General features: G+C 46.9%; 1 protein-coding gene across 10 annotated transcripts; it reads right to left on the reverse strand.

Annotated features, from left to right (window-relative positions):
- Nucleotides 1-32295: 32295 nt before the first annotated feature.
- On the reverse strand, nucleotides 32296-112782 carry TLE1 (TLE family member 1, transcriptional corepressor). 10 transcript variants are annotated; one of them, XM_058657341.1, is made up of 21 exons: nucleotides 112536-112782; nucleotides 111605-111705; nucleotides 110290-110353; nucleotides 110132-110176; nucleotides 87995-88057; nucleotides 86570-86644; nucleotides 73640-73841; nucleotides 72878-72894; nucleotides 57693-57809; nucleotides 53745-53798; nucleotides 53197-53349; nucleotides 51650-51794; nucleotides 50961-51062; nucleotides 50449-50636; nucleotides 48518-48594; nucleotides 39479-39728; nucleotides 38297-38544; nucleotides 35254-35401; nucleotides 33902-34052; nucleotides 32982-33058; nucleotides 32672-32860 (listed from the first exon to the last, which is right to left on the reverse strand). In XM_058657341.1, exons 1-21 carry the CDS (start codon nucleotides 112557-112559, stop codon nucleotides 32753-32755), a joined length of 2409 nt encoding a protein of 802 aa, XP_058513324.1. In that variant the 5' UTR covers nucleotides 112560-112782; the 3' UTR covers nucleotides 32672-32752. The 10 variants fall into 10 exon arrangements, with proteins under 10 accessions (XP_004591854.1, XP_058513324.1, XP_058513322.1 ...); XM_058657339.1 differs by having other exon boundaries at nucleotides 73640-73844; XM_058657338.1 differs by having other exon boundaries at nucleotides 86540-86644.
- Nucleotides 112783-144179: the final 31397 nt, after the last annotated feature.

The following is a 144179-nucleotide window of genomic DNA, read 5'->3' on the forward strand; positions in this document are numbered from 1 at the left end:
AACACGGAGATGTCACTTCACCCAGTAAGTCTGCACCTTGGCTGGCCATAAGAGCTCTTCAGGTGAACCTGGGAGTGAAGTTTTCTTGCTGTGTTTCTGATCTCACAGCCACAGCTGTGACATGACTCCAACATGTTGGGCACCATCCACTTTCCTTCCTCGTTCACACCTCTCCTGCTTCTTCTCCTGTTTCAATCTTAAGAGTCACATAGATAGGCTCTAAATCTATCCTATTTTGCATTATAGACCCAGTGCTCAAATATCACCATGTGTTCAATAAATATTGCTGAACAGTTTCTCACTAAATAAATAAAACTTCCCTGAAAACCGATCCATCTCATGTCCTAACGAGGTGACTGTCACACAGCTTTTCTCTCCCCTCAATTTTAACTTAGGATGGCTCACAATGTAGTGAATGCAGAAACAATCGGCAAATACCACCAGCTCAGTTGAAAATTCAGCAAGACAATTGATAACTCCTTTTGGGGAAAAAAAATCCCGTTATTTCTATGATGAACTAACAATTCTACAATTTGTTAATATCCATGTAAACGTCTCCTTTTCAGGAGCACTGGTTTGAACCAAAAGGGGTGATTATGCTTTTAATTCTCAATCTTCTTATTCAGAAAGATATGTAAGGGACACTTTTTGAGGGAAAAATTAAATTTGAGGCTTCTCCAATTGAAAAGATTTTTTTAAAGTGGACTCAGAGTAAAACAAATGAGTGCTCTCAATTCTGGAAATGACAATGACGGTACAAAAGTCTTTCCTGCCTACATGCGCACCACCCACCGCCCTCAGCTCTGGTACCAGGAAACACAGAGATATAATTTATGATGGATTCACAAACAAAATGGTCAATGGTTCAGCACAAACCAAACATGAGCAGACACATTTCTAAACCCAACTGTCATGCTGCTTACACAATCTGTTGATCCATTGAACAAATATATGTTGAAAGATTAAGCAGAAGTTGACTGCCATTCAGGAAGATAAATGTAGAGTAGACTCATTTTCCGCCTGACTTAATGCCTAAGGATTTGTATGAGAAGGATGGTGGGGAGGGGGATGTCTGTGGGTGGGTTGGATGGAGGGGGCAGGTGGCAGGAAGGGAAATTCCAGTCACCCAGATCTTTAGAATAAGATTATCTCACCCAGGACCTCACACAGAGGCCCTTAACAGCCATCATTCACATCCTGGGCCTTCTTTTTCCACTTATTCTTTATTGTAGCAGAAAAGATAAAAATCCAAGGAAATAAGTGGTGTAGGAGCGCTTGCCTTGTCTATCCAGGCCTTGTTGATGGAACAACGGGGGACAGAATGTTGTATCCAGTACAGTTTGAGATTTCCACAGGGAAGAAAGAGAGTTGACTGTCAGAAAGGCACATTGTTATCCAGCTGCCTGTGTAAAGGTCTGGGAGTCATCAAGCTACAGAGAGAACTTTCAGGCTGAGGCTGGAAACACGATGTTCCTGCTAGTGGGCCCATGCCGTCCCTGGGCAGAGAGCAGCTCAGCTCAGCATTGTTGACACCTCTCTCCACTGCAGTACAAGGCCAGGCTTCTGGAATGGCAGTCGTCTAGTTTTACAGGGCTGAAAAAAAAAAAAAAACAGCTCGGCACTGTCGCTGACCCCGTCCTATGTGTCCCAGCTTCACAAAGAACTTTGTCAGGGAGCAAGTAAAGGATGGGAGAGGAGAAGGGAGAAAAAGGAGGGAAAGAGAAGGAGGAGGAAGGGAACCAACAGACAGAAAGAGGAAGGGATAAGAGAAGACTAACAACCATGTGTCCAACGTAAGTGGAATCCCCTTGGTTTGGAAACCTGGGGCATGTCTGTAACACAATAGAGCAGCTTTCCTGTTGAGCAAGCTATGAACATTCAGGGACATACAACTCTGGCCTGCTCGGGAATGCACTCAGAAAGAAAGCCTCTGAGCACTGCAAAAAAGAAAAAGAGAGAAAGAGATGGAACTTCACCCACTGGAGGATATGTGCCAATGGAAAGCAGTCCACTTTGATTCAACATTTATTGAGTTCCTCTGTGAGTCATGACACAGCAGCAGAAACCACACAAGCTCACAAAAGACATGGTCTGTGCCCTGGCAGAGCACAGATGCCGGCAGAAACCATGTGGACAGACGGGAAACAGTGGCTAGATGTCCACCAGAAATATATTTCCTTTTGTATTGAGGAATGGGCCGAATTTTCTAAATTGGGAAAAAATTTAGGCAGGTGCTGGATCTAAGCAGCGTGCTGAAGAAGTAAAGGGAAATGAGCAGGGGAAATTTCCCGGAGAAGAAATTGTATTCAAAGTAAGTGTAAAACACCTTTATGTCCCAAGGAAAGTGCTGAGTTTGAAAATCAAGTGGGTGTTCTCTACCGACGACTGATCTGGGAGATTCTGAGATTATTTTTATCTAGACATATTAGTCCTTGTCTTTTTTTCAAATCAACCAGTTCAAGCCAAAGAATTACTGAGATAGTAATATGAGTGCAGATAATTCTGTAATCAGACTTCTTTAGGTTCCTATTCTTTTTAACTTTTTAACTTTATTTTAATTGTTTATGTTGTTTATTTGTTTCCGACATTGAGTCATTAAAGGCCTAGAAAGTGAACATATTCTAGCCCACTGTTTTGATATCTTATTGGTATTTTATTTCGCTGCGTAATTCTCTTACAGGATACCACCTGTTAGGGGCATTCCGATCATTTCTCCCACATAACTCTCCAATGTCACTAGCTGTCTTTCACGACCACTTGACTTCCAAGTAAAATCAACCATCTAACAGCTCAGTCAACAAGTTTTGACTTTGGACCTGTGGGTCTGCAGTCCATTTTATCCCATCTGTTTATCTTGACCAAATATCATCGAACTGCTCAACGTTAAACATCTGATCTCTTTTCTTACTGGCTGACTAGAACATATCAGACCAAAATATTAACTATTATTATAGAAAAAAAACAGTGAATTTGATGGAAATAGTTGACAGGCTAAAGAAGCGGAACATGAGTTTTTAGTTATCGTGGGTTAGGCCCTGAGTTTTCTGCTTGATTTGGTTTGTAGAGGAGAAGTTTTTCTCCTATCACCCTTTGGTGCTGTGTGTAGCAACGTAGTGTCAGATAGCATTACTCTACAGTGGTTCTCCCTCTTATATAAAGCTATTCCAAAGGATAAACAAATCTATGTGAATTCTAAACGTGATGCAGATTGCGAAGCAGCCTCAGACATATTCACACGGTTTCACTTTTGTTCTCTGCCCTGGGAGGCAGAAGGAACACAGGAAGTAGTTGCCCTCCCAAGTGAGCAGATCTATCTTCAAATACCTTCTGTGTATGAACATGGGCTAGATGAGGGCAGGCTCTTCTCTGAGTCTTTCATTCCAGCACAGTTAGGGGGCAGCATGTTCTGCCCTGATCCATGCGTGGTTGCCCCAGGCAAGCGAACAGGATGGATGTGGGTCCAACTCCACATAGGCAAGAGGTAAAACTGGCTTCGATGCCCTTCAGCAAAAAAATAGAGGGCTCAGGCATCACTGAAGGATTTCAACGACATGAAAAGTTAACGATTCTTCCGCAAGAAAGGACTCTGTTTTTATCTATTAGAACTAGGAGAAATTCTTTCCGAAGAACAAAACTAATGGTATCCAAAGCTAATGGAGTATCCTGAAAAGTGGGTTTTTTTTTTTTCCTTTTTAACAGGACTCCATGTGTATGATGAAGTTTTCAGAGAAAACTACAGGTTATGTATGCAAATATTAAAAGCACCGTTAGAAAGCTTGCTCTAAATACAATGGTCTACCGGCTTTGAAATATTGTGTCGGAGACGGGCCCCATGTCGGTGGAGAGTGCCTGAGTCAGCAGAAGGCGGGTGGGGGCGGAAAGGCTGTATTTATTATGTCTTGGGATGACTCCACAGGTCACTGCTGCTTGCTGTTTACACTCCTCTGACCCCTCACACGCCAGAGCAGTTTGTTCAGCTGTGATCTACAACCAGGAGCACTTGCAGGGTGTCATCCACTAAGCTCTGCTCCAGCTAGCAGGTATACCAACAAGAGAGGTCATGTGTACACAGAAAGGCCCTCTGCTTGCAGTTTATGAGTTACCTGTTTGATCCCTCTGTACTGCTGCACTAATATGTCTTGGGACATCTGTGTAAAGCACGCTGCTAGTAGAATGGATGCTAACCAAGTGATGATTTCCACCTCACACGGTGGTAAGTGGAAAATGAGCCTACAGGACCAATCCCATCTTCAGGTCATGACTTCACCCATCCCACTTAGGATGTGTTCAAACACAGAAGGGTAATAGGGCACTTCTGCAATGTCCTGTGCCAACTCTTTTGCAAAAGGCTGTTTCAGGTCACCAGGCTGGGAGAATAAAGAACCCACGGGCAGCTCTGCTCCTCCCTGAGGCTGACGCCTGCATCAGGATTCCTTGAAGGTTTGCGTCTTAGATTTGGAGTTTTCTGAATCGTTCACCCATTCACTCCGAAGTAGAAGAGTCCTCTCGCTCTTCCTGGAATGAGAGCTTAACTCATTGGCAAGGCAATGTATTTTCTGATTGCATTTTGGGGCTTACAAACAACCTCCCACATGTATAATGGAAACAGTAATTACACGGTATTGGCTTTGCAGATGAAACTCCGATTCCAAGAACTGGACTGCTTTAGCCTGCTGTTCCTGAACTTCAGAATGAGTTCCTATGAGATCTCTTCAAGAAAAACCTCTTTCTGGCTCCCTCTTCTAAAGACCGTCCATCCACATCTGCTCCTTCTGTGTTGGTTGAGCACCTGCAGCCTCCTCTCCTCCCCCTGCCTAGTATTTGGTCACTGTGCAACTGCCCTTCAAGATGGGCTGTTTGGGGCAGAAGTTTATACCTCCATGGACTCTCAGAGCTCCTACAATGCTTGACACACAGCACATACCCAATACGTGTTTGCCATACGAATAAACATCACAAAATCTACTGCTGTATTTTAAGTCTGTGGAGGATCTATGGCAATAAGATGAAAATGCTTGCCTCCTTGACCAATGATCTTCTCATCTGTTCTTTCTCCAGTTCTGCTGCTCTGAAGCCCAGTGGCACATACAGTGTGAGACACATACAATCGATGCCCAAACTCTCAGAGTAAATGTGCTTCTGAATTGTAAAGACAATGTGCCCAATCTATGCAGCAGGTCCTCTGATACTGCTTTATAGCAGAGACTTTGTGGGTGGGATTCCGGGAAATCTGATCCTTTTCATTTACAAAAAAAGTTTTAAGACACAATAGGCTTTATTACAGTGGACAAATTGTGTCCCCTTAAAATGCATATATTAAAGTCACTGTTCGTCATGATATGGTATTAGATCTGGGCAAGCAATTAAGCCATGGGGTTGGCCCCTCGTGAAAGGGGACTCCAGAGAGCTGTCTCTCCTGCCTCTTTCTGCCAAGTGAGGATCTGCGAGCCGAAGTGTGGCCTTCCTAGAACTTCACACACTGGTACTCTTGGGTCATACCTCCAGCCTCCTTACCATTGTGAGAATCAAGTTCCGTTTTCAGACATTTCGGTCTACAGAATTTTTTATTGTACCTAATATTAAAATATACATGAATTTACAATATGTTCCCGATTGCAAGAATAGACAATGAACCTGTTACTCACCCCTGAAAACCAGGGGAGTCATGGGCTTTGGGGCTCTAGATTCCTCCAGAAGAAAATGAAAGAGAGAGAAGAGGAAAGAAAGTAGGAAAGGAGTGAGAATGGAAAAAAAGAAAGTAAAAGAGATTTTTGACAGAGGAAGGGAAGAAGAAAAGGAGGGAACCCCACAGCTCTGTGTCACACGCAAGGAACAGTGGGATCATTAAATAAGTCATGTTGGGGACTACGAAGTGATCAAGTAAGCAAGGGTTTTTGAAGAGATGAGACAACACAGAATTCAGAATTCTATTTCCAGCAACACGGCAGACTCCTCCAGGCATCCCTCAAATGCTGAATAAAATATTCAACATGTCATTTGCATGCATGGCTTGACTGGCAGGAGAACAGCGGGAAGGTTTAGAGGCAGGGATGAAAAAAACAGTGTGACTCTGTAGAAAGAAGCAAGCAGCAGAAGAGCGTGAGAGAAGTCCTACAGGGCTGCGGCTCCTGATGGCGTGCGCGCCATGCCTGGCGCACGGGCACAGCCTGTTCCCTTGTCAAGGAGCAGGTCAGGTAGAAGAGCTCCGGCACAAAGCGGCTCTTCTCGGGGCCGGGCACAGCACAGAGCTCACCTGTTGCAGTGGGAGATGTTTGGTATTTACGCTTCAGTTCACCTTGGCCTTGGATTTGGATAAAATTATTTATCCCCAAAAAAGGTCTAAAGTTTCTACTTGAGAATGTCTGATCAGGAGAGCTATCCAAAACACCGTTTGCTTTAACTGGTCCAGCCAGTGCGTTCACATGCTACGCGTGAAGGACAGGGAAGGAGAAAGACAAATCCTCTTCATTTCCCGGAAGTCATGAAAACGGATTCCGGCCAGCATGTAATCGTCTGACGGTGCCTAGCGCTGCGCACTGCTGGGACAGGCTGTCTCCACTCCGAGTTCTAACAGTCTATGAATGAAGAAGCCTGAAGAATAAATATTGGGGGTGGAGGGTGGGCGTCAATGTTTCTTATTCCTTCAAAAACTCGGCAGGTCATGTTTGTGCCATGGACAGACATCTTTCTGCTTACTAAAGGGTAGGACCTTGAGACTTAGTGTATAATAAATCAGTGCGCTGATCCAAAGCGGGAACCTGGAATCTCTTCCAGGTCTCCCACACAGGTGCAGGATGAGGTGAGGTGCCGTCCTCAACTGCTTTCCCAGGGCACACACAGGGAGCTGGATGGGAAGTGGAGCTGCCGGGATTAGAACCGGTGCCCATATGGGACCCGGGCACATTCAAGGCAAGGACTTTAGCCACTAGGCCACGCCACCGGGTCCCAAAGAAAATTTTTGTTGCAGGCTCTCTCAGTCACACCCCTTTTAGTTAAACTGAATTGTATTGTATTGTATTGTATTGTATTGTATTGTATTGTATTGTATTGTTGTATTGTGTTGTATTGTATTTGAAAGTGGGGCAGGGGCAGGCAGAAGGAAACAGAGGGAGAGAGAACCAATCTTCCATCTGCTGGTTCACTCCTCAAATGCCGGCAACAGCCAGGACTAGATCAAGCCGGAGCCAGGAAGGAGCATGGAAGTCAGACCAGGCCTCCTGGTGGGTGGCCGCGATTCAGGCACTGAAGACCTCATTGCTGCCTCCGGTGGTGAATGTTAACAGACACCATCATTGGAAACAGAGCTGAAATTCAAGCCCTGGCAGCCCCATTTAGTGTTGGTACCCTAACTGGTGTATTAATTTTATTCATTGCTGTGCCAAATAATACCTCCCACATACCCACTGTGTTATACACTCACAAGCAAGTCTACACACAGACCTTGAGTCACAGTAACCACTAAATCAGCACCCAAGATTTCCCAATGCTTCAGTCTCATGGACTGATTTCAGATTTCCTATCTATAATGAGTCCCGGCACAAGATAGCAAAAAAGAAAAAAAAAAAAAAAGTGTGTTATGATCCAGTTCCATAACAAAAAGACTCTGCTAGACACGGGTGATTATTTGCAGGGCAGATGTGGGAGATGTATTTTGTCTTTTCCATTTTCAATGAGCCTGGATGTGTTTACTAAGCGTGCTGCTCGCAGTGGTTTACACAGCAACCCCCTCACTCCAGTTGGCTTTCTTTCCTCTCAATTTCGGAGACTCCTTAGCTTCTTGGCAGTGAGCACTAAAATGTAGTATTTATACCAGGAGGCTTAACTTTCTGAAACAATGAGATCAGAAAAATACGAAAGTTATTAACTGTATATAGGTGCCTTTCCTGGGGTTGTTTTCGATTCAATGCAATGCAGCTCCACAGATACAGACTTGGACAAATCCAGTAGTAGAATGTTCTAATGTGTTTCTTTTCTTTCCTCTCTCCCATTCACACCACTTGACTCATCCTCACAGTTTCAATCAAGTGGCTGTTTCTCAAGATATCATATCCGTGTCCTAGACAAGAAGAAAGTGGGGAGGGCGATGACAGACAGAGAACGGACAGAATGCATGTATCCGAAAAAAGCAAAACTTACATAGCTGCTGCTCGTAGACTCAAATTTAGGCCTTGCTGGTCAGAAGTGGAAGGGGGTTGCTTTCAGTAGATATAGTGCTACCTCAAGCAAACAGAGCAAGGATAAGAAGCAATGGCATACATATCTAATGCCAAAATTCTAGAATTTCAGTCCACGGAGAAAGTAGTTAAGCTTCTCAGAGGCACGCATAATATCAGATTCACCTTCCGCTAGCCAAATGCTGACACACAGTTGGAGTCATTCCGAAACGATTTCCATTATGTGCCAGGTGCTATTTTAGGTGCTTGGGATACACCCAGATAAAAATTCCTCTTCCCTTAGATCTTATATTCTAGCAGGTGGAGACAGAGAATAAACTGTAACCACAATAAATAAATGCTACAGTTTGTTCAAAGGTGAGAAGTTCTATGGAAACGAAGCAAAAAGTATTACTGAGGAAGGCATATTAACAGGTGTCAGTACAAGGAGAAGTTTAAAATGAAAACAAAGCAAGAATTATGTATTCATTCGTTATTCTTCCATTGCTTGGATTCTTCCGATTTCTGGAGAAAAAAAAATTTGTACATTTTGTCCTTTTTTTTCCTTTTTTTATTTATTTATTATTTTAATTCATTAATTACATTGTATTATGTGACGCAGTTTCATAGGTACTTGGATTCTCCCCACCCCTCCCCATGTACATTTTATCTTTAAAAAAATTTTCACTGTTTTTTTGACTCTCGTCTTTTGAAAATGCTGAATTCGGTGCTGTTATTTGCACAAAAAATGTCAACGATTGTGTCAGGCAGTAGAGTAGGCCACACATTGCTTCACACAGGGGGAACTGTTTGCAATTTACTTAAAGCGCCTAATTCCATGAGGATGTGGGAAAATGCAGTGGACCAAAAAACATAGGCAACGAAAATAAAATGCTCTCTCAACTTTGTGCCGTGTGAGCTTCAGAAGCACGGCCTTTCTGCCATGAAAACGAGAACCACACCTACACACGCTTACACACATCTATATACACCCAAAGAATAACATTCAGAATTTTAAAAAAAAATCCAAAGTCAACATTTCTCTAGCGATTGGGGTTTGATTGGTTTTATTTAAAGCCTACATGGGTTGCTGACCACTAAATACTTGCTTTATTATTCCTAGCAATGAACAGCAATGTTCTCATTAGTGGGGGTTAGAAGCCCATCTGCGGGCCCAGTGTGATAGCCTAGTGGCTAAATCCTCACCTTGCATGTGCCAGGATCCCATACAGGTGGCTGCCAGTTCATGCCCCGGCTGCTCCACTTCCCTTCCAGCTCCCTGCTTGTGACCTGAGGAAGCAGTCAAGGACAGCCCAAGGCCTTGGGACCCTGCACCTGCACTGGAGACCCGGAAGAAGCTTTTGTCTCCTGGCTTCAGATCAACTCAACTCTGGTCCTTTGTTGCCACCTGGGGAGTGAACCAGCAGATGGAAGATCTTTCTCCCCGTATCTCCTTCTCTCTGCAGATCTGCCTATCTAATAAAAAAAAAATGAGTCTTAGACAAAAGAAGACCATATGTGTTCTCTATTAGTTTTTTGTATCAGAGTATATAAACCTGCAAACTGCACAAATAGTTCAGAAAATCAGAAAACTCAAATTACAGCTCTGCTATTCCTGTGATCCCATAAACTTGAGCAAAAAAAACAATTTCTTCCCTGGATTCTGGCCTACTGCTATGCATAAACCATAGTTAGTAGTACTCCATTGTAACACACAATTTCAATCGTTTATGTTAAGCCACAAAGTCTTGCCTTGTCTACTACTCACTGACAATAAAGCAATGGCCTAGAAGATTCTAAAGCTAAGGTTAGCGCACAGAGCCTAAAGAAAAGCTGCCACACCGTTATCAAACAAGAGGAATCTTGTGACTTTGAAATTTGTGAACACAGAGATCTTGAACATGCTGTTCCCTGTTTCAGAACAGCGAAAGTAAGGGCTTCCCAAAGAGGCTAAAAGAATCTCACAACCTAACAGGAATCACCTATGACTTCCAGCATAGGCCTGGTGTGCTTAACATCGTGGTGGGAGCAAGTGCTATTCAAAGAAACACTTAAGGAACATGTCTAGAAGTTTCTAAGGTCCAATACAGGACAATTTTTAAGTGGAAAATATCACAAACATCTCCAAATGTATGAAGTTGCTGAAATTTGTAACCTTCTAACACATCTCTCTAATAATTTGCCTGAATCTTTATCTACATTCATAAGCATGTCTCCTACGGAGCAGCATGTAAAAACATTTGTAGAAATTGGGTTTTTTTTTAACCTTTCTAACATTTTTACCATGAGGTTTCACCACCAGTGCCCTCTTACTCCCACAGGGTCCGTGCAAAACTGCACACCAGCCTTGTGTTTCTTCCTAAATTTCCATCACAAAAGGGAAAAAAGTGAGTCTGTATAGCCGTACATGTCACATTATTGGGCAATGTTCCTGAGACGAAAGAACTTGCACTTACAAGACTTCAGAGAAACCAAATTTTCTACTTGGCGTGGAAGATGAAATGAATTCTCCACACTGGCTTCTGATTCCACATATCGCGAAGCTCATTTTCACTTACTCACACGTTTACAACGTTGGCTCCCTAAGATGTATTCACAGCGCAAAAAACTCCTTCCCAATCACCACAGCGCAGCACTGGGTCAAATGGCATGACACACAGCAGGGCTATTCCTGGAAGTCTTCCTCACAGCAGAGCCCTTGGTCTAATCTTCATTCTAAACAAGCCCTCACTATGTGCTTCTAGAAACACCTGGGAATCGCTTGAACATGTCCTGCCGAACCCAAACTCTATGTATTCTCAACTCAGCTCGCTTTTACCCGGAGTCCCCACAGTCACGGCCGTTGCGATGTCATCCTATACAGGAATATGACCTTATAAAAGAAAGGTTATACATTTCAAACATTATTCATGGAGAGTCCGTTGCAGATCTGACTCCTGGTGGCTTCGCGCACACTTCCGCGACGGGGTCGGCCTGGGAGAAGCTAGGTGTCTGTGCAGTTTCAGAGTTAGCACTGTGGCATGGATTGCTCCCTTGTTTTGGAGATGCGGCTTTTGATTTGGAATTATAATGGGAGATAAGTCTTATTCTGTGACATACCTACTTCTATTCTATGCCTAATAAACACCTGTTGCTTAAAAGAAAAAATCAGGCTAGATAATGAATAGTATGAATGAGCTCTAAAAAAACAGTAAGAGGAAGAGAGGTAAGGGTTTCTCAGAAAATAGTTGTTTTTATCTCAAGGCAACTTTGCTCCCTCAAATAAATATGTTTTACTTACAATGTGAATGAATTTGCTTACATGTGAACGAATGAACATTTTTTTTTAACCATGGATAACTGTGAAACTACCACTAGAGTTATTTTTTCCTGAGTGGGCTTTCTTCTTGTCACATGGCTTAAATCTCATTGTTTTATAGCAATAATGATCTATATCTCAACATCTCATTTCAGCTTTATTCCCAAAGGCACTGAAAGTACCTGACCTGGTAATAGCAGGGAGGGAAGGCTCATGCCAAGCAGACAGTATTTAAGATTCAGGGCCAGAGGGGCAGCCTGCCCACTTAATAGGACCTGAAGTGCTGTTCCTCCACCCGGGCAGCATCAGTCACCCATGGGCACACAGGTACTCCCAGGTAGAGACGCCAGCCTGTAAATACCATGTCAGGGTCTTTATGCTTTTTTTGTAACATAAAGTTAATGATGCTTAAAATATGCACAATATGTACCCCTGTGGAACACTGAATTATCCAAATGTCTGAACTTCTGGGATGGTCTATAAAGAGAATAATTCAGATGGGATTGTAAAATGTAATTAGGGAGGGAGGAGAACCCGGGATATACATACAGCAGAACAGCGCAGGGAGCAAAGAATGCTCGAATGTGTCCCTCTTTGTCTTCTTATGTTTGAAACACGACTTCCTGGGTTTTTGCCTTAGAGATGTGTGGGCACTTGCTTCATAAAATTGGCTGTTTTTTTTTCTTAACTCAGAGAAAAAGTGTTTTCCAAACCAAGCTAACTCCACCCTGCCAAGGTCCTCTACTCAAACCCTTTTCACTTAAAACAAACAAACACGCCAAAATACAAAGAAAAAAAAAAAACTAATATTTTAGCTTTTAAAGGCAGGTCACCACCAACCTCCCCAGGATAATCATTTGCTCCCTCCTTCAGCCACATATAATACAGTCTTTATGCGGAAAATAGCGAAGTCGTTTCCCGGAAAGCCAGAGGTCAGCCTTTGCTGTATTAATAGCTGCTCTGGGAGGGTCAGTGTTGTGCTATCCTACATTTTTTCCAGGGCCTGGAGATGCAATTTCCTACAATCTGCAGGCAATTTCCCACCAATTTTCTTGGGGAGCTAATAGGCTGTGACAGGAGATGGAGCTAGAAAGCAGCAGGCGGCTTCAGAAAAGACAAATTGCATCTCTGCCACCTAACTGGGCAATCTAGATCGACAGAGTTTATAGCTTTGTAGTGTTATTGGGACCCATGCTAACAGCAAATCATTCACGCTGCTCGCTGAATTTCATATTCCTTTCCTTCTGAATTTGTTATCGCCGCATATCACTTGGTAGCACTTTCCCTGGAAATTGCAGTTAGAAAGGGGATCACGTATATAGTGGTGACTTTACCATTTAATAATTTCTGTTTATGGAGTTAGGGCTAAGCAGGCAATTTTTAAGTGATGGAGTGGGAAGGCTGGAAACAACCCAAAAAGGCGTGATGATGGTTTGACGCAACAGGTTGTGGCCCTTTGGTCAGCAAACAAGGGCAATTTCCCACGTGTTATTTACACAGAGAAATGACTTTCGGAAAATGATATAAACATTTGGAAAACACGCAACGCTGATTTCACGCTCTGCTAGCCTGATTTTTAAACTTTTTTTAAATTATGTATGCTTGATGTAATTACATATACACATATACATAATTATATATACACATGCATATGTACATATATCACACATTTTATGTGGAAGCAGAAAGAAGAGGCACGGAGAAACAAAATGACTGTATGCTGGTTTATTCCCAACTGCCTGCAACCAGCCAGCCCAAGGCCAGGCTGCAGCTGGGAGCCAGGAACTCAATCTAGGACTTCCAATGCGAGCGGCAGGGAGACCAGCACGACCACCTCCTGGGTTCTGTGTGATACAGGGGGCACAGACCATGAGCCAAAGGCAGGGACTGGGACCTGGAGACCCTAACTGGCCTTTTAACTACTAAGCATTTTTTCCCTAACACCCCCTAAATTGGTTTCTTTTTCTTTTGTTTTTGCTGATTATTTCAAAGTCCGAATAAACCAGAGACAGAAACCAGTATCTTCCATCTGCTGGTTAACTTCCCAAATGCCTGAAATGGCTGGAGCTGGACCAGGCCTAAGCCAGGAGCCAGGCACACAACCCAGGTCTCCCTCCGGCATCGTGGAGCTCTAGCTACGGTAGCTATAACCTGCTGTTTTCCCACAATGCGTGGTGGCAGGAAGCTGGCGTGGAAAGTAGAGCCAGTACCCAAACGCAGCCACTTTGATTTTGGTTGTCATTGTGCCCAGCACTGCCTATATCAAACACCCACCTTGCCTAGACTGGTTGCTCTTTTTGGTTTTTGTGGTTATTCTGTGTTTTGTTTTGTTTTTTGTATTTTTTAGCTAACGGTATATCGGCAAAAATATTTTCATAGAAACATCCTTTTTTATCTAAGTTTTTTTTTCTGATGACATAGATAATGTATGTCTGACTTAAAAGCTTTGGACAGGATAGGTAAGAGAAAACTGTCAAGTTTAAGAAAAACCTGATAAGGCCTGTGTTGTGGCATACTGGGTAAAGCCACTGCTTGTGACGCACCTCCCACAGAGCCACCGGTTCAAGACCCAGCTACTCCACTTCCCATGCTGTTCATGTGGCTGGGAAGGCAGATCAAGTTCTTGGACCTCTGTCACTACACAGGAGACCTAGAAGGAGTTCCAAGCTCCTGGCTTTAGAACAGCCATTTCTAAACCATTGTGGCCACTTAAGTAGTGAATCGGTAGACAGAAGTTCTCTCTCTGGTCTCTCCTTCTCTCTCTTTAGCTCTACCTTTCAAGTGGACAGAGTAAATAAAAAGAAAAAAAAAACATAAGCAGGTTCCTTTGTCTTTTCTTTGTTTCTTTTTAAGATCAATTTATAAAGGGCCTACTCTATGCGAGACATGGAAACCCTGGAGCTACCAAGATTAAATGCTGGGATTCCCGCCACCATGGACATGACAGTCCAGTGCCCAAGACAGCACGTACATAGATAAATGCCAGGATGTTGTGGCTGCAACTGCCTGAAAGCTGCTTTTGAGGAAAAGGGGAACACATTTTTTGCAAAAGGCAACTTGGTAAACAGTCACAGGTGGAGTTAAACAATTCAAGTGAAACACAGGGAGACTCTGCTTGTTTTTCCTGACCTGGTTCTGTTGAAAAGGACCAGTTTGAAGATAAGAACTGATGCATACTGTGATTATATATGATTGTAGAGACTGTGATTTGGAAAGTACATGAAGAGGAATTATTGTTGTGGTGAGACAGATTAGACCACGGATATCAGAATGCGGGTTCGAGTCCTGGCTGCTCCACCCTCCAGTCCACATCCTTGGGTCCCTACAGCCATGTGGGAGATCTGAATGGAGTTCCAGAAAGTCCTAACGTTGGGCTGGTCCAGCTTGGGCTGTTGCAGATCTATGAAGGAGTGAACCAGCAGACGGAGCGTCTTGCTCTATTTCGCCTGCTCTCTCTGTCCCTCTTTGGATAAATAATATGCTGGTTAAAAGAGAGAAAGAGGAAAAAAAAATGGCAGTGTCCCTCCCACTTCCCCTCTTACTTGGCCTCTTCCCACTCTCTCCATCCCGCTCCCCCACCTTCTCTTTTCCCCAGGCAGGCAGGGGACCTGCTCTTCCCCAGACCCAAGCTACTTCCCGATTTTGCAATTTTTCATGATATGAGTAAATGAGATAGAATTTAAAAAAAAAAAAAAATTTCCGGGACCCGGTGGCGTGGCCTAGCAGCTAAAGTCCTTGCCTTGAACGCCCCGGGATCCCATATGGGCACCGGTTCTAATCCAGGCAGCTCCACTTCCCATCCAGCTCCCTGCTTGTGGCCTGGGAAAGCAGTTGAGGACGGCCCAAAGCTTTGGGACCCTGCACCCATGTGGGAGACCTGGAAGAGGTTCCTGGTTCCTGGCATCGGATCGGCGCGCACCGGCCCATTGCGGCTCACTTGGGGAGTGAAACATCGGATGGAAGATCTTCCTCTCTGTCTCTCCTCCTCTCTGTATATCCGGCTTTCCAATAATAATAAAATCTTTAAAAAAAAATATTTCCTACTGAAATTAACACTGTCAAGTGGGAAAGAAAATTAGTGTATGCATAGTATAAAGATAGATAAAATTTTACTATAATTCAGCCCTAAGGAATTTCTCAAGTACCTCAGTAATGAAAAATATAAAATTGTGTAAGCTTGTACGCTGGGATCCTTTAACACCCACTCCGCAGCAGTTTAAACCACTTGTCATTTCAATGTCCAATTTTGTAAACACAATGTGTCCAAATGTTTGACCCTTCAGGATGAGACAGAAGTGCAAAGATGATAACACATAAACCCTAACTGGCACTCAGCAAGGAAAAACATGATAATACCCATGGACTGTATAAATCTGATTGCGTTTAAAATGCCACCTTGTCATTACTTAGTCGGGGCCGTGACAAAATCACTAATTTCATTGCTGTTTTGCCTTCAGAATCGTGTCCAACAAATCAAAAAATAACAACTTTCAATCGTTCGTGTGGTCTGGCACATGATTAAGCCAAAAAAATAAAATATTTTCCCAATCAGCAAATGTTCCCATGAATGGATTGGCCAACAACCCCAAGCGCATTTCTTTGAATTATATCTTGCATGCAATTCCATTTTTCCAATGATGCATTAGTTAACCAGAAATACTGTACATATTTTAATAGGTTAGGAGACCTTAAGAGAATCGATGCATCGCAAATGAATGCCTCAGGGGACTCTGGTTTATGGCATAGAAGATAATTCTTTCCTGAAAAGGAGCAAGCTTCATTTGAAATTAAGATTTGGAGATCATAAAACGAATCAATGGAGCCAAATGTCCTTTGTAACAAATGCATGGACCATGGGAGGGAAAGAGTTTGCAGACTAGCACAGGAAGAAGAGGACAGTTGGAAGAAAGAAAGAGCCCTTTCCCCTGCCATTGTCGCTACAGTAGGCTTTGTGAAGGAGACTTAAAGGGCTTTTCTTGCCAACGTGCCGCAGTAAGAAGTTTATTTTTGAGAGAGTAAGCGAGAGAGGATGTTGTCATGCTCCAGAATGTCTTGACGCAGTTGACCATAAAGTAAGTTATTAGCTATTGTAAGTGCAGCCAGTTTTTAAAGTAATAGAGTAATCCACTGTGGATTGCAGCAAGGAAGTGGAACAAAGGGTGTGAAATGAACAGATGGACTTGGTTTTAAACAAATTAGACCCATGACAAGGAACGTAATAAGTCATTTTTTAGTTTTCCATGCTACGGGTGAACGTCCCTCCGTGACCTTTCCAGCTTGCGAACTCATTGTTTCCCTACCCGGAACTCAAAGCTTTCTGGGAGAGCAGCCTTCCTGCTCTGCAGTTGCACACTGCTCTCCCTGGCTTCCCCTAAACGGATCCAACCACAGCAACTCCTGTAGCACGATGTTGGGTTGTTGGATCTCCAAACTGTCTGCGCTCTCAATTTCACACGCATCCCAGGACTTGTCATTCTTGATAATATTTCCGCCTTCTTGCCTCAACTTCCATATGTTTCAAGGCTGAAAACTACTAGAGGTGGCCCCTAGGCAGGGACACCCCTCTAACTATACTGAACTCCCCAGCAACACCCACTGCCTCAAAACACCCTGCTGTCTGCTCATGGTCTCAGTTAAATTGCCATCCCCTACACTTAGAAGTGAATGAATGGCTGCTTTGACCTGGCCTACAAGTCTCCTAACTGACCCTCCCCTCTAGTCTCCCTCCGTGAGCCAGTCTGAAAACCTGACCAGATTTGGATGGTTCCCTAAAACCCACAAAGCATGTGTGTCTCTCACTCCTCTATCTACATCTTACCTTTTAGCCCACCACCTCTGCCTAGAACATAAGCCCTGGGATTCTCTCTTGTCATTACAGAACCCATACCAAAATAGTCACTTATTTCTAACCGTTCTTAATTCATCGTAGAACGTACAGGCTCATTCACAGGTATTTAGTCAAACTGGAGGCCAGGATCTTAGTTCAAGCAATACTTTCTCTGAGAACTCTCCTGTCTCACATCCAAAGGCTATGGCTCACTTGTTGGAGGCAAAAAAGGTCTCACCTAGTTCACCACAATGACGTTTAGTAACCTTCAGCTGAACTCTGCTAACTCTGCTATTTCTGCTCCCTTCCCTGCTTATGAACTGCGACACACTGGCATCCACAACAGAGACACTAACTCAGCATATGTGCAGCTATCATAAAGTCAAAGCGTACAGGAAGAACCAGCGCAAAAGAGGGAGCTGACAGCACGTTCCTTCGATCCCGAAGGTACAGCAGAGGTCCCCAAAGAGGTCATGGAGACGACAAGTCATGAAAAGCTACGAACGAATGTCAAATGTTTTGCGTCAGAATAAATTTGTTTGCAACTCTGTCTTTCTGTTGAAGTTCCCTCAAGCCCTATAACTTCTGTAGGAACTGGTAAGCATCACCTGTCATCCACTTCTTCCTGACAACGCTCTCTAGGCTCCTCTCCTTCCTACAGAGAAGTCTACCTTTGTCAACCTCATTCTCCATATGATGTGCCAGGAACAGCATGAGCGAGGCACCAGGAATGTGGAACAGTATCTGCGTGTGGGATCAGTTCTCGGGCCATCATTTCTGGGGAAGCAGTCAGCAGTGCAGGAAGGGTAAAATAAGAAGCTAACGGGGTCTTAGGGGCTGAGGAGGGAGGGGAAGGGAGCCGGAAAATGCACACGGCTTGGGTGTAGCAGATTCTAGCTGAGTGGGAAGCTCTGCTACCATACAGAGGAGAAACAAATTGGGCAATGAAGGAAAGGGTTGTTGTGGATTTCAGAGGCGCATGAAGATTGACTCCATTCCCAACGGTGGTTGGCTTGGGGTGTGCGTATCGATGAGATGCAGCACAACCCGAACCTTCTGTGGCTTTGGGCATGCGGGCCAGGTTGAATACAGGAGCCAGAAACACCACCCAGGTCCCCCACATGCATGCTGGGAATTCAAGCACCTGAAGGCCTTTATTCGCTGTCCTGTCCACAGCATGTATTTGCAGGGAGTTGGATAAGAAGCGCCCCCTAGGCGGTCAGATATAAGATGCTGACCTTGCAAGCAACGGCTTAACCCATACTGTCCCAGTGTTCACTCTGTCTGGTTATGTTCTATGTTATTTATCTGGGCAGTGTCACCTTGCCAGACAAGACACAGGAAACCAGGTTAAATATATGGGGCAGGGGGAGGGGGTGGGGGAAACCAATGCAAAAGTGTTTGTTGTGTATTTCAAATGTAAGTGGATTTCTTGTATTTTCACTTGGTGAATCTGGCAATGTTTGTGTGTTGCTACGAATGTACATAGTCCAGTGCTTCTGAACTTGAGGTGATTCGCCCCAGGAAACATTTGGCAACGTCTGTAGACATTTTTGGCTGTCATGACAGGAGTTGGCAGGCCACTGGTGCCCAGAGGGAGAGGCCAGGGACACTGTGCAATAAGCGCAGGACAAGTTTCACCAACAAAGGATGAGCCAACACAAATATCAATAGTGTACACTTATATGAGATTCAACAAGATGACAGCCACAAACATGTCCTGCTCTGTGTATCACAATAAGTTTGTGACCCCCAGAAGAAAAATCCCATAGGAACAAAATTTATTCTGTCATATTAGAGACCTTAAAATGGATAATTATTTGAATTAGGATAACAGCTCTTACCAACACTAGGGAAAACATGAATTTGAATATTATTTTATTCTGTTATTCATTGGAGCATGTTTCCTAAATTTGAGTCCATGAGGAGAATAAGCAACATCGGGCTGAAGGACTTTTTTTTTTTTAAGACTTATTTTTTGAGAGCTGGCACAGTGGCTCAAGTGCTGGCATCCCATTTGGGCACCGGTTCTAATTCCGGCAGCCCCGCTTCCCATCCAGCTCCCTGCTTGTGGCCTGGGAGAGCAGTCGAGGACGGCCCAAAGCCTTGGGACCCTGCACCTGTGTGGGAGATCTGAAAGAAGCTCCTGGCTCCTGGCTTCAGATCAGCTCAGCTCAGGCCGTTGCGGCCACTTGGAGAATGAACCAACAGATAAAACATCTTTCTCTGTGACGCTCCTTTTCTCTGTAGATCTGCCTCTCCAACAAAAGCAAACTAAAAAAAAAAAAAAAAAAAAAAAAAATTAAGAGCTTGGAGCTGAGGTTGAGGCACCACCTAACAAGGAAGCATCCGGTCTAGCTGCAAGTTCAAGTTGCAGCTGTCTCACTTCCAATCCAGTTCCCTGTTTATAGCATGGATAAAGCAGTAGAAGATGGTCCAGGCCCTTGGGTCCTTGCCCTTACGTGGAGGACACATCTGGAGTTCTGGACTCCGGCTTCAGCTTGTCACAGATGTTGTGGCTATCTGAAAACTGAATCAGCGGATGAGTGATCTTTGTTTCTCTCCCCCTCTCTCTGGCTCTGACTTTCAAATAAATAAATCTTTTTCTCTCTTTTTTTTGAAAGGAGCTTATTACTCCTGGAATAATTTTTTTAAGATTTATTTATTTTTATTGGAAAGGCAGATATACAGAGAACAGGAGGAGAGACAGAGGAAGATCTTCCGTCCAATGATTCACTCCCCAGGTGGCTGCAACAGCTGGAGCTGAGCCAATCAGAAGCCAGGAGCCAGGAGCTTCTTCTGGGTCTCCCACGTGGGTGCAGGGTCCCAGTGCTTTGGGCCGTCCTCAATTGTTTTCCCAGTCCACAAATAGGGAGCTGGATGGGAAGTGGGGCCGCCAGGATTAGAATTGGCACCCATATGGGATCCCGGTGCATGCAAGGCAAGGACTTCAGCCACTAGGCTACAGCATCAGGCCCTCCTGGAAGAACTTAACTAAGTTTGATTTCGGTCAATGAGGCAAAAAGTGAAAATCCATGAAACAGAGAAGAAAAATTGATGATTATAAAATGTGCAGAATGAAGCCTTCCCTGTGTCCTGACTTGACAGAGCAAAGATCCCATGATCTCTTCTGTCCATGGATGTGACTTGACGTTCCCTTGAGCATCAAAGACACCAGATAAAATTCTTTGGACGTAACATGAGAGCAGCTGAGGTCTCTGTATCTATCTTGTAACCAACAGTGGCAAACAGCCCATGTGCCTCAGGTTAGCCTGTCATTTTTCAACAATGTTCACAGCCAATCTACAGATATGTCCATTAGTCACCTTCTCACACAGCTAACAGCCTGAACAACACTGGGCTCCCGAGTCCGGACCAGGTCCTGACTCTGGTTTTCCAGAAGGCATCCGGGCCTCTCTGCTTCTGCACAGGGCGGAATTAGCCCCTTGACCTCTTGAAATTTTCCATGGTTGTGTCATATCCAGTCACTGATGGGCAAGCCAACTTGTTGTAGTGCCAAGTGTGGGGTGGAGGATGCCAAGCTGGTGAGGAAATGAATCCAAATGAATTGAAATTACCTGCTACAAACTGATCGGGAAGACTCAGCTACAGCCAGGGAAAAACATCAATGAGTTGAGCAATAACAACAAAAGTTTGCTGAGAAAATCAATGGAACTCAAATGGGCTGGCCATAGAAAATTCTCCCTTGCATACAGACTATGAATAACTTGAGATATGCACGTCTAACCCAGGTTTTGCCTGACTGGATGAAGACAACACGAGTTGCCTTTGTTGTGGTGTAGACCTCTCAAATTCTAACGTGTACATGAGTCACCTGGGGGGCTTGTTACATCAGATTCTGATTTGGTAGGGTTAGCGCGGGCAAGTGCACTCCTGACAAGGTTCCAGGGAATACCGATGATGCTTCTGAGAGCAACAGGTGGAGAGGAGTGCCTCTCCTTCCTCAAAGTGAGGCGTTGGGGCCAGCAGCAGCAACAGCAGCATCTAGAAACCTACTACACAGTCAAATGTGTGCTACTCCACCCCATACTGACTCCAACCCCGGGAAGAGTGTCCAGAATCGTGAGTTTTAACAAGCCCCTTAGATGGCTTGGTTGCATTCCAAAGTCGGGGACCCACAAAGATGCTAGCTGCAACAGTATCTCTAGGTAGGGCTGTATTGCTCTCGACCATGAAAAACTCTAAAATGGACCAAACCCTAAGATCTCTCGCCATTCTCTGGAATTGTCCGCCTTTACATTTTGAATTTATGTTGGCAGTTTAATAGCGTGTTTATCTTTCTCTCAGAGGATAGCAATAGCTCTTCACCTTCGTCTTGGCTTCCAAACTATGTCATAAGTTTTACTGCTCACGCACCTGGGGGCAGCAGGGGATGGCCAAGTGCTTGAGCCCTGCTACTCACACAGGAGACCTGGGTAGAGTTTCGGGTTTTCCTACCTGGCCCAGTTCCAATTGTGGGGGGACAACAGAGGAAAGTCTGTCTGTTTCTCTCTCTTTCTGCTTTTCAAATAAACATTTTGTAAAGCCTAATGAGTATAGTAAATTAAAACTAGAATGGGAAAAGGTAAGAATTTCTGTGGGGAACAAGACAAATGTCAAAAGACATCAAATGGGACAGTGACTGTGTTTCCGGGTGCAGGGACTTCAGAAAACATTTTTAGTTTGACTTGGTTTGAGGCTTTGGCTTTTAATATGGCAAGTGGGACAATGTCTATGGGAGGGTACTGAAGAGAATGAGGTAAGGGGTAGGCATCTCTGGATTTTTTTTCTAAAGGGAGGAGGATAGAAAGAAGGAGATACAGAAAGAGATTTTCCAGCCCCTAGGTCTCTCCTATGAGTGACAGAAGTATTTGAGACCTCAGCTGCTGCTTTCCAGGCACACAGGCTGGACGCTGGATCCGATGTGGAATAGCCAGGATTCCAATCAGCAATCCTGCACAGGCTGTGGGTGTCCCAAGAGCTGATGTAACCTGGTGCGCCACAGTACTTACTGCCCACCATCCCACACACGCGCATGACCCTGTGACTGAACTGTGTGCAGATCCAACTAATGCCGGATAACTACTTTAGCAGCTTAGAATATATTTTTTCCAGATTTAATTGGGAGTATAATTCGTTCATGAGCTCTCCTCATGGAACCCATGAGCAGCTGCTTACGCTGAAGTGTCTAATTTGTAGAATTTATGGAAGTCATAAAGCAATGGTTTTTTATTTTTCTAAACTTCACCATTTTGATTTTTCATTGTTTCCCCTTTTCCACTCTTCCGATTGGTCCTCTAGAACTTTCTGTGATCAAACATGGATGGTGCAAGGAGCACAGCACAGCCTGTGCACTGCCTGAGTGTCTCTGGTGATCTCAAGGACATTGAAACGCTTCCTGCGGGTTAGCCAAAGAGTCCCCTTCCATTGATGTTCACCAACTATCTAAGCTGTTAAAACTTGACAGAACTTCTTGTGGTTGCCCTGAGGCATGCTGGGGAAGCCTCAAACCCTTCTCAGTGCTTGGGATACACGGTAGTGGTAAACTCTATTTCTCCCACTATAGTAGGGATACTTTCTTCTTTGTGTATGTTAGGACTTAAGGAAGAGCGGGGGACCTGACGCAGTAGCCTAGTGACTAAATTCCTAGTCTTGCATGCACCGAGATCCCATCTGGGCACTGGTTTATGTCCCAGCAGTCCCGCTTCCCATCCAGTTCCCTGCTTGTGTCCTGGGAAAGCAGTAGAGTACAGCCCGAAGCCTTGGGACCCTGCACTCGTGTGTGAGACCTAGAAGAAGTTCCTGGCTCCTGGGTTTGGATCAGCTCAGCTCCAGCCACTGTGACCACTTGGGGAATGAATCAGTGGTCAGAAGATCTTTCCTCTCTGTCTCTCCTCCTTTCTGTATATCTGACTTTCTAATTAAAATAATAATAGTGACAATAAAATAAATCTTAAAATATAAAAGGAAGAAGAGTGGAAAAAACTGACTTAAAAACATTAGTGATTTGGTACTGCCCAAGTATGATTTGGGCCATCAACTGGGGGTGTTGGCATATGTCACCCACAAGCCACGGGAGCCCACCACAATCCAGAAGGGACAAAGTAAGAAACGCCCCAAGAGCTTTGCACCCCAGCACTTCACAGCAGCGCCCTAGTCCCACTTATCTAGGCCTCCTTTGGCCCAATGAGCTGAAACATCCCTTCACTGCCCTAGCCATTCCCCTACCGTAGGGCATCTTGGTTCTTCCAACTCTTGGCATTTGCCATGAATCCTGTGTGCAGGTTTTAACATTGACATTGTTTTGAAAGTTTTGCATTCTTTTTGGGACAACACCAAGGAGCGAGGTTGCTCAAGCTTATGGTAGAATACACTCAGTTTTGTAAGAAATTATCCACTCTCTCATTTTGCACTGAATGAGACTTCCTATGGCTTCCCATCATCATAGCCTTGTCACAGTCATCCTGATCATTGTAAATACTGTAGTAAAATGTCATTTAGCTTAGTCTCAGGTTTTGTAGGTTTTTTTGTTGTTGTTGTTGGCATCAATTTAAATTTTCAGTTCAAGGCCAGGGCCACCTTTGCTTCATCCTAATTCCAGCTTTTGAATCTGCTCCTTCCGGACAGAAACCATTTCTTCGGATACTTTTAATAAACTATGCCAAGTACCTAGGAAAGTATCTAAAATACAGTAAGTGCTCAATAAATGTTAATCATAGTAATTACTACTACGGTCTTCACATAGCACCTAGCGGAGCGATTTGCACGTAACAAATGTTTATTGAATGAAGTAATAGCTGTTAATATAATTGAATTATCCATTTGCCCCTCACCTATTTTAAAATCACATTGTTGCCTATTGTGTCAGTCTCAGCAAAGTTGTTAGTTAAGGACTGTATATCTTGACATTCACCTCTTACGTTTCCAAGACTGCATTAAAAAAGTCAAGTCTTGCGCAAATGCTTCCACTGAGTCTTGCTGAAAAGCAAGTTCATTTACAATGAGAATGCACATTTGCTCTGAGATTGTACCAGAGTTTCAGATAACATGATGGGGTCCAGTGCTGTAGCCTAGTGGCTAAAGTCCTTGCCTTGCATGCCCAGCGATCCTATATGGGCACCAGTTCTAATCTCAGTGGCCTCACTTCCCATCCAGCTCTCTGCTTGTGGCCTGGGAAAGCAGTTGGAGACGACCCAAAGCCTTGAGACCCTGACCTGCGTAGAAGACCTGAAAGAGGCTCCGGGCTCCTGGCTTTGGACGAGCAGAGTTCTGGCTGTGGCGGCCACTTGGGGAGTGAATCATCACACAGAAGATCTTTCTTTCTGTCTCTCTTCCTATCGGTATATTTCATTTTCCAATAAAAATAAAAAATAAATATTTTTTAAAAACATGATGATTCAATAAAATGTGCATCAGGCAACCTGGCTTCTACATGGTTACGTGTCAGTCTGCTTATTTTTTTTTTTTAAGGTTCAAAAAATAGAGTAGAATTTGGTAGTGATTTTGTGTTCAACATATTTAACAACTGCTTTTATTTGTAAAGAACATGTATTTCTTCTATGATTTTTTTCCTTCACATTCTAGAATCACTGAAATGTTGATCTGAGCAACTTCAAAGATTTCAATTCCTGGCAAATGACTGAATTGCAATTCTTAAAATTAAACAGCCATAAACCAGAGTCACTCGGAATGTAGACAATGACGACAACTGAGTCTTGCAAAACCCTAATTGAAAAGGCTCAAAGAAAAATCTCCCATTCTATCAAGACAGTCACTGATATTTTCATGATGGTGCCAAAAAGTTCTCACAACCACACAGCCCAAGCCATTTAAGAAGCTGTTTTGGAACAGCTGTCAACTGCCAACATAAGGAACCACATTTACTAAATACAATGAAATATCTGTTCAGATCAAATATCTGTTCAAAGCCTTATTTATACTCATTTCTGTGTCTTCCACATTAAAAAATTATATGTGTATCAATTTAAGTAGCTTAAGTCTTGTGTGCATGGAGAAGCTTGAAGTGGAACACACGCAGACTGTCACTTTAACGGAAGAAGACTGGCAAGACAAAACTCACAATGTGAGCGATGGGGCACCTTGGCGCGGCCACTGTGGGAGCCAATGGCTTTTAAAGCACTCTGATCTTTATGGAGTTCCTTTTGCCTAATTGTTCACCTCTCCTAAGACATAACCATCCCATATTGAAATGCTCAATGGAATTATGGCTGTTACAAAGCATCTAGCAGTTGTATGTTTCTTACCTTGAGAGAGCTTTGTGCCACATGTACAAGCAACAGAATACAGATTTTCACACGCTTATATGCATACATTAAGATCTCCTGTGGTTATACCCAGAGAATCTTCTAGACGTCAAAACAGCCAAAGTGAGTAAAAATTATTGAGTAACTGGCACAAATTATTGAGCAACGTGACCAAATTTTAGGTACTAGCACATGGAGATTTAAAACAAAACAAAACAAAAAAAACCCAGGATTAACATTTATGCTCTACACCCTGAAGGAACTGGAGAAACTTTTCCAAATCTGGAAACATCTGATGCAATAACACGTTACAGCCTAGAGGACACGGCTTGCCGTGCCGCTAAGTATTAATGCAGATATTACACAGAAAAACACGGAGTTCTACACATTGACAAAGTGGCTATCATGGAAAGCGATAATAATCACTTGGCCGCATTCTTGAATTCTAACTCATTTCAAAAAATGTTAGATGGCTAGACATCATGGGGAGGCGTATTCTGTTTTATGCACTCTTCAAATGAGAGTCTTTCCAGTCCAATGATGTGTCATGGGGTTGTACAAATTGGCATTTGTGGCTATCAGAAGGGTGCCTGCCACCTAGAGAGACATGCGTCTGCTCCCCCGACTGGCTGTCAGCGGTCCTTCTGATCCCGTTTCCATGGAAATTGACATTAGATAGGTGGAGGAGAGGGCATCATGGATTATATTTTTTTTATTTCAAATAGAATGTGTGAACCCTTTTCCATCATTGCACCCATCTGAACCTGGTTTCCCTGGCAACAGAATCTGGGACGCCACCCTCCAAGAGCTAAGAGCGCAAGCTCTCTCTTGCTGAGCCCCGAAGGCAGCCCTGCAGGAGCCAGTGCAGGCGCCAGTTCCCTGAACCACCCGGAGGACAGGCCTGAAACTTCCAAGGCGGCTTGAAAACATGCAAGGCTTTCCTTATTTCAGAATCTAGTCATTCGTTTAGACAGCTAGTGGGGCTTGCCAGGCCTCCCAGCCAACTGACGCCCCAGCAACACGAAGCCCCTTCCTGTGGCTCGGACTATCTGCTCATGTATCTTCCTAAACATTGTGATCACTTCTTTTTTCTTTTAGGGAGAAAAAGAGCTCAATTCAAGACAAGGGCTTGTGAGATAACTTTTTTTAATAGATTGATGTTTATGCATATTGAGTGGTTTGCTTTCCAAGACTTTTTCGAAAAGCATTTTTACCCTAGAAGCTATGTTAAATGGAGAATGGGGTGGCACTAGAATTTTTCTGCTTAAAAAATTAATAATAACTATACAAGAAACCACAGGGGAAAGAGTGGCCATTAAACTAAACTATTAAGAATGATTGCGTTTTATATTCCAAATGTGAAGTTATGTATCAAGGCTATTACAATCGCAGGGTGCTATGCAGCAGACACAGTACAATGGCCAAGTAAATTGAAAAGCAAACTAAAGTCTTTTCAAGCTCTGGAAATCACAGAAGGAATTTAGTCCCGAGTGGGAAACTCTAGGCAATCAACCAATGACTCACTCACCCCGAGAGCAAGGGCTTTGTCTTTTTATCTGCTGTCTCTTCTGCGGAAATAGGATGTGGGTCACTTCGTACAATCTCAGAGGAAAGCTTCAAAGGCATAGGCGCCGACGTAGGTCATTCTTTGGTCCAGATGGCTTGTATAACAGAAAGCAAAACAGCTTGTTCCTTTCCTTTCGCTTGGCCCTATCATGCCTTCTTTATGAAATGTTACGTTTGAGGAAAACAGAACCCTTCGTGGAGATGCTTCCGTGGAGTGCACGTAGCAGATTCTGCTTTGACGCAAACAAGAGAGCCAGAAACAGAAATGAACACACCCTAGGACCTGGCAACTCAGTTCTTGAGTTCACCACAAGGGAATAGTTCCAAAGAAGAAATAAGTTCTATTTATTAAGATTCTTGCAAAGATTTTTCCCTCCACAGGTACATTAGCAGAGAGCCAGATTGGCAGGTGAAGCCGTGAGTTGGTGCTCTGAGGTGTTGGCACTGCAGGTGATGGGTTAGCTCACTGCACTGCAACATAAGTCCCATGAAGATGCTGAAGACAGAATTAGTTACTAGAAGATCCAGTGTGATGACTCAGTGGCTAAATCCTCACCTTGCATGCACTGGGATATGGGTGCAGGTTCATGTCCCAGCTGCTCCACCTCCCATCCAGCTCTCTGTTTATGGCCTAGGAAAGCAGTAGAGGACAGCCCAAAACCTTGGGATCCTGTACCCATGTGGGAGACCTGGAGGAGGCTCCTTGGCTCCTGGCTTTGGATCAGCTCTGGCTGTTGCAGCCACTTGGGGAGTGAACTAGCAGATAAAGATTTTTTTCTCTATAAATTTAACTCTTCAGTAAAAGTAAGTAAATCATAAAAATTGATCATTAATTAAATTGCCATGAAAATAATCATGTAACATTACAAAAGTAGTCTAAAGATTGGTGGTATATCATTTGATATGGTAAAAGAATGGCTATGCATAAACACGGGAAAAGAAAGGACCTGTGATTTCAAAGCATGTGATTCAATACTTAAACTCTTCCTGTCTCATTTTTTCCCCAAGGAACTCTGGGTAGCTACTAATTACATCAGCTTTGCAACATGTCTATGTAAGCCATTACAGTGATTACTTGAGCAAAAAAAAAAAAAAACAATAAAAGTGTATGAAGAAATAGCATTATGCCCCATTTATAGCAAAGGTAGTGACCACTGAAATTTAAAAATTTGTAATATCTAGACAATGAATGAATGGTGGCAATTGTGCAAACCTTATTGTAGCACACTCCTTGTAAATGAAATGAAGGGGAAGCAAGAGAAATCTCTTCCCCTAGAAAGGCAGAGGTAAGTGTCACGTGCATGCTAGGGAACACTGAAATACACATTTTCTCCCCAGGGAGGTCTGAGGAAGAACTGTTCTTAGAAACCGAGAACATTCTCCCAACTTGACCTATGAGGTAGCGGGTTCCTGACACCAGCAGCATCTTTTCCCAGGGCTGAGAAAAGCTTAGGCAGTGGGGCCAAACACCTGTTGTCAACGGACAAGCCTGCTGTGCCCTGACAAAGTGGGCTTGCTACAAAGCATGACATGTTTCCCCGAGAAATGACTTGTTCCCAGAAGGTAACATTTGAATTGGATTCTAGAAAGAGATGATAGTTCATAGAGTTCTGACTTCACTACCATGAGGGATCCCTTTGGACAAATAATTAAGTGCAGAATGATGATGTCCAAGCTTTTGTTAGAGCATACCCTCAGCCCATCCACTCACCACCCAAGCGGATGACAGATAAGGCCCAACGGATAGAACCGGTGAGCAGCAGGGCCAGGCCTGACGGGGCACCTGCTCAAATCCGTGAAGGACCCCTAGCCTGTTCAAGTCTCCAAAGATAGCATCTCATTTAAGCCCATCAGCCACCCAGCAAGACAGGCAACTTGATCCCAGTCAACACAAATATAATTGCCCAAGTGCATACAGAAATGTGAAATCCATATCACACCTGGGTCCACATCTGTTCTGGGCTTGATTTCAAACTCAGTCTTCCTCCCAGTACACCCCAGCACCCACTGGGCTGTGTCTACAGGGAGGTCTCATCACCAGTAGGATATCACTAATACAGCTACAGAGGAATGCTTTGCTTTCAACAACGGTAATACTAAGGTAGGATATGGATTTCTACTTTCAATGTTATTAAAATTTACCTTCATGGTGTGGGAAGGTCTCTAAACTAACCCTTTGAGGCAAAAAAGAGGGTAAATAATACTTCAGTAATACACTTATTCCTAGAAACTATAAATTCTTCACATTTAAGACACAAGTTTACATAACACAAACCTACTGAGAAAATTAAGCATTTTTCTTTAAGTGTCTAAAAGAAACTCTCCAGCGTGTATGAATGTAAAGACAACACTAAATATTTCCTGAGATTTTTATAGCAATTGCTTAGCACCACTCTTGGTTCACGGAGGTGAAAAATGTTTAGTTGAACCTGAATGTGTCAATCCCGACTCTGCTGTGCATGCGCAATGCAATGCACGCATTTGATTGGCCAACTCTCAACAATTTCAAATCCTGCTTCGAGGGAGGATTCCTCACGTTATGGTTGAGGATGTAGCGGAGCTCTCAACAGAGCCCTTCATTTGTCTCGGATCCCTGCTGCTGTGCCTATCTGAGCCTTCAAACCCTCAACGGGAGCCACAACAATTCTTATCTCTTTAAAAAATTTATTTATTTTTATTGGAAAGCCAGATATACAGAGAGGAGGAGAGACAGAGAGGAAGATCTTCCACTTGCTGATTCACTCCCCAAGTAGCCCCAACAACTGGAGCTGAGCTGATTCAAAGCCGGGAGCCTCCTCCAGGTCTCCCACGCAGATGCAGGGTCCCAAGGCTTTGGGCTGTCCTCGACTGCTTTCCCAGGCCACAGGCAGGGAGCAACTCCGTTTTGCCTTGGGCCAGAAGTGTCCTGCAATATGGATGGCTAAATGGAAGCGATACGAACAAATTCTAGTTACCTCTTACAAAACATTTCCATTCTCTAGACTTCCACTTACTCTTGGTGGCAGCTGGAGCGACCTTGTAGGGAGAAAGCCACATTGCAAGCCTGGGTCCCTGTGTCCTAGCTCAGGGAGAAAAGAACCTTTGTGTATGAAGCCACTGCTGGGCCTCGGACACAGCAATTGAACTACCGCACCAACAGAGAAAACAGCGAGGCGGGTCAGGCAAGGAGAGAGATCGGCACAGCGAGGAAGTAGCCCGACAGAGCGCCTGGTTTCAGTGGTGCCTCTACTTCTCATTCCAGCTCCCTGCCAATGCACACCACGGGAGGCCACAGGTGCTGCCCTTGTCAGCATGTGGGACACCCAGATTGAGTCCTGAGTTCCAGGGTTGGAGCTGACCCAGCCTTGGTTACTACAGGCATTTGAGGAAGCATACCACAGCATGGGAACGCTTCCTGTCTCTATGTCTCTGCCTTTCAAATAAATAAAACTAAATTTAAAGCGATCAGTCTGTAAATGTTAAGCTATCAGTCTGTAGTATAGAAATACACTCCAAGGGCTGGCATTGTCGCATAGTAGGCCAAACCTCTGCCTACACGGTGCCTGCATCCTACATGGGCACCCATTCTAATCCCAGATACTCCACTTTCAATCCAGCTCCCTCCTTATGACTTGGGAAGGTAGTAGAGGACAGTTCAGGTGCTTGGCCCCCTGCGCTCTTATGGGAGACCCGGAAGAGGTATCTGGCTTTGGACAGGCCCAGTTTCAGATATTACAACCATTTGGGGAGTGACCCAGTGGATGGAGGATACCTCTGTCTTTCCTGTGTAACTCTTTCAAATAAAAGTAAAACAAATCTTTAAAAAAACAAAACTTCATCCTACAATATGGAGAGAAATCAGCTTTAGTAATTAGTGATTTGCCATTCAATGAATGAGAAGTGAAAATATTTAACAAATGCTGCGTATAAACAAATTATTTTTTTGGCAGAAAAGCAAACACAATAATGTTTTTAAGGATTTGAAAATCCAGAAGGCCTTGATAACAAATGAAAAATATTAAGACAAACTGCCAACAACTTGGTGGATCACAAGCAAACAAGAATGCCAACAGCTTCTCATGCACTATTTTTAAATAGCTGGAAATACTGGCTTCAGTTGACTAGCCACTCTTCGAAAAATAAGACAGGAACTAACAGTACCACGCTTGGTAATGTATTCATCACCCAGGGTTACAGAATTCATCCCAGCCAATCAGCACACGTCTACGGAGATAAACACCAAAGAAGACAGAAGGCATGGGATACAGTTGCAAGCAGCAAGAGGCCGAATGGGATCCAAACGCATCAATGAGATCGGTGTTAGGATGCGGTGGGTGACTGTACTAACTGTGACCTCAGCCTCCCTCATCTGAGTGCTGGTCTCAGCTGCTCTGATTTCAATTCAGCTCCTGGCTAACGCGCCTGGGAAAGCAGCAGAGGATGGCCCGAGAGGCCACCTGGGAGGCCCAGATGGAGCTCCTGGCTCCTGGGTATCGCTGGGCCCACTGGAACTTATGCAGATATTTGGGCAACGAACCAACAGGAAGACACAATTTCTCTCTCACAAACATAAACACACACACAGTCTTTCATATAAATCCTTTCTTAAAGTGTTGATGAATACAAAACCAGCTTATTTCCCCGCCTTTCTTATAGAGAAAGAGGAGAGAGAGGAGAGAGAGAGAGAGAGAGAGAGAGAGAGAAAGTCTACAGCTTGCTGGCCATCACAAATCCTCACACACACACACACACACACACACCCTAATATCAACTCTACATGTTGTGAAAGGTGGAACTTGAGGAGGAGACAGAGAGACGGGACTTGCCTAAAGGAAAGAGCCTTCTGCATCCTGGGCGGTCACCAGGGAAAAGGGCAGAGCCTCCGTCCGTGGCCTTGAATCACCATCTGCATAGTGGAAATCCTGAGGAGTTTTAAAGCAATTTCAGCTTCCTAAATAAAACTGCCATCGATTCACATCAGATGACTGGCAATCCCTAGGCTTCGATTTCAGGCAACTCGGAGAGCTGGATGCTTATGGTTCCAGCGCCGTGGGAGCTCAGGGCCAACAGCTATATTTATAAAATAGCAAGTGCATTTTTCAGCTTTTCTCTACAAATGTAGGTACGGACTGCAAATATAAAACCCACATCAGTAATCCCAAAGATGTGATTAAAAAAAAAGTTTTTAAAAAAGAGGAAAAAACCACCTATTGGTACTAAAGCCTTTACTGTTATAAACCAAATATATTTACAATTTATACAAATGTTTAACCTTCAACAAAAATACAAAAAAAAAATTTTCACAAGAATGCAAAACCAGGAAACAAGTTCATCGGAGACACCACTGCTCAACGAAGGACAGAACATGAGGTGAAGTGCAAGGAACGGATATGTTATCTCACACCTGGGCAGGTGTGAGCCACAGAGCGCCCAGAAACAGCAGCAGCTGCAGCCCGAGCTGGCTGGGTTGGTTCCTTAGTCTTCCCCACTGTAGACAGACTGGTCGTCTCCTCCTTGTAGACCCAAAGTAGTCTTGTGTCAAAGTGTGGAAACAACTCTCGCGGGTTTTTTTATTCTTAACTCCTCAGAGTTAAACAACTTCTCTATTTCTACAAGTTCAAAACATTTTGGCCCAATTCAACTAACGATGCAAAACCGCACGTTCTCAGTAGATGACTTCATAAACAGTCGCCTTCTTGTCCCCTGAGCCAGTGACAATGTACTTGTCATCCACAGAGATGTCGCAGCTCAGCACGGAAGACGACTCTTTGGACTGGAAGACAAGACAGCGGGGCGCACGATGAATGCAATGACCGTGGCACTGGTCTCTGGCAGGCAACTTCACTTCCAAGTTTCAAAGGTAACAGCGCGGCGCAGCTGTGCAACACGCTTACCTGGAATATGCTGGCTCCGTAGGGGGTCCGCCAAGCATTCAGGAGGTTATCTTTCCCAGTGCTCACAAACCATTTACCTGCAATTAGCCAAGAAACAGCATGTATCAAGAAGACGAAAACTCCTGTTGTACTATTGGCAAAGTGGAGTGAATCAAGCTGTGTTTCGCACACAGAAACTTTGCTGCCCAGGGTTGCTCTGTGACACACTTAGAGGTTCCAATTTCGGGCTGCTTGGTGCATCCTCTGTATTAGGAAGGGCACAGAGAGACATCATACTTAAGGCCGCTCGACACAGGCCTTGCAGCCTCACTGCTGCAAACCACAGCCCTTCAAACACTCAAATCCGTGAAGCTGTTCTTCTCGGTTTACTTACGGTAAATATGGTCTAAGGAAGTTCAAACGTTGAACTTGAATAAAATGCAAGTAATGTTTCATGTCAGATAGGATGTGTCTACTCATCCAATCCAGAACTGAAACTTCAGGAGTATCTGACTGCTTGGCCATGCACATGCATATTGGCAACAAGAACTTTTTCCCTCATTGAAGCAGCTGGGTGCCAGTCCTGGGTTCCACACCCCAGCCAGTTCACAACTACTTCCATCACTCCTGACTCATTCTTCTATAAATTCCCAGCCACTGCAGAAGGGTAACAGACTGTCTCTCCCCAACACTAAAAACAAGCAGGTGTTCCAACCTTGGATTGGGCAATTTTATCACTTGCTGACTTTTCTCAAATTAGCAAAACAGACAGCAACAGACATGACTATGCTCAGAGGGACACATTAAAACAATAGAATTATTGCATCCAGCTGCTTGCAGAACATTGTTTCCCAGATATTATCACCACCATATTTTTGTTAGAAGAAGTATTTTCCATTTAGGCTGTCCACAGCCTCCGGTTTCCTCTTGGCTCAACTCACCACAGTAAGCAAATTTCAGGGAGAGCACGCAGCTCTCGTGGAGGTGCAGCTGGTATTTGTCGGGCTTGTTCACATGCAGAACTTCCACGTTGCTGCTTTCCATGCCCACAGCCAGCCACTCCCCCGTCGGGCAGTACCCGAGGGAGAAGATCTGTGAGAAGCACAGGGGTTTACTGGTTATTTTATCCTACACACTCAGGAAGTGAAAAAGCAGCAAGAATGGGGGAAATTGTCAGCCAAGTCCAAGGACAAGGAAAAGGGATCCAACCCAGATGGCCTGGGTGTCCCAAGCCTCCACGGGACAGCCGGAAGAATGCAAGCCTTTACATCATAGGCGATGAGATTAAGGAAGTGTGTGTGTGTGTGTACGCATGTGTGCATTAAAGGAGTCCTTATCTTTTAGACATTAACTGAAATAAGAGGATGTCAATCCATCTGGGATTTGTTTTAAAATACTACAGTGAGGGAAGCGGTAACAAAAGACAACGGGCAGGAGGGGCCGCCCTCAATGACAGATGCCTGGGGCTCGGTGTACTATCCATTATACTTTCATAAGTGTCTCATTATTTTCTGAAGTCCCACAGTCATCGAAGGTCAAAAGTAGCGTTTACTTGCATGGGAAAAGGGGCGTAACAGGGAAGACTCCATGAGAAACTCAATGGGATGCTAATGGGAGAGTGACATTCGCTCATTTATATAGCTGTTCTCTGCTTTTTGTCCTATTTTCCTAAGTCGAATTATTTTTACTACCAAAATAAATAAATAAATAAATAAATAAAATAAAACATTTGGAATGGCAAGCAAAACATGCGTAGATCTAAGCATTTGACAACTAAGGACTTTTCACAATCCACAAAGTCTCCGTTTTTGTATTATTCTAAATCTTCAGAACACCAGTCAGCCTTGAGCCCATCCTTTAAGGGATAGGTAAGAAAACGGGCACCCCGACACTGCTGCGTCTTCTGAAGCTCCTGGAGATTGGAGAAAGAAATTCACTTCAGCAGTTGCCATGAGTTTTCTGCATGCCCAGTGATATATATGCCTGAATACTTTGGAAGCTTTACTTATACGGGAATCAAATAATTGTCTCTCACGTTCACTTCGGATGCTGAGAAAATGTACAACCCAGCAAGCCCTGCTGAAGGGAACTGGTGTTTTCTTCGCTGTACGCATGCGTATGCAAATCAAACAGCCAGCCACGCCTGAACCCACGAGGCTTTCACAACCGCTCTAAGATTTTCCCAGATTCTCTTGTTTGTTTTAACAAGAGTCCTGGGTTGGTGCTCTGCAGCTCTGTGGGGTGGGAGGGCCAGGACCACGCGGACCCCCGCGCAGACCCCCGGGAGAGGCACCTGTGAGGTGAAGTCATGTTGCTGCAGCTGCCTGCCCTCGCGCAGGTCCCAGGACCTGACCGTGTTGTCCAGGCCGCCCGTCCAGAGCTTGGTGCCGTCGTTGGAGATGTCAATGCAGCTCGCTCCGTCCGTGTGGCCCTGGAATTGCCTGATAAAGCAAACCAGATGGAAGAATGATTTCCTGCCAGAGCTCAAGGTAAACACTGTCATGTTGTTGGTTTTGGACTCTGCGTGCATGTGATCTTGTGTCTGTTGATGTGCGAGATCAAACCAAACTCTCCCCTCCCGCCCCCGGGAACAGGAACCAGCACCTGCAGGCTGGCTGTTCTTTGTGCGATTCAAGCGCATTTGGGGTCCCCAGCCCCAAGCGAGGCCTGTTGCTCAGCTTCCTGGGCAAGTCAGGCTGGAGGGTAACATTCCTCCCCATGCTGGCAGCAAACCAAGGTGAGACACACACAATATCCCAACTGTAGTCCTTCAGGGAACACCAAAGACTGGCCTTGGCCTGGGAAGGCCTGTACCCACAAAACAAAGGCGCCCACGAGTCTGTCCGCCCTGCCATGCCTCTATGCCAACAAGTAAGCTCACCTATTGATTCAACCTTGCTTTCTATGTTTGGAAGAGCCCTCGGTTAGGCAATCCGGCCTCCCAGAGACAAAGGGTCACGCAGGTCCCTCGACCTCAGGGGCAGAGGCACAGAGGCAAAGCTTCCACAGTAATGACAGATTCAGGACACTTTGGCAAAACCTGCCTCCAAGTTGCCCTCCTGGCTGGCTCTTTCAAAGGGAAAGCTTGCGCCTCACCGCAAAAGCATGGTTGGCACTTGGGGATTTGCTGAGCAGACGCCGTACAAGGCAGTGACTGCCCTGGCCCCTGTCCAGTAGGCTGTGAGGGAGCAGGTGGGACAGTGGCCAAAACAGATGGGAGGAGGAGGGCGGGAGGGGGGGCGGCCATCCCCAGAACCAGGCAGGACCCAGCCAAGGACCTGACTGAGCATTCCCACTCCAAGAGCAACCTTGCCATGCTTTGTGTTCTCCGGGCAGCCCTGTAGGAAGTGCTGTCCACAGAACTCTCGTTCTAGCAGAACTTGAACTTCAACAGCCCAGGAGCAGGGCAGCACTAGTGTCCCCCTGCTTCACTGTGCCACCAGCCTGGGGACCCGTGCCGCAGCAGCACGCCTCACGTGTCGCACATGGGCTGGGCAGGCCCTGGCTCCTGCGTTTCCCAGCGTCACGATCCCTCCCTTTGCATGGGGCTGGAAACCCATTGTGGCCCTCTTCTTACCTCTGACCCTTCTGACCTCTCAAATTCTAGAGGAAATGCTCCCACCCCTGGCTGGAAACACCTTTTGCTGTTGAGTGGGAGGATCCGGAGGGTGCGTCCCGCCCTCTGCCTGGCACCCGCACAGCCCGGCACTACTTGCAGCACACTACAGGAGGTTCAGACACTGCCCAGCACCGGCGGGGTCCCGGAGGAAACCAAGGCATTCAACAGATTCTATGTGGCCCTGCTGCTGACCACATGTGGTCCGTTTAAACAGACTGCGGTCTGTAAAAGGCTAGCCATCGTAGCCAAACAGCACGTACTGCCTGGGAGCCAGCGCACAGCAAGGCGTCTACCAGGAGAGCCAAGTGCCCAGGCTCCGACCTCAGCTGCTCTGCTACGGAACCGCATCATGAGAGGCCTTAACTGAACCTCTCCACGCCTCGGTTTCCTTATCTATAAGACAGGGAGAAGAATGCATGATAAAGGAGCAGATGGAGTAACATCTGAGACATGTGCGGCACTGGCATCACTTTAAAGTGAATTTAAAAAAAGGGTGGGGGCACAGTGCAGTAGCCTAGTAGCTAAAGTCCTCGCCTTGAAAGCTCCAGGATCCCATACGGGCACTGGTTCTAAACCTGGCAGCCCCAATTCCCATCCAGCTCCCTGCTTGCGGCCTGGGAAAGCAGTCAAGGACAGCCCAGAGCCTTGGAATCCTGCACCTATGGAAGAAGATCCAGGCTCCTGGCTTCGTATCGGCACAGCTCCGGCCATTGCGGGTCACTTGGGGAGTGAATCATCGGATAGAAGATCTTCCTCTGTCTCCCCTCCTCTCTGTATATCTGACTTTGCAACAAAAATAAACCAATCTTAAAAAGAAAAAAAATCTTTTCACTAGTCTGAGGCTGAAGGAGGCTTTTAGCTCCGACTCCGCATGAGTTTTCCTGTCTGCAAAGAGATGGCAGGAGACCAACTGCCCCTGACACCCACATGGTAAGGACAGAGCCCAACTCAAGGAGCTGTGGGGACAGCTTCCTCCCCAGGCTGCCCCTTCTTGCTCCACAGGGACCCAGGACACTTGGGAAGGATCCTAAATAAGACACATGCCTCGGCGCGCCACGAGCACACACGGTTGCAGGCAAGTCCAAGTGTGATGCAAGTGAAGCCCACGCCGCTCCTACTGGGACAATCCATTCGCGTGCACAGGATTCCTAGCACGTCTCTGGCGTCAGCACCAGCTCCTGCAGGCAGCCCAGAAGCACACAAAGGCCGAGTCTGGGAAGCCAGAGCGAGTGAGCTCTCCTTCTTCCAGGACAGAGCGACCACTGGGCAGGTCTCTTTGTCGCTAGTAACAAACGCAGCAGCTCCCACCAGCCCACGTAGTGCTGGAAGCTCGGGGACTCACCCATGCCCTGTGGATTGGTTTTGTTATCCTCTGTCTTTGAATGGCATCATGGAAACATGTGCCATCGTCACCTGCCTGCTCAGACAAGGTCCTCATCCCAGGGGCTCTTCGTGTTCCGTGGCACTCCCCTGATGCCACCCCTGGGCAAAAGCAAGGGCTATTCTTTAAACAAGTCTGGCATTTCTGTATGGTGGCACGTGGGCACAGCAAGCACACTGCAATACTCACACCCCCAAACCCAAAGGCAGTCACGCGTTTTTCTATGGCACCCTCCACACCAGCGCCCAGTGTGACGCATCAGGCTATTCATATGGGAGCTGAGAGCCTGGGGTGACCTTCCAAGCACACCACAGATAGAAACACCTCTTGGCTCACCTCACGAGTGTCTGGTTGTGCAGGTCCCACACGGCGATGTTACCGTCGCTGCAGCAGGAGAAGCAGACCTTGGAATCGGGGCTGATGGCCAGTGCGTAGCAGGCGGGGGCCGAGGACGTGAGCTCGGCCTTGATGCGCGGGGTGGGAGCCGCCAGGTCCCAAATGGACAAAGTGCTGGCCTCCCCTCCCACTATGAGGGTGCATCCATCAGGGAGCAATTTACAGGAACGGATGTAATTATCTCTATTCTGTGAAAGAGACGCAATTCAATTGGTATAATACATCACGCCCGGCAGCCACAGTATCGTGTTCTCTAACTGCAGTCTTGGGCTTTGACTAAGGAGTGGCATTTGGTGAACCTTGCATCCTGTAGTAAGGCTTGGGGTCTGACTGTAATTATCACCTTCCAAAACGACAGGAACATGATCTCGTAGGATGGCTTGGCCAGGTATGAAAGCTGCGATACCTACAGCTGAGCTCCACTGCACACACACACTCTACAGAGATGCTTGGCAAAGCCACTTTGTACATTTTTTACCCCCAGGTCAGTGTTGTGGCATACAGAGTAAAGATGCTGCCCACAATGCCAGCATCATGGGCCTGAACGAGGCACCAAATGTTCCAGGCACCAGCGAAGCATCCTCAGGGGCTCCTGTTCTGATGCCTGCCCTCCATCCTGCCCGACGAACCCATCATCTTTCCTGAAGTGAATGTTGTAAAACCAAACCCGGTCCCCCCCAGGCCTCCCTTTCAAAACACAGACCCTGTTCAGAATGGCTTTTATGCCACGCTATGCGATGTTTACCAGGCAATGTTGATCTGAAAGACTAGAGGGGAATTCTAGTAGCTTGCAGGGACTAGAGTCCAGGCATGGCCCTGTGCTGGTGCGCCTACAACAGGAAACAGGAGAGGCGTGCCCACACAAGGAGAGCTTCTGCAAGCCAGCAGAAAGTTTCACACAAGGAATCCACCGCCTTTTGAGATCTAACTGCTGTAAGAGCAACAAATGGAACCTTCCGTTATGGGAGCAGGGTGGGAAGGCGGGAGCAGATGACTAACACAGGAAACAGAGGGGGCCTCCATTTCCTCCTAACAGAAATAAAACCCGGGCCTGGACAGTTATTTCCTTGTTGAGTCTCCAGGGAGAAATTAGCCCCTGTGTACCAGTTCCTACTCACTCACCAGGCAGTCGAGCTGCGACACGGGACTCTTGTTGCCTGGGTGGCTGATGTCCCAGACCTTGACACAGCCCTTGCCACCGGTGTACACGTGTCGCGTGGGGTTGCTGATGGTCACGGCGCACACCACCTCGCCGTGGTTCAGGGTGTTGATCTGGCGAGCGTGGCGGGGGATCCCCGGGCCGATGAGGGCGTCAGGGGGGAAGGGCACGGGTTGCATCTGGCCGTCCGCAGTCACGTGGAAGGAGTAGGCACTTTTGGAGAGGGGACAATTGAAAGGAAGCAGAAGATCCACTTATCACAAAGGGATCCTGGAAGTCCTTGCAACTGCTCTACGAGAAACCCGGAGGAAAGCACAGCTTCCTTTTGAAATCAGTACAGCGGCAAGGATTCACTGATGGATACACTTAACGTCGCATTTCAACACTAACAAAAAGAAGTTTGCTACACACATGGCTTGGACTTAAAAGTCTTTCGCATGAATAAGAGAAAATTAAGAGACTCTCTCTCAACATCCAATAGCTCTGTGGCCCTCCCACTCGACAACGTCCCACGCCCCCCTTGGCCAGCACCCTTGGAGTTTGATCTAAGCCATCAAGCTCCCAGCTACCAGGCTCCCTTCAGCCAGGCACACCTACGTTGCTACCCACATCTGAGACTCTTGGGGGGCAGTGTGAGAAAAGGCTTCACGTAGAAGCACAAGAGGAAAGGAAATGTGTGGGGACTCTGTACTTTTGGCTCATTTCTGCTACCAGCCAAAAACTGTCCTAAAAATATTAATTACAAAGAAAAGAAGAAAGAGGGCATGCTGAACTCTAAGTAAGATGACTGGAGATCCTGCAGGCCTTCTGGGCACAAGGTGACTTTGAACACAGAAATCAAGGGCTGAGGGAGCTAGCACAGCAAGGCAGAAGCAGAGAGAGGCCTTGCCGAGCTAATGGGGCCGTGATATTTTGCTCTGGTCTGCAGAGAGTCATTGTCATTTATGGCAAAAAGGAATAAATTTCCACGTTCCTCCAGCTATCATTTTCTTTTCCTGCTAAATACAAATGAGCCTGTTCCTAGCTGCACACTTAAGAGCTCCACACCAAAGTTCTGAACGTTATTTTTTTTTTAAATTTCAAAGAACTAAATTATATTTGCAACTCCAAGGGCTCACACGTTGCAGGCTTTCTACAATACGCACGAAGGAAAAGTACTGTGTAAGCAGCAGAGATGCGGGAAATTCTCATTCCATAGCCCAACCCAGATGATCATGCACAGGAAACTCTGAAGACTGGAGCTTCCACCTTCCTCTAGGAGACACCACTAGGGAATCTACAATAAACAGTGCAGTCTGGAACCTGTCGCTGACACCTTTACATATATAAACACCACGAGGACTGCCACAGAAACTTCCATTGTGTAACACATCTTAGGAAGCACGAAACTGAACACTGATACATGAGGTCTCCACCTCTCCTCTTTGCATCAGACTGCCTTGGTGCTGGTTGATGCAACCCAGCATCTCCCATCAGGGCGGCAGGCACACAAGCACCTTAGCTGCAGCCTGTATCCCCCAGCTCTTTGGTTCTTCCCGTTTCCTTGATTCTGCCCATCGTGGTTTCCAGCTGTTTCCAGCAAACCGATCCCTCTGCAAACACCTGTTTTCTTCTGGCCGCAGGAGTCAGGCTGCCAGGAAAAACCACCTGCTTCCTTGGGATAGCGTCTGCTCCAAGGAATCCTGTGGGGCTGCCTCTCTTTGAGTTCCTTCGTCTTCACTCTAGTGCCCATGTTCTCCTCCAAGCAGGAGTCAGCCCCCTGCTCTGAATGAATTTTGCTTTCATTCAAGGTTTGATTTTTTTTTTTTAAGATCGAGTTTTTCTTATTTGACAGGCAGAGGCAGAGAGAGAAAGAGAATTTCCCATCCACTGGTTCACTCCCAAGTTGCTGTAACAGTCAGGGCTGGGCCCCCAGGAACTCCAGCTAGATCCCCTGGATTCAGGGGTGCAGCCACTGGGACCATCGTCCACTGCTTTCCCAGGTGCATCAGTAGGCAGCTGGATTAAAAGAGTGGTCAGGCCTCAAATGGACACTCCTGGCATGCCAGGTTTGCAGGTGGCGGACTAACTGACCGTGCTACCACACTGACCCCTACCCCTTCATTAAGTTTCTAAAGGGGTTCAGTGAAGTGAGCTTTTTTTTTTTCTTTCAGTGCTTCAAAATCGAGAATTATAAACAGCCCTGATCATTCGATTCAAGAAAGAGAGTTTGCCGGGCAACACTTGAAGGCCTCCTCAGATGCAGTGGACTGAGTGTTTGTCGCATGGCCCTTTGGGAGGAGCCTTGTTCCTTCTGCTCCCGTCCTGCAAAAGCCCTTCTTCCTTCTTGGCTATTGTGTCTGCCACCCACCCACTCGCTCCCCCCGCCCAGGTCCATTATTCAAAACTAACGTGAGAGACAGAATCTCCATTCACCAATTCACTTCCCAAAACGGCCAGGTTAAATCTAGGAGGCAGAAAGTCAAACAACACATTGGTGGTGGGAACTCAATTAGCCCAGAAAGCACACTTCTCCGGGGCCCCAGCTTTTCCTAGAAGCCTCGGTGACAGTATCCACCACACTGCCTTGGTCCTCCCGGAGTGCTGTGGGGACTGGTGGCCGGACCACACCAGCTGGCATCTAGCTGTCGCTCGATCAGTGGGTCAGAACATCCTGGCTCCCATGACGTGATCACCTAGCCACGAGGAGCCCCAAGCTAAACCAGAAGGATGGACACCCTCTCACGGCCTGGCTTGTGCCCAACCTCTCCCAAGGAGTGTCGAGCACCTGGGAGTCACTAGGAGATCGTATCAGCGCTCCCAACCGGGAAAAGGCAGTCCCTGGGGAACTGATTTAGATGACAGCAAAAGCAAGGACAGACAGTAGGAGAGGGAAACGCATGGCCTTCCCTCCAGGAGCTGCCACACGCCCAAAGCACGTGGTATATTGAAGCAGCCTGAGGCTGCGTGGGACAGCCTCCACCCAGTGCCTGTGTGCTGACAGCATGATCCAAGCAGTATAAAAGGTGAGCAGACACGTGGTGGAGTTTCCACTGGGTCACAGTGAGCTGCGGATATTCCACTTCTTTGACTTGACCTTACTCCCCCACCTTTACAATGTGCCCTGCCAAAATTTGGCCTATGGATGGAACAGCCAAGGTGTGGGCTAAATGAAGCTACACAGGGAAGGATCCCAAGAGAGCTGTGAAAAGCAGTACATATCCGGCCTTTTGTTACTACATCACAGGAGAGGGCCTGCTGTGGTTCCCACAATGGAAGGAGGCACAGGAGGGGAGAGAGACTGGTCCATGATCACCCAGCTGCCAAGTGACACGGCCCACACAGCAGGCCGGGAGAGGTCAACACAGGGTGGAGCTCTTCACCTGGGCTACCCTTGAGAGGAACACCATGGGACCACCAGGATGGAGTGATGGAAACTACAAACAGCATCCGACCTGTCCACATGGTCAGGGTGGAGACCTGGGCACACAGGGGAGCTGTGGGGCTGGGGCACCTGGCTCCTCTCAGGATTGAGAATTGCAGCCATGATGACTCAGCCACAGAGCCATACTCTGGAAAGTAAGGGAGTAAGGACTGGGGTGGGGAATGGCAGTCACAGAAGAAATAGAAGTTCTATTCTTTCAGAAGAAAATGGGTCCTTTGATATACAAGGAGGTTTCCACAAAAGTTCATGCAAAATGTGTAAAATGAAGAAACTGAATGGGTTTCAAAATTGCTTGCATCAGAATAAACTTATTTCTTGCTTTCGTTTTTCCAGCAACGTTCTGAAAGCCTCTCCTATATATTACCCATTGGTGAGAGTAATATCTGCTTTAATACAGCCTTCCTTCAAATATATATATATATTTAGATTCTGCAAACCAAGTCCACACTATCTAGAATGTACTTCCATCATAAATTTTTTTTCTAGTGTGGCGTCCCAGCGTCTTTGCACACAGACTTATAGAAGCAGACGAGGGTAAAATAGGGAAGGATTTCACATTGTAACATCAATAGATGGCTTTCTTTATAACCAAATACAGGCAGGCTGGCCTTGTGGTGTGGCAAGTTAAGCCGATGCTTGAGACATGATGGACAAGGATTCAAGTTCCAGGTGCTCCGTTTCTAACACAGCTCCCTGTCAAGACACCTGGGAAAGGCAACAGAACATGGCCCAAGGACCTAGGTGTCTGACACCCACGTGGGAGAAACAGAAAAAGAGTTGCTGGATTCTAACTCCAGCCTGGTCCAGCCTGGATGTTGTGCCCATTTGGGAGTGAACCACTGAATGCAAGATCTCAGGACAGACTTTCGCATCTCTTATTTAGTTGAACACATTTTTCCTTTTTTTTTTTTAAAAGAGGCAAATAGAAAATTTCTTAACATGGATATGGAAAAGATTAGCAGCAGAGAAAACAGGAGATGACTGACTTCATAAACACGTGGGTTTCCTGTGCAAAGTCTCTCTTTCAAATTCTAAGTTTCGGGACCTTTTTTATCCATCACACACTTGCAAATTTATAATGGTGCTGGGGCGGGAAGCAGGCTGCTACGCAATAGCAAGGTACTGAGACCCATGCAGAAAAAGTTTGTTGTTTCAAAACTCAATTCAAAAACCCCAGCCGAACAAACAGCAGCTCTGGGCGTGTGATCCAAGAACAGTCATTTCGAAAGTGACCGAGAGGAAGAAGTAAGAAGACGGGAGACAACGTAACTGAGAGATCGACATAACTCACATCAAAAGAAACGGGCTTCTTACACAATCTCCAGAAATTACCTACACATTTCCAGATCATCAAAGGCTAGAAAAAAAACAGAAGTTAAACGAAAACCCACAGGGCAATAAGAAGGCACTGAATAGACCTGTTATTTTCAGCAATTAATGAAGCAAAACCAAAAACTCCCAGAAACCACTGTGGTCATCATCTTTTCATGGGTCAATTTGACTGAGCTAAGGGGTTCCCAGATAGCTGGTAAAACATTGTTGGGTACTCCTAGGAGGGTGTCTCCTACCCCCTACCCCCTCTCCTCAAGGCAGCTACGTTCAATCCCTGGAGTAGAGCGCAAACTCTTGCCTGCCTGAGCAGGCAGCATCCCAGGCTCTCGGGACAGTGTGACCGACTGCTGTGCTCCTCAGGCCTTCACACCCGGATGGAGCCGCCTGACCTGCCGTTCTGGGGATCCAGCTTGTAGATGCTAGGCTGGGGGTAACTAGGCCGATCCCCCGCAGTCCATCTCCTGCACCTGCCTGGCCCCTAGGGAATCTTGACTGATTCACTCCTACTAAGTAAAAAGGGGGGCTGCATCAATTCCCAAACCCACCCACTAAACCAGCTGAAGAACCTGCACAGGACGAAAGCGGAGCCGCAGCGGTGAACGGAGGGGGCGCCCTGGCTGGGAAGCGTCGTCCCGGCCAGAAGCTGGGGATGGTTTCCAGTCACTGCTGCACAACAAGTTTTCCTAAGAGGCAATTCTACCCTCAGTGTGGTTAAGATTCGTTTTTCCCTTTAGGCTCTAAATCCAAAAAGGTACTTTAAAGATTTATTTAAACACTAAACAAGTGGGTGGAAGATTTCGGAATTACATGTCTGGCATGAAAACACGGGGTGAAGGAACCCGGAACTAACCTAGAATCTTCAGCCAAACTATTATTAGTCAGCCTTATTACTGACCTCTAGGTGCTATTATTCAAGGCAAGCAGAGAACAGCCCCCAGGGGTCCTGGTGGAGGAGCAGTGCCAAAGGGCCAGAGACGTGTCCAACTAAACACCCACATTCCTCTACCGGCCCAGAGCTCAAGGGAATACGTTTCCTAAAACTAAAACTGAATTCAAGTTAAGCTGACTGAACAATACCAATTAAATCTAGCCTTGAGGGTTTGAAAACAAAGTTGCAGTTAGTTCCCATAAATCAACTCAACTTCATTCAAAATGCAGAACTGGAAGCTCCTTCCCAGAAGATGTCTTGCCCTCCTGTGTGCAGCCCAGTGTCTGTTTGCTGGGTGTCTGTACTCACGAGACAAGCTCAGGTCAGGAAGGACGCTGCTGGCAAGCGGGGGAAGCACACAGGAATGCGAATACATGGGAGGCACCTGCAGAACTTCACAGGGGCAGCCACAGAGGGGGCTTCCGAAAGACATCAAACAGCTCCATGGCAAGAGGTGAAGGCTGGCGTCCTACACAGACAGGGCAGCAATCAGCAGGAAGTGGAGGGTCCTATCCTGCAGCCAGTACAGGACGTCAGTCACTGAATAACAGCCTGGAGGAGCAGGCTGGAACATGACGACAGCAGGGCTGGACCACATCACTTCCGTTCAGTATATGAAATTCGGAGTAGCAAACTGATCTGACGGGCAAATCTTTGCTCCGCCACTCTCAAAGATTTATTTAGTTGAAAGACAGAGAAACAAATGAATACAGAGAGAGAGAGAGAGAGAGAGAGAGAGAGAGAGAGAGAGAGAGAGAGAGAGAGAGAGAGAGAGATTCCATCCATTAGCTTACTCCCCAAATGGCCACAGCAGCCATGGTTGAGAAAATAGCAAAGTCATGAATCTCTAACATGCTCCCTATGGGTGCGGTGGGCATTTGGGCCATCTATTGCTGTTTTCCCAAGTGCACCAAACAGGGAACTGGATCAAAGATGGAGCAGCCTGGACAAGATCCAGTGCCCACATGGGATGCCGGCATCACAGGTTTCAACTTAACCCGCACTACCACAACACCAGCCTCAAACACTTCCAAATGAACATAAGCCAACAGTGACTTCACCTGCGCGGGGAAGAAGAGAGAAAACCTCAATGAAGTACCTATTAGCATGTGGCCCCACTACGTGCCAGCAACCACCCTCGCAACCCCCCTTGGATGCTGGTGCATTCACTCATTAGCTCTCAGGGTGCATGCCCCCCCAACAGGTCTCACTACAGCGTTGGTTCCTTCCTTACAAGTCTGCTTGCCACCCGCTGCTGCCCTGCTGCCACGGTGCTTAATCCCAGATTCAACACCATCGGGGAGCACGATCCTGGGGAAAGCACAGCTTCTGCACAAATGGCCACACTGCCTGAGCCCTCACCCAGGGTTTGTCCCTGTTTCTTTGACATGCCTCGAAGCAGCCCTACTCACACGTGGAACGCAGTCTAGCGGGGTATGAGCAGCACTGGCAAAGGCAAACCTAAGACTGCTGTTTCGCCAAGCACTGACTTTTGATAGATGGGAAAATAGCAGCAGTGGTTTGCAGCACATGGACTCAGGCAACATCCCTTTACTCATGGAGGAGAACAGCAAGTCTTCTCATCAGCACGAATGGATCTCAGTGACACAGTGGGGAAGTTCGTTGACTCCTCTGCATGTGTCTAATTCTGTCTTCCGCATAGAATACAGATCATCTCAACATGAGACGTGAAGTTAAAACTTCTATTTGATCTGTTTGAGAGAGCAGTGCCCACTCAGATCCAAAGACCGATGGCTGTTTGACCGAGAATGGTGCCCTTATATATGCATCCCATAATGATAACACACACACACACACACACACACACACACACACACACACACACAGTGACAGAGCAAGAGTGAGTGAATGAATGAACAATGTCAGAGCTGGCCATGCCCAGCTTGTGAGTCTTCCATACCAACAGTGTGGTTCACTGCTTTGCCCCCCGTTTCTCTTGAGGTGGGGTCCTGACCATCAGAGCCCTCCAGCTCTGACTCCTGAACCTCACTCAGGGTCAGTTAGATGGACTGTATTTGCCTGCTATTCCCCCAAAGATGTCTCAGCTACTATCACTACCTCTTCTTCCCGTGACTGTCTTGTTTGCTCCTCATGGCCACACGTGCCGGGGGGTGTACCACAGGTACAAGGAATCGGCAATAACCAACACCTGCATATGCCCCAAGGATGTTCCCAAGAAGACACAAAGAGTGCCCGAGTGGTACCTCACAAAGGCTCAACTGGAAAAGATTCAGCAAATAAGCAAACATTCAGGAATACTGTCCCCCTGACCACAGTCCTGCTCGTCATGAGACAAGATGCCACCTGCCATTCTCCACATCTCTACAGCTGATGCCCTGATGTGACACCCAAGCAAAACACACAGCTGGGAGCCACCACATGCAGGCATGGGGGTCCGACAAGGAGAAGCTGAGGATCCATGACGCGCACCATAAGGACCTCAATTTAGCAAGTTCAGAACATTCGAGACATGCCTTCTGCCATTTCCTATCTTAGGAAAAGACAGAATGGACCCTCTGTTTCCATGTTGCTTCATAAATAGTGCTCGAGACTTTCAGGAATCCTCTGAAATCAAGCTTCTAACTCCATACATTACAGAAAAGCAAACGATCATTTAAGGTGACCTAAGAATTACCAAGTGTCTTTATTTTTTTAATTTAAACTCTGAATGCAGGTGTGCCCTCTGTTCTGTTTCCCCACAAAGCCTCCTGGCCTCGGATCTTCTGAAACGTCTCGGGGTAAGGCATCCACCAAGACAACACCGGCGACTCAACGTGGGAGGCTGGCTGCCAGCCGAACACGCTCTTCCAACAGCTAGTTTCCACCAAGGCTAGAAAAATGGGGCACACCGAGCCCCGGTTCCAGGATGACACATTCCAATCTCTGTTGTTTAAAAATGACTGAGAACTTACTGCCCAGAGCATGGCTCTGTTGAAGTCCTCTGGCGGCCAGCCGTCCTCCCAGCCAGATCCACCCAGACAGGCAAAGCCGCTCTCCAAAGTGGGGTCCAGCGGAGAGGACTCCCCACTGCCAGTCCTCTCCTTCCTCTCACCCGCACCTCCCGGCCACCGGTTTCCCTCCTGAAACACCTGACCGGAGGAGATGGTCCACAGGGAGTAGCAGGCAGAGGCAAGACACTTCTGCACCTCCTATTACAGAAAGCACTAACCCTATTCTGGAAAAGTCACCAGCACCTCCTCGGAAACACTCCAGCCCAGGCTGCCTTTGGGAGTCTACTGAGCCCCATGGCTGAGCCACCTTTGAAACCAGAGACAAGAGAGACTCAGAGGTACTTACGGTTTCCCCCCGGGGATTCCCGCCAGGTTGGGAGGGATGCTGGGAACTCTCATGTGAGGAGGTGGATCAAAGCCAACCTGGAACAGAAACACAGCAGCCTGACTCTGTCGCTGCAGGCTCAGCGCTTCGGCAACATCAACTCATCAACTCCCAAAGCAAGGTAAATCAAAACAGTAATATGTGTGAGCATAAAACCAAACAGAAGTCACATAAGCAGCTCTGAACACTCATACTAGTTTGGGGAGAGATGGAGAATGGGTGTGATCTGTGTGTGTGCTCTGCGACTAAGCTCTCCATGTCAGACACTTCCTACAGGCTGTGGCTGTTCTGCCCTGCTCAGGCAAGCTAGGGGACATGGAACCAGCTTGTGGGTGCAGCGGGTTAAGCCGCCAGCTGTGACGCCAGAGTCCCACGTGAGCAGCAGTTTTGACTCTTGGCTGCTCTGCTTCAGATCCGGCTGCCTGCTAAGGAGCTCGGGCAGGCAGCAGAGGATGGCCCAAGTGCTTGGCTGTCTGCTGCCCACATGAGAGACCCAGATGGAGTTCTCACCTCCTGCCTTTGGCCTGGCCTAGTCCTGGATGTTTCAGCAATTCGGGTGCAGAGAGAGCATCAGGTCAAAGACCTTTCCTTCTCTCCCTTTCGCTTGCTATGTTTCCAATCAATCGATACAATCCAAACCAATAAATTGTGCAAGGAGGATTTCTCCACATTGGCCCCATGCAGACATTTGGGTATGGTCAGTTTTTTTTTTTTCCTGGGCTGTGCTGACACAGTGAACAGTGCAGAGGCCCCAATCTCCAGGTGCCGGTACTAACCCTCCAGTTCTGATCATCAGAAAAACCAGAGTCACCGGAGAACAACCAGTTCCACCGGCTCTCAGCTCAACTGTGAGACAGTGGTTCACAGGAACACACTGGAAACTGTACAAAGAACCAGAAGAGCCAGCTGTTGACAGTAATGAAAAGTCTGGTTATCTGGTTTGGTTCACCCTCTGAGTTCTTAAAATATTAACACTGAACCCATCACAATGTAGAAGCATTACATGATGCTCAATATCCAGACCTGTTTTAGACAGAAGCATTTTGAAAGGCCTCATGTGGCTCCAGGGGCCAACGTGCTTGGCTGCATGCCTCTGATCTAATGCAACGCTTATGGATTCACACACAGGTTCCCATTTCCCGGATTCCTATTTTGTATACTTTCCTGACTGTATCCAACTTCCCAGGCCCATCTGAATTGGAATTCTCCTCCAACTTTAATAGGATCCCACATTGTCTGAAGACGCAGAAGGACAGAAAAATCCACAACACATTTCAGATGGCCAAGGGAAGTTGCTTCCCGGCCGTGGGTGACAAGAGTCCCTTTTGCTGATGAAATCAGCGATTGTGCAATTTTACCCTTCAAATGTGGCTTGGGATCTTCTCGGTCAAAAACTGGGCCACATGCATGATGGCAGAAGGAAGACAAAGGTCCCTGTGGTTGGCAGTCTGATTGTCTTCCCATCTGTTGCCCAGAGAGCACTGCCCGCTGCAGTTTAAAGAATAGGCATGAAAGGAGAAAGCTATGGTTTCTTAAATATTTCTTCTCCTTGAAGAACGGGGGAAAGGCCTCAAGAAAACAAAAGCAAAGACTTGTGTGAGGGACCTGAGTGATTCCCCATGTAAAAATCAACTTTGTCCTCTGAACGACCAAAGTTATCTACACATTGCTGCTTCTCATCCACAAAAACAGAGGAGAGCAAAAAGCATTGGGCTCGAAGGGACGGTACGGCCATGCCGCCTCAACCTCGGGTGGCATTGCTCCTGTGGCGCGTGGGGCCGTGGCACCTGCACAGGGAGCAGGGCCAAGCGTGTGTGTAGCCTGGGGCTGGACAGGTGAGGGGAAGCATGTGGCTTGTCTAACCCGACCCTGACGCCCCCCCGGCAGCTTACCATGGGGGACCGCCCGTATGCCACCACAGCGGCCGCGGCGGCAGCAGCACTCATTTGTGGAGACATGTTGTGCAAACTGGCATAGGCTGCCCCGGGGCTGGTCAGCTCGCCATTCATTCCCGCATGGGGCACCATTCCAAAGGGAGCAGGATATGGGCCGGGCACTGCCAGAGGCGTCCTCAAACCGGCTGCTGGAAGGAAGCAAAAGCCATGGTGTGACTCTGGGGACTGACGGAGGTCCACCCTGTCCTGTCATCCCAAGGTTATTTGTCCGCGGAAGTCATGCGAAAGGAGCAAGAAGAGTGGCCTCCAGGAAGGGGGGAAATCACCTCCAATTTATAGACTGGATTCATTTCATCCCCTAGGGCTGAATTCACCTGGAGCAGAGGTACACAGCCCACACATTTTCTCATTGGTGTACCTGGCCCCTGCTGTGGAACCAGGGAAATTAAGCGGCATTATCGAACCCAATTTATAGAAGGCAAACCAAGGCACAGACACTAATTGTTTACCTGACTTAATCTCAAAAGAAGATTTTCTTGATAAAATCCAAGATTTCTCCTTCAGTCCGAACTTTCCATTCCCTGGTACCAATTCCAAATGAAAACCAAAGCCTGCGTTTATGTAAACCAAAGCAGGGTTTAAGGAGCCATGTTCCAGGACCTGTCTTCCTTTCAGCCAGGCCGTTCCTTTCTTCCTTTCCCAGGGAGGAAGAGCAAGTGCAAAATGACAGGTTCACTCATTCATGGGTCAGAAGCCTCAGGGAAGCTCTCCCGGCCTCTACACCAGGGCAGACCCAGGGGTCTGTGTAGGAGGTACCAATGGTAACCAGCCAACAGAGCAGGAATCCCACGGGCTAGCCACACAGGCTGTTGGAGGCAATATTAGCCAAGTCTGCCACTTAGTGACAGCTTGGTAAGGAGTTTCTGTGCAGAATAATGATCCAGAAACGTGAACGGATATCTCAGATTTGGAATCCTTGGAATAAAAGAGAACCTGAACATCAGTTGCCACAGACTGCCACTCATCAAGGCCACAGACCAAGTTGGCCTCTGTGGTGACAGGTTGGAAGAAGGCCTTACGTCCCTTTCAGATCTCCCCAAAAAAACTGCCCAAGGAGCATTAACAGAGAACAACAAACCAGGAAGGGGGAGAAACAAGGCGGACACAAAGTACAGCCCAAGAAGAGGCGCTGCTCTACCCGCTTGGTTGACGAGGGGCTCCATGGCTGGAGGCTTGCCGAGGCCTGGACGGAGGCCTGGAGTGGCGCTGGTGCCCGGTGTTGGCATGTCGCTCCGTGGCGTCGGCGTGCTAGATTTCAGAACAGGCGTGCTGGCTTTTTCATGCTGGTATCATTAAACAAATTAAATGAGTATTATTTTTAATCCAAGCCATATTACACAATTTATCACAACAGCAGCTGGGACACTGGGCACCTTCTAGCTACTCCCTCGGCCAATTTTCATAAATCCGCACAATGTTGACAGCATTAACTTGGGAGTGAGCAATGCTGACCTTTCTGCTTCCTGCCAGAATTAAAACTCAAGCAGGAGACACAAAACATGACCATACTCCTTCCCCTGCAGATTTTTCTCTTAGAAAGTATTTTTCATCAAGCGTGTGGACTTTGGGTCTCTGCCAAGTCAGGAGGATGGCCACCCAGAGAATGGCTCCCGGCTCTTGGAAATATACGTCCTCGTTGCCAGGAACATCTCCAGGGAGGGCCTCTTTTTGGGCCTCACCTTTAGGGAGACCTGGAATTGGTACTCAACGGCCGGAGACAGCAGGGCCATTGTATGAGAAGCAGAGCAGCATCTCTGGGGTTTCTAAAAACACGACCCCTCTGGGGTTAAGTGTCACCCCCCCCCCCCGGTTTCACTTGTGACAAGTTGGGGGAGGGCTCAACACCAGCCAGAGGCCCGCCAGAGGGTCATAGGAACCTTCTGGCTGACTCGCAGGCTTTCTCAACCGTCAGCGTGCAGTCCATGACAGATTATTTTATGTTAAAAAAAAATCAACCGTTAAAGCAGGTCAGTGGGTGGCAGCCAGAGATGACAGCTCCCTGGCTGTGGAGCTTGGCAAGGTGCACAGGCGCGCCTCCCCATCGGTGAGCATGAACAATGGTGCAGTGTGAGGAGTCAGAGCGAAGCTGCTGCTCAGGGAGCATTCCCAGGAGAGCTCAGGCAATTCCCCCTTCAGAGCTTGCTCTTGCAACTGAAACATCATGTATGGGCTCGTGGCAGTGCAATACATGTGCGCAGTATGCAAAACGGGTATCACTGGCCTCACATGGATAGCATTTCTTTGTGTTGGGAATATTCAAAGTCATCCATTAGCACGCACACAGGGTCTGACGCCCTCCCTGCCCGGTGCAGCTCCACCTGCTCAGCCTTCCACCCTTCTGATGGGCGCCCTCCCATCAGCCTGGGCTTCACAGGATGGTCAGCTTCACAAGGGGTACACCTAGGCCACTGGAGCTCTCTGCCAGCCAGGCGAGCAGCGACTCTGTGCCAAGGACATACTGAACACCCAAGCCTGGCAGTCCCTGCCATGGGGGCCGGAAGGAAATGACAGAGAAGGGAAAAGCACACATCGGCCGGAGATGAGAACCGTCGCAAGACAACTTTCACCTCCCTGGAATTACAGACAAAAACCTCAAGCAGCAAACTCCCACATTCCAACTACATCGCGATCATCCGGTCCCCGGAAGAGAGACCTGGGGGAGAGCGGCCAGCTCTCATCACCTACCAAGCTCATTTCTTTGGATTTCAAAGAAGTGGAGCTTCCGGAGGAGGCCGTGGACGCCGGGCTGCTCGAGGCATCTTTCTTCAGGAGGCGGTTTTTGTCGATTCCATTTTCCCGGGGTGAGTGGGCGGGACTTGCTCGCGGAGAAGAAGGGTCCTGAAGAAGCGCAATCAGAAATTGACACCAGTTACCTTGACAGACGTGCCCCTGGCACACATGTGCTTCCACACTGACTCCACCACGTGCAGGAGAACGCTCAAGGCCTCTGGGTTGGGGTGTGCAGTGTGCCCATAACTGGTTCCAATGAGCATGAAGGTGTTGGCAAACACACTATTAACACACCAGGCAGCCATCATGTCCCTCTGTAGGCTCCCCGCACTTTCCCTAAAGGGTAGTAGAAGCAAAAGAGTGCCAAACGCCCAAACTAAGACTCTAAAGGGACACATCCATCATACATAATGAACTTCTACATCAAGCAGTCGCTACCGGGTCTTTCTCACAACGCAACTGAAGCCAGTCCAAAGCGGAAGTTGGAGGAGAGGTACGGTTACCTCATTAGATACATCCACAACTAAATTGTCATCACTTTTATCGCCATCACTGTCCTGGAAAAAAAAAAAAGGAATTTGAAAGCCATTTACTAGTAAAGACGAAGAACGGGTGTGGGACGTAGTCAAATTTCTTGCTGTAGTTTTTGGTGGCAGAGAAGCTGAACTAACGGCTAGGGACACGCGTGCAGGTTGTTTTTGCAACTGCCACCCCCAGAGAGGAGTTCAGCTGCAGCAGGAAGGCAGCTAGCCAACCACAACTTGTTTGTTCTCAGGGGATGGCGCACTGCAAACACTGGGCACAATGTAAGAGCTCAGTAAATGTCTGGCAACAGTCAGACCTACTGGTCATCTGGGCCCATCTTGCAACCCGAAACCCACACCCATCTCTATCAGACCCGTCCTTCCATTTGATCTCAAAGTTAAGTACGGAATTTCCTGACATGGGCTTTTATGTGTGTCACACCTTCAAAAAGAATTAGCCAAGCTGGTACTCGGATAAGTCCATGAATGTGAAGACAAATTGATGCAAACCCTATTCCCCGGGGTATATCAAGTTACAGTTTAAAGAAAGAAATACAATTCAAAACAATAAAGCTAGCTGCTGGATAGAATAAGGACTCAAGATCCTACGTCACAGGAAGTATAAACTTCTTTGGCAATCAGCTTAGAATAATCTTGGAGAGACAGAAGGGAGATAGCGGGTGAGGGCTCTTACTGTCTGTTCAGAGGCATAACATTTGGTAATCAGAGGAAACCACAAGCTATGATGTAATGGCTCATCCAGCATGATGGAGCAGGTGGAAGAAGTGCCCTTCTCCAGCCACAAGGTCTTAAGTCTTTGAGTGCATAAACAAAGGGCACATGAGCAAATGGGACATGGCAAGGAGACCAGGTTCTTAAGAAGCCGGTCTCTCGGGCAAGATCTAAACTGTTTCCTGATGTCACGATCAATGAAGAATATACAATTGGAGGTCGGTGTCGTGGTGTAACTGCCACAGCTTCTTAGGATATCTGCATTCCGTGTGGCAGTACCCTACTTCATCTCTTGGCTAGTCTGAGCTTCCAATCCACCTTCTTCTAAGGTACCTGGAGCAAGCAGATGCCGGTTCAAGTACCGAAATAAATCCTTTAAAAAAATGGATCTACAGGGCCTGGTGTAGTAGCCTAGTGGCTAAAGTCCTCATCTTGCACACCCCGGGATCATATCCCAGCAACTCTGTTTCCTGTCCAGCTCCCTGCTTGTGACCTGGGAAAGCAAAGCACGGCCCAAAGCCTTGGGACCGTGCACCTGCCTGGGAGACCCGGCAAGAAGCTCTGGGTTTCTGGCTTTGGATTGGCTCAGCTTCGGCCATTGTAGCCGCTTGGGGAGTGAATCATCAGACAGAAGATCTTCTCTGTATCTCTTCCTATCTCTTCCTCTCTGTATATATGACTTTCTAATACAAATAAGTAAATATGAAAAAACAAAAACTAATTTACAGGGCCTAGCATGGTAGCCCAGCGCCGGGATCCCATATGAGCACCAGTTTGTGTCCTGGGTGCACCATTTCCCACCCAGTTCCCTGCTTCTGACCTGGGAAAGCAATAGAGGACGGCCCATAGGCCTGGGACCCTGCACCTGCGTGGGAGACCCAAGGAAGGCTCCAGGCTCCTGGCTTCGGATCACTTAGCTCTGGCCATTGTGGCCACTTGGGAAGTGAACCAGCAAATGGAAGATCTTCCTCTCTGTCTCTCCGTCTCTCTAGGGGTCTGACTTTCCAATAAAAATAAATCTTAAAAAAAAAAAGGGCGTGGGGGTTCTACAAGCAATTAGAATATACAAATAAGAGTTTTTTCACATTGATCTTCTGTGGACCCAGAAATCCAGACTAGGATGTTTCTTGTAAACTTTAAATTCAACTGCTGTCTTATTCTGACTATACTCAAAATACTACGCTAAGGAGATCTAATATTTTCTTCAACACTGTCAAAGCTTGTCCTTTACTTATTGCCAGAAAGACACCAAACAACAAAAAACTACCAACATTAGAAGACATTAATGTAATAAAAATAAAACTAAATACTGAAGAAAATGTGTTTTATCTCAATCAAACCCAAAGAAAAACACAGGCGTTCTGAAGGGCTCAGGGTGGTAGTGTACAAATATATACCCAAGGGCTTGCTTTCTAGGAAAAAAAAAGTAAAAATATCAACAGTGGATAGACTAAACAGGCAAATAGGTAATGAACAATTTCTTTCTCACGACGGAATCCTGAAGTGTGTCCTCAGCCATGCCCACGTTAACTCTCAGCTGGGCCCTGGAGCCTTCTGCAGATACCAGCCTTGACTGCCCAGTATCCTTGCCCCCATCGGAGATGGAGGATCGGAGGTCTGTGTCCAACATGCTTGGAATACAGGGCTCCAAATCACGTACCAGCAGGTCGTAAAGCCAGCAGGCCAACTCTGGATTCCAGGTTGTTCACTGCTACATAACCTACTGTATATATCTGAGCTCCAAGCAGATACAATTTGGAATTGTGTATCAGTGCGTATCCAGATTTCTGTACCTTATGGCATTTCTAACTTGCCCAGTTCCACTCAAGCTCGCCAACGAAAGCACAGGCCTGAGCCATCAGCTCTGGCCAACAGACAAGAAGGCTTACAGCTTCGTTTTGTAATGTGACACTAAACTGTCCATGCCACATGAGGACCGGTCTGAGGAACTCTAGAAAAATCCTCAACTCTGTGCCTGAGTTCCACAAGAGCAGCATAGGAGTTGCCATTCAGTCTAGGATATTTCCTTTCCACAGCAAAGGATCTGGATCCGATTCCCACCGCTGGCTTCTGACTCCAGCAGCTGGGTTTACGCCACCTCCATGGGGCATGTAGGCACGAGCCTGTGGGCATGTGGGGGGCGACCCAGAACACGGGACTTTTCTTCCTCCCCCGTGCTCCCCTCCTTCACTGTCATTCACTGTTTCTCAAAGAACCAATTAAAAAAGTTTTAAAAATCCTAGCTTGGCATCTGGGGCACTGCTACCTTCAGGTTCTGCCTTTGAATGTGACCTACCACAAGTAATTCACAAGCTCCATGCTATAGTTCATAAAGATGATGGTATTGAATCATCAGGCTATTTTAAGAGTTAAGCGAAACAACCCATGCTGAGGCATGCATTACCTGGCACTGGGTCAAGCTCTTGATAGAGTGGTTTTACCTACTGTTAGCTGTGAGCCGAGCTCTAACGGGCCACATGACCCACACAGTAGATGCCTCTACCACCTCCTGGTACACACCTCTTCCTCCACCGGTAAAGGGGCTACTGCCCTGAATCCTAAGGTGAGTCTGAACATACCACCAGATTCAGGGACACCCAAAATGCTGGTTGATTGTTGTGGGCTAAGGAGTTGGTTAGCACTGGCTAAACTGAGCACTACAGGTAATGGGCTTGGGGCTGAAAGCACCTGGTCTAATGGAACTCAATATTGAGAGTGTGGGCTAAAGTGTAAACAAGAACTAGGTGAGAGGTCAACAGTGGAGGCAATAAAAGCAGGCCTCGAGAGAGGCCGGGGAGAGACATTTCCACCATCTCTGGTCGCGTGTCGGTGCCTCATCCCCGATCCTTCACCGTGCCCACGTTACTGACCCAGCCGGCCGCAACAGTTGATGTCAGCGGTACGGGCTACATTTGCTGGGTCCATGCTTGCACGATGTTGGGCAGGAATCTCCTGGGCACAGGGTGCTGTAGAACTACGCTGCCCATCAAGCCGACCCTGCAGTCTCATAAGGGTCCCTGAGGCATAAAGTGTAACATGCAATAGAAGGCCCAGGAGAACCATTAACTGAAGAGTTAGACCTGCCCTCTGGAATGTACTGGGGCGATGTGAAATTATCATGGAGATCTTAGTGAACACTTGGACAAGGTGAGCTGTAGGCAAACAACGTCTGTTTTAGGCCCTTTATTTACTTACATAGTGGCTGGAGTCCTTATCATCCACCTTCCTTTTTTTGATGTCATTGGCAAATTCAGGCCCATTTCTGCGTTTATCTGAGCCTCTTAGACTGTCTGGGACCAAGAGGGAATTACTCTGCAAGACAAAAAATTTAATCAGATTTCTTCCCTGGGCCTCTTTGTTCACAGAAAAACCCAACCTGGATAGGAGTACTGTTTCAGTCTTTCATTCCACTGGGTTCATCTCAGCTAAAGGCTTGGATGGCAAATGTTCATAGTTCTTCACACACTTAAAAGAGAGACCCGCTTTTGCTATCAAACCATCCAAAACCTGATGGGGGGCTTTGAATTCTACTTGCTTCTGCCTTATTTACCACTGGAAGAATAGGAACCTACTGTGTCTACACGGGTGTGCTTTTACTCTGTCCCCCCAGCAACTTCCTGATCAACAATGTAGACTGCAGAACCAATGGGAACTCAAAAACACACACAGGCGGGGGCTGGCATGCCAGCACAGCGCAGGAGTAACTCCAACCGCAAGCAGTGGCATCCCATGTGGGCACCAGCTCATGTCTCAGCTGTCCACTTCCAATCCAGCTCCCTGCAAATGGCCTGGGAAAGCAGCAGGGGAGGGCCCTAGGTCTTGGGCCCCTGCATTCACTTGGCAGGCCAGGAAGACACTCCTGGCTCCCAGCTTTGGATCAGCTCAGGTCTGGCCGTTACAGTGATTTAGGGAGTAAACCAACAGATGGAAAACCTCTCTGTGTATGTTTGTGTGTCTCTGCTCTCTGTAAAAATCTGCCTTTTAAAACAACAATAAATAAACCCTTAAAACACACACACACACACACACACACACACACAGGAAAAAGGTAGGATTAGCAGCATGGTTTCCTAAAGGGCAAATCACACTTTTTCCACGGCAACAATAAAGGAGGCTCTTTTGAATTCCTTTAATTTATTGTTGAAAATAAGATTGGGTGTTCCTTGCCAAAAGCACTGAAATTTAAGAGCCAAAGTGGGAATTTCAGCCAGAGAATCTTCATCTGCCAGGCCAGCTCCCACACACAAAAGCCAAGAACAAGGACTAATCTTTTCCTCTAACTACACAGGATACTTTCATTCGCATATGCCTAGTACAAACTGCTGACCCAAAGAAAACAGGCATTTTAGATATTTGGGGGTCACATGACACGATCTGACATCCCTTCAATTCCCATCTCCCCTTGGGCTAAGGCATCAGAACATGTTACAATGAGTTCTTTTAAGTGCAGGATTAGCATATGCAAGGGGGCAATTTGTTCAGTGATGTGTTACAGCCTTGAACAATGCTGAATGAGCTGTGTGAAATCCTCCTTTCACAAAACTCAGATAACCCCCATTTCTAAGAGACTTTGAGAACCAAGAGGGGGGTGGTAAAACCCACAGACAATTAAGCTAACTTTCTCTGCCACAATTCACAGAAGCAGTTGGGGCAAACCTCTAAGTTAGATCACTCAGGATGCCATTTGAATGCACCAGGAGCCAGTGTTTCGCCATATACTTTTTCAAGGCCCTGAGTTTTCATTCCTCACACGGGGCGTATTCCCAGCTCAACTCCCAGCATGAGGAAATCAAAACTGGGGACCAGGGGACAAGCAGGGCCTCTTGGCCCACGGCAGGAGCTGGCTCGAAAGTGAACTGAGCTCTTTTCTTCATGACTGTTCAAGCTACACAAATGCCAGGAGGCTTAGATAAAAGGTGGGGGGGACCCAGGCAATTCGATACAGAGAAGCTCAAAATAATCATAACCACACTGTTCGGAGCTGAAAAAGCGAGATGGCTGGATCCCAGAACTAATGACTTTGACAAATGCCTGTTAAAAACCAACCCTTCCAAGCCAGACCCTGTGCCCTAACGAAGGGTGGGAGGGAAGGAACAGAACCATGCCTGCCTGCAAAGTGCCACCAGCCAGCGCTCTCACAGCTGAGCTGCGCCAGGGAACAGCAATTTGCTCACATAGGTAAGCGGTGTTTAAATACACTTGTCTCTGCTCTGTATTATTTTATCCCTAGGTTGCCTCCTCTATTCTGCACAGGTGCACCAAGGACTGAATCTTCGACTTTACATCTTCTGCAAGCGTCCAGCAGCCAGCACTTGGCCAGGGGCTGAGCCTGCGGATGATTTGAGAGTTAGTGTTGTTGTGCCCAGATTTTTGAGATCCCCAGAAAATCATCAGGAGTCTGAAGTCAATGCAAACGCATAAAGGTGGTTTATTCAGACTAGGGTCCCAGCCTCCACCCCAACCGAAGCTAAGGCGGAAGGGACAAAGAAGGGCCAGAAAAAAAAAAAGGCTGAGGTTCAACAGCACAGGGTTTTTATACATTTCAGGCCAATTCCACACATGCATACAGTCATGACTGGTCAGTTTACCAACAGTTAACATAACTTTTAAAAAGAGCAAGTTAGCAGGCTTCTATTGATGGGTTTGAAGCAAGCAACTTTCAAAAAGTACGAACTGAGGAGTGCTCTGCCTACATGACCTGCCAGGTGTCCTTGCCGGGTGTCACAGAAACTGGAGTGCACACAGCCCCCAGCCGAGCAAGTAAGGCAGAAATCACAAAAGCAGAAAACACTTGGGAGCTTCAGTGTGTAGAACCCACCTTCACACTCCTCCTGCCGTGATCAGCACTGGGTTTCCAAACCACTCAGTTGTTCCAAGTCAGCTTTCTAATGCCTTTTTTTTCCTCTTTATAAATGATGTCAAGGGAGTACTGTGAATGTTAAAGTCAAGTGCACTCCTGCTAGCAACAGTCGCATTTCTGTAGCCAGCCATTTCTGCTTTGCAGCCTCTGCTCCTCTGCTAGAAGTTACTGCTGTAATTCCTACTTGAGCAGATTCAATGACGCCTGTAATCTGAATAGGTTTTTGAAAAGCTTGGAAACTTCCTCTAAATTTAGATCAGGCTGGGAACTGGCACCCCCTGCTTATCTGAAAATCGGCCCCATCCACCTGGCAGACTTCAACAAGTTATGAAACATGATGTCTCAAGCCTTTGATGCCATGAAGAATGTGAGCTACATTCCTCTCGCGGGGAAGAGCTACAGGGGGCCCAGGAGATGCTGGCTTGCTGCTGCTACTGGATGCCTGGCCACAGAAAGGTTCCAACCAGAAATAAACCACTTCCTTTGACCCCTGTTCCCAGGAACCTAGCTTCTGCACCTGTCCCATCGACAGGGCGTTCACTGTTGCCTTTCATCTCAAGTCACAGCTCCACCAAATGAGCCTCACTGCACACTGTAGCCTTGGGCCAAAAAAAAAAGAAAACCCTACCGTGGGGACCCTTAACTTTGTGGTTCCCTCATTTGTCCTCCAGAAACCCAACAATGATGTCACTGGTGTCTCGAGAGACCCAATGATGGACATTTTCCTTACGCTCTACTGATTCCTCCTTCTTGTGGCCCACGGTTGAAAACAAGGCTGCTTGAAAGTTAGGGAAAAACTGAACTGAAAGTTTATTTTGTCACAAAAGTTTCTGAAATCCATGCACAGTAAGGGTCATCCCGAAGCGCATGGAAAATGAGCTATTGGGGGAAAAAAAAAACTGAAGGGATTTCAAATACTTTTCATAGCAAAATAAACTTCACTCCATTTTCTCACACAAACTCAAAACACCTTCATGCACTTGTGTGGATGCTGGTCGTGATGGGTCACTACTCCCAGGTACTGACAGGAATATCCTTTTGCTTTCTCAAAATGTAGGATTCTGTGTTATGAGTACAAACGTAAGAAGACAGCATTTACAGAAGAATGCAAGGCAGGGGGCTTGGCTTGAAGCCATTCACAAAGTCAGCCAGGCTCTCCAACCACAAGAAAATCAGATTCACAAGGTGAGAAGACAGAGTACCCCTGACCATTTTCATGGTGCATTGCTCTCCCATCCCGCTGGGTGACCCGGAGGGCTCTACCTGGGGACCAGGCAGGATTGTCTAATGTCGTGGAGCCCTGTCTACCACCTGCACAGTTCTAGTGTCCAAAAGATGCCTACCTTCCAGAAGAATGAGTTTCAAACACTTTCTATGTGCTCACTTAAACTCTCTATCAGCCTTTTAGACTGCTGCACCCAACATTTGTTCTAAGGAGACACAATAGTGCCTGACGCATCTTCTCTCCTCCTCCTTTCTAACCAAGTCACACAGAGTTCCTGGATTAACGCAGCTGTATGCCTACTGTCCCAAGAGCGCGAAGGTATCATTTTCTTAAATAAAACAGATATTTGGGGATGGGTATTTGGCCTGTGAAGATGCCTGTCCCTATACTTACGGCACCTGGCTCTGACATCCGGTTTGGCCCCTGATCCAAGTTATCCTGCTAATGCAGGTGCTGGGAAGCATCAGTGCTGGCTGGCGTGATCAGGATCTTGCCACTCACTTGGGAGATGTGGATTCAGTTCCTGTCTCCCAGTCTGGCCTGGTACAGGGTCAAAGTTCATTTGGGGAGTTCATTCAGATGGGAATTCTTCCTCGGCCTCAAAACAAAGAATGAACATTTCATAACCTCTCTTTAAAAACACCAGCGAATGACCTTGGCGTTTTTTTGATATTTATTTCTTCAACTGGAAGGCACAGAGACAAAAAAAGCTTTCCTAACCTCTAGTTAATTCCCCCAGATGCCACAACAGCTAAACTCAAGCCAGGGGCCTGACACTCCATCCTTGTCTCCCACAAAGACGCCAGGGACGCACCTGGGCCATCATCCAGTTCCCAGGGGCGTCAGCAAGGAGCTGGATTGGAAACGGAGCAGCTAGGACAGAACTGAGCACACCCATGTGGGATTCACGCATGCCCAGGAGCGGCTTAACCAGCTGCAGCGCAATGCCTACCGAGACCGCTTCCACTTTTATTGACATGAATGCAGAATAGTCTCAAATTCCTGCTTTTCCACTCATGAATGCTCCGTGCAAAATCCAAGACTAAGCCCTGAAAAAGTCAAGACCTCAGCAGAGGGCAAGCCACCTGTGTTATGTGCTGCCCATCACCGCAGGCCGTCATCACACACACACACACACACAGTCCATCACTGCAGGCCGTCATTACACACACACACATACGTCTTCCCAGAGCCCGTTTCAACCTACCAAGCGGCATTCATCAAGTAGAATTCATTGTTTCAAATATGTATTTGCTAAATACATATTTAACTACGGACCAGTTTCGGACCAACATGGGAACCAGTGTTACCACCCTGACTTGTAGCTTCTGATTCTAGCCCGGAAGATCAAGGTGTTTTTATTTCACCTTGCAGCTGGTAAAATTAAGCATCTGCCAGGAATTTCTAGACATGACAAACAGTGGGCAGACGTCCATTACAAATGTCCTGAGGCCTGGGATTTCCAAACTGTGTACAGGTTCCTTTCTTCCGAAATTTTGTTCAGAAATAAAATCATCTTATTTACCTTCTGTCCTCTACAGGAATTCAAACTAGGAGTCATGCAGCCAAACGGAAATTCTAAAACCATCATGAGTTTTCTGCACCTTACGTGGAGCCAAGGAAAGTGATGAAGAGACAGGCGTAACTCACAACAGAAAATGGACACCCTAGGATGCGAAATACATTGGAATTGTTGCATTTTTATTTTTTTCCTTTTATGGATCATGTTGTTCATGTCAACCTGTGTCAAAAGTTTGGCACAGTTGGCATAACATTCCCTCCATATTTTTAAGTGGAAACTATACAACATAGCTAGGCAAGCAGGGCCTTCCCCATCTCTGGCAACACTGGAACTCCTGAACACCAGTAAGAACACCATTGTCGCTATCAACAGGCATCCACATATAGGGAATGCAAAAAGGCTTATGGAAAAATGGAATAAAAGACATATTTATCTTGGTACCAAAAAAAATGTCTGGAATCTATGCATGGCTTTTATGTGACACATATTTTCCGTGATATTTTTTTAAAGACCTCATGTTGCATGGATTTCAAATTATTTTTGTACCAGAATAGACTTGACTTCTCATTCCATTTTCCATGGACTTTTTTTGGAGACACCTTCACCCCACGCTTCCTCAGGGTCTTGTCTGTCCACACTAGCACTGATGACCAAACAGAATGGCTGACAAGCAGCAGAAGCACATGCTGGGAGTAAAACTGACAGACCTCCCCCAGAGCATCCTGGGAGTGGATCCCCTCCCCAGTCAGATCCAGAGGACACTTTGGAAAAGATGGGAACCATGTGTTATGCAACACAGAACATTTCCCTGCTGCTGAAGAACGGTTAACTAGGTAATTGCCAAAAATGTCGGAACTAGTGGGGTGTTAGTTAAGGATACACTGTGGCCTTAATCTAAACAAAAATAAACATCCGAACACACATTTGAAATGATGCCGTCATTTAAGAACTTAAGGGTACCGGAGAAGCACCTCTAAACCAACCTCAGAGCTTCCCGCAGTGCCCAAAGGAAACATTCCGGTCTGGACTACCGGAACCTCTTTCCTCCCCATTGCGGACCAGGATGTGTCTTTCCTGAACAGGTAGGTACTTGAGACTGAGAAAGCAAAGCTCTACCTGCTTCCAAAAGCTCTTGCTCCAAGAACCTGTTCTATTTATATCCTTGATCACACCCTTTCCTCAGAAATTAATAAAATACATTTACATGGTTCAACACAAATGGTAATCTGATATCAATAGGATTCAAAATTTTTTTTAAAAATGCAACAAAAGCTTAAATTTTTTCTCTGAAATCCCTTGTGCAGAAAAGGGAAAGAGAAGCAACAGATTTCATAGGGCTATTTACAGATCTGAAACTAACAAAGTGCTCCTGTTTGAAATATTCAAAAGTATTCTCGGGGTTGATATGATGGCTCAGTTGGCTGATCCTCTGCCCATAAGTGCTGGCATCCCATGAGTGATGGTTTGTGTCCCGGCTGCTCCACTTCCCATCTAGCCCCCTGCTTGTGGTCTGAGAAAGCATCAGGAACGAACCGGGGCCTTGAGACCCTGCACCAATGTGGGAGACCTAGAAGGAATTCCTGTCTCCTGGCTTCACATCAGTTCAGCTCTGGCCGTTGCAGCCGCACGATTGGTAAATCACTGGATGGAGGATCTTTTGGTCTCTCCCCTTGGAAGATCTGCTTTTGCAATAAAAATAAAATAAATCTTTGAAAAAAACCATAATATTCTGAAGGGGCTGGTATCGTGGCATGGGAGGCTAGGCTTGCAACACTGGTGCCCCAGTATGGAGTGCTGGATTGAGTCCCAGTAAATCCATTTCCAATCCGCCTTCCTGTTACTGTGCATGGTGAGGCAGAACTCTACCTGTCTTTAGTAACTGAACAGTATGAGATGCTGGCGCCTACTGAGACACTTTGGAAAGTGACTCAAGGCAGCGAGTGGAAGGCGCAGCTCCAAGCACCAGTTCTAGAAGCCTGTGCATGTCTTAGAGACACCCCACAGCAGTGCTTCTTACAAGCCGAAAAACCACCAGCAGCAAACCGGAAAGGAATCCCCACTCCCGGCTACAGGCAAAGAGGAGACAGGCTTCCCTAATGTGAAAATAATGTGCATTCTTCAGATGCATTTCCTTAGCTGCCACGCCGATTCCCCTTGGGACCTTTCTCCTCCCTGCAGGAAAAGTGTTTGTGTCAGAGCTACAGACTGGAAGCTCACGACACCTCATTTATCCTCCGTTACGCCAAGGCAGTGGGAACCTAATTTGCTAGAACACTCCACACTGACAATTAACTTCTCAGTGAACATTAAAACAATTAGGTAATGACGTACCCCGTCACATCTGTGTGCCTCCTCCATCGACACCTGGTACCAATTAAACCATCACCCGGCACGCTGTACTTTTTTGCTGCAATCTGATTGGTCGTTCCCACAAGGCTGTCCAACATCTCGACAAATCCCTTTTTAGCTCATGGAACTTACGGGATTGCCACTGGTCAACCAACGAAGAGCGGAAACAGGTTCATGGGACAACCACGTCCCATCTAGGAGCCATGACTAGGCTGTCGGTTCACAGGCACCTGTTCTCCTTCATAGTTTAAATGTAAAACACAGCAAAGAGTCAACATGTTCTCACACTGTGACCCAGGAACCGGGCACTGCAGAATGCAGATGGGCGATTCAGTCAAGAGGACGTGCAAATACAGAGGCTGCATGGAGTAGTAAGCTATCTGCCACTTTTGGCATCACTCTTTATTCCCGGCCTGCCTTTCAATCTTCCTTCTCTAGATAAAGAACAAAATAACAAAAATAAACTCTGAAGCAAACAGTAATATGACTACTTTAAAAGAATGTTTCAGGACCAAGTGTGCTAGCCTAGTGGCTAAAGTCCTTGCCTTGCATGAGCTGGGATCCCATATGAGTGCCAGTTCATGTTCTGCCTGCTCCACTTCCCTTCCAGCTCCCTGCTTTGTGGCCTGGGAAAGCAGTCAAGGATGGCACACTGCCTTGGGATAATGCACCTGGGTGGGAGACCTGGAAGAAGCTCCTGGCTTCGGATTGGCTCAGCTCCAGCCGTTATAGCCACTTGGGAAGTGAACCAGTGGACGGAAGAGCTTTCTCTTTCTCCTCTCTGTAAATCTGCCTTTCCAATAAAAAAAATGGAATAAATAAAAATCTTAAAAAGATAAGAATGTTTCAATGACTTTATGATACTATCCTTTTGCAACTCAAAACTGGCCATAGCAAAAATCACATTGGTGCGTCGAACAAGCAGGTTGCATAGGAGTTACTTTTGTGCCTCAACTTCTCCAGTTCCCGATGAGACACTTTGCAATGCTAACGCAAGAGCCAACTACTGGGCCAGGACCTCAGTGTGAGCTGTTGAGCTTACATGCACAGCTTATCATCCCAAAGACACACACTCAGATGCCTAGTTGCATTCCAGCAAGGGAAAGTCAGAAATGATGATGGTGTCGATAGGGAAGAGTAATATTGCTCCAGATTGTAGTACTTGTACAGGGTTTGAATTAAAGAATATCATCTTAACTCCACAAAAGTATTTTGGTGGGGGGAGGAAAGCAGTCATTTCTACACTGCAGTCACCCTGAGAAAGAACTTGAAAGCGTCTCTGTGTTGCAGCCGGCCGCAGTGCCCACGCAGGGAGGGAGGCAGTGCAGCCACTGCAGCAGACACGTCCACCTGGCACAGAGCACTCGACAATGCCAACACCACGGGCTTTTGCCTTTCTTTGGGGCTGCGCACAAGGGCAGGGACACCAGCTTTCTCAACAGCGCCCTTTTCAGATTCCAGGCTCCAATTCCGCCAGGAGGAGGGTCGGCTGGAGAGATTGCTTAGGAAAACCGCAGTGTGTTCTTCAGCATTGTCAATAAACTGAAATCTTACGTGACTCATTGGCTTCTGAGTCTTTATTTCCGGGCAATCTTTTGACATATCAGGCCAAGTCAAACTCACAAATACGTGAGCTCCTCCCGGTGCTGGTTCACGAGTGATCAGAGTGAGGGAGCGGCTGGCAGCAGTGTCAGGGCCCTGATGCCCTGGAACCCATCAGGAGCACGAGGCCCCTCATCCGAAAGCCCCTCCTACAATCCGTGTTGGCAAACGGGAGGGGAAACCTTGAGGAACTGCATTTCCGGTCTTGCGACTCCGTGAGGACAGAAAGTACCTGCTTCGTCTAGTACCTCCCCCCTCTAAAGTCTCCTCAGTTTCTCCCGAGGACACCAGCATTGCCATCGGCATTTATGGAGGCCAGGCAAGTACAAAAGGATGAGAAAGGTTGCCTAGTACAGGCAGTATCCCATTCAGGTTTGCCTTTATCAAAAAATCCATGTTCTTTCTCCATCTCCCCAACTCACTGCCTCGAGTACTGCCACAGGCCCGGAAGTCCACAGGGAGGGAATGTGGAAAGTTATCATCCTATTCAGAAAAGGTTCAACAGAACTCCACAAAAGCAAGCCTCATATCTTAACTGGTTTTGCCCTCTATAACATTTAGCCTTATTTTGAGAAAGAGTGACGGATTGGGCTCTAACTGTGCCAATTAATAGTCAGGCACAGCTTAAGAAGAAAAACAAGAAACCAACCACCAAAGTGACCGCTGGCACAAGTCCCTTTAAGTCAATTTTAACTGCTGCGTCTTGATCGTCTATAGGACTGATCATGAAGTTATACACAGTCCCTCAGACATGATCTCAACTTCAATTTCTATTAAGTAAGTGCGACAAACCAGAGGGACCGGCCTCCTGGCCTGTGCTGTCTCATCAATGAAATGACAGTGTGGCACATGGAGCTGCTGTCTTTTCTGGAACAGGAACCCTTTTGGGGTGTCTGAGGAGTGAAGCCCTCTTCGGAATCAGAGGAGCACAGACCACAACACTCCCCATACACCTGCAGGGCCCGCCATGAACTCCAGGTCCACACAACCCTCTGCTCTGGAGCCTCTCTCCTTTTCAGGCTTTTCCATTCAAGAAGTACTGAGCTGCAACATGAAAAGCAACAGCCGCAGAACAGTAGCAAGCACACACAACACTTGACAGTGTTCAACCCTTTTGGTGAAATGAACTCCGGTAGTGAAACGCATTCTGGGATTTTATTTTTTTAAAAGCCAAACAACTCTTACGCCAATTCTCTAATTCCAAGCCTTTGAAGTAGGAGTATTTAAATAGTCCCTTCAGCTAAATGGTAATGTATATTTAATCTGATGGAACATCTAGTTTGTATTACTATTAAATGCTCCTGAAAAAAATGACTTTTCAACAGGTTCATTTGCTCAATAGCTGGCCTTTCTAGAGCCAGGCATTTACAAAAAGTTGACTACATACATAAATAGATGAAATGTGTTTCCTTTATTAAAAAAATCCAAAAAACCAAAAAGGTCTGGAGAATCAGAAACAGCCAAATTTTAATTTAAGAATAACAGCTGTCTTACCTCCGCCCAATCAGGGACAGGATTCTGGCACAGCTTAGATGTCCAAATCCCATCTCAGACAGATGGGGACTCCAGGACTCCAGCTGGGCTTGCAATTCTAGCTTCCCACGAAGGGGCATCATGGGAGGCAGTGAGTCTCCTCCCACGTAGGAGAGGCAGATTTAGTTACCAATTCCTGGCTCTGCCCTGGTCCAGCCCCTGCTGTCAGCGGAAATCCCCAAGATGGGTAACTGGAGGATAGAGGATTGCTCTCTGCCATTCAAATACATGAAATGTATATATATACAAGAAACTGTTTTTAACATTCCAACAAACAAAAACCCTCTAAAACATAACTAGCTTTATCATCCGTCCATTTTAGAAGTAATAAATTTTGGTGCTGTTAATATTTTCATTTTATTAAGGGAGCCATTTATTTTCCTTATCACAAAAACTTTATAAACGAGCACATGGAGTTATTTGGTTATTACGTATAAACACAAACTACCTGCCAACCAGTTCTAGGCTGACAGACAAAAAACCCACACACGCCCCACATTCTCGCTCGGATTTTTGTTCTTGAAGTAGATGTTTAATATAAAAAGCAGGAAGAAAGAAACCCTAGAGCCTTGATCATCTTGGTGGCCAAGGTTTGGAACTTGCTCCTCGGACGCCTTCAAGAGTCCCAGACAGGTGCAATCTGCTGGTAGGTTTTCCTTCTCAAATCCAATCCAAACTGCGCACAACAGAATGAACGGACTTATTTCAATCCAGCTATCCTACTCGAAGCTAGTCATTACAGATGTGCAAATGTGCGAAGCAATGCTGCTCTATTTATGTCAACACAAATGAAGCATCTCTTGTTTCGTTTTTAAATGAGTCTTTAAAAAAACCCAGATATTTATTTTGATTGGAAAGGCAGATTTACAGAAGAGAAGGGAAGACAGACCTTCTGTCCACTGATTCACTCCCCAAATGGCCCCCCGTATGATGGCTGGAGCTGAGTTGAGCTGAAGCCAGGACCTTCTTCTGGGTCTCCCACATGGGTGCAGGATCCCACAGCTCTGGGCCATCCTCTATTGCTTTCCCAGGCCACAAGCAGGGAGCTAGCTGGATGGGAAACAGCGCCTCGGGGACAGGAACCGGCCCCCAGATGGGTCCCAGCATGGGCAAGGTGAGGACTTCAGCCACTAGGCTACTATACCAGGGCCTATGAGTTTTACTTCTTATCCAGTAATTATAGAAACAAAAAGTTCTTCAGGGTTCTCAAACATTTTTATTCCAACGTAGAAAGATTCTGTAGATGTAATACCTGAAAGCTGACTGGCTTTTCAGTAACTGCTGTAAGCCTCATGGAGTGGGGTAAACACACACACACACACACACACACACACACACACACAGAGTAGAGTGACTGACAGACCTCTCCGGCCTACCTGAATCATCTGATTCAACAGGTGAGCGCTGTGGTGGCAGAAGCACTAGTCACACATGCCACCCTGCAGCCACTGCTTCCCTCAGACTGGATTCTACACAGAGTTTGAGAAGTTACCTAATTTTATATAACGGCAACAAAGTCGCACGCATGTGGTCAGTGCACAATTTAGTTCCTCCCTACAGACTGAGTTGTCAATGTTTAGGCTCCAATTAGCTTAGTTTTCCCATTTTATATCATCATCACCCTAGAGGTCCCTGCATGAATGACGCAGGCAACACAGTCCACATACTTACTCGCTGAAAAGATCATTAGAATATGACAAAAAAAATCTGATAGGACAAAAAGGAAGCCTAGCAGGCAGTAGCAGGAGTCAACACTACCTTTTCAGACTGGTTGATGTCACACATCCATGCTTTGATTGTGAAGGTCAATGGCTGTGAACTCTAACTCGTGCACTTCAAATAATCCTTGGCTGCCTGAAACTCAAGATCTAACAGACCCAGCGTTGCAGCCCAGTGGGTTAAGATGCCACGTGTAACGTGGCCTTCACTTCTGACCAAGCTCCCTGCTAAGACACTGGAGCAAGCAGAAGATGGCCCAAGTCCCTGGGCGCCTGCCATCTACGTGGGAGCCCCAGAGGTTCCTGGCTTGAGTCAGTTGAGCCACAGGCATCAGGGAGTGAAGCACAACGAAGATGTCTTTCCCTCTAACTCTACCTTTCAAATACAGATATACACCCAACAACAAAAGCAAAAAAATTCAAGAACTATGTTTTATGTCAAGGGTATGCGACTTGGGCCCGGCGCAATAGCATAATGGTTAAGGTGTTCACCTTGAATGCACCTGGATCGCATACGGGTGCTGGTTCTAATCCCAGCAGCTCCACCTTCCATCCAGCTCCCTGCTTGTGGCTTGGGAAAACAGTCGAGGACGGCCCAAAGCCTTGGGACCCCACACCCATGTGGGAGATTCGGAAACAGGTTTCTGGCTCCTGGCTTCGGATCAGCGTGGGGCCACTTGGGGAGTGAATCATCAGATGGAAAATCTTCCTCACTGTACATCTGCCTTTCCAATAAAATAAATAAATCTTTTTAAAAAAGGGTATGCGACTTATCTGTCATTTTCTCTCTACCCCATCCTTAAACCCCAATGAACTGTTCGCTTACACTGTTGAGCCGAATGAGAAACTAAACACAAAGACATTCCGACATCACCAGAGGTCAGGCCAGACCTCCCCTTACTCACGCGCACAGGGTTTCCGAAGGGCTCGCACCAGCGTACTTCGTGCACAATGGATGCGCACACGTTGGTGAACTTTGCTAAGCATCTTGTCCTTATAATATGCATGTTGGTCTGGTTCTCGAAGAAAGGTCTTCTGACGACACAGACCTGTCCCGCATGGCCTTCCTATAGCAGCACTCATGCCTCTCCTGGTGCTTAGGGTCAGACAGTGGTACTGGGCGGGGGAGTCAATCAACCAAAAACGCAGCCTGCAGGAGATGGCCTTCCCTGCACTTTTTCCGCCACCTGCTTTTTGGTGCAGGGTTAGGCGTTTTCATTTTTTCCTAATTTGACCCCCTGCTGAAGCAGTGAAGACAGCAAAGAGGCTGAATCGCTCTAAGGAGACTGGTGTGGCCAAACAGAAAGGTCCCGTGTATCCTCCGTCAACGCCAGTTTGCTTATGTTTCTATTTAGTGTGTAAAATATTTCAAGCCCTAGATACAGTGTTACCCACCGTCCCGTCCCCCTCAGCATTTTCCCAGAGAAAAGTTTCAGTACAAGAATTTAAAAGCCAAGTTACCCCTTCTTCCAAGCACACCCTCACATCCGAACCTGCCTCAAAGGGAACTGCTAAATAACAAGGATTCCACAAGGAAGAGCCTTCCACTGAAAAAGAAGAACAAAAATCTAAATAAATGTTTCAAACTGAAAGGATTTCCGCACCTTCGTCACTAACAAAACAGTATCTGTCTGACTTAAAAGTTCAGCATCTCCTTGCTTTGGCCATATTAAATAGGTACACACACACACACACACACACACACACACACTGCTCACAATATGGTTGCTTATGCAGACAGAAACAGGCAAAAGAAAAAAAAACCCGCATTGTTCCAGTGGAGAGGGGTTAACTGTTCCCGTTTGTGCCACAGGCATTGGGAAATGCATTTTAAGACACACATCTTCCTACAGCTCCCTGGCAGAAGCACCTGCCGATGAAATGTACAGCATCTAAAGTGGTGTGACTTTGGTGGACAGAAAGATGAGCTCTTTGAGCAAACAGCCTGTCCACTGCATTTCCATTTTTAAATGCTTGCTTCTATGCCCAGTTCTGGGGTTGAAAATGAAGGTTGAGTTCAAGCTCACACTCCAGTGACAATTGTGCAGAGAAAACCAGAAATGGAAACCTAGCAACTAGGATGCACACACAGAGGATAATGAGTGGTTTAGGTACAGAGATCACACGACTAACCCACATCACAGACAGACCGTGACCCCCCCCTCCGCCCCAGCCTGGGAAACGGATTTAAGATGAAAACTTAGGATGGATGCAAGACCAACCTATTTTAAAATGCGTCTGGGGTACACCCACATCAAAGTGTGTTTCCACATGAGTCATCAGAGCAAACAGCTCTACCTTCCAACCATGCTCCTCTCATCCAACAATTCTGTTATAAACGGGGAGAGGCTGGGGAAAGGCTCGTATACGAATAGGTGGAAAGTGAGAGAATCAGCTAGGTAATACAGACATACACAGGCAGCATCTCCGTGTCTGTGTGAGCTTCTGCATAAAGAGACATGGCCTGGGGAAGCAGACCTGGCAGGGAAATCTGTGTGTGTGTGTGTGTGTGTGTGTGTGTGTGTGTGAATGTGAACATGTTTAATACGCGGCAAGCGTTCGAGTACTTACTGTGCCTGGCTCTCTGTCTGCTCCCGAGGTTACCAAGAAACGCACAGACATGCCCGTTCAGACACAGAAGCAAGAACAGAAATAAAAAAAAGGGGGGGAATAATTAGAACACAAGCCCCAAACAGTTTTAAAAATGGCTTTTATTTATATAAGTCATTGCACATTCCTAATACAGTGATTTCCTGAAAATTACAGTATTTTGTAAACATAAGATTTACAGTTTAACCATACACAAAGCCTATTTTTTTTATTTCTTGACAGAATAAATTACTTTTCTTCAAAAAATTAGTCAAGTGCAATTTTGCCCAATATTTAATGCATACTAGAATTAAAGCCTATGGGACTAAGTGGTAACAGATGCAATTATCAAACCTTTCATTTGAACACATTCACTTTCAAATTTAACTTCTTATTGTGCCCCATTGATCAACATTACTCTCTTTGAAAATTACCCAATTAGGCAGTTAACAGTTTTCCATAATACGGGTACAGGCCACTGGCATGAACTAGGCAGTTGCCAAGCTGTCAAGATGCCTGCACCTAACGAGAATGGGAAATCTACAAATGCCCACGGCCAAGCCCGCAAGCTTTCCAGGGTGGGCCGTGTCTCCATGAGCAGCTCTGCGACACGTCCTCTTATCTCATTGCTCTTGGGGTAGGATGGTGGGGGGTGGGGGGAGCTGGCTTTAGCGATGCGCTCAACTTTGCCGCACGGTATGAGTATGAGGACTAGGTCCTAATCTGGCTTGCCCGGCCTCTCACCTCTGTGGTGCTCTGCCTCGTGGTGCTTCTTGTCATCTTTGATTGCCAAGTGAGACTGCCCACTCAGAGCACTCGACAGCGCGAGGAGGCCGGCGCTGCCCCCGAGGGGCGGGATTCCAGGAGGCTGCAGTCCCGAAGGGTGAGGTGTTAGAGGCACTGGGGGCCCGTGGCCATGAGAAAGATGCTGAGCTTGCAACTGCTGCTGCTGTTGATGGCAGGGGGTGGGGCAAGAGGGGAGGGAGGGAAGCGTGGCAGAGACAGCATCAGGGGACAGTGGGTGTGAGCACAGTGGCACAAGGGCAGACACACACGGACAAGAGGGGGGGAGGCAGAGACAGTGGGAGGAAAAGGGAAAAATGTGATTAATTCTTACAGTTCACCAAAAGTTTCACCTCCTCAAGTACCACCCTCACCTTCCCATACAGTAACACATCACTTTCTAGCGTAACAAATCCCTTGGCAGTGGCGCTACTGGTCCTTAAGCAAAGTCTATCAATCAGCACGCTGGACAGGGCTCCGTGCAGGGATCAAGGCGAAGAGACCACAGACTCTAAAGTGCCAGAGTTGCAAAGACCATAATGTCCCCTAGACTCTGTGCCAGACCACATCCTGGCACTGACTGACTACAGCAGTGGGATGAAGCAAACCTAACCCCTTGGTGTGTCTCAGAGATATCACCCACGCACCTGTGTGTCCCAATTCCACGAAACAATCTCCGATCTTTGAGCATACATTGGTGTATTCCCATTCCCTGGAAGGGATGCACTGAAGAAATTGCCAACCTTCTCCCTTCAGTTACAGAGGAAGGGGGAAAATGCTGGAAAGCCCCTTCGATGAAACTGCTTTTTGCCCCAGACAGCCCACAGAAGGGACAGTCTCAGGGAGCAGGCCTTAGGACCCTCCAAGCTGAGGACAGTGGTATCGCTCCTGTCCTTGCTCCTGAGCCCACACCTCAAAACCTGCCCCTTCTATGCCATGAATAAAACAAGGAGGTCCAGAGAGGGCAGAACCTTGGCACTTGTTCCCCAGCTGCCTGGAATGTTCAACTGAGGGGCCCCAAGTGCCTGTTCCTAAGGTCCTGTTCCTAAGGTCCTATGCTATTCCACCACGTGGCCTCCATTACTCGGCCCATTCCACCACGCACCATCCTCGCCCTGAAATGTTACGTTCAAAGACGTTGCATGCAATGACGCAGTTATCAATCTTGTCCTATGTCAGGTGTTCAACACCAACTTCACCTTGGATGTGACAGAACAAGGCAATCAGCTTTCTTCCCTGGGACTCAGTGCCATTCTATTTACTGCCCCTAGTGCCAAATCTTTAGTCATTTCCACCCAGATGACTGACTGATTTTTAACTGCGTCTCAGACACGCTTCCCCACCCCCCGCCCCACCCACCCCCCGAAGCAGTAAGAGAAAACATTTCACAATCAAGTTTCAACCACTTTTAGCATCTTGAAAACAATCCTTGGGACTTCCTTTTTAAAACTTCCATCCGAGACAGTCACATTCCAATTAGAGAAAAGTGGGAAAACGGGTGAGGGCGGAGCGGGTAGCATGAATCGCATTCGTGCCAAGTATTTATAAACCACTCATTCGCCACCTGAGACCACACTAACAATTTCTTTATGCATAGAAAGCACCTTCCTGTCATCCCACAGACACTAATTCTTGCTCTGTCACCTTTTTTAAGAGCCGGGCGACAGTGAGACATTAAACTGAAGAAGCTGGCAGCGGCATCACGGTCCACTAGGCATGCTCATTAGCACTTAATTAGGAACTAGACACCTGCCATAAGAAATGTGAGCAGGGAAGGATGAGGAGCACCAGCAATTACTATCATTACTCGGAGAGTAAGAGCTATGTCCGGCTTCTCGAGGGTGGGGTGGGGGTGGGGGGCGGAAGGCAATGAGGCATACACAAGCAAGCGCAGCGGGGTAATTAAGCACTGCACTGATTAAAAGAAGATGAGCCAGGCTAAGCAGAGGGGAAGGAGTTTAAGTACAGGGGTAGAAGATGCCACCTTGTAAACACCTCCCTGCAACCCCCACTTGTCCCCCAAAACAACATTACAGCCACCAGAGGACCTCTCGGAATTAGGACGTCACATCGAAACACACACACACACCCGGCTCGTATTTGGTCCGCAAGAAGGAAGAAGCAAGTTGCCGCTAATAACCATCAACAGGGGCGGTCAGCGGTCCAACTGGCCACAGGGCACTACCACTCCCTTTGTCTCTGGGTTTTTCAAGTTCCTTGAAGAAATAGCTCACTGTGCGTTCGTAGAGATAACCGGCTTCCTCTATCCTTAACTTCACCCCACTGGCCCAGTCACACTCCCAAGCACGAGGAAGGAATACGGTGTCCACTGAAGATGATGTTGCTTGCCCTGCCTGGCTAGTGAGATGGTTCCCTTTTACCATCAGCTGGCGTGACTGCAGTGAGCGCAGAGGCTCTGGGCGCCCCCCCGACCACTATCCCTCTTACTCTCTCTCTCCCCCCAGTGCCTGCCTGACATCAAAGAAAGGTTCATCATATTTGCTCCTGGTTGTCTCGCAATAAAGTTATATTAAGGACCATCGAGCCTTAATCGACTTGGCTCTGGCTCTGTTCAGAAGCAACTGCTTAGCGTTAGAAAATGGCAAGTGTCATACCTAAGATAAACCATTTACTTAAAAGAACACAGAGTCTAAAGAAACAATGAACTCCGAAAGGGCAGCCCACCCTTGCCCCTCCTGTCCTTGGAACCATCTTCTCTGAGCAAGGCTTGCTGCAGACAGCATACCACCCATCACTCTGATCAAACGCATACTCATCAATCAATTTCAATGTGTTGTTTTAGGAGTGGGAGCTCCTGGTGCAGGGCATGAGGCTGTTACCCAAGACGCCCACACCTACAATTAGAGCGTCCCTTGCAGTCCTAACTGCTCTGCTTCCAATCCAGCTCCCTGCTAATCCGCCTGTGGAGCAGCAGCTGATGGTTCAAGGACTTGCATCCCAGCCTCCCAGACAGGAGACCCAGACAGAGTTCCTGGCTCCTGGCCTTTATGTCACTCTGTCTTTCAAATTAATAAATGTTTAAAAGAAGAACACTGAGGTCGGTGCAATGGTGTAACAGGCTAATCCTCCATCTGGGTGCCATTTTTCCCCAGATGGTCACCGATCCTACTCCAGCCTGCTCCACTTCCAATCCAGCCCCCTGCTGGCGGCTGGGAGGGCAGCACAAAGTGGCCAAGGCCCCTCTACCTCCGTGGGAGACATGAAGGAAGCTCTCAACTCGCAGCTTTGGACAGGCCCAGCTCTGGTCTTTGCAGCTATTTAGGGAGTGAAACAGCAGGTAAAAGATCTCTCTGTGTGTCTGTCTCTAAGTAAATAAATCTTAGCGGGTGGCGGGGCCGAGTTATATAGAGACCAGAGTTTGGTATAGCCGCTTAAACTGCTTCTTGGGATGCCTGCAGCCCTTGGCTTAAGTATTGGTCTCTGTTTATAAAACAACTCCCTGCTAATGTGCATCTTGGAGAGGAGTGAGTGATGACTCAAGTGCTTGGGTCCCTGCCGCCCACACGGAGGACCAGAACAGAATCCCTAGCTTTCGCCTAACTGAGCTGTGCCTTCTATAGATACCTGAGGAATAACTCAGGCAAATAGAAGTTCTCTTGAAAATGATATTTTTTCTAATTAAAAAAAATTAGGACAAAGCATACCCAGTATTGCTATACAGTCAAAGCTCCAACAACTCTAGCAACTGGAATTAACACCTGTCCTCTATTAGCCAAAACCTACACTCACCAGTTAGGAAACTGCAAGATAATTTTCAACATGACAGGAAGGGTGGGAAAAGTCATTAATTAGGGAACTCTCTCATGATTAGGGAACTCTTTCTAAAGGTGATACTTGCAGATTTACATATCATACACAATGCCCAACAACAGTTTGCAAAACTCTTAGAAAAAGTGTCTGATGAGTGCTGGTGCTTCTTAGCAATGCAGCTGGTTCCACAGTCCAGATCACTTGTTCTCAAACACGGCATGGCAGCCCTCCTGCTCCCTGTCCCAGGGACAGATGGCACCGCCCAGGGACAGGTGTGTTTCTCACCCAAGGGAAGAAGGGAGAGTGGAGTGCCCATGGCATCTAGTGAGTAGAGACCACAGTGGTTGCTGAGCACCTTAGAGAGAGTGTTGGCCCCCTGTCTCCAACCCCAGAGAAACAACCACTGAGCTCTAAACATTCAACAGTGCTAAGGTGGAGAAACTTATCTGGAGCTAGGCTGGAATCTCATTTCACCCCCTTCCAATTTACATTCTTAGAAGCCAAGTGCCTTGCCAACCTGTCGTTCACCATGCTGAAAATCAACACCTGCTTTCTGAAGCTGGTAGGGGGCTGGGAGTGAGTCGCATTTTAGCAGCTAAGAAAGGGCTTGCGCTGGTAACTGGTCCATACTGGAGTTCTCATGCTTCACTGGAAACTGTTTCCGAGAAAGTGAAAAATGTGCTTGCTCTCACGAAGACATGAGAACAGCCCGAGAATGCGACAAGCAAAAACAAACACCAAATCCTGAGTTAATGGCTCTGAAAATCCACAAGGAATAAAGTAACCTCATCCGTGTCAAATAACAGCCATGCATTCAGAATTCTAATTCATTTTAGTCAATACAGCATGGGTTAATTATGTTACTGAACTATAATGAAACTGATTTTGCCATTGGTAGTCAAGGTCTTCATGTAATGGCATAGTGGTTTCAACACTTTTGTTTCTAAAACACTGGTACACCACACGGTTTATCATGAAAAGAGTCCTATAAAATTGGGAAGGGCACTCGGAAGGAAGATAAAGGCTAACACTCCCTACCCCTTTTCCTCACTATATGCTGAGCTGCATGCCCACAAATACTGAATCAGCTTCCATGTGTACAACTGAAACCATTTTATAATCCTAGCGAAAACCATGTCATAAAAGAAATCACAAACTTTACCCAAGCACAGCTAAACCCACGGCCCCAGAAGGCATCTCTGAGAGTGACAGCGCTTGGGATGTGAACACCTGTAAAGGTGGACCAAACCGTGTTGACTAACAATTCTCTCTCAAGTCGCTTTTTCTTGACTTCTCCCATCTCCCAGATGCTGGGAGTTCTTATCCTGGGAACTGACAGGAGAAAACTGGCATGCCACATCAACATGTGGGCACAGCAACAGACACATCCAGGAGGCGCCTACAGGTAGTACCTGTTCCCATCCCGGGAACGGCCTGTCGCATGAAGAGGGACAGGGGTGATCAACAGGTTAGAAACTGTTTCCGGGGCACTTGAGGACAATCATAAAACCAAACTCGGCACCCAGAAAATAACAAAGGAGTAACCTAAGAAATGGGAGACAAGGTCTGTAAACTGCACATCTGATAAATATTTCACATTCAAAATAGACCAGACGCTCAAGCAATGCAGCATCAAATTAACTAATAACCACACAAGGAAGCCCTGGGCCAAGGACCCAAGCAAATGTTTTCCAAAGAAGATAGCCAAAATGGGAACAGACAAACGAAAAAAAAATGCTAATTATCTGAGACATGCAAATCAACCCAACGATGAGGCATACCACTTTCACACCTGTTAGGATGGCTAAAATGATAATCCTAAAAAACAGCAACCAGAAACAGGAGGGCACTAACACTGGTAAGATAATGTGGGGAGAGGGCACCTTGGCACGTTACTGCTAGGAATGTAAACGCATCCAGCCCCGATGGAGAATAGAACCTACGCTTCTCAAAAAAAGACTAAAACAGAACTAAACAATCCAGTAAGCTCATGCCTGGGTAAGTATTTAAAGGAAGGGCAATCAGCATCTCAAAGCAACACGTGCATTCCCATGCTCATGACCGCATTATTCACGACCACCAAGGTAGGGAGGCACAAGTATTCAACCAACATACACAACGTAAATGCAGCCAATAGTTGTAATGGAGTATCACTCAGCCACTGTGACCTGGCGGATGCTTGCCACGTGAAACCAGCCAGATGCAGGCAGGCAAACACCCCGATCTACTTCCCATGCGGAACCCAAGAGCCCAACTTAGAAAAGTAATGAGCACGATAGCAGTGGCCTAGGAGCTGGGGAGTTGATGACACATACAGATGTTGGTCAAACAGCTTAAGGGTCTCGTAGCAGTACACTAGTCGTAGTGGTACACTAGTCGTAGGTCCAACACTGTGTTCTATCCTTGAAGCGTGCTAAGAGTACTCCTTCCATCCACACACACATACACATACATGACTGTGAGGCGGTAAATAAACCAGCCTGATTGCACTCATCACTTCACAGCGTACACATACATCAAGGCATCGAGTGGACACCTCAAATACCCATCAGCAGTCTTTCACCAACAAAGCTGGGGGGCATAGACAAAACAGGAGAAAAATCACAGGGATCAGCACGCAGGCAGGCACCCAAAGCACCCACACATCCTCAGAAACACTGGGCCTCCTCATTTCCCCTTCAGCCGATGCACACGGCCAGTCCACCTGGCTGGGGCACAGGGCAGGGTCCGAAGACTTCAAGGTCTGAAAGAGGAAGCTTGCCAAAGGTGCATGTCAAAAACGACCTAGGCTTTGCACTACCACACCGTCCGCTCTCAGGGAGAATCATCACTTTACACCTGCTGGGCTGGCAAGGATCAAAAGGATGGGATATGGAGAAATTGGAAATGCCACACAAGGCTCTGGAAATACAAGCAGCATGACCACGCTGCGGAATAGGCCAGCAGAAGCACGAGAAAGTGCGTGACGGGGGCATGCGCTGGGAGCAGCATTCAGGATGCTGCTGGCGACAGCCACGTGCCACAACTAAGGGGTCTTGGTTAAGTTCCAGCCCCATGTCCCGCTGTCTGCTCATGCCCAGCCTGGAAGGCAGCAGATGATGGGTGACGCCGATGGACTCTGGACTTGAGCCTGGCCACGGATTAGCTGGTATTTTAGGGGTGGGAGGTGTGAACTGGCAGACAGAATCTGTGTGTTTACTTCTCTTTCAAATAAAATAATTTTAAGAATGCAACTTAAATAGAAAGTTACCACATGATGCGGCAATTCTATTTCTAGGTAGGTATAAAGTGGAACAGAAAAAAAAATACGTTTCTAGAGAAGCAGCATTATCCATTACAGCCAACCAAAAGACACACTCTAAAGGGCCATCAGCTTACAAAGGGAAAAACCAACGCGGTATGTTGATGAAATCATGTTCAGCATGCTCCAGTATGGATAAGCCTTGAGAACATGCTGCAAGGTACATAGTCTCTGATTTCATGAACACGCACATCAACACAGACAGAAGGCAGACTATGCCGACTACGACCCGGGCACACGGGCTGAAGAGTGAATGGCTCTGACTGTACAGTTTCTTAAGGGTACCCAACACTGGGCTATTTGCTTTAAAAAGATGCATTTAAAGGCTATCACAGCTCCATTTAAAGAAAAACCAAAAGCAGAATCATAAAGCCATTAACTCCTAAAATGAGGTCTTTCGTCTTTGCAGTTTCTCTGATTCCAAAAAAGATGATACACACCGCCTTGTCCCGAGGGAATCAAACGGACAGCCTAGGAAAATATGTAGGGTAGTAAAAAAAAAAAATCAGTAACGCTTTTCTAATAATTAAAAGCACACTGACTATACACAAAGAATCCTGATACCGAAGCCAATGCCTGCATTTATTTGTCAGACGCACCACTACTTTAAGTCTTCAGTGGGAACAAACCAGACAGACAGAAACGACCAACATCAAAACCAAGGAAGGAACGAGATACTGAAGCGGCTTCCATGGTCTCCTTGTAACGTTGTGCCTTCATTTGGAAAGTCCATCGAAAGGCCTGGACTACTGGAACTGAGGCAGAAGTCAAGTCAGCAGAGCCAGAAGACACGTGTTTATTGTGACTCTAGTTTAGTCTTTTCTTCCTCCCCAGGAGTGGGTTACGCATTCTTCTCCCAGGCTGAACTTGCTTCATAAAGAAACTTACAGCTGGGTTACTGATGAGCTTTCTGGGGATTAACTGCTTATTCGCGAAGGGTAAGATGCTAACCTCATCCTCTTAAACTTCACACGCTACAATCCCATAGACAGCTGACAGCTAGAGCCCAAGGAGAAAAATAATCCCACATTTTGCTAATCCTTAAACCAATCATCTCACGCAACACTGAAGAGCCCTTTAGGTCTACAACTCGTTCTCTCAAGGAGAAAAATCCTCCTTCCGTAGACACGTCACCGGTTTGCACTCACAACCACCCCGTACACAGACTTCAATAAAACACCCTGGGTTCTTTTACTGCCAAACAGTTGTTTCAAAAGTACAGAGAATAACAAGTTCCTAAAGAGCAGGAATACACTAGACTGATGGGAAACCAGATTCCACACCTGGGCCCCACTGGACTCCACAGAATTTATATTCAAGGAAAAGAAACCAAGACTGAGTCCGAATGGGTGAAAAAAAGGGGAAAACAAAGTTACAAAGTTCACTGCAGAATTTCTTGAGTTCCTCATTTTCCCAGGCTTTGCCTCGGGAAACTCAAATTTTCTTAGATGCAGCAGTCGGCAGGTTATCACGACTCCTGGCCGAGACTGCGGAGGCCAAGCCAACAGGTCATCGGGCCATCTCTCTGAACTCACACAGTGATGCCTGGCACTCAGTGGGAGCAGGCACGATGCGATGAGCACAGAGGCCAAGGGGACACTGCCACTCTCACCTCTTCCCTCAAAGCTTGACCTTTTTCTTTGGGTTCTGGACTTTGTAGGTTCACCAAAGGCTCCACGCAGTGATCTGTCACTGCTCTGTCCTAACAGTCCTTCCCATCCAACAACTCACAGCAGAACAGAGCATCTGGCTAGCTCTGATCCGCAACATCCACACTCAGGGAACCACTAGGAACAACGAGAGAAGTGACGCCCCTACTTGGGGCCACCAGCTCCACAAGGACTTGCCAATCGAAAACCCACAGATCTGCCACGGGCACTTGGAGAAACAGACAGACAGAACTGTGGCTCAGGGAGTTGGGACCCCGTGCTGAGTGAAGGCTGCGGACCAAGGTCAGCTACACCAAAGTCCTGAAGGTGGTAGCATCGTGCACCTGCAGATGGGCATGCTAAGGGCAGAGGCTAAGCGACTGCGCAAGGTCACAAAGTTAAAACATGGCAGCTAGGCGTCCTAGCCACGTCCATCCGATTTGTCCAAAGTAACATGATGCAGATGCTGTTATGCAAATGATCACAATACCATAATGTGGGCCAACAGGTGGATAGAAACGGGAGAATTCGCAGCGAGGCTACTGTCTTAAAAGAAAAGAAAATCGCACTCAGGACTAATTCCTTATTCTTAGTACTTTCACTCAAAGAGCAACCCTCTCTCTTGCCACTGGGTGGCAAGCAGCATCAGGACACCTGCTAAGGCAAAAAGAACCTGCCGTACCTGGGACGTGAAGGACGCGTGGTGTAGATGGGTACACACAGGTGACAAGTCAAACCGTACATCACACATAAATACCCCATCTCCCCAAACCTACCAGAGATCTGCGTTAATTATCTGTGACGTAAAAGCGAATTCTCTGGAATCGCAATCCCAACTAAAAAAATCAATTATTTAGTTTCTGGGTGGGACGGGCAGGCAGCATTAGGTTCAAACTTAACCCCCAAAAAAGTAGAAAATGGACTTGAAGATGCTCCCCTGCCTCTGGATGGCTGGTTCTCTCTCTCTCTCTCTTTCATACACACACACGCACACACACACGCCAGCATTTAGTCATCAGCTTTGATTTGCTCATTCTGAATAGATTTCAGAAGCTGCCTACAGAAGGCTGCTTGAACCGTGTGTAGACAATCCTGAGAAAAACCCAAAGGTGTCAAGTGTGTCCGATTCCCTTCCGAAATGCAGCTTGTTCTCTAACAAGTGAGCAGGCTGTGTGTCAAACCAAATGCATCCTCCGTGCCTACCTCAGTTTCTGCTTTATGAATTAGGCTTTTCTTGTTACAATATTCACAGTGCAAGTTTGTGAGAAGCCAAATTCAAAAAGTGGCACTAAAGCCACTAGTCTACGGGTCACCAACTTTGCAACCCACAGCTCCTAAAAACAAAAAAAATAAGTCCAACAAAATATCATGCTAGTTTCTCCAAATATGAAATATCTCGGAGGCTTTATCTTTCTTAAATATCAGTTGTCTATGTCGATTGAGGGCCAGTGTGCCAAGGCAGAAAAGAACTGAAATTCAGTATTTCCTGCCAGAAGAGCTAAGAAGAAATGGGCACCATTAATTCACTGAATGACTCCTCCTCCTTCCAGAGCACGCCCGCAGGCCTAGGACACAGGAAGAACTTGCCCTGGAAGCTTGTTGTCCTTGAGGCAATGGCAACCTTCTCCAGGTTTGCTAAACACAAGCATCTTTCGCCATGCTGAGCAAGCCATAAGCCCCCTGATTGCACCTTAAAGGGAATGAGAATGTTCCGGCTCATTTGCATTTTAAAGGGTACTCTCTCCTGATCTTCCACACTTGTAATGGATGTCTAAACCGTTAAATGACTATTGCTTTTCTTAGCCTGCCAGTCGATGCAAGGCTTCTCCCCTTGTTCTTCATCCCATGTTGCTCCCTGAACAATACTGACAGCTGCTATCAAACCAGGCTGCATTTACTCCACACGCAGCTGCGGCTTGCAGCAGCAGTCTGTCTCCTGGTACCTCCTCCCCTCTGGGGACACAGGTCGACACACTGCCTGCTCAGTGAAGGGGTGCAAAGGTCCACTGAATTGTCAACCCAATTTTATGTTGCTTCGATTTTCCAGGGCACACACAACTCCTTTCAAGCAAACATCTCATCGTGAAACTTATGGTGGGGGACAATGCTCCAACACTGCAAACCCCGAAACTACCTCTAACATAAATTCGTGCACGGATCCTCGAATTGCAGTAAGAACCCCACGCTGAAGATACCCCTGGTGCTCAGTTACACCCCACTCACCCACCTGAGTGATTTTTTTGTTATATGCTAAAGGTAGTATCAGCCTCTTTGAGTTCAATATTGCTCTGAATAAAAGCCGTTCCAAAAACTGGGGACTCAACTTGGTTTTTCAAAATTTTCTGATTTGGCTCAAAACGAGCATTCCCTAGAAACATCTGGTTAACGGAATTTTCTCTTCATTCTACTTTATGTCCAAAATAGGAGAGTGGCCGGAGGGCAGGCCAGTGCTTCAGAGCCTTTAAAGGAAATTGAGTTTTACCCACCAAGAAATTACATGTAAAAATGTACAGCTTATTGGGAAACATGTTCCACCAAGTTCAACTGGGTACTCGAGAAACACTTTGCATACGTTTTCCCTTTAATCAAGACAGGCTTTTCCACCCTCATTCATTTGGTTTAAAAAAAAAAAAGAAAACAAAAAACTCCATGCTCCAATGACAAGTATGATCCACTATTTGGGCTTTGCTAATCAAACATGGTACACGCCAAAGTACTGGGGAAATGTCTGATCTGATCTCAGAAATAAATCCATTCACGGCATGAGAAAGGGGTAGGGAAGACCGTAGACACATGCAGAGGTAATTGTGTTTTTGGTTGAATGTGATTAGAGCCCACGAAGAAAACAGTCAAACATGTGACACTGGAGGGGTGGGAAGGCAGAGGCTGGACCCGGGGGCGGGGGGAGGTGGGGGAGGGTAAGGGGGCGGGAGAACTGTTTATGCAGAGCTGAGCTGTCAAGTGTAATAAAACGGCTTGAATAAAATTTAAGCTGAAAATCCACTGAAGCTCCCCCATTTCAGGGAGGAAAAAGCTATTAAAAGGAAATGAAGGTCACCCTCCCAGTTTATTTCACCTAATTGACTGCCAATAGCTTACCACAGGCAACCCAACTGCAGAGCCGCAATTGAGAAACCCATGAAAGGAGGGTTTGCAAGCCGAGGCTCATTCTTTAATCCTCCTTGGCTCTTACTTTTTTTTTTTCTCCATCTCCAGTTGGGATGTAATTTTAAGCCCTGATGGATTAACCGGTCCCATTGTCTGCGGCCATCATGGGACTATGCCACTCTTAATCCGTACAGCAGCATGTCTAATTATCATTACAAAGTGTCTGAGGAAAAACTATCGAGACCAGCAGGGCATCTTCTCAGCAGCAATTAACATAAACTGATCAATGAGTAATTTGAGTCTGCTCAAAGCACTCAAAGTAGGAATAAAATCAGAAAGCACAGCCCCTTGCTGCAGCTAAACTTGTTTCATCTGGGAGGGTCAGGACACGGGAGAAGCAGCCTGCTTCCTAGACTGGGTGAGACCTTAAACTCCTGCAGAGGGAAGACAGAGTTCACTGGGCCCCCTCCAGGCCAGAGCTCCGGCCTGCCAGCCAGTGTGGCCTGCAAGAAGGGCTCAGGAAACAGGCCATGAGCCCTCCTTCCCCAGCAAGGGAGCGCTCTGTTGAGCATCTTGCCTCTTAAAAATTCATGGAAGAGGCATCAGAAAAAAAGCAAACAGATATATAGGTCTGAATACCCTGGGAACCAAAAGGCAAAAGCAAAGCAAACGGCATGAAATAACAGCTGGCGGACCTATCCTGACCTACTGCGATCCAACACTCCAAGACACAAGGAAAGAAGTATCTACAGCTTCAACCTGCAGCTTTTACTTGGCTAACAGAGCAAGAGGGCTTTGCGTGTCACAAGGTAAACCACATTTATTTTCCCATTTGAAAGTCGATTTATTTTTCTTTCTTTGCTAAAATGTATTCCCTGCCATCCGCCTGGTGCTAAGATCACTCCTCCCTACTACGTCCCTCAACATGCCTCAAGCCCCCTTCCTCCCACCCTTATCCAACAGGCCAACCACAAGCTGAACAAAACCACAAAGACATCCAATTAATAAGAAATGAAAGCTGGTTATACACACTGTAGGAGGTAGACCCGGGAGGCCACGTACCCCGATGATGGCATTCAACTCTGCCATGGTCACCTGTTTGGCACGTTCGACAGCCTGAGCCACCTGTTGTTGATGCTTTGAAAACAAGGAGAAAGAAAGGACGGTGAACAACAGCCAGGAACTCCCCTGTACATTCTTACAGCAAAAGACAAAATAGCACATGCAAGGTGGGTAAGGGTCCCAGCCACACAGCCCGCAAAACAGACACCTGAACACCAAGTGTCCCCTTAGCACCATTCAGCTTCCGGTGCTAGGGTTCCACAAATGGCGGCTGGAGCTCTCAGAAAATAAATGGAACAGAATTCATATGATCAACCCAGTCCAGGGGGAAATAAACTTGCTCAGAGGGAACCTAACACCACCCACTTCAACAACAAATGATGGGGTTGTATCTCAGATAACAAACCTCCACCCACCAGCAATTTGGGGGAATTCCTCGTTCAATTTTTCGGTTTTTAAAGACCTGACTGTCAGGTGGATGGAATGGAAATTCACCCGATCTACTACTTTCTACCTCCCCAAGAATACAAATGGAGTGTGTCTGATGTGGAAGACAGGAAGGGGCCCTGAGCTGAGGCCTGACGGACAGCTGAATTCTAGAAGGCCCTCCAAGCTCCACTGCTAGGTCAGACACATGCTGTGCTAGGGGAGGCAGAGGTGGCAGCTACGCAGCCTGGACCAAGGGATGCCACTATGGACCCAAGTGTTAGGACTTCCAGTCCAATCAACTGTTACCAAGTCCCATTCATTCTGTGTACTCCTAACACATGATAGCAGTTATTGGCTTGGACCCCAAAAGAAAGGTAAACTTTGCCCAGCAAAACCAAACTAGAATGGCCTGCGGTCCATTTTAAATGGATTACTCACCTCTTAAAATACCAAGGTTAAACCCATATGATACAGAAAGCAAACAGTTTATAGGCATGTCTGACCGACTTCAGGAAGGTAACAGGATTATTCATTTTATCTTTTGACTACTATCAGCCACTTCTTTCACGGACAGCATTAGCTGCAGCAACTGGGTATGTAACTACAAGTGAAACAGCTGGCGCCATGGCCAAGCCCATCCCAGTGGAACCATCTTTAAGTCAGTCCAAGAAAAGCTCTCCACTTCAAATCTATCAAGGACACCTAACTCGTCAGAAGCCATCGAGTGTAAACTACCCAAAGAAAACAAAGTTGTATGTTTGACAGTCATGCTGCCTTCATCCCATGCAAAGCCATGAATCGGGGCTTGAGTGTCTGTCATCACGCCTACAGTGCACCCCGTGATGTGCCAGGGACTGGCGGGGGTTCACACACTTCAACTAGAGCAGATGTTCTTCACACTTGTTCCCTGTGATAAAATTAACATCTTAAAACTAGCTAATTTGCAAACAGAGAAGCAACATAATTGCACTTTAACAGCTGAATGGTTTTACTTACTTCCTGAGACAGAAATGGGATGACTTGTGCACAGATCGTGTTCAGTCTCTTGGCGACTTCAGTCTACAAAGACAAAGCCACAGAAATGTTTAGAATGTGTCACGGTCAGGGCAAAAAGGTGAAACGTCCTATTTCTGACGTGGGAGTCTCCTCTTCCTCACCTTGGAAGGCAGAAAACGGTTCTCCCAGGTTATGTTACTAATGCATAGCTTCAAACAAACACAGGAGACATGAATCCCATTCACAAGGCAAGGAGAACACAGCCAAATGCTTTGGGGGTCACTTACAGGGTACCAGACGCTTAACTGCACTGGAAGAGCTACGTGGTTTAAGGCTCTCTGATCTTGCGATCTCAACATGGCAAGCCCCTTAGCAAACCGTTCTGATGATGGCGCAAGCGTATGACATCCTTTTGTTGTCACACTAGAAGTTGATTCAAACTGATGACAGAAGTGATCAACCCAACAACGCTGTGCCACTCACTGGCCCTGTGTGCAGAGAGGCAGCCGGGGGGACTGCAGAGGCAAGGAGCCACCTGACGCCTTCCCTGGCCCCGCTGCCAGCACAGCTCAAACAGGACCCGTCATGCTGGTAGCTTCCTGTGAAGTCTCAGAGGATCTAACACACCAAGCTCCTGAGAGCAGAAGTCAGGTAGGTTATGGTCCATTCCCAGCATCCGGGGGACCTAGAAAATGTTACCACCCCCTTCAGCAGTAAACAGAGACCTCCCAGGGGACTAGGGTACTGCTCAGTACATGCTGAGTGACAGCCACGCCAGTGTGCAGTCATCCATGGCAGTGCCTCAGCGACCAGGGAGGAGAAGGGGTGCGCCGTCCGTAGCCCAGGGGTGCAAGACACCTGTGTCGCCTCCGACACACACACGGTGCAAAAAAGCAGCTCTGCTTCCCTCTAACTCTTCAGAACTAGCGCTCTTTAAAAAAAAAAGTCATCTGTGGAGAGAGACCCAGTTCTGACCTTATTTATTCCACCATATTCTGTCGAGGCTCACCAGAAGCAGCCGTCATCTATTACTGCATTAGGCAATGAAAAGCATCAGGAGCAGAGGACCAGACAGCTCGCAGTCCATGCCCTTGAGAAAGAATGGAAGCAGCAAGATAAAGCAGAAACCCTAGGACCTTGGCAATCAGGTCTAGGAAACAAAAGAGCCGCCTTTTGTCCTCCAAGATGATTCCAGCTAACATGGCCAGTAAGCTCCTTGGTTTTATGGGGTTGGATTTAGGCCAACCCAACCCTCCTGACCAGAGAGATAAGGTTACAGACCAGGTTATGGAAGAAACATTCTAGAAGGGGAAATGACTGGTATAGAAAGCAAACCCATGACTTTGCTTTCGCCAGTGGGGCAAACAGACGTATGCAAAACGAGTGCAGCTGTGCCAGGTGCAGGAACACACCGGGGTCAGCCCCACCCGGTTCATTGGCCCATGGCCACCCACTCCAGCCAAGCCAAGGTCACAGTTCTCCTCGAAAGCAGGGGCTGACTTCTCTTGCCTTTTGAACAGGATCCTGCACCACACACTGGGTGCCCATCAAGCAGCAGGGATGCCCTTCCTGGATCCCAGACAGCCCCTTACTCCCAACTCCAACACTGTGTACCTGCCCATTTTGCAAAGTTCACGTCAGGCTTCCCGATTAAAAAAAAAAAAATGGCCAGAGAAAGAGATAAAAAGAAACGAACACTGCTTAAGAAGTTAGAAGTCCATACCCAGGGACAGGCCTGATGACTTTTGGTGAATTTGAGATGCCAGGCTCTCATGGCCTGTGCAGGAGACCTATAGGACCAGGAGAGTCCCACTGCAGACACGGCCTGTCTAATTTGCTTTCCATTCCCTATATCATGAACACCCTCCCAGCTAACAGAGCCGGGAAGAAGTACTGCAGAAACCTTACAATGTTTAAGCACTTGTGACACAGAGGTTTGTCTGATAGAATTTTCCACAGTCGCAAATTCTGTGCCAATAACTTTCCACATTGATCTCGGGAACGAATCCGTAGGTGGGGAACCGAAGTGGATGCTGCCGTCACGCAGGCCGCCAAACTGCCCCGCTGAAACGCTGTGCTCGTCCAGGTTGCCCGTCCAGGAAGGCACTCGCTCTCCCGCTCTGTGTCAATATTGGGTTTTGCTGACCTTTTAAAAATCTCTACCTGCCTAATAGATTACAAACTGACCTCTTTTTTATTTGCATTACATGGATTCCTCTTGAAGTTCAACATCTTTTCACCTACTTACTGGTCCACTCTTTTTTTTTTTTTTCCTTCCTTCCCTTTCCCACTGGTGTGGATTCGCTGCCTCTTCAGAGCAGTATTTCCCACAGACAGATGCTAATAACTCTTTACCACTGCTGGCCCAGCTGCCTTTTATGGAGTTGTTGTTGTTTGGACCTTTAAGCTTTTAAATGGCCGCGTCCCTGAACTCCCCTCTCCAGCTATCCAGCTATGTGAACTAGATTTTTCCACCTAGAAATCCTTTTTCTGCCTCAAACTGAAGATATTTGGACCTGCTGAGTCAGAAGGTTTAGACATAAACTTTCCTATACCTGTTTTGACACCACATAAGGCCCACAGGTGGACAGCCAAGAGTTTTCCACACAGAATCCTCCCAATCAGACCACCAGGCAGCGGTCTACCACTACCTCTCATTCCCCAACCTCCTTCCAGGGCTGGAGTTCACAGAGGCAGCTCCTAAACTAAAAAAAAGATGGGCTTGTGTCTCAGCGTACTTGACTTGGAGTCCCATGAAGCCATTTCGGCTACTGGGTCCCAGGCCCCTGCATCAGAGATGCAGCAGCCACACAAACAAGTTCAGAAATCCATCAAAATCAAGAAACCTAGAACAGGGCCAGTGTGGTGGTGCGGTGAGTTAAGGCATCACTTCGGACCCCAGCTTCCCACACTGAAGTGTGTGTGTCTGGGTCCCAGGTCCCCTTCCAATTCCAGCCTTCCTCCTAAGGCATCTAGGGTGGCAGTGGAAGACGGGTCAAGCACTTGGAACTCTGCCACCCACACAGGACACCCAGATGGAGTTTCTGGCCCCTGGCTGTAGCATGGCCCAGCCTTAAGATGCTTGGGGAACAAGCCAGTGAAGACCTTGGACTCTGCCCCAGTCTGCATGGCTCTGCCTAACAAACCCATCCACACGTACCTCTTTACAAACAGCAAGTTTCAAGCTGCAGGTGTTCTAGTGCAGAGGGTTGCAATCTGAAAGATCTTACCAATCCCTCCGGGTCTACCTCAAAAGACAAAGCTGCCTTTGTCCCACAACATCGAAAACTTCTCAGCACCTTCCATGGAACTTACTGTGTCACCTGGTAAAACTAAACCACCAGGTACAGAGATCATGGGCTGCATGAAACACCCATCTGGTTTGCCGACAGCAGTTTCTGCATAGGCGCCCCCTACATGACAGATGGACAGCCATTAGAACCAAACTCCGGAAGCTGTGAAGTAGTTCTCCGTCACATCGCTCCACAGAAACTCATGCCATGGTGTAGGTTCAAACCACCTTCACACCGCGGCACTCAATGAAAACGGAAACATCACGAGCTCCTAACCCAAGGACCAAAGCACAAGCAGATAAATCGCTACCAAACAACGCAGAGGAAGGCAATCTACAAAAGGAAATCAGGTTAGTGGACTCACGGGTGTGAATATTTTGATGGGCAAATATGTCAAAGACCAGCAATGAATCCAAAAACATGGTCTAGTTTGCAAGATTCTCAAACCAGAAAGATGTCTTTTTCTAACTTCTGACTTCGTACGTTTAAAAACTCTGATTCCTAAAATCTCAGCCCAGTGCCTTTTCCTCATGCATACGGCGTCTAATTCCAACAGAAAAGTGCACTCCTGCACGACCTGGAGTCCCCACTGCACACAGAGTAACACAGGAGGAGAGCTGTGCGAAGCTCACCGCAGGGCAAGGACTGCTCAAAAGTAATTGCCCACGGGTCTCCGAGCAATCCAATGGCTCCTTGCCCAAAGTCTGCGGAAGGAGGGGAAACTCCACCAGCATTAAATTGCAAAATTGATGGGTCATAAAAATTGCTGCTTATGCTGAGGGCTGGCAAACTGACCCGCTGGTTTCCTTGAACCACGCAGGAAGCCAAGAGGAAAAAAAAAACCAGAATAGAGTGTTGGTAAGAAGTGTCTGGCAGCAGATAAATGGGCAAGAACATGAAAACAAAGTTCACGAAGGAAAATAAACGGATAACCTCTAAACCCCTTCTGACTAGAACTTTCTAAGATGACATCCTTGAATACAGGAAAAAAAAAAAAGCGTGCAACTTTACCAGCAATCAAACAGAAAGGAAATTCAGCTGTCAGGCAGGTCATCTGAAGCCACTGTTGGTTGTATAAAAAAAAAATTAGTGAGACCCACCAATGGTGAGTCCTCAGAGAATGAGAACAATGAAGTGTTACAGACAATAGAGGCACCCGGTATGGTCGTCTTGAAAAGCAAGTGAAAAATACGCTTCAAGACCATGAAGTTATTTCAACCCTTTGGGAAGGCTGTGTACGGCTAAGAATTTATCCTAAGGAGATAGTTCAAGTGAAAAGCATCCCACCGTGGGAAGCTGCCCAGTGCAGACCCGGTTTCAAAGCAGAAACAAAAAAGGCCAGGTAAAGATGGAAGAACAGTTGACCCTATCCATGGCTCCAGGAAATGAGTGATCCAAGACCATAAAGCAAGCTCAGAAGCCACATTCCCTGGAGGGAAGGCAAGCAAATGTAGAAGATGAAGGCATACTCAAGACCAGAATCAGAACGAATCAAATCACTGGCAAAGCCACACAGTGGAGTGACCACACAACCCCAAAGGAAGTATAGCCACCCAAGCCATCATCCCGCAGCACACAACGACCAACAAGCAGCTGGTTCCTGGCACAGCCGCTCTGCCTGGCAGCATGTAATCTACAAAGGACTCAATCAGGAATGGCAGATCATAACTACACAAGCAGCAAACTCCACACGGTATTCTGCTTAACAGGTGGATAGTATTGCGTGTCTCTGCTAATACTGGACAAGTCAGCCCACTGATAGCACTAGGTCCACAAAATCTTCTCTCATTCTTGAGGGCCACATCCAATACACCCAAATAGAGCCAGAGATCCATGTGTGTGAATAAACCATGGATCCATCCAAAACACTACAAATAATCTTCCAACAGTCCCTCCCTCTTCATAGGAGAAGAAAGGCTCCCATAGGAGAAGAAAGGCATTTGGTCGGGTACCTGCTACTCACTTCCCATCAAGAGTGCCTTACGTCATCAGTGCACCTGCGTAGATACACTGCATTAGAGTAACCTTCTGTATGCAATAAAATCCTGTCCTCCCCACAGCCCCCACACCCACTAATCTCATCTTGGGGAAATCCAAATGAAAAGAACATGAAGCATCGTGAAGTTCAGGCCCAGCGGCTAACGAGTGCTCGGTGCTTACAAGCTGGAGTGCCCATCACGATGGGTGTTGCTTGTTGCAACACCCACGGCGGGCCGCGGCTCCAGGGCCTTACAAGGAGGGGACCCAGCATCTGCGTTTCTTTCTGCAATTCCAGGTGACCCTGAGGCTCCCAGCAGATGACACTCGGAGAAACACTGCAGCACACACAAGAGCAGTGCACCTGCCAGGCCCTCTGACATTCCCTCGGGTCTTTACAACACCGGGTCCCCAGTGAGCAGAGACCAAGAGGCAAAAATAACTTGCCTGAGGTCAGAACCAAGACAAGCCAGTGCAAAGGTCACACCTAATTCTCTGCAAAGCCTTGCTAACACCTGAGGGCTGCGTTCTCCACGTATCTAAAAAAAGAAAAAAAGAAGTAGCCTCTATAACATATGTTCGTATTTATTGGGTCCTGCACAATAGCTTACTTGCTAGATCCTTGCCTTTAAACTGTTATGATCCCATATGGGAGTCAGTTAATCTCCTGGCTGCTCCACTTCCCATCTAGCTCCCTGCTTGTGGCCTGGAAAACAGACGAAGTTGGCCCAAAGCCTTGGGACCCTGCACCCGGGTGGGAGACAAAGAAGTTCCTGGCTTCAGATTGGCTCAGTTCCAGCCACTGAGGCCAACTGGGGCATGACCCAGCAGATCTGTCTCTCCTCTCTGTATATCTGCCTTTCCAATAAAAACAAATTAAAAAAAAATAAGTTTTTAAGAAAAAATTTCTTTGTTTTCACTGTATTTGTAAAGCAGACTGAAACAAAATGTTGCATCGTCTAGCTTAGCCCTCAACTGCCTATTGGCCGCTGAGGCTCAACCAGGCAGATGCCAAAGACTGACTGTGGTGGGCTTACTCCACAGCTGGCAGGGAGTCAAGCGCCTGAGCTGTCACCTGCAGGCCTCCCAGAGCGCACACGCACAGGAAGCTGGAATCAGAAGCAGAGCCAGGACACGAACCAAGGCACTTCGCAGGGGCATTTGCAAGCCGTGTCTTCACCACTGTAGGACAGCCAGCCCTCCACAGACTGGGAGTGTAGGAACACATTTGCCTCCTACGGAAAAACCTCTCAACTCACTAAAATGGTTCCACCCATGGCAAGCTAATCTTGCTCCCTTCTTCAAAAGCTGTGATTAAAACAAAGAGTACCAGGTGACAGCAACTCTCCTAGTGGCTCAACCAATCAGAACATTAGTCACTGGTTACTAACTCCCCTTCACTTGGCAACTCCCACGCTTTCTAATCTGAGCTCTTTCCAACCGAACCCAGACTCCTCTCACTGCTCATCTCACGCACTCAAGGCTCCTTTGGAAAACAAGCGGGGGTTCAAAAAAAAAAGACTCAGGCTGGCGATAGAAACATTAATTGCCGCCATTCTCTGGCTCCAGGAAAGGCAGACTTGCAGGGGCCTGCATCTCCCGAGAAAGCTCTCCCGGATCTTCAGAGCAGCTCTCAGCAGAAAAAACTCAAGTGCCCTTAATTGTTTATGTTCTTAATGCAGAGCCTCTCGAATGCATTCATTTTTAATAGCGGGCTTGAGTGTGCAGCCCATCAAAGAACGGCAAAGCAACTCTATTCATTCATTGGTTCTCCTTCCTGCAATGATGGCCTTTTGATTTATTTGCAAATGACAAGCTTGCCAGGCCCCACTTGAGCGCTGCCCTCTTTCCTTTTTTTTTTTCCCCAAGAATTCAGATGCATTTTCCAAGATGAAGTTGAGTCTGCAATGTTGTGTATTTGTGTAAATTTTTGCCCCTTCAGTTCCTTCTAATTAATGACTTAAATGTTTTGACCCAACTGTTGCCAAGCAGAGCATTTGGGCTTTAATTTGTCATTTTGGTAAAGATGCATATTTGACAAAAGCATCGCAGCTGCTCCAGTCCCTAAATAGCACATTTCCATTATTCAGAAACCCTTGTTATGGAGTTCAGAAAGGGCCTGTTTACAGGAAATCGTATTAACTTGTCGCAGGATGGAAAAAAAAAATAATAAAGGACAGCTTTTGGTGGCTTAAAGGAACATGCGTTCCCTGGTGCCACGGAAGGTTTTTAAGAGAAACCCTGCCAGGGTGAATCCCAGCACTTCTGTCTCTCTGAAGTCATCACTCATTGCCCAAAGATGGCAAGCGAACAAGCCCACACCTTTCACCCTTTTCATAAATCTCAATCATCAGGGAGCTCATGAGAAATTAGATGGTATCAATACAATAGCAGGATGAGTAGGAGGAAAAGCCAACTACATCAACATCATCATCATCATCATCATCATCATCAGAAGAGGGTTAAAAGTCACACTGCTACAACATGCCGATGGAAAGGCAAAAAGGCAGCAAGGAATATGCAAATAACAGTACCTCTAAAAACAAAGGGTCGTGGGACTTTTTCTCCTAATATTGCAGTAAAATTTTAAAAACACTTTTAAGTCATACCTGCCCACCGCTGAGACCTGGTAGCTTGTCTTGGCTCACTAGCAGCCTCTAGCAGCCTCTACTAGATCCACCTGACCATGGGGACAAAGCAAACACGGCATACAACAGAAGAACACACGAAAAACTTACCTATTAGCATTGACACCCCCGCCCGCCACACTGCGACCTCCCCATGTCTTGCGTGGAGATCACTGGATAACCAGCTTGGCATGAAATCTGCCCTAACACGTTGCAGCCTTTGGCACATCCAGATGGTCAGAAAGGGACTGCCCACACAAGGCAACCAGGGGTTAGTGGTTGCCTGATTGTAAAAGCCGCCCACAGCTGAATCAATGGCATGTACAAATGGCAGCTGCCACTCTGATTCCTGGACCAAATCCTAGGGGAAAGTTAACAGCTCCACCAACAGACCTAGCTACCAGCTCCATGCTGGCAGCGTGGCTGTCAGAGAGGGCCCAGGGCAGTGTCCTTCCCAGCTGGACCCGCCCACTGCAATTCCACTCCCCGAGGCTCAAGTGCTGGCTGGTCCTTGAGGAACAAGACAAGGCTTCCAACCTTCTCAGCTGCAACCTGAATTCTCTACCCGGTCAGTAGCAGAGGGCCAAGAAAGCTGCAGAGAATATCTGCATCTTCCAGAAGGCACCTTCCAAGGGGTTCAAAGAGGGATGTGTCACAGAGGTGGCCCTGGTTCAGACAGGGCACCAGTTCCTGCCCTAGGAAGAGGGCATTGCCGAATTCCAAGAGCTTGGGGAGGAAAGGCTGGGTACCAGTGAGGCGAAGGAGGAGGGCATGTGTGGCCAGGGAAGCAACAGTTAGGAGGACATTACTTCCTAATACAACACTCGGGGGAAAAAAAAAAGGCAAGTAAGACAGCACTAATCAACCTCCAAGACAACCTAACTTCAGGACAAAGTGTTGTGTGAAAGAGGATCTATTCAGGATTACAGGCACTGGCCGAAAATAAACATTTAATTAAAAAATATGCCAAAGGAAAAAGCCCCAGGTCTCCTTACACCTGGATGCATTCATTTACAATTTTAATATTATACGGTGTTACAGTGCTAACACACGCCAAGGAAGCATTGAACAAACAAAAGGGAAAGTGAGAGCCACAGAAATGAGAACCACGTGTGACTCAGGGGCCACTGGAAGTTGCCTTCCCCATAATTCACAAGTTATTTTACAAGTGGGTAAATCAATTTATATGCTCATGCTCGTGCGTGTGTTTTTAAAAAAACAACTGAGCTATTTCGCCATTCATGATGTGGGTTCCAGGACATGTCAATTCTCATTTCCCAGAGCACCAGGAACCAAAGTGAGCCCACGTATTCTGTTACCCTGGCCTGCACTTGTGTGGTTCCCACAGGGCCGGGCTGGCTCAATCAGCCTGCGTTCCTTCTTCAAGAACAGGATAGACTTCCTGCCATTTGGACTGTGAAACACAGTCATCCACCAGGGAATAAAGGTCAATGTTGCACTTTCGGTCATTACTGAATCATTGAGATGATCTGTGGTGAGGATGGAGAGGAAAATCGAAGGCTGCGAGCACGCTGCAAATGGCTTGACCTCAGACCAATTTTCATCTCCATCTGTCTAATAGACATGTGGCTAAGAAGCCCTGCCTCCTTCTCGGCCGCTCAGCTGTTTGCAAACCCTTGGCACAAGCCAGGAACCAGTTAAAGAACGTATTAATAGAAGGAAACACAACCTTCCAGGCCTCACTCAGCCTGAGGCTTACCTGGGTGTTAGGTCAGCGGCTGAGATCTGGAATGCTCAGTCTGCAAGCAGTAGGACGGAAGAGAGAACTCAACTAACTGGGGCTCTTCCTGTGCAGTGCAGAGCCCCGGGAGAGAATCTCCATATTCATGTATGCAAATATATGCACGCCACCCTGCCACACCCACCAGAACACAGCCCCACCATTCCTATCACATCTGCCAAACCACTCACATGGGGGATGGCACCTCCAAAAACTCCATGTGGCTACTTAAGGAAGTCCTTTATGGTCCAATTAAAGCTCCTTAATCATTCACAATGATTTCACTCCTTAAAAACAAAATATTCTTGAGAAGCCAGAGCCTAATTCTCACGGAAGCCATGGAACACATGTCAATATCAATTTTTCTTTTTTGACTTCACACCAAAACTCCCCTTCCCTGGATTGGCCAAGCTTCTGTTTTAAGATGATGTTGTGCCATACACAAGTTAGGCCCCCACAGTATATCAGTGTCAAACAACATCGTGTCAAGCTAAGATTCAATTCAGGTAAGTGCCACTGCCAAATTTCCCTGTTCCCAGACGGGCTTTAAGATTATTTTATTGCTTAAAATTTAATTTGTTCCAACTCGTGTCTCCATGACAACGTTGGCTAACCCTGCAAATCATTTGGGTAATTGGATATCTTATCTTTCTATTGCTCTCAAATCGAATGATTCTGCTAGAATTGTAACAGCCAATCAAATTTACAGTCCTCCTGAGTAATAGACTTGGAAAAGTAGCCACATTCATCTGCTCTTTACAGCCATATTAACCAGTAAGCGACAAACAGCAGCATCCGCTCTTCAGACTGTACTCCGAATTATAAATGATGTCAATATCAATATTCTCACACTGCAAAATCTACTCACAAGACCTTCCTCTCGGATGTAACTTTAGTCAGAAGCCACAACTGACATCATTCCGTCAACTTAGAATAATTTCTTGATTTGGAAAGAAACCAAGTAAGAAACAATCGGAGAAGCTAGTAAGAAACACGACTAAGAACACATTTACAAAATACTCCTGGGGAGGGGTGGGGGTTCATGTGATTTTGACAAGGAGCAAACAGTGACTATGCAAGATCATGGGCCCAGCACAGTAGCCTAAGGGCTACACGCCCAGCCTTGCATGCACTGGGATCCCATATGGACACCAGTTCACGTCCCCGCTGCTCCATTTCCTTTCCAGCCCCATGCTGGTGGCCTAGGAAAGCAGTCAAGCACGCTTCTAACCCTTGGGTCCCTGCACCCACATGGGAGACCCAGAAGAAGCTCCTGGCTTCGGATTGGCTCAGCTCCAGCCATTGTGGCCACTTGAAGAGTAAACCAGTGGCTTAAGATCTTTCTCTTTGTCTCTTTCTCTCTGTAAATCTTTCAAAAAAATAAACTTTTTAAAGAAAACATTTCTAAAGATTGTAATTTTGCATCAACACACAAGTAAGCCATTTTGATGTATTAGTCAAGAGAGAGGAATGAAAAGATTTAGCAAGCGGTTCAGAAGTCTGTGCTCGCCGAGAAATCCCCGTAGTCAGACCGTGACACCTCCTTGTACTTTATTTAATTCGGCATTGCAGCATCCAAGCCAGTCAATTAGGAAACAGATTTCTTATCAGATTCCAAAGTCAGCAGTTCCCCTCTCGAGCAGTGCTATGATTTTGGCCGCTGGTCAGCTCAGAAAGCTCCGAAGCTGGACGCCATTCAGGGGTCCCATTCCAAGCTTCTCAGTAGCTGTTGCAAAGGCCTTGGCTCCAAGCGAGCTCATGGCCCAGGCACTGTAAAAACGCCAGCCCATTTACAAATGGAAAAGGCACTGTGGTGCATGCCAACTGGCAGGCGAGGGGCTTGTCAGGAACTCGGTGCTTCCCTTACAGACACTCAGGAGGTCAGGGCCACTTGTCAAGCTCAGCAGAAAGCGACATTCAGAAGGACTTTTTCTGCATCTACACCCTGGTCCTCGCTGAGCCTCTGGGCAGGTCCTGGACTGCTGGTCCTCGCTGAGCCTCTGGGCAGGTCCTGGACTGCTGGTCCTCGCTGAGCCCTCCTTCATTCCAAACTCCTCTCACAAAGACAAATAAAAAAGTGCCACTAAGTCATGCCTGGCACAGGAGCCAGCAATGCCAGCTTCCATGGCAGGCTTAGGATGCCCACCCCAGCGGCTGTGCACTCTTCCTCCTGGAGAGCTAGTTCTGTTGTGCGGTCTTTTGTTATGTGTAGTTTTGTTTACTCAAAATACGGGCAGAAACACAACTTCGAGATCATGGGAAAGCAGTCAAAGACGGCCCAGGACATTGGGACCCTGCACCTGCGTGGGAGACCTGGAAGAAGCTCCTAGCTCCTGGCTTCAGAGCAGCTCAGCACCAGCGTTGGGGGGGCCACTTGGGAAGTGAATCATCAGGCGGAAAATCGTCCTCTCTGTCTCTCCTCTTCTCTGTATAACTAACTTTCCGATAAAACAAAATATCTTTAAATTAAAAATCAAAATCTGAAATATCATCTGTCCTTTATTCTGTCAAGCTTACTTCAATACAATGAAGCAACATTTCACTGCATGCAACCTCTTCAATGAAAACAACAAAAAACCAAAAATCAAAAAAAAAAAAACCACTCAATACAATTACATTTTCTTTCTGGCAGCTGACATGAAATTACTTAAAAGTCAGTGCCTTACAAGGACACATTTTGGTGTCTGTCCAAAGTAAGGCATTTTAATTCCTTTAGACTATTCAGAACACAGACTGTCAACAGAAGACTTACTTCTATATGTGTGGATTCTAAATTCTCCTTTTCAGCCTAAAGATAAATGCTTGTGATCTTAGACGGAAACAAAAGGCTTTGTAATTGGTGGGCTGGGATGAAAAGTAAATTAATTTAGGAGTAGAGAGGAAGGAAGCTGGCCTTGACAAAACAGGTGGAAGTGAAATGGAGGATGACCTACAAGTCCCACAGCAGTGGCAGTTTTAAAGGAGCCAAGGAAGCGTTCGTCACACAGTCTCTCGGGGACTCGTGAGGACCACTCAGCGGGTAAGTGCTAATGCCATCCTCCCCTAACCCTCACTGTCTGTCTTCTCTCTTTTCAGGAGACACTATCCACACACAGGTAGGCTGGCAGAATGAAAGGGGTGATTGGCAGTAGGGGCCTGAGGACTCACAGGCCGGAACAAACCCACATTTGACTTCTGAAAGCCCAAGGGCCTGTCCACCAAACACGCGTGGGATGGAAACAGGCACCCACGCCGCAGGCCACAGCGGGGATGCTCGGCCTGCCCCCACGGCCTCAGAGGCCCGTCCTTCATTCTCCACCACCCCAGGCCAAGGCGCAGATCAACGTGGAGCCCCCCGCCTTTTGGCAAACTCAAAAGCGACCTTTTTTATTTTCACTCACTAATCCATAGGAGCCTTTCAAATGGCACAGATAAAGGCAGCTACATTTTTGTTCTCTAAATCAATTTTCTCCCTAGCCATCAAACTAGATGTTCCCGCACAGGGAAAGAACAGCCCGTCCCTTCTAATTCAAAAATCCATACTGCCATTGCCCTTGCAAACTGCTAAACAAGCAGTATCGGCAAGTCACTTGTGTTCTGTAATATATTTACTGCAAATCCCAATGGCTTGTCCCCTAATGCAGTTTTCTATTGTGTCTGCGCGTGTCAATACACTGGCTGGTCAGCCGTCTTGCAAGCGCCTGTGACTGGCTGTTTGCTCACGGCATCAAGAGGGTGCTGGGCAGGGACAAAGGCTGTGTTCCTGTAGGGCCCACCAGGTGCCCGGCCACAGTCCACAGCCCTGGGGAAGAGTCCCCCTCAAACATGTCTGCTTTCTGGCACAAATTACTCCCAAGTGATCCTCTCCAGCAGTATAGTCTTCATGCACCAAAACTTCCAAACTCAGGGTTATTTCCTTAAAATTAACTCCCTGATTACTATAACATCAAAGATTTCTCCCGAGCAAAAACAGTGGCTGCATCTTACATTTTACAAGGAAAGGGCCACAACACAAGGGAAGGGGCTTGGCAGGAGGAGTCCTTAAGGACATAAATCTTATCAGGGGACCACTGAGAAATACAGCGCCTTAGCACCCGTAATGGTGGCTCACCGAACACAATTACATCAGAGGCGAGTCCAGCAGAAACGTACTAGGAAAACCCATTCAGACAGAATGCCGCAGAAGTGCATGGAGTTTCTCCTTCACTCATACTCTAGATGCTAAGTGCTGGTCGTGGAACAAACCTTCCACACTCTCTAGAATCCTTTAGGGACTGAGGGGGAGGAGTGGGCATCTCTAAGACCTGTAACAGACAGGAAAGATGGTCACTGTGAGCCTCCAGGGATAACAGGCAAGTGGGTGTCGACGATGCATTGCGCGCTCCTTTTCTGTATATGAAGAATTTTCCTAAGAAAATGTGTTGAGAGGCTGCACAACGACATACAATGTTAACCAGGTTGGGCCCGCCTTTATAGCCTAGTGACTAAAGTCCTCGCCTTGAACGCATCAGGATCCCATATGGGTGCCGGGTTGTGCCCCGGCATCCCCGCTTCCCACCCAGCTCCCTGTTTGTGGCATGGGAAAGCAGTCAAGGATGGCCCAAAGCCTTGGGACCCTGCACCCGCGTAGGAGACCTGGAAGAGGCTCCTGGTTCCTGGCTTCGGATCAACTCAGCTCCAGCCAGCCACTGCCAGCACTTGGGGAGCGAAACAGTGAATGGAAGATCTTTCCCTGTCTTTCCTTCTTTGTGTAAATCTGACTTTCCAACACAAATAAATTTTTTAAAAAATGAAAATGTTAACCAGAGTTGGTTGGATCTAGTGGTGACGCAACCAGTTAGGCCACCCAACATCAGAGTACCTGGGTTGGATTCCCTAATGGTGGCCTTCACCGCGGTGTCCAGCTACTGCAGACCGTGGCTGGCACCTGTGAGGGCTCACTCACTCAGAGATCTGGCCGGAGTGTCTAGCTCCTGGCTGCGGTACAGCCCAGCGCAGCCGCCACCATCACGGGCCATTTGCAGAACGAACCAGGAGACAGGAGTTCTGCCTCTCTTTCCCTGCTCGTCATACTTTTCAGTAGCTCTTGTGGCTCTTGTGGTTGTCCCTGACGCAGACAGTACCACGCACACACACTCTCAGTTCACACTCAAGCTCAGGCTGTGCAGGGTGCTGGCTTTTTCTCAGCAGAAACTGGAGAACACTGACCTAATTAGACTCCTCATTAGTAAGCTTTAGTGGCTACTCCAAGTGTAAATCACTTTTTTCCAAAAGAAAAACAAATGAGAAGTGGCTAGATGAGATGATTAGACCCAAACAGATTTTAGATTTTTGCATAAGACTCCAGAGTGGTATCTTATGGTTTGTTAGCCAGCCTCCAAGGACTTGTGGAAAGACCTTCAGATGCACGAAAACCGCCAAAATTGTTGGGCAAAACTGTAAACTTAATATACTTTTTTTTTCTTTTTTTTACAAAGTAGCTTTCACCTGATTTGCGATTGTGCAGTATAGCAGCACAAGGTACCGGTTCCCACTCTACATAGGAGTCCCTGAGTCACACCATGTGACAGGTGCCTGGATCCGCATGATGGGTTGGAACAGGTACATGTAAGGCTTAGGCTCTAGCTTCAAGTCAACTGCAATCTAGTGACCATCATAAAAGCAGCACTGGAAAAATACTCTTCCAGAACAGCGCGCCTAAAGTCAGTGGCGTGACGGCTGCGGCCGGAGCGGCGGTGGAAAGCCTTGAAGGAAGCGGGCGGTGTTATTTGAACTGGACCTTGAAGGGGCATGAGGAAGGCCACGCGGAGCTTGACAAAGAGGTTTGGACATTTTAGAAGAAAAACAGGAAAACACAAAACATACTTTCAGCACAAGAAGCAGACCATTTGGCTGGATTAAAGGAACTGCGGGGAAGAGAAAGTTGCAGGGGCCAAGATAAACTGGAGGGGAAAGGCCTTAGGGTGGGCTAACACAGGCGGCTGGGAAGGAAGGTGGGGCTGCTCAAAGCGCAGGGCATCACACTCAAAACACAGCTCAAAGCCCTGAGCTCCTCAGCTCTCTGCCCACTCACCCCTGGAGACATGTCCCCTTTCCCGAGCTTGGGTTCTACAGGGGCCGACAGGTGGGTGACCATGGAAGCAGAGTGGACACACTGGACAAACTGGAGCAGCACTGAGAAGACCGAACTCTGCTGTTCCATATGTCCATGGGACACATATGTGCGGTCGGTTAGTTTCTTAAGTCTGCTACTCTGGCCATGGGACTGATGGGTTCAACGAAATACCACGGACTACTGACCTCGTTGGGTCAGTCATGGCCCAAGTGTCAAGGCCAGTGTAACCAGAACGCACTCTCAGTGGTCCGGGAGACCGCGCGACTTCGGATGTGTGAGTTCAAAGACACTAACACACACATCTGATGGATGATGGATTTTATTGGCCAACGCGTTCACCATACACCTCTGGAATGTTTAGCACGTTGGCGCACGTAACTCCGCCCTCATCCGTGAACAGTGATGAACCTCCGTCACACTGAAGAGTTCTTCTCTGCTTTGCAAAGGAAAGAAATTCAGTGGTAGAATTTCCTCTTAGACCAAAACAACCGTACTCCATCACTTTCCTGCTAACATATTTTGTGGCCAAAGAATGAATAGGCAGCAAAGAATACTGCATGGAAAACCCAAGACGTGTCTTTCTATACCCTGTGTTAAAAGATGGATGGGAAGGGAATAAACGAATTAGGCTCGGTTGCCATTCTCTATTACTTTGAAGCAAGCAAACAGAATGAAACTAAAAATGTAACTGTTAATGAAATGTAATTGTGCTAACTCACAGGTCATTTGACAGAACCGCATACATCAACATTTCAGAAACACTGAGGTGACTGTGGTCTCTAAAATATGCATTTGCAAACAACTGCAGACCAACTCACCATTTTTGTGCCACCAAATGAATGGCAGGATATGAATAACTTAAAGTGAAAGGTTAAGTGTAAACATACTTCATTTTTTAGATCAAACTTAGAAAAGAATCAAAAAACCCTCTAGTGCTTGTCCACACCCACGCATACCTAGTATCCACCTGAGTGTGCACACACGTACACAAACTTCACCAGAAACACCAAATCATATTCCCACAAACCCACCTGATGACACACTTATGCAGAACTCATCTATCCTTTGGGGAGGGCTATCTGAAAGACAGACATGCTTAATCTTGTCAAGTAAGCCAACCAGAAAAAAAAACAAAAACAAAAAACCTGTTCCCAGTCTAACTAAAAGACATTATAGCAGACACTAGTAGTAAGAATTTCAGGAATTCAGCGGCACGGGCTACCCATGGTGGCAGATGGGCAACTGAGCCAGGAAGGCCTGGGGAATGTCTCAGCTTTCTTTCAGCCCAAGTCCACTCCTGGGGACCACAACAGGTGGAACTCGGCTCCCTGGAAATTCACCATGGTTCCTTGGCCACTCAAGATGATTCAATATTTTTTTACTAAAGGAACAGATTCCACCCTATGGTTCCATTTTTTTTTTCTTTTTTAACCCTGTGGTTCTTCATAAACACTTTTTTTTTTTTTTTTGCAAGAATGTAAGCCCTCCAGCAGAAACAATTCTCTAATTCCCACTCCAAAGTGCTCAGAGCGGTGGGTGCGTGGGTGAGTCGTTGCCCCATCCACGTGGCGGTCAGACTTTCAAAGGAGCCCTTCATGTAGCAGCGGGGGAAGCAGGTCCAGAGAAGCTCAGAACTTGATCCCAGCCCCTTGCAGGACGCTCCGCAGAGGGCAGGCACCCCCAGAGGATGCCTGCCCCTGCACTCCTCAGCTCTGCCTCCCTAGCCTCATCCTCACCCACACCCATCTCTCCTTAGAGAAAATGATGGTATTCTGTTCCATACGGATATTTTCAGCACTCATTTTGAATTTTTAAAATGTCATGTGAGCACTAAATTTTCTGATACCTTCCTAAATGTCTTGCCTGAGGCTACACGGTAGGCTCTGGAACGAGCAGCAGCTACCACACCAATGCTGACAGGCTCGGGGCAGGGACCAGCGTGTCGACATGGGCCCTGCGTGCTGATAAAACAAACGCTAATCTCACACTTGCAAATCTAGGTTCTGAACACTTGAACGCTTGCAAAGGCCAGGCCTTGGCTGGAACAAAGTGAAGCTGGGACCACTCCAACATTGATGACAACTGCTCTCTTTGTATTACAAGGTTATTAGTACCTGCTAGGCCTTAACTCTAAGCACCTGCACTCCAGCCAATCATTTTATGGCATTTTAACTTCCAAATAATCGCAAGGTGAGAGACTGGAGACAAAAAAATCACACGTGTATGGCCCAGTGGTAAAAATATTGCTTGGGATGCCCAAGTCCCAAATCAACATTCATGGGTTCTGGTGCTTGTTGTGTTCTCCCCCCTAGCTTCCTGCTTATGTACGCCCTGGTTCAAGTACTTGAGTTGTGTCATCCACACGAGTCCCACACAGAGTTGGGCCTGGCCCAGCCTAGATTGGGCCTGGCCCAGCCCCAGCTACTACAGTCATTTCATTTTGGGAAATGAAAACCAGCAGATAGAACATTTTTTCCTCTGTTTCTCTCCCTTTGTGATCTCATCTTAGAAATGAACCCATAGGTGAATGAATCCCCAACAATTTCAAATACTTTATTATTCTTCCCCCACCCCCCAAAAAAAGAGAATTATGTATAAGAAACGTCTTTGAGAAGTTTTCAAAGTACACAGCAAAACCGTAGAAGCAGTTTCACTGCAACACTTCACAGTCTGAGACACGCAGCTTGCAGCAAGGATCTCATGAACTCTTTCGCCTTCCTCACCCCAAAAGCAAACTGTAAGGCAGACCATCGTTTTTTGTAGATGTATTGTTGGGAAGCATTGCCCGGGCACCTGCCTGCAGAGTCGCTAGCACCCCACCTGCTGAATAAAACCCGTGGCAGGCAGAAATCAGAAATCACGCACTCCACCACTACGGTGGGCCAAGGGTCTCTGCTGCTCTTCAAAGTATTTTAATCTGACGATGGTAACCCTCAGTCACTACAACCCGTTCCCAGGCCCGGCTTCTACTCGCAGACCACACAGACCACGTGCCTAGCCCTGATGTGTCTTGTAGATCATGTGGTCTAATCAGCACAAGAATGAGAACCGGGCCATGAGTTCTGCCACTGGCCTGGTGATCCCAACAGCAGCCTAGTGGGGACAAGAAGCCACCTGGGGTCACACACAACCCCAGCTCAAGCTAACAGGTGCTCGGCACCAAGCAAGTCGCAACACCCCATGTGCTTCACAGGATGTTGACGGTGCCCATGGCAGACAAGTCGCTGTGGAAAGCTGTGACCCGCTGCATGAACCAGGGCCCTGATGACCACTGAAGCATGGGCTCATCAGCAGGGAGAACAATGAGACCAAGGAGGCTTCTGTGTGCATTTGTGGTACATCCCCTTCCCAAAAACACCAATCAGGAGCATAGCAAAGACGAGCGACAGAAAAAACCAACGACCTCCACACACACCGGGCATAGCCCCGCAAACAACCGAGGTCACATCAACCTATTATTCTTCATGCAGCCTAACTCAGACGATACCAGAATTGTCTTCCTTCCTGGGAAGTCTTACCTCTCTCTAGCGCAGCGTGCTCAAGTATGTGATCTACATGAACAAGGGAACAAGCCTTCACGCTACCATGCGGCTTTTCAGTATTTATTACCATCCCTGTTTGGCTGCATTTTCAGAAGGGCACCGAGAAAAGTTAGGGGAAGGCTTTGCCCGGAAGTGTCCAGACAACATCAACACCGAGCGCGGGCACCGCACCAAGAAAGGAAACCACAATTCTACCGCTAGTGACTTCAATGCACTTCCACTTGACAACTTCCCAGCGGAAAAGCCGGAGGTGGTGAGACCTGAAGCTGAAATTTCTACAACTCAGTCTCTCGCCACAGCCCCGGAAAGCCGGAGAGGGGGAGTGGGCTCTCACCGCAGGCACGCCGAGCAGCATGAAGCTCCATCTCCATGGAAAGTTTCCTCATCAGTGCGTTTTTTTTTTCTTTTCCGTAACAAAGATGTTGTCAGAAATGCCAATTTTTTTTGTGTCCCCTGATGATGCCTTGCTAGCATTTGGTTATAAGCCATAAAGCAGGAATAATTTCAGCCTGTCAGGAGTCTCGCTAATGCCCAGTGTCCCCCTAGAGAGAATTCCTGTCAAATCTAATGAGAGCTCCAAAGGCCCTCTCTACAATATAATGAGCACTTAGGCCATGCTGTTGATCAGGCGGCAAAAAGCATCAATTTGAGCCTGGCTACACCCTGGGGGCCAGACGTCACCAGTTTTAATAAAAATTATGATTACTTGCGGCACCAAATGCCTCCTCGGAACTTCTTATTAACGTGTGACATTCGGAAGGATGCTTCTCCAGTGTAAGGCCACTTGCAACTGAATTATAGCACGACGCTGCAGACCACTCTAGTCAAGGGTCTGTCAGCATTTACAATATAAACTAAATTTCGGGGGTCTGGGGTGGGGCGGGCACTTACTACCCTGCCAGGAGGAACAAGGTGCCACTCAGCTTTGCACATTTTTCACATTTACTGAGCCAATTATACACAGTGTATTGTGAATGCACACAGCCTCACAGCCAGACAGTACATGCCCACAAGGGCTCAGCGCCGCCCTGCACAGGCTCCTTAGAAAACTATTTTCATGCCAGGCGGCTCCTGACCCTCCTCACCTCTTCTCTCTTCCTCCTCCACTGCCAGGAAGAGCTCACCTCACTACATAACCTACAGGGACCCTGCAAAATCACATACCTCTCTCAGTCTCCCCACAAGAAGCCCCGCACCTGCACACAAAAATCACACAGGGGTGTTGCTCCCCCGGGAGAAAAAAATGTGGATAAGGTGACGCAATTTTTTGAGTTGATGGGTTTAAGAAGAAAAAAGCTCAGTCTCCTGTTCCTTTTCTAGAATATTTGTTACCAGAAAACTTACCCCCACTCAGGATTAACTTACAGAACAAAAACAGCATTTCTGGACATGTGGGTTTACTCAGTCATTTTGAATGACCATGTCAGCCACAGCCCTTCTAAGCCATTGACTGTCAGCAAGTTACAAGTGGTGTCTCAGGGAGGCCCTCTGGTCATGGAAACACACACACACACACACACACACACAGGAACCAACCCAGCTACCAACTTTGCACATAAAAAAAGTCAGCATTTTTTAAAGCCTGAATTACATTATTAATGAAAAAGTCTGAAGTCTCATTTTCCAAACACATATCTGAGAACAGATCTAAGGTACAGGATGATAACATGAGGAGATCTATGATGAATTAAAAATCAAAGAATGCAGTGTTACAAAAGCAGAATTCAACTCTTGAAACACACTTGCTTAATGAAAGTCTTTGACTCTAAGGAAGATCTGAAGGGTGAACTAATCCATTTCTCCACTGTGCCCCAGCCGGTCGGCCATGCTCTTTAATTTAATGAAACAAGGGTTTGAGATGACATAGCACATATATATCAAGTAAGAATTGTATTGTTGCACTTTGAAATGTGTCCAACTGTGCAACTTCATCTGATGATAATTTTTTAAGAGGCCATCGATTTCTAAAAGACTTATTGTACCAGCGTCTTGATGAAAAAGTGAGTGTCAGCTAATCTCCGCAATACTTACACCCTGCCACTAATGCTTTCTTTGGCAGACAATGACTCCTCCATCGAGGGTCCTTCGGGCTGAGCAATCATGTAGCTTTCCCTCTCTTACGAGGCCCTTAGTGCCTTGTTCCAGCTCAATACGCTTTTTATATACCATTATAGTAGCCGTAAGTGTGAATTTTATGGGAACTTGCAAACTCATAGTCATACCTACAGCTTTCCAGTCACTAATCTTCTCACGCTTTTCAAAGCAGCAGGACTGAAGAAATTTCCAACATGTGCCGTGGCCACAAAGGGATGATCTGTCCCTCTCGCTTTTACCTCCAAACCTGCCATCAACCGACACGTTTCTCAAAAACAATGCTTGTTAATAAGCCACTAATGCTGAGTTTCACTTTGCCTAGCCCCAAAGCATCGAGAGCTCTAATTCATCACGCAGCTTGCCCAACCTGCTCACACAAACTCCTCAACCAGGTATTCTCCCTCCATCCCCCCAGGCGCACGCGTGCCTCCAGAACCACACAGAAACATCAGCTGTTCGCAACTTCAGCAACTCTACCGGACACCCAGATCTCCCAAAAGGACGGCCCCTCTAGCCAGGAGAACAAGTCAATTCAGGCTTCGTTTCCCTGCTGCCTAAAAGAAAAATGGCTCATTCACATTTCAAAAACACCTCACCTTGTAATCAACCCTTGCTACAGAGAGTACCACCCATAAACAGAAAGGGAAAACCAAGGCAACACAGACTGTGCAAAGCCCAAGGCCCACAGCCCACTACAGAGCACCAGGCCACGGTTGCAGAACCGCAGGAGCCGATTTCTGACACAGCTCAAGCTTCATCCAAAGCTTACCTGCTTGTGCATTTCAATGTTTAATCCATAGGACATTTCATAATACTGTAAAGAGAAGAGAAGAACCACGCGTTTCATTAGCTTGCATGTGTAATCAGGCCAAGCACACGTATGTACCGACAGGACGTGAAGGGGAAGTTCCACTTTCTGATACCTACCATGACGTAGTGCCTCTGCATTTCCGTCTTTTCGCTTGCCAGTTTCTCGCATTCCAATTTCAGGCTACGAAAACAAAACAGGCATCTTAATGTAAACACGACGTCACTTGTTTTAACATCTGCCTTCCGTATTTGCACATCAAGTTAAAAACACAGACCAATTTGGAAAAGCCACAAACTATCTAGGCGAACCCCCCAAAGCTTCATCCCACTGCACGGAACAGGAAAGAAGGGCGACGAGGTGGGCAGGACAAGGGACCCCGCAGCCGTCCCTGCTCTTCTTGGGGCACACCAGCGAGCCCACCTTGGCCCCTCGCCTGCGGCACTAGCCAGCTTCTTAGCACACTCCTGTCTCCAGCTCAGGCTACAGCAAATGACGTTTACACTGGCTGGTACTTCTCAAAACCCTGAGGGCTTTTTTTTTTAAATTCCTACCAGAATACAGCAAGCAGCTACAGCTCTGAAAGGCTCAATGTTCCCCTTGATGGGAGCAGAGGCTAGCTACAAGGAGCCTGCCCAAGTCACAAAATTCACAGCCGAATCTTCTACCCTCATCTCGGGGGGGGGGGGGGGGGGAGGTGTGACAAAGCTCTAAGCTGCCTTGAAAATGATTTCTCAGTTTGAATCAGGCCCAGCTTCTGAAAGAGCGGGGAAAGAGACGAACCTTTCTGAGGGTATTCACTGCAGACAGCCAGTGACTAACAAACAGTTCTCCTGTGTAACTACCTGGCAGGTCTGTGACTGGAAGAAACCCAAGGCTGAGATGAAAAGAAACAGCTCCATTCCCTCCCTCTAAGCAAACCAATTTGGGAGGCCAGAGCAGGAGAGCACCGGCCCCCATCTCCTCCCTCGCTCCCACCCGCACGGATGCGCACAAGCTGAAAGCACCCAGCCTCCTTCCCTCCTGGACTTTGTCTCAAACAAGCCAAAGCGATTTCAACATGGCTTTTGCTTCCCTGAACTCGCACGCCAGGGCTCGAAGCATCGATCGAACCCATGTTTCAGCTTAGCCTGTTGCAAAATAAATCCATGCAGTGCAAATATTGACAGTTCTCATGCAACTCCTAAACACACCAAAGAGAGAACTCCTTGGAACAGCTGTAGCAAGCCAGCAAAAGGGAAACAATGGGAGGAGGAGGAGACAGAACCGAGATGGCTCGGGAAGAGGTTAATGTGAATGACAGGTCTTAACTGCGACTCCACACGCCACCGCCTGGACGCCAGCACTCAGTGCAATCGGGGCCAGCGCAGGGACGGGCGGCGAGAGGGTCGGGGGCGTCCGCGCGACCATTGGCCCGCGCGGCCGGACACGCACCTGTGATACTGCGCCTGCAAGAACTGGAATTCCTCTTTGATCCTGTCCAGGGACTCCGGGATAGTGAATTTGAAGGGTTGGCCTGCGGCCTGGTGCGGCGTCTGGGAGTCATCAGCGAAGGGGGACCGAGGGACGGGGATGCGGGCGGGCAGAGGATAGGAGGAGAGGGACGGATGTGTGAGACAACCGGGGGAGAAAAAAAAAAGTTAGAAACGGTAGGAGACCACGAAGACCCAAACTCGAGTTTATGCTTCACTTTGGGGACAGGGAAAAATGCGCCTTCCTCCAAGCCCCAGGTTTCTCAAAAGGTACACAGAATCTTTTAGCCTCTCCGGGGTCACAACATCCAAGAGAGAAAAAGAGGTGGCTGCCCGGGGACAGGGGGCGGGCGCGAAGAGGAGGAGGAAGAGGCAACTAGGCTGGAGAGTCTGGCCGCGTCGTCCCCTTCCCCCAAGGGGGGCGTCCACGACCTCGGGGACCCCCCCCCCAGGAGACAAACAACTCTCTTCAGCCCTCCATTCCCAGAGAGGGCAGGGCCACCTCCCGCAGCACCCGGAACGGGGGAGGGGGGCGTATTGATATGCAAATAGGCGAGACTAGAAACAAAAGGGGGCCGCCGAACCCGCCAGGGAGGGAGAGCGCAGGATGTGGCTGCGGCGCGGAAACCTCAGCCTCCCCCAGTGCCCGCGGCCGCCCTGTCTAGACGTCAAACAGAAAAGGGGCCCAGAGGAGAAGGGGCGGCGGGTGGTGGTGGGGGGAGGGTAAATTAAGTTTCAGTGCACTCCCCATAGCCCTCCGACCACCAGCACGCGCCGCGCCCCAGGCCTTGCTCCGCTGGATGCCAGGCGCAGTCGCCCACCTCCCCACAGCGCGAGAAAGTCCCCCAACCCCACGCTCCCGACTCCCCCTCCAACCCCCGGCCGCGCCTCACCGGGTGCCGGCTCTGCGGGAACATCGCTCTGGCGGCGGCCGCAGCTCTGTTCCCGGGCAACTCAATTCTCCGCTCAATTTCCAACTTTAATCCCGGCGAGGAAGACAAAAAAAAAAAATTCAACCGGCCAGGAGCCGGGTTCGCGCTGGCCACGCACGCAGGCGCGCTTGGCGGGGCGCACCGGCCACTCGGCGCCCGCGGCGGCTCTCCACCCTCAGGGCCACATCTCGGGACGCCCCGGGGCCCGGCTGCTCCAAAGCTCTACGACCCGGCGACGCCGGCGCCCGGGAAGCCAAGGCACGGTGGAGACTGGCTCCAAGGCGCCGCCGGCCTCAGACGCCGGGGCGGGGAGGCGTGGGGGCGCCGCGCTCCCCTCGGGGCGCTCGGCGTGCGCGGCGCCCGTCGCGGGCCACCGGATCCGGGCAGGCTGGTTTCCTTCGGCTCTTCGGCTGCTCGGCCTCCTCACCGGATTTTCACCTCGGCGGCGGCGGCGGCGGCAGGCGAGGTGCAGGTGGCGCGGTGGCTCACCACCCCCACCACACACACACAAGAAAAAACACAACACACAAGCTAGTGGTGTGGCTGGCCGGGCGCTCGCCGTGGAAGCCGAAACGTGAGACTCCGAGCCCGGAGGTCCAAACACCTCAGCCCGGACCCGGGGAGCAAGGGATGACGAGGCGGGGGAAAGTGCGCAGGGCACGCCGTGAGGCGGCTCGGCACGCCCCGTGCCACCGGCACCCGGTGTTCTCCGCGGTTGCACAAACCCTCCTGGCCCGAGCGAGCTACTTCACGGAGGGCAGCAGTCCCGCAGCCAGCACCCGCTGCTCCTCCAGCCCAGCCCGGGGTGCATCAGGGCGCCGCCAAGCCGTGCGCACTCGTCCGGTACAGCCGCTCCGAGTCCACCTTCCTCGCGGCCCGTGTCCTCGTCTGGCCTCTCCGGAAAGGGCGCTCCAGCCCCCTGCAAAGTTCTCTCACACGCCGGAGGACGACATCCACGACAAGGTGTGTGTGTGTGGTGGTGGTGGTGAGGAGGGCGAGGGGAGAGAAGAGGACAAACTCCGCGCCGGCGAGTCCAAGTAGTCACGGCGGGCGACCCCGACGGGGCGCGCGCGCGGCTCGGGCCCAGCCCGAGGCGGGCAGGGCTGGCGCACAGGCTCGCCTCAGGGAACGCGGGCCATGGGGTACCCGCCGCCACCACCGCCGCCGCCGCCCGCGCCTCTCGCACCGGTTACATTAACACGCGGTTTCACACTCCCGGAGCTAACCAGCGCCGGCCCCGCCCAGCCCCGAGCCGGCGTGGGGACGTGGGCCCGGGGAGGCTGCCGGCTGTGTGGGCGCGCACCGAGAGACCGAGGCCCTCGGCAACCAATGGCCCTCTCCGCGTCCAACGTGGGGCGCTGACGCCACGCCTGCCCCGAGCCTATGGCGGCTTCCCCCCCACCCCACCCCAGCCCGGGTGCTCCCAGCCTGGCTCGGCCTTCCCTCTCCGCCGCCGTCTCCCCACCCACCGACCCCGTCCGCCCCTCCTCCGCCAGCCGCGGCCATCCCCCTCCCGGAGCCCGGGGAGGAACTGTTCCTGGAGGAGCCCGCGGGGACTCCAAAGCGGCAGCCAATGAGAGGCGGCGAGCGGCGGAGATTGGCACCCACGGATGGGCAGGTCGGTGGGAAGGAGAGCGGTGGGGCTGGGCTGTCGATCAAAGTAACGTGGGGCCGGTGTGTGTGTGCGTGTGTGTGTGTGTGTGCGCTCGCGCGCGCGTGTGGGTGTGTGGGGTGGGGAGGAACGCGCGAGGGCGCGCGAGCGAGCGTGCTGCCGCCGCGGCAGCTGGGGGCTCGAGTTTGCTTGAAATCCTACCACTTGTTCACTTTTCGCTTGCGTAAAAAAAAATTTTTTTTGCACGCTCAGTGAAAGTGACTCGGGGACTCCATTGCGTCGCGATCGCGCCCGGGGGGGGGTGGGGAGACGACCTGTTGGTTGTGCGCTCCCCCATCGTCTTCCGAGATTGCTCTTGCAAAGTGAGGTCACACACGCCGAAATTTCTTAGACTTTTTTTGCGGAGCACCGTGGGTTGTGCACTTGGTGGCGGCTGCCTGAATGAGCAGCGGGCGCTTAGCGGGCGACTGCACACGCGCCCCCACCTCCCTCGCGCCCGGGGTGGGAAGGATTTGGCTTTTATTGGAGGATTTCAAGCCACTTTGTAGAAAGGTCGGCCTGCCTTCATTTAGGCGGGCAGGATACCCCCCCCTCCGGTGCCCCCAGAATAAGGAGACGCGTGTCCCGGGTGCTGAGAGGGTGGCTATGGCCCGCGGCGCGAAATATCCCGGGTTTTTCAGGAAAAGTCCTGCCTGGGCTGTGTGACGGGGTGGGGAAAGAAGGGAGACGGCTGAGGTTTTTCGGAGCGAGGTGGGCCGCAGGACCAGGAGTCTGTTTCTAATTCCCGTAACAAAGAGAGAAAATGGAGTCAGCGGGTCCTGAGATCTTAAACACCTGTTCTGCCTGCCCCACCCCCGCCGCACCCCCTGGGGTCTGTCTGGGTGGTGCTCCTGGCCCAGCCCCGGGTAGCAGCAGCACGTTAGCAAGAGTTGGCTGGGTGACTTGGTCAGGGCCCTTAGAGGTGCGGCAGGAGATTAAAGGGGTTCTGAGATTTCCAATGAACCAGACAATGCCCTGTAATTAGTACTGCGAGCCCTCCGTTTCTGTTTCTCTAAATACACTACACAGTAGAAATCCTGTCTTTGTGCTTCCTCTGCGCTCCTTGGAAAAGAACAGTTCAGTGAAACTTTCCGCATCCCAAGCAGACAGAGAAGAACGCTGCCTTAGCCAAACAACAGACACTTCCTCCATGGAGGACAGGTCATCCACCAGTACTCGTCTTCCTTCGGAACTGGCTTTCTGCAGTTTGTAACCCAGAGTTCCCACTATTTTGTCTCCCCGAAACTTAGAGGAAGGAGTTTATTTAAACAGAAGTGCGTTTGTGTTTAAAGATGTGTTTTAGAGGGCGGGGTGGTTCTTTTTCGTGAAATATTAAGAGAATCGTTTTTGACTAACATGTTACACGGCTTGGAGTTGTTTTGAAATATGTATGATATTGATTTGTCTGTAATTGCTTCAACCCCAAATATCAATTATAAATGAAAAATGAGCTGCGGGTGTCAGCCAGCCTGAGTGAGGCCTATGTAAGTTCTTAACATTCAGGATTCTAGCTCTGCAGAGTTCTGAGGTGCACCTGCGAGAGGGGCGCTCATGTTTGTTTTGTTGGGATATGACAAGCTAGGCAACGCTGCGTCTCCCTCCTTCGTAGCCCTGCTCCCCGTGTAGGACTTTCTGAAACGATCCCTGGCAAGCAGGCTTTGTCCTTTCGTGACTTAGTGCTTGGGCTATGCATGCCAGGCTGGGAAGTTCAAGCTTAGCTTGAGGACTAGGCAGCGAATGTTGGCATGCCCTAAGCTTGCTTGTGCACGAAATAGTCCACCTGGGCCTGCTCTCCTTGGCTTCCCCAAAATGCACCTGTTGGGGGTACCCTGGTTGAACATTCTGTCCCTTGCAGAGAGAATTTCAACATTGTGTCCGAGGACAGAAATGCAAGTCTGGCTACTGCTTCTCTTCCCTCCTCATTCCGCCTCCTTCAGCATCCTTTCTAATACATTGTCTCTAAATGCTCCCTAATAACGGCAGGAAATGTACCTGTTCTTCCCCAGCTTGCTGTGGGTAGGAACTGGAAATTCTCTTTCAACTACTGCCTTCTTACCAGGAGTTTAAAAACCAGGCTAGGCCTGTGGTTTTCTTATAATGTGTAATATCATGAGAAAAGAAAGAGCATAATGATTTTTAAATTGGAGGCCTTTAATAGACTGCATAAAAATGGTTGGTTTTCCAGGGCTTGCTTCTTATCCACAACAGCCTCCTTCCTGCAGAGTGGGAGCCTCTGCCCTTTTTCAAGGTCATAGTCCCCCCCATGATTGTCATGCTGTAATAATTACGCTGCAAAACTCTCATCAGACTGCATTGCAAATCATGGCGTTTAAACAATCAAGTGACTTTAATCTTACATTTTAAATAAATAATATATGTGCAGATTGCCTACAGCCTGTTTAAAAGAAAATAGTCCTCATGAAATCTGTCATTTTGGTCTTCTATCCGAGGTCTTGTTAACCCTCATCTTCTTTACCTCTAATAAATGCATTTACGTTGATATCTTCATGGAAAATGATATTCAGGACACTGCTTCCACGAGAAATTGTCTCTTAAAAATAGGCTTTTTTGATCTTCTGCAGAAAAAAAATTATCATACTGTATACCTCAATGCATATATGGGTATATTTCCATTCACTCATCATTGCTATTAAAATTTCAAATCATTAGTAACTACAAAGTAATTACAAAGCTTTTTTTTTTTTTTACTATATGCTATGGGTAATGAGGTAATGGGGGAAAAAAAGGATTCTGATCATTCCTGGAAATTAGGCATCTTTTAAATATAAGTTTTGGTTATTTGTAGCAGATTTTTAAAGATAAATTGTCACTTTCTTTTTAACTGAGTTACCACTAGTTTTTTTTTTTTTCCTTAGCTTTTTTAGCTGAGGAGTTTTTCCTAAACTTAGGAATGTAGAGGTCCGAGAGAATACTATCTGAGATTGCTCAGGAACATTTTCTTGCTCTCCCCAACCAAAGAGACAGACAGACACGAGAGGGGCAAGCAGTGGAGGGCAGGGGCGAAGGCAGAGAGGGAGAAGCAGTTAGTAGCAGATCCGCGCAGCAGTAAAACCTCCAATAAAATCACATCCAAAGAAACCCTTGTGGTTTCACACAATATGGTAAAATTAGAGATTGCAGGAAACCAACCAAATTAAACTGGGAGCGTTTGAAGAGAAGCGAGCGGACTGGATGAAAAGGACACACCGACTGACCAATATGCTTTTTTTTTTTTTATCAACAATTTCTTTGTTAAGACGCAGATCAAAGGAACCTGCATGTGTTTTTGTTTTCACTGGGAAATCACATCCAGATGTTTAATAGGCGTTTGGTTGGTTTTCCAGCATTGATTAGATATGTTGGTTCTGTTTGCTTACAAGTGTAGCCGGATCATTAGCAAACGCACAGAAATATGTACTCTAAGTTGCTAATTAGGGCTTTTGGAAACCCTCCGAGCTCAAGAAGGATTTGTACAGTGGCCAGAAGAACTTGTGGGACTTGGAAAGTTGTCTTCCCTGCTCTGGCAGGGTGGGGAGAACAGACAGCCCCTTCCCTAATCTCCCTTTGCCTAGGGGGATTGCAATGCTCTCCCCAGGGATAGGAGTGCAAATAAATTAGGAGGAGACCACACAGGCAGTTTCAAACACCAAGATAAATGTGCTTTTTCTGGAACCACCACCATGCTCTGCCGTCTTTGGACATTGGGGTGCGGGGGCTGGGCGGAGGGGGGCTGTGTCGGGAGTATCTGAAAAGCTGAACATTAACATGTGGAAGGTGCTTGGTACTAATGTTATCAAATACACAGCATTTTAAAGTATGCTTTAGAGAGGATGAGAAAGCCCTTTATGATAAATGAGTGTACTTGAATTCATTACTGTAGTACTTATAATTAAAAAATGTCTCTGCAATTTCAGTACTTTCACAGGGTACAAGCGACCAAGACTGGGAAGAGGAAGGCTGGGGGTAGTGAAAAGAGTTAAAGAGAGAAAGAGGAATTTTGGAAAGGAGGATGAGCCTGAGAGGAAATGCTGTGTTTATTTGCACAGCCCACCCATTTGTTTTCCCTCTGAAAGCCCTAAAACTTGTAAGACATTAGCCATTCACTTAGGATAAAAATAAACTGTTTGAGAATTCGAGGCACCCAGGGGATAAACTTCTTAGCTGGCCAAACATGTTTGATCATGTTTTGTGGTTTGCAGATGAGCCCGCCCTTTAGCCAGGGTGGAACTTGTGTTTCTGAAGGCTCTGTCCTTGGAGAGCCCTCCATCCAAGGTAGTCTGTGAAAACACAGTCGTGTTAGATCTAAGTGCCCTGGGCAGCATGGTCTGGGCACATAGCAGTGTCCCTTCCAAGACTACTTCCTCATGGTATGAATAATGACACTCCTCAATATATCAGTGTCATCTCATTCACTTGAGATCTTCATACCAATAGAAAGAGATCTATGAGGAGTTTTAATAGTTCAGGTACATGGCCTTTCTGTTAGAACTTCCTACATCCGACAGCGAAATGCCCTGAAAAAGCAATGGCAATCTTTTGGGGCCAGATCAAATACTGCCCAGAGATCAGACCAGAATAAATGGATCTCAGTGAAGTGAACGCTCCTGTCTTCCTTTCATTCCATTTTAAAGTCGATAAAAATTGGGATAGTACACTTTTTTTTTTTTTAGCCTTTAGCAAGATGGAACAGAAGCCTAAGGGCAATTAGTGGATAAAGGAAGAACACTTAAAGGAAACACATTTGATGATTCTCTTCTATAGGAAAGAAAGCTGGAGCCAACCTTGGCCTCTTTGGGTTCTTGCTGCAGGCCAAGGATTTGCTAGGGAATCAACTTGACTCCAAGACACTTGAAAGAAAAGCCTTTACTTTGACAGTGTCATTTAAATGATCTATTCTCCCAGAGAATAGATCATTCAGAGTCTTTGAAGGGTTAAACCTTGAATTGACCTGGTCTACACCATTTTAGGCTGGAAGCTCTGGGGAAGCCAGGGAAAGTTTAGGCCTAGGTGGAACAGTTAGACGCACGGTAACACACTGGTGTTTGCATGTACATACTTAACGTGCATTTATCGTCAATAGAGTTTCGAATCAAGATGCGAGCAACTATGGAAGGTATTTAGGGACAATTTTCATAAGGCTTGGGTATCAGGTATCACAGAATTGGGATTCTTTTAACACCAGAATCGTGTGGTTATAATACAGGAGGATGTTATTCTGAAAACATGAGTGGCAGAACATGCAAGTTGAAATGACAGCTGTAACTGCAAATGAAAAGCGTGTAGGAAGAGAAAGAAACTTTGGCAAGGTGTTGAAAATCGCTGAGTGTAGGGACAGTGTCTACAGCTGGGTGGTTTCTCTTTCACTTTCTGTCTCTGATGTCTAGGAAAACAATTTTAGTTTCATTATTCACATAGTTAGATGGAATTGACTTCACTGTTTAAAAATTGACTTACACTGTTTCTAGTTTTTAAAAGTATGAAAAAAATATTTATTTTTTGGTTGTTGCTGTTATCTTGGAAAAGCTTTCATACCAATGGCCAGAATATTATGTGTTTTTTTTTTTTTTAAGGATTTCTTTCCTTTTTTTCTGTTTCTGTCTTCTTATTTGTCTTGAAAGACAGACTTACAGGGAAAAGGAGAGACAAAGAGAGAAAGATCTTCCATCCACTGGTTCACTCCACAAGTGTTAGTAATGACTGGAGGTGAACCGATCCAAAGCCAGGAGCCAGGAGCTTCTTCTGGATCTCCCCAATAGCTACAGGGGCCTGAAGCTTTGGGCCATCTGTGGTTGCTTTCCCAAGCCTTAACCAGGGAGCAGGATTGGAAGTGGAGCAGCCAGGAATAGTACAAATGCTTTTAGGTGGAGGATTAGCCAACTGAGCCATCATGCTGGCCCCTATCCAGTGTTTTAGCTTGGAATCTTGTAGTACTTTCATTTCGTTACTGATGCTATTTTATTTTTGTTTTTTTTTTTTTTTCTTCAAGTCCCAAATGGCTGTTAGTTATCAATTGATGTAAAAGGGAAGTCATTAAATGCATTAGGTCCTTACACTAATAATTCTCTAATGCCTCATTTTGTGGACCATAAAGTTCAACATCACCAGCAAACCTACTATAAAATAAAGAGGGAAAACACTTTATATGCTAAGAATAAGGCAGCAGGAAATAAATTTTATTTTAATTTCTCTATTCCTATTATGAATAGCTCTACTAGGCTTTTATCACTTGAATCTAGCAGTAAAACTTATAAATTGTTGGTACGATTTTTAAGTTTCCTCAGTATTTCGAAATAGATTATCCCTGTGTTTACTAACCTTTAAATATCCATCTTGAAAAGAACTGAGATGAGCAGTAAGTCTTGGCCCGTGATGCCATGCTCATCTGTGACCCAGGAGGCAGATGCAGTTCATGACCGACAGACAGCATGGTGTGTAGACCGACAGGTGCCTTGGGTCAGATGGCCTCCATAGAACCCCATAGAACCCCACAGACTTTGTCCTGTACACTTACTGTCGTCTCAGACCACTTACAGTAATATCTCACACAACATCAGTTCCAGGTGAACAGTTGCTGTACTATGCTCCTTAGGGAAGAATGACAAGAAACGATGTCTAACACGTTCAGTTGAAGATATCACTTCTAGGCCCAGCATTATGGCTTACTGGCCAAATCCTTGCCTTACATGCGCCAGCATCCCAATATGGGCACTGGTTCACATCCCGGGTGCTCCACTTCCCATCCAGCTCCCTGCTTGTGGCCTGGGAAAGCAGTCGAGGATGGCTCAAAGCCTTGGGACCCTGCACATATAGGGGAGACCTGGAAAAAGCTCCTGGCTCCAGCTCTGGCTGTTGCAGCCATTTGGGGAGTGAACCTGGGGTCAGAAAATCTTTAACTCTCCTTCTCTAAATCTGTGTTTCCAATAATAAATAGATCTTTAAAAAATAAGATATAATTTCTTCCCCCTAAATATTTTTGATCTCTTTGGTGTGTGAGCCCATGCGTGGGAGGATCAACTGTGTTTATGACATGCTAGGATATAAAGAACTTTCCAGAGAAAGGCCTGTGAAGCAGTCATGTATGAGCTGAGTCAACTGTTGGGCGCCCCTAATCATTTTTTTGTTGTTGTTGTTATAGCCATCTGGTATGCTTTTGTTTTTCCTATTCCTATTGTGTTTATTGAAAGGGAAATGTTTCTATAACATTGATAAGCAAGATTCTAATCTGTAAGTGAACAGAAAATCCACAGTGTGAAATCCATTTGAGTACCTTAAAGGGAGGCAAGTAAGAAAATACAGGGAACCCCCAGCTGGTCACACACAGCGACCAACCAGGCTGTCCCGTATTTCTAGCCATCATTGACATAACTAAGGATCATGTGAAATGAAAACTATAAAAAGAACTTATGGCTCACCATGACAGAAAAAGCCCCAAGGGAACAGAGTTAACATTCTGGTTCCCCCCAACCCACCCTTGTGCAGCCTCCACACTTCAGAAGAACTAGCAAGCAATCCTTGGCACTTGAAAAAGTGTTACCAAACACTGACAAGTATTAGAGAAACGTTGATGAATGTAAACAGCCTGCCTCAAGGAAGAATACCTTCCTTGAGAAAACTGGTTTTCCAACAAGCATTTCTCCTGAAGTATTTGTCTTTACTACAGAGGAGATCATCATATTCACACCTTAAGTTTCTAAACACTTAAAAAAAAAAAAACAACTCAGTAGGTTAAAAAGTTAGGAGGCTGGGAAGGAAGGAAGGAAATCCACACAACTTGTGTGAGGCTGGAGGACCTAGTGCTGGGTGAGATCGGCCCGTTCCAATGAGACAAGCCCTGCGCTGGTACTTACAGGAGTTAGTTTCCAGTGAACTGCCAAGGCTGGGAGGAGGGGGAACTGCGTCCTAGGCATGCGCTTTGAGCATTACAAATGACCACAGTTCTGTGTGTGCGCATTGTGGCAGGTCACACAGCTCCTGAGCTTCCCTGAGACCCCACCGATCCTGTTCCTTGGAACTGTCATGCCACTGGATCGGTGGGGTCTCAGAGAGACTCAGGAGCCAGTGACTGCCATGCGCTCCCATCCCTTCTCTGTTCATAGACTGTTTTGTACTTGTGAAGGAAAAATAAAGAATTAGCCACTAGCCCACATATCACTTTGGAGCTGTAACTGCAAACTTCTGAACTTTGGAAGGCTATTTACAAATAATGAATAACACGCAACTGCTGCTTTTGATGGCTTAATGCCCCGCGTTGCTTATTTAGATAATAAGTAAAGAATGAGGTCAAGCAGTGAGAGGTTAATGGAATTGGGTCTGAACTATGCTCTTTTTGACTGTCACGCCATGTTATCCAATGGATGTGAATTGTTTTTGGGAAGACCTTGAGGAATACATATATACATTAGGAAGTCAATTAGATACCAGCTAGGCACTTTCTGGGAATCTGATCTGACCCAGGACTGTTTTTTAACTTGGAACGTGTACCTTGCTTGTGGAGACTTTTTTCCCCACATTTGTTGACATCTAGCAAAAATGCAGGTGCCTTCAAAGTATGGAAGAGATGAGGGACTGTATGAAGTTCTGCTGAGTAGAAGAATTAGAAGAAGGAACTGCTCTTCTCTATTGTGAGAAATAATGACTAGTAGAGTGAATGTTGTGGTGCTATGGGGGAAAGCCACTGCTTGGAATGCCCGTGTCCCGTGTCACAGTGCTTGGTTCATGTCCCGGCTACCCTACTCATGTGTTGAGCTGCCTGCCCATGCAGCTGGGAGGCAGTGGGTCATGGTCCAAGTGCCTGGGTTCCTGCCACCTGTGTGGGAGACCTGGATAGAGTTGTAGGTCCCCAGCTTCTTCCTGGCCCTGTCCTGTTGTGGGCCTTTGGGCAGGAAACCAGGGGATGGAAGGTCTGTCATGCTACATTTCAAATACATGAAAATATTTTTGTAAAGAAATTATAACGCTACGAGAGTCCCTTTTGCCTTCATATTCTTGACTCTTACCACCACCTTCTTGACTATCTGGCTCATTGTCCTCTGTCCTCTCTGATAGGCTAACATGGACCATATTGGTTTGTCTTCATTGAAATTCGAAAACCATGTTCTAGCATTTTCTTACTTCCTGCATGGATGACTGGCCAGGCTGACCTTCCGTGTTCATTTGGATGCTTCTTCCGTAAGGAGAAAAACAGAAGTGGAAAGCTTTGCTTAGGAATCCTGGCCTCGGCTGCGTTTTCCTCTGCCAGGAATGTGCCAAGTTGGGGAGAAGAGCGATAAGGGGAACTGGTGGTTGGCAGTGCTCACCCCTCTACTACTGTCTTTCCCATTTGGCTCTTGGTGAAAAAGTGTTTGTTTTCTCCTTCAGCAAAGAGATCCCAGAAGAACAGAGCACAGAATGATGGGAGCCGAGAGGCAGAACTCTTCACTAAAAGTCTACGAAGAGTGTTAGACAACACAACTGCTTTGATAGTGCTGAGGGGAGAAGCAAAGGATAGAATCTCAATAGAACCCCAAAGTGGACAAGCTGTGCTTTTGTCAATATTGAATCAAGGGTCATAAAATATCTCATCTCCTCTAATCCAATCATCCAACTGCTGGACCTGGATCACAAGGAGACATTTCAAAGTGAAACAAGATAATTATAAATCTACCTGGTGTCTGGGTCTTAGCTTCCTAAATACTGTTAGCCATCAAAAAGGTACCAGAGCCTTCTTGGGAGTCTGGTTAATTCAGAGCTGAAGCAAGCAAACTTCTCACTGTATAGCAGAAAGGGAAAGGTCCTTAGAGAAGTCATGAATTTTTGCTAAGATTTATTTTTATTGGAAAGTCAGATATACAGAGAGGAGGAGAAGACAGGGAGGAAGATTTCTGTCCATTGATTCACTCCCCAAGTAGCCACAATGGCCGGAGCTGTGTTGCTCCAAAGCCAGGAGCCAGGAGCCTCTTCCGGGTCTCCCAAATGGATGCAGGTCCCATCACAAGGTTTTGGGCCATCCTCGAATGGCTTTCCAGGCCACAAACAAGGAGCTGGATGGGAAGCAGAACTACCAGGATTAGAACCGGCACCCATATGGCATCCCGGCACTTGCAAGGTGAGAACTTTAGCTGCTAAGCTACTGTACTGGCCCAAGAGGTAAAGAATTCTACTCCTGCATGCGTTCGAGTTGCTTGAGGGATGTAAGACTGGAAGTGTGCATTGGGTACCACGCAGACATGGATGTGAATGGAGGTCAGCGAACTGATACAGATGCAAATGAAGACAGACATCGTGCAAAGGGATGACTGAGTCTGATTGTTGTTTTTACACTTTGCAGATGCTTGGAGAAAATGCCCATTTCTAGATACTTCCTCAAGGGAGAAAAATTACTGCAGTTTTAAGATATTTGCCGGAGCAGCTATATAGCCCAGTGATTAACGCCACAAATTTGGATCCCTGCTTTGCATATCAGAGAGCCTAGTGCTGTACTCCACAGTGGGTTCCAAGAGTCCTAACCATCCTTAACCATCTTTAAAAGAGAAGAACCAGTCAAAATTTTGAGAACACCAAAGTGTCAGGATCTCAGGAAGATGTTGCTCAAAACGCGGTGAGAATCCTATGTGAGGAGAGTGGGCCAACCCTTTCATCTGGGGCAGAGCAGAGAACCTGGTTGTTATTATCATTTAAAAACATTTTTTTAGGAATTTAAGAAACTGCTGAATGACTCAACAACCCATGTTTATCACCATTGTGAAGAAATTTATCCAAGGGACAATAACCTGATTCTAACTTTGAAAAAGTTGTGTTCCTTCCTTGGGTGAACGCTTTCATGCAGTCAGCTGTATAAATATATAATATCCACTGATGACCTGGCAGCATATTGCGTTGAAATTGAACGTATCAGTTTGTGCCCACGTGTCCTTATAAAATTATGAAGAAGTCAGTGTCAGCCAATCAGCCAAGTACACAGGGCAGTCTGAGATATTGATAAGCTGGCTGCTTCCCCCCCACACCCCCGCTCACTTGAGAATGTTGTGGACTGACACTTTGTTAGGCCAACCCATCCCTGAATGCAAACGAAGCCAGAGACTTCAACACTGCTTTTATAACCTTTGCAGAATATTGCTTTGTAGTTGTGCAGGGAGGAAAGAAAGAATAGGGAAGAAAAGAATGTAGGCTTTTTGTACCAGTGGTTTGAGCCCAGAGTGAGGTTTTTTTTGATAAAATCGAGGCTGTTAATGGACGTTCACTGTCCCTTTGGGCCTCTGAATGCTCCCCTTGTCAGTAAGCAGCCTAGATAGAAGAATCCATTGTTTTCTAAATCCCAAGTTATCACTCTTCCTTCTCTTCTTTCTTTGGGACCTTTCAGTATTTGCCTCATCAGAATATTTTAATCCCCGATGCGGTGACTTGGTGTAATTTATCTCATTAAGCCTCTCCTATGTTCTTCTGTTTACATGAGTAATATTATTGTGTTTTATAGAGCTTATACCAACAGGCCACTCCTTTGTCCCATTGTTTCAGCTCTAGGCCAAAAATCAACAAATGAAGTTTTATCTTTCCCATCCTGGACCTCACCTACTTGTCATTCTGTTTGTATAGATTGCATGAAGAACATGTTCCTTTGAAAACAAAGCAAGGATTCATTTTTATGGCCTAAAAACAAACAATTACCTTTCTCCAAAGGTACTGGTCATCTGTTTTTATGGGTGTAGACTGGCAAAGACTTACTTTAGGAGGAAAAAAAAAACATATATACTTCCTTGTGAGAGGAAAGTCCAGAGTCCCTTAGCAATCATGTCTTTCTCCATAACTTCTGTTTATTTCGAAGTACATGGAATATCCTGCAAGCAGGGAATCTGAGCCCTGGGAGGAGCCTGCTCAGGTTATCTCATCCAGGTTCAGGAGACCACACCCAAGACAGCTTGAGCTGGAGGAGAATTGGTCCTGCCTTGAAACATGTACAAGGCAGAGCCTTTGCAATGGTCACATACTCGAAATAGCACGTCACAACATTCCTTGTCTAAAAATGCAGCTTAGTAAAAGACCGACTTGTCATGTTCCCCAATTACTCATTTTCTTTTCCAGATTGGAAATAAGCAGTGCGCATTCTTAGGGAATCAACAACAGTTCAGCGGGCAGTGGCTCCGAGGAAGGCATCAGAATCACGCTCATTAATACCAATTGCTGGGCCCTGCCAGCTCTGTGTCAGACTCCAGAGGCCCAAGGAGGGCAGGACAATTTATGTTTGTAGCAAGTGCTGTTGGCCTAGGAGGAACTCCAAAGGACAGAAGAATGAAGATATTTAGGATCTGGAAGCAAAGAGTCAAAAATTCAGCAACTTCATGGCCAAAAGGAAAGGAGCTGGACAAATTAACCTTGTGCAAAGCACCAAGTGCCTATCCTAGAGGGATTCTCTCCCGTTAGATCACTCCAAAGCTAGGAGACCGTAAGAGGAGTCCAGCAGTGGACTAGTTCTGACTCTGTCAGCTGCCTGCACTGGGTGCAGTGTGAGCACCCAGGGAGAATGGTGCACCCAGGAGGGACCTCAGAGCTGGTCTGAGTTTGGGCAATGCTCTGAGGACTTTTATGTGGTATACGATATACAGAAAGATTGAATAAGGCTCCCACTTAGTTACTCTAGTGAACGAGTGTCAGAGAGGAAAAGCAAATAAAGGAGACAGTTATTTCCAATCCATATATGTCCTCCGTAGGACTTTGCCAAGTTCCCTCTGGCTTCTCACTCAGGTCAGAACTGTCCTAGCCTTCTAGCCGACCTATAGGCAAAGTTCTCTTTCCTTTTAATTTGAAAAGTTCATGTAGGGGGTTTTTAATGACACCGGGTAAGCATACAAGCAAAGTGTGGACATTACAAGACAATATGAACATTATAGGCTTAGCGGTAGAGTCTAGGCTTCTAGCTCCATCTTCTACCAGCTAGACAACCTTGACTGGATTATTAACTTCCTGTGCCATAGTTTCTAAATTTAAGTACACCTGCTGAGTCCATGAGCCCTAGGGGACCTAGGGTTGGAGGGCCCTGTGGGGCCCTGGGTGGGCAGCCCAGGGCGCCAGTGGCACTAGGGGGAGCTCACTGGCCACTGGGGCATGCCTGTGCGGACTTGGTGTGTGGGTTTGCAGGGGTCTGGCGATGGCACAGGTGGGAGACATTCGGGGGCCTGGGTTCAGGATTGGTGGTCTGACCATGGAGTTCATGTGTCAGAGCTGGGCTTCCTCAGTGGGAAAGACGGAGCAATGGACAGCTGGCCCAGTTCATAGGGCAGCCCATTTAGGGGCTGAAGGGGATATCTGGTACCACAGCAGAGGAAGGAGGACAGAACAAATTGGACAACAACTCCAGCCAAACAATGACAGCAAATATCTGGGCAAATGGAGACTCTACAAATTCAACTATGTCAACTAATGGACATTGGAAGGGGTTCCTTACGAAATCTATAGCATTTCAAAATTAATAAAACCACTTGGGCAAAACCCTTGGAGCATGTGCCACATTGGGACCCTGGGTTCATACTGTCTAAGCGTTCCCCATCCCTGGGTACTGGGGTGGATGGGAGGCTGAGTGAGGCTTCTCCCCTTCTTCCCTCCCTTCCCCCAGATACAGGAAGAAAGAGAAAATTTGGAAGCACTGCTCACACCCATGTTCCCCTAACCCTCCATCCTTCCCACCCCGATCAACTATGTAATCATCAAAAAATAAAAAGTATACCTGATTCCCCAGCAAGGTGCACAACTCCTAGATAGTCCGAGTCCGCCCAGCCTCTTTCAGCCTGGTTTTACATCCAACGTCCTTTTCTCCTTGTGTCCCAACTCAAGCCCCCCTTCCAGCTGTGTCTGCCCTCCCTCTCCAATGATTAACTGTTACATTTAAACCTAAGGCGCTCTCCCTCGGGGAAATATCTGGAATCTCTTTGAGCAGGTGGAATGCCTCCTGCTGCAGGGATTCTTAGTATCAGGAACTTGTGCTTGATAGCACTTAATGGTGGTTATTCGTGTAATCTGTTGCTTAGAGTGTGCGTATACGTGTTCTACTAGAACAGAGCTCAGCGAGCTCTAGCTAGTTTTTGCCTGCAGTCTAATTTTCTCAGTCAAGTTTTATTAGAATACAGCCATTTTCACTTTCCTATAGATTGTTGCTGCTTGGCACAGCACCAGCATGGCAGAACTGTGGGAACAGACACCCTGTGGCTTGCAAGCCTTTACTCTGAGCCTTTATCCAAAACCTTTCTCAGTCCCATGTAATCCATATGAGAGCAAGCATGAGACCTCTTTTTTGCTTACTTTTCTTCAGCTTCTGATCCATTGTCTGCCACGTAGAAACTTCTTGATAAATATTTATCTTAAAAAAAAAAAGCACTAAGGGGATTTTTTAAAAATACCTGTTTCACTAGGATGTTGAAAGAGTAAAATGCAGTGTTTTTTAAAACTCAGCATCCTGGACCTGGCACAGCAGCCTAGTGGCTTAAGTCCTTACCTTGCATATGCTGGGATCCCATATGGACTCCGGTACTAATCTCGGCTGCTCCACATCCCATCCAGCTCCCTGCCTGTGGCCTGGAAAAGCAGTCGAGGACGGCTCAAAGCCTTGGGACCCTGCAGCTGCATGGGAGACCTGGAAGAAGCTCCTGGCTCCTGGTTTTGGATTGGCTCAGTTCTGGCCATGGTGGCCACTTGGGAAGTAAATCAGCGGGTGGAAGATCTTCCTCCCTGTCTCTCCTCCTCTCTGTAAATCTGATTTTCCAATACAAATAAATAAATCTGAAAAAAGCAATTTAAAAAATAAAAGCTCAGCATCCTAACACCTGGAACACAATAGATGATCCATCCATTTAGCAGTGTTTGTTAGTCTGAATTTTCCCTTAGCATGTTTTAGTCTTCTCTGGGACCTAAGCTGGCCTTGGCCTCCTGGATGAAAGAGGCATTTCCTGTTCTGATTCCAAGCCCCAGATCTTCTGTAATGTCCTCTGCACGCTCCTGACAGCTTTTCTTCTGTGATGTCCAGTCTGTTGCAAGCATATATGCACTAATTAACTGACTAATTTACGTATCTGAATTCAGTCTGGCAAAGACCCAAGCACTTGAGCTATCCTTGCCTTCCTGCCAGTTTGCATGTTAACGGGCAGCTGAAATGAGCAGCACAGCCAGGCCTCAACTGCTCCACTCCCGTGTGGAAAGCTGGTGTCCCAAGTGGAATCTTACCCGTTTGAAGCGAATTACACACAAAGCCCTTCCTACTTAGAGGTGAGGCCCCTACGTATGGGTTAAAGCCATCCCTGAGGCTTAGCTTTAGCAGGTTCATCTTGATGGCGGCAGCTTCCCTTTTATAACTGCCACCTGCAGGTCAGCAGGTGACTCTGGAAGGTTGGAGAAGATGTGAGAGCCATGAAATACAGGCTCATGGACAAAACCTGCTCTTCTGGGTACAAGGAGCATGAGACACGAGTAGGCATGAAGACCCAGCTCTGGAGATGTGAAGTCTGGGCTCGCCCAGCTGGATTTAGATCCCAGGGGGAAGGAGGGCTTAACCAAACCAGGGTCAGTAAACTAACCTACAGGCCCAGTGCAACCTGCCTCCAGTTTTCGTGGGACTCCAACCATAAGAATGGTTTGTAGGTCTTTAAATGACTGGAGGAAAAAAGGAAAACAGTAATATTTTATGGCACACACACAACATCAGAGGAAATTTAAATTTCAGTGTGCATTCAATCAAGTCTTATTGGAACACAGCTGTGCTCATGCATTTGCGTCTCTGCCTGCTTTACTGTCACACAGCAGACTTGAGTCACTGGCCACGGAGACCATAAGGCCCGTAAGCAGTGAAGCTATGTACTGCTGGGCCCTCTGAGGAAAGGTTTGCCAACCGCTGAGTTACACTGTTAGCCTGATGTGCACGACCCTGACATTGATCTGAGCCCAGCAGAACCGCGGCCTGTATTCAGTGCTATGTGACCTCTGCATATCACACCAGGTTCCAGGGCGGGCTGAGCAAAGAAGGGGTTAATGAAATAGGTTCCTTAGGGGAGTTTCTTCCAAGAAGTGGCAAGGGCTAGAGGACTAGAGCAGAATTGAGATGTGAATTCCAACACAAATGTTGGTCTTACCGCTTAGAGCAGTGGTACCTTGAGCCAAGTATCTTCACCTCTCTGTCATTCTCCTCATTTCCAAGGTGGAGATTATACTGTTCAATAGGTAACTGTCATTGTGGGGAATGAGCAAGCTATTGCATGCAACAATGTCTGGCATACAGTAGGTACTCTGTAAATATTCCCTCCTGTTCATTGCTGTGGTTGGATGGAAAGAAATGGCCTTGGAAAAGAGTCTTCTCACTTAGTACCACATGCTAACCACAGTGAAAACACTGGGCATTGGAGTCAGACAGGCCTCAGAGTGCATTAGCTTCTTGGAACCTCAGTTTACCCTTCTGTGCAATGTGGATGTCGGGGGTGGGGGAGCTTTCTGTTGCTGGAGAAACAGGAGACACACACGTCACCTTAACGCTATGTGGACAGGCCTGTTCAGCAAACCATTTCATGAGTTCACTTATTGGAGATTTGAAGACTTGCGCTTTTGGGGGTGGGACATATTGTACCACATAGGGTCTTTCTTCCTAAAACTCCGGTTCTTATTACTCCACCTCTTTCTGAAGAAGGAACCCACAGGCCCCCCACCCTGCTGCTCCCCAACACCCCTAGCCTGCCCCATAGTCCAAAGAGGCTGATCAAAGTGGTTTTTTTTTCCCACAAAGGTGTTCCCTCCCCCAGAGGAATTCTCTTATCAGGTGCTGAAAGAATACAGTTTCCTCCATCCTTCAACAAGCCAAATAAGGGTAATGTCACCAGCCTCCTTGGGTGTTGGCAGGAATCAAATGAGGTCATGAATCTGCACATGCGTGGCATGTAGAAGCATTCAGTAGATGCTGTGCCCTGCCTTCCTCCTTTGAGGCTCCTCGGAAGAAAGGGGGATGCTAAGAGATCCTTTTAGGCAGAATTGAGGGTAGATAAGGCAGCCAGTGAGGTCATCTCGACCATCACCCTCCAAGAGAAACTGGAAGAGCTGGAGGGTGAAGGACGGAAGCCAGACACGTCTGGTTGATCTTGGCTAACATCCAAAAGGATTTAGTTACTGAAACAGCAGTTCCTCTCCATAAATCCTTCAGGATCTCGAAAAATATTATTCAATCACCTCCGCATCATAAATAATCCTGATTTTATTACACTTGCCTTTCAGGTGAAGGGATGACTCCCTCAAGGCGCCCCGTTGTGCCCAGGCACACAGGTGAGGGGCACAGTCTCCAGTCTGAATGGTAGAAGGTGGCTGCAATGGAATTTCCTAACGTTTCTAAGTGCGTTCAAATGCAAGTTCTTAGTAATGGTTCATGAGCTATAGGATTCCAGATGGGAAGCTTAGGACAAAGATTTGGTGAGCAGGAGCGTGGAACTTCAGGGGTTCTGTTACTGGTCTGTATGAACTTGCCTGATGTCCTGTTGGTGTTAGGTCTCCCGTGAGGGAGCAGGGTCCCTGGTTTGGGTCCATCCTCTCTGCTTTCGCAGGCCATAAGGAAGAAGCTGGATGGGGGAGTGGAACCACCAGGACAGGAGGAGGATTAGTCAGTTGAGCTATTATACCATTCCCATCCATCTTTTTTTTTTTTTTAACCCTAGAGAGTTCTCTCAGTTGTTTTTTCCAAAGCAAAGAAAAGTTGAAGAGTAGCATGAACCCCTGTCCCTGTTGTGTGGCTTGCTCTAAGTCTGAAAAATCTAGAGAGAGAAGCAAACACTGAGGTACAACAGTTAAACTTCAACTTGGAATACCTGTGTCCTACAGCTAAGGTCTAGGGCTTGAGTCCTGGCTGCCCACCTCCAATCCAGCTTCCTGTTCAGGTGCATCCTGGGTAACAATAGCTGGTTGCCTGAAGAACATTTGGTGGTCCTGACTCCTGGCGTTCCCCTGGCCTGGCTGTCGCCAGCATTAGAGAAGTAAACCAGAGAAATGTCACAGACCGCCCCCCCCCCCATTCATTCATCATTCATTTTCACTCACTTATTCAGTTTCTCTCTCATTGGGTCTTTGGGGAAAAAAAAAAAAAAACTTTAAAAAAAATGCTAAAAGTTTTGGAAGCATGGGTTCAATTCCCAGTTCCTGTTTGTACACTCTGTCTTCTGGTTGTTTATTTAAATATTTTAGTTTTGTGACTTAATGAAAACTATGTTCCTGTGCAATGTGGAAGGCACAGAAGTATAAGGAAATGCGAACACAAGCCCTGCCTAAGTTCCTCCAGCATCAGCCACCCCACCATTCACATCCTGATGCATTTCTCTCGGGCCTTGATTTCCATGAGATGTGCTTCCATAGTTACGGCATGTGAGCCCATTGCACACGCAGAGAATGGAGGCCTGCTTTTCTACTCAGACTTGTTCCAGGAGCATTTCCTGCTCCGTTAAAGTCTTCCAGGGCACCGCTCTTGATGGCCTAACTTACTGAGTCATTCTCAGGTTGGTTTCCACGCAGTTTAGCTCGGGTGCGGGGTTGTTTTGTGAATTTATTTGTCCCCTGTCTTTGCATATCTGAAATGTCCCTTAGAAGCTATTCCTAGAACTAGGGCCACTGGTAAAATTGAATCCTGGAAGCTCCCTTTAGTCTTCATTATTAAATCAGCCTGAGGTGTTTTCATCTTGAGTCTCCCAGCAATGTGTTTAGTAAGTTTAAAAAAAAATGGTCTCTGTCACATTTGTCTATGTGGTGGTTTTATGGTGAGGATGATGTAATATGATTTATTTATATGAAAGGCAGAATTAAAGGGAGAACTATTCCATCCCAAACTCCTTCTGAGTTCCTCACGTAGTTGAAGTGCTTGAGCCGTCTGCCTTTGCTTTCCCTGGCACTTGAGCACGGAAAGGGATGAGAAGCGGAGCAGCTGGGACTTGAACTGCTTCCATATGGAATGTCCACCTTGGAGGCGGTGACTCAACCTGCTGTGCCCCCACCCCTGCTCCTTCGTCTTAGAGCCTAGGAATGAGGCAGTGGGTAAGCGTCCTGCTGCATGCCGCGGAAGCCCATGACCCGCTGCCTCCTGACCTCAGCTGTTCTTCCTCATGCCAGGCTGTGCGCCTGCCTGGGTGTGCGCGGGGCAGAAACCGGGCTGCTGCAGAGCCCCCAGTTTGTATCTGGAAAGGAAGAGGAATGTGGCTCAAGCTGCTCTCAGGAAGCGCTCCTGCAAGGAGGGAAGAAAGGGAAAGAAATGTTGTGGAGTCTGTTCCACTATCAGCCTTGCCTAAGTCAAAGTAATATTCCCTTATATTTTTTGCACAAACTCTGTTGAAGACATTCTTAGCTCATTTGTGCGTGCTTTGCAGACACGAGCCCCTAAACTGCAGAGATGGGGACAGGGAGTTCCAAAGGAGGGGACTCGTCATTTTTGATTCTATCTACTGAAGATTGCCTGGGTTACTAGGGACCTCCAAGCGGTGTTCAGCTTGGATGGTTTGATGGGTGACTCATTGTAAGAGGGTGCTCCTGGGAGCTGAAGTTCTACTTTATAGCCATTTTCTTTGTCCTGTCTTATATTTACTTGAAACAGTCCTGGGTTTACAAAAGACTACACAGCCTTAGGCCAAGTAGATCAGAGATAGGGTGAAACCCAAAATACACCTGTTACAACAGTGAAACACAGCAGCAGATCCACCCTCTACCTCTTTACCAAGGCAGGGGCCTCCTAGGAACCCCATCCCCACGATGTGCCTCTGTTTACACACTGGCTCAGCGTTGAAAGCAGGAAAACAAGCAAACAAAACAACTTCAGAGTAGGGGACGTGAACTCGTTAAGAAATGAGCCACGCAACCGTTCAGGGAACGCATCTGTACTGAATGTAGACACTCTTTCCTGTCATTATTCCCTAAACAATGGAGTTTAATGACTATTTACCTAGCAAATACTTTGTATTAGTCTTGCAAGTCATCCAGACATGATTAAAAGTGTGGGGAGGATGAGGGTGAGTTGTGTGCAAATACTAGGCCATTTTGGAGAAGGGATATGAGTAGCCACAGATGTGTGTGAGTGCGCGCACGCGTACACGCACATTAAGGTGTATGATCCTGGAAAGTAACCCTGCATTCTAGGAACCGATGTGAGTGTCACATCAAGGTGTTTGACCAGTTCATACTTTTATTTGCAATGGTTCCTGTTAGACTGGGATGGATGGGGTAGTGAGAAGTAGAAAGATAATTTTCTCCTTTTCTGTTGAGATACTGTAATGAGAATGATGGTGATTATGACAATAATAATAGTTGCTATTAGTTAATAATGCTGTTAGTTCATAATAGTTAAAACTGTTTGTTGCAGGCCAGACCTTGTTTCCAAGCACCTCATGTGTAGTATTTCTTTTTAATTCTCATATCATTCTATAAGGTAGATATTTTTAATATTTCCATTTTGTAGATATGGAAGTTGGGGGCCAGATAACTTTCCCAAAGTCAAAAATGTGGCATGTGACAAGGGCTACAACTCAAGGAGTGTGACCCGGAAGCCATTCCCACTGCCCTGCCTCTCCAATGGAATACTGTAGGAACCTAATACTGCTGTAACACTGCTGTAGTTTGAGGTATTTGGAAACACTTATGGAAGAATAGTAAATGTATAGAAACACACAGATCCTCTGCGTACAGCTTTGTGAATTTTCACAAACTGGAGTGCACTTGCATGTCCACCTCACGAAGCAAGAAGCCAAAATATTACCAGTCCCCAAGAGATCCCGTGCTGTCTTTCCTTCCCCTCGGGTTCACCCCAACCTTGATATTCTGACACCATGGATTAAAGGAATATTTAATGTGGGAAAATTACGAAAGAGCATCAAAAAGCCACCCAGTTGTTCGAAGGCCCCACAACTAAAATGCGAAAAAATAAGGAGCCAAGCTTCATGTTGAGAAATAAATTTCGTGCTGCACGTTAAGCGGCCACTTGGGTCCCCTGCCCCATATCCGAGGGGCCCTTTGAGACCTGGCTCCCCTGAGGCAACCCAGCTCCCTGCTGGCATGCCTGAGAAGTAACAACTCAAGCCCGCCGCTCAGGTGGGAGGACACAGTGTCTGGTCCCAGTGCCAGCAGATGCAGCCATCTGGGGAGGGAGCCAACAGATGAAAAATTGATTTTTCTTCTTTTCAAAGAAATCTTTTTCTTAGATAAGCCTCAAAAAAAAAATAATTGTTGGATTCAATTCCCTTGGATCACTGCCTTTGTTGCAGATCAAGAAGTAGCCTTCCAAACGTGAAAGTGGGTTAGGCTGGGGATGAGCTCAGCAGATTTACAAACAACACAGCGAGCAATTAAATGGGGACCTTTGATAGGGCCGTAAGTACGGACAAACACGTCAGAATGCCTTCTAGTGTTCAAACATTGATGAAAGGATGGCTACGTGTGTGAACTCTGAAACTCTAAGTCTCTCAGAGAATTGGGGAGTGGAACTAACGGCCACGTTGGGACAGTGTGTCCCCGCCCCCTCAGGAAGTTGCTGCTATTTGGGGAATGAACCAGTGGGTGGGAGCTCTCCATTTTTGTCTTTCCTCTCTGTAAATCTGCCTTTCAAATAAAAAACAATCTTTAAAAAATTTTTAAAAGAATGTAGCCAGAATGTACATTAGGTGGCCATAGTTAGAAAAGAGTGATCTCCAAAAAGCTCATGGAAAATTTGTGTTTAAAAAAAAGTCTGCATAGGTTTCAATGCTTTTTAAACAAATATAATTCTTACAAGCAAAAGAATCTTAGCATCTTGGAAAATAAATTATTCCAAAATTCAGATAAATGTTATCATTCCCAGAAAATTACCTATGCTGTCCTGGGAAATAGGTTTGTAAATACTGTAAGAATTTGGGGAGCTAATATGATGGCTCACCTGGTTAATCCTCCACCTTCAAATACTGGCAGCACATACAAGCTCTGGTTTGTGTCATGAATTCTCTACTTCCCATCCAGCTCCCTGTTTGTGGCATGGGAAAACAGTGGAAGACGGCCCAAAGCCTTGGGACCCTGTATTCGTGTGGGAGACCCAGAAGAAACTCCTGCCCCCTGGCTTCAGGTCGGCTCAGTGCTGGTCACTGTGGCCATTTGGGGAGTGAAGCAGCAGATGGAAGCTCTTTCTCTCTCTTTTTCTCTGTCAATCTGCCTTGATAATAATAAATAAATCTTAAAAATAAATCCAATGAGAATTTCTTCTTTTTTCTCCTGCTCTAAAATCACACCCATTAAATATATCTGTGGGTAGTCTCCCTGGATTTTATTCAGGAAGCAACATTTTGCTCATCTTTTTCTTTTTTGCTTCTTTTTGAAAGATTTATTTATTTTTATTGGAAAGGCAGATACACAGAGAGGAGAAACAGATATACAGAGAGGAAGATCTTCCATCCAATGGTTCACTCCCCAAGTGGCCGCAACTGAAGCTGAAGCTGAGCCAATCCGAAGCCAGGAGCCAGGAGCTCCCATGCAGGTGCAGGGTCCCAAGGCTTTGAGCCATCCTCGACTGCTTTCCCCTGCCACAGGCAGGGAGCTGGATGGGATGTGGGGCCGCTGGGATTAGAACCGGCGCCCATATGGGATTCCAGCATGTTCAAGGAGAGGACTTTAGCCACTAGGCCATCGCACTGGGCCCCATCTTTAATTTTCTAAAAAAAATTTACTAATATATTAAAAGGCAGGGAGAGATTCAGTATGTTGATTCACTCCCCATATACTTGCAATAGCCAGAGCGAAGCCAGGGGGCTACAACTCATTTCAGCTCTGTCATAGCTAGCAGGGACTCGGTAGTTATGCCATCATTTGTTGCCCCCACTGTGTGCAGGAGCAGGAAGCTGAATCGGTATAAAGTCAGCACTTCCGCCCAAGGAGGCCAGGATGCGACACAGGCCACTCAAGCCATGTCCTAACTGCTACGTCAAACACCTGCCACAGGAAGTAGCGTTTGGACAATGACTAGTTTCCTTCATTCCAGAACCAACTTTTTTTTCTTTTTTAACTGTGAAATATGCCATAGATCAAGTTCAAATCCTTTAGGGTTGGCAGTGAAAAAAAAATTCTGGTCATCTTAATTTTGGATGTTGTTTGTAAGCATATTGCAAAATGATGCTTTCCTTCCAATTGGACCCTTCTTAGTCTCTTAATAAACAAGTCCAGAATGCTCCAAAAATTATGAAGTGGTCACTGTGAACAGCTCTATTAACTCCTTCAGGCCTCCAAGGTACTATTTAAAATGTTATTGCTTCATATCCTGTAATAGAAGCTTAAGCCTTATTGATGGCTTTTGTCTTGATTGTGTGATGGTGGGTAAAGCTAAGCTGGAAGAGTTGGTGAACTGGAACAGGAGGTTGAGTCAGCTCTTTGAGCAAGGCTTAAAAGATTTAAGTCTCAAACTGCGAAACCTACAACATACTGACGCTTCCAAGAAATCCGTAGCTAAAGCAGTGTTTTTGGATACAATGATTACTAGCAGGAAAAAAATTCCTGTATATGCTCAATGAAGATATTCATTTTTTTATCAACATTTCCATTCATGCTAGCATGAATGTTAACCTAATATCCAGCTAATAGATATGCCCATTTGTCTGTGGCAGGCTGTCTGGACTGGACCGTGGCACCCACTGGTTTGCGTGAGATGTGGGATTAGGGCAGAACTGACTAAGCAGCTGTATCCACTGGTATGTGTGGCACCTGGCCATGCTCAGTGAGTGGCTTGATAGAAGACGGAAAGCAGAACAGGTTGGACAACTCTCCTGACCAAGCTTTGCAGTATGTTCTTGGGTATGTGGATGTACTAAGGTGGACTTTGTCAACCAATATACCTTAGATTTTCTAATCCCTAGAGCAATGAAACCAACAACTTCTCAGAACTATTGAAATCACTCAAGTAACACCCTACAACACTCTTCCCCACATCAAGGTCTCTAAGGGGTCATCCAGAGACCACCCCCATCCTTGGTGCTGATGCATTGGACAACAAAAAGCTTGCTTCCCTTTCTTTTCCTTCCCCTCCCTGTGAACACAGAATGAAAAACCTGAAACATTATGTCCCACCCCTCTTCCTCTCTACCAGAACAACCCCCACCCCAAATCAGAGGCCCACGTGAGCATGCATCTCAACTATGCAAAAATATGAAAAAGAAAACATTTTAAAAATAAATATGTCGGGCCTGGCGGCGTGGCCTAGCAGCTGAAGTCCTCGCCTTGAAAGCCCCGGGATCCCATGTGGGCGCCGGTTCTAGTCCTGGCGGCTCCACTTCCCGTCCAGCTCCCTGCTTGTGGCCTGGGAGGGCAGTTGAGGACAGCCTAAAGCTTTGGGACACTGCACCCATGTGGGAGACCCGGAAGAGGTTCCAGGTTCCTGGCTTCGGATCGGCGCTCACCGGCCCATTGCGGCTCACTTGGGGAGTGAATCATCGGACGGAAGATCTTCCTCTCTGTCTTTCCTCCTCTGTGTATATCTGGCTGTAATAAAATGAATACATCTTTAAAAAAAATAAAAAATAAATAAATATGTCCATTCAAGCACGGGCATTTGGCCTTGTGATAAACTGCTGGTAGATGCCCATATCCCATAGTGGATGGGTTCAGGTATAAGCTTTCTTCTGGATTTCTGCTTGATTTCTTGATGTCTTGCTAATGTGAACCATGGGATGTAAATGGTGATAACTCAAGTATTTGTGTACATGGATTGAGTTCCCAACTCCCTACTTTGGCCCTGGTTTTTATGGAGCATTTGGGGAGTGAACCAACAGATGGGAGTGCTCACTCGCTCTCTGTATCTTTGCTTCACAAATAAATAAAAATGCATGCATTCTGACTATCTAGAGGGAACTTCAAAAATTTTCATTTACAAATATCTGTTGATACCCTTTTTTGAATTTTTGAAATGTATTTTCATATATATATGAAAGGCAGAGCAACAGAGAGGGAAAGACAAGAGTCACAGACCTCCAACCCACTGAATCACTCCCTAGACTTCCGCGGCAGCCAGTTCTGCACCTGGGCTAAAGGCAGAAGCCCAGAAATCCATCCTGGTCTTCCCATGGGAGGAGAGGATTCAGGTATTGGAATTAACATCTGCTGCCTCCTAGGATGCACTAGCAGGAAGCTAGGTAGGAAGCAGAGCAGATGGAACTTGAATGGCGCCCAAGAGGCAGATTACGCTAATGCACCATGATGATTGCTCCTTTGTTAATATCTTTAAATCAGGGGTTCTGTCTGTTTGAAATATGGAATTAAAGATAGGGCAGTCAGGCCCAGCACGATAGCCTAGTAGCAAAAGTCCTCATCTTGCATGCTCCAGGATTCCATACGGGCACTGGTTCTAATCCCAGCTGTTCTACATTCCATCCAGCTCTCTGCTTGTGGCCTGGGAAAGCATTCCAAGAAAGCCCCAAGCCTTGGGACCCTGCAAACCGCATGGAAGACTTAAGGGAGATTCCTGGTCCTGGCTTCAGATCAGCTCAGCTCAGGCCAGCGTGGCGGCCACTTGGAGAGTGAGCCAGTGCATGGAAGATCTTTGTCTCTCCTTCTCTCTGTAGATCCAACTTACCAATAAAAATAGATCTTTTTTTAAAAAGAGGCCACCAATAGCTAATTTTTTAAATTCTACATGTAATAAATGAATTTGTATTAATAATAAGGTCAGCCTTAGGATTTGGCCCATGCTGAACTGTGTTCCCAGGCCACAAGCAGGGAGCTGGATGGGAAGTGGAGCAGCTGCAGCTTGGACCAATGCCCATATGGGATCCAGGCATATGCACGGTGAGGACCTAGCCACTAGGTGTTTGTGTAAGAAGCTTCAGTTGCAGTGTCAGAAACTGCAAGGATTTTGCAGAGCTCGGGCTAGTAGCTATCACAGTGTCATTTCTGCCATATTTTCTGGATTAAAATGAGTCATAATGGAGGATTAGAGTAAGAGGTGACCACATGATTGTGACTACCAAGAAGGTAAGAGTCATTGGAAATCCTTTCTGGAGACGAGTAGCTACATACTGCAGGTGAAAAATAAACCTTTTGTTAGGTTAAGCCACATAGATTGCAGGGTTAATTTGTTCCCTTGGGGAAAAAACCTAGTATAATCTGACTAATCCATGCTGTATTATGGAAGATAAACTAGGCTGTGCTGAAAAAAGTAACCCAAAATCTTGGTCATTTAACCCACACCCCTATGCGTGTCTGTAAGGGAGTTATCAAGTGAGGAGGAAAGAACAGTATCATGAAGAGTTTGCTGCCACTCTCAGTGACACCTCAGCAATCCATGCCACTTGGGTTTTGTTGATACACTCATCAAGATGTCAGCGCCAGCCTACTTGGTCAGCAGAATTGAGAACATGGAGAACTTTCCGATCTTAAGTACTTGTTGGCCAGTACTAGTCTCGTGCCCTCTGCCACAAACCCAAGCAGGCTGGGAGATGTGGGGGAGCCTGTGGATTTGGGGGGTTTCTTAGCCTGTTTTTATTCCTCCCTTGCCTTCCTCATCCTCTATAAGGCATTTAAGAGAGAAAGCATAGAAGGCAGGGATACTAGTCAAAGGAATGCAGTCTAGAAGTACAATGTGACTGCCAAAACTATCAACCACACAAAGCTGTTGACAAATACAGCTAAACAAAACCCATGATCAACCCGGTACTAGCAGGGGCTTCCACCCTGTTTTTTGACTTTTTTTTTTTTCATGTTAATCAGCAATGTTAAGGAAACTCACCCAGATGAAGTGCTAGCACATTGGAGGTATAAAAGCAAACAAAAGGAAAGAAGTGATTGAAGAGCACTTCAGAAAGCTTGGTACATTCAAATCAGCAAGTCCTGATTACTGCCATCCCGGGCACTTCAGATAGGCAAATGTAATTGCGACCCCACCAGCCTTTATTTTCATAAAGGGAAGTTGGACGGCAGAAGGTCCTGACAAGTACAGTTGGCTGATGGAGCACCTGGTTTTCAAAACAGAAAAAGGGACAACCGTAGTGATTACAGATTGTTCAGCTAATGTTGGCTAGCTGGGAAGATCCAGGAACAAATCATCAAACAGTCAATTTGCAGCCACGTAGAAGAGCACAGGTACTGGATACTAATCAACATGATTTTCTCAAGTGCAAATGATGACACACCAATTTAATTCCATCTGTGACAGAGTGATGAGTCTAGCAGTCAATGGGAAAGCAATACCTACCATTGAACCTCAGTTTGCTTCATGTTTTATTGTTCTCTCATTTCTCCCCCTTGCATTGTCAGCATCAGCTCTCTAAGAGGATGCTCTCCAGGACAACAGTTTGAAGTGCATGACACTGAATGAGGCACTGATCATGATAAAAACAAAGTTTCTCTTCACAGTGATTAATAAACTTTTTACCAGTAGCTATGGATCAAGAAGATGATAGTGGCAAAAAAAGGTTCATATGGAAATCACTTCTCCACCAGTGATGGGAAACAGGAGAGGAAATAGGAATAGAAAAACCCATCTGAGAAATCCAATGACTAAGTTGTAAGAAATGCAGACGTGGAAAGTAGACAAAATGGCAATAGGGAAAATACTAGAGAAATGGTATAAGAACATTTCCCAGAAGAGGAGAAATTTAAAGTAGCCCTTCAAGTATCACTATAGTCAATGGGAAAACCACCCAGGTGTGCACAGCTTTGTAAAATCTTAGAATCCAATGAATAATCAGAATTTCTAAAAGTTTCCAGAGCAAAAAGTTAGCCCACCTACACAGGCATGCAGATTCTTGTAAACCTCTCTAGCTGCTAGAAGGTAATAGAATAGTCCTTCCAGTTCGGAGAGAAATTGAATTTGAAACTATATAGTGAGCTGACCTATCAACTGTCAGTGTAAAATAGAGGTATTAGGCATAAATCAAGGTTTAGAACCATTTCTTCTCAGGACCCCTTTGGGAAGCTATTTGAGCAGGAGCCAGCTGATTGAAGAAGTTACCCAAGAAACAGACAGGGAAGGAATCTTCCCGATACAGGAAGCAGAGTTGCAACACAAGATGTTCCACTCTGGAGTAGGAGTATGAGGACCTCCCTTCTGGAAGAAAAAGAATCCGGGGAGAAAACAGTGACGAGAAATGGTTGGATATAAAATAGTACAAAAGGCCATTAAGAATTCCACAAAAAAAACAGACTGAGAATCTTGTCCAAGTTTCAAGAATAAAAATGTTTTAAATTTTTCAATAATTTATGGAGTATAAGAAAAAAAAATACTATGTGATGTTAAAACATTTTTATTTTTGGTTAAGTGTGTGACATTGCCCTGGTAGAAAGGAAACTGCATTGCAACCATGCTGCCTAGCTCAGCAGTATACAACACTGATATTGTCTTAATGTTGGATTTCTAGTAATGCTGTACATTATATACCAAGAATTTATTCATGTTGTAACTGAAAGTCTGTAGCTTTTGACCAATGTTTTATGTAGTCAACTTAAGGACAAAGTAAGGAATATCTTGGTTGTGCTGGGACAATAAAAAGCAAATATTACTCATTGTACAAAAGTGTAACCAAGAAGAAACAGAAGTGGAAAATGAAGGAAATGTGAAGAGAATCAATGATACCTTAAACTTCAGTAATTCACAGTCAAGATACGGACTTGAGTGTTTGGAATGAAAACTTAAGGTGTACCATACAGCTTAAAGTTGTAAGGGTAACCATAATAAAACTTAATAATGTCCCGTCACTACCCAGCACAGGAAAGAAGTCTAAAGGAAAAGAAGATAACATAAGTGAACTAAATTCTTATCTGATGTACCTGGAGGCCATTAGATAAGTCAGTATTTGGAGAGAAAGAATTCTCAAACAGCTCGTATACTTAAAGCATGCATAATTCATGAGCAGTTTGTCATAACTGTACCTGTGTCATAGGGGCATATAATCTCAGCACAGGTGTGAACACTTCCTGCGGCGTACTGACACATCATGGCGCGCACCATCTTGCAGCCATGGCATTTTTCCATTCCATTATTAATACTAGCTATAAGCTTATATTTGCCAACTTGCCATCACATCTACTTTAATGCTCTTCCAAATATTCTTAGAATTATCTTTAATATTTCATGGAGTACACACTCATAAAACTAAGTCATCTTGTCTTTTTATAATTTATTACATCTAATTTCTTTCCCAAAACAATATAATTTTTCTTCAGATTTACTAATTTTATGTAATGGAAAGGCAGATTTACAGAGAGGAGAAGAGACAGAGAGAAAGGTCTTCCACCTGCTGGTTTATACTTCAAGTGGCTGCAATGGCCAGAGCCTAGTTTATCCAAAGCCAAAAGCCAGGATCCTCTTCCAGGTCTCCCACAGAGGTCATGGTCCCAAGGCTTTGGGCCATCCTCAACTGCTTTCCCAGGACACAAGCAAGCAGTAGGATGGGAAGTAGGGCCAACGTGACATTAACCGGTGCCCATATGAGGTGCCAGAGACTGAAGGGGGAGAGTTAGCCAGCCAATTGAGCTTTTATGCTTGGCCCAAGAACAGAAATATGTTTTGTTTTTTTTTTTTTTGGTCATGCCCCCTAATTAAGTGTTACTATATGTAGCAACATTTGACAAAGAAAATACCAGGTTATCTCCAGGAACAGTTATGTCTCTTATGCTGGAGAATCTAGAAAATATTTCTCCCATCTTTAAAACAAAAAAAGGTGCTCTTATGATAAAATACATGTATAATTTGGGTTGTGGCATAGAAATACCTTGTTAAAGGGCTAGGGTAATGACTCAACAGGCTAATCCTCCACCCTGTGGCCCCAGGCTCCCATATGGGCACCGGCTAGTGTACCAACTGCGCTACTTTTCTTTTTTGCATTTTTTAGAAATTTTATTTTTGATGATGTTTACATAGTTGAGAAGGATGCATAACTGTGCGGATCAACAATTAGGATGGGAAGGGTTGAGGAATTGGGGAAAGTGGATGAGGCCACTGTTTGCAATTTTTTTTTTTTTACTTCTTCCTGTACCAGGGGAAGGAG

Source organism: Ochotona princeps, chromosome 31 (genome assembly GCF_030435755.1).
Source record: "Ochotona princeps isolate mOchPri1 chromosome 31, mOchPri1.hap1, whole genome shotgun sequence".
Lineage (NCBI taxonomy): Eukaryota > Metazoa > Chordata > Mammalia > Lagomorpha > Ochotonidae > Ochotona > Ochotona princeps.

What these genes read in the sequence shown, in the direction of transcription:
- TLE1 (XM_058657337.1), bottom strand. Translation starts at nt 112,559, where the DNA reads ATGTTCCCGCAGAGCCGGCACCCG. An exon ending in GGAATCCCCGGGGGGAAACC is followed by an intron (nt 39,729 to 48,517) that starts GTAAGTACCTCT and finishes CCTCTCCAAAAG; the next exon opens with TGCCTACTCCTTCCACGTGA. An exon ending in CACAACCAGACACTCGTGAG is followed by an intron (nt 35,402 to 38,296) that starts GTGAGCCAAGAG and finishes TTGCTTTATCAG; the next exon opens with GCAATTCCAGGGCCACACGG.